A 144,179-nucleotide genomic window follows, 5' to 3' on the forward strand; every position below is an offset into this window, starting at 1 on the left:
CAAGATCTATGCTCCTTTTGAATGCCCCTAATTGAAGAGGTAGATTGTTGTACTTCCGGTTTTTCAAAGCTTCATGAGTTTTTACAAAAGGTCGTCCCGACACTAGAGGAGCGTCATCGAGGATGACAAAGTCGGTTGGGATTAACATTTGATTTGTTTGAACCAAGAAATCCTCCACTACACCGATTGATTTTTTTACTTTCCGATCGGATAGAAAAATGGGTATTTGAAATGGAGAAAAATCACTAATACTTAATTTTTCAAAAATGTAGTTAGGCATTATGTTAACACAAAGATCTTTATCAATGGTGATATTACTAATAAATAAATTTTTGAAAGAAACATGGAACCTGTGTAATGTTAATTTCAAAAGGATCTTCTTTTATTAGCGAGGTTTGATCATTAGTTAACTTAACACTTACTATTTCTTTGATTTTAATGTTAGTGTTTAACTCTTTTAAAAACTTAGCATGAGTGGGTACTAAACAACGATTTTCGAATGAAGGTGACAAGAGATTAATTTCTTCAAAATTAGACTCTTCTTGTATTTTAACATTATCGGACTCACCTTTTTCATTGTTTAACTCATGTGTTGGTTTTTCACTTTCTTGTTCTTCCATTTTTACATTTTCGACTATCTCTACATCATTATTACAAATTAATTCTTCTCTTGCGCGGGACTCCTCTTCCCTTGCGCGAGATTCTTTTATGCAACGTTCGATAGTTTTAATGTGTTCTAATATCCTATTGGTCACTTCGGTGAGAGAAAAAGAATTGGGATCCTCAAAGCTTGAATCCGGTTGTTCGGTCCTTGGCTCCTCATAGTACTCATATGAAGTAGATGGTTCACACCATTGTTCTTCATTGTAAGCATATGATGGATAAGGGTTGAAACTTTGTTCTTCATAGTACTCATATGAGGTGGGTTGTTCACGCCATTGTTCCTCATAATAAGAGTATGAAGGTGGTGGCTCATATCTTGAATCTTCAAAGTATGAGTATGAAGGTTCATACCTTGGTTCATCAAAATACGAGTATGAGGGAGGAGGTTCATACCTTTGATCTTCATAGGATGTATATGAAGTTGATGGCTCGATCCTGGGCTCCTCATAATGATTGTATGAATTGGATGGTTGATATGAGTTATTATATTGAACCGAGCGTGTGTTACGACAATTAGTGCAATAATTACCCCTATAATCATCCTCATCATAGTTGTAGTTGTAACCTCCTGAGTATTGATCCATAAGAATCACTCAGCAGACCACAACTGAGTCTCGGGACCAGAAAACAAAAATAAAGACGGAAACAGAAGCTGGACACGGCCCCGTGTTCAGTGAACACGGCCCCGTGGTCAGGGTCTGTATCTGGGCGTTTTAATTAAAGTTGCGGGTCACGTTGGACATGGGGGCGTGTTCAGTGAGCACGACCCCGTGTTCAGACTCTGTATCTGGGTATCTAACTAAAAATATGCAGCACGGGGGCGTGTTCAGCGAGCACGGCCCCGTGTTCAGGCTACTGTAAATGCAAACTAAACTAAAATGCAGAAAAATTTGCGCGCGTTTTAAAATTTTTTGAAAAACTGATTAGGCCGTCGATTTTAAGCTTTCTTAAAATCCTTGTGTCCCCGGCAACGGCGTCAAAAACTTGATGCGTGTGAAGTGTAGTATATTTTTAGATATATTTTAAACCCTTTTTACACCTTTAGCCAAGTTTTAAATTTATAAAACACGATATTCACTAACACTAAACACACATATGGGCAAGTGCACCCATCGTGGACGTAGTATAGTGTTGGTAAGATACCGAGGTCATCCAAGGACACAAGAGCTTTTAGTACCGGTTTATCCTCAACGTCTAATCAAATCAAAAAGTTAGAAAAGGTTTTTAAACTAAGAAAAATAAAAACTAACTAGATGCTGAAAAATAAATAAAAAAAACAGATAGACAAGATGAATCACTTGGATCCGACTCGTGTATTAGTATAACCTTTGATTATTTTCACACTTTTGCACTTGTTTAAGAGATTATCTTAGTTATTGTAGTAGGCCCCACTTTTGAAGGCGACGTTACCCTCAACCTAGTAGTTTGAGTCAGCAAGGATACAATCCTAAAAGGTTGGATTATTGGAAGTTAATGAATTAAGTTATTAATGCAAATTATGGTAGGCCCCGCTTTTGGCGGTAACGTTACCCTCAACTAAGTAGTCTGAGTCAGCAGGGATACAGTCCTAAATAACCGGGTTATAGTATTAATAGTAGTTAACTTATGAGGGGGTCAAAGAGTTTGGATCCCCGCCATCCAATACCTATGGGCATTGAAGGAGATCCCACTAAATTTGACCCAGGTCCCTTGCAGGACCTCTAAACGCTGAACAAGGGCAAGACCTTTACCAAACCATTCCCTTAACCCCCGACCAGGTAGCCAACATACCTCCATATAGACCGTGGAGAAATGAATGGTGAAAATCTTTTATTTTATATAGACAGTAAAATAATGCCAAGACACCACGGACAAACGATAAGGAAAGATCACCTTCAACATAAGTAACTAGTTATTAAAGTCATTAATACAAAACCAAAAAAAAGTGAAAAGATTAAAAATAAAAAGTATTATACTAAACACTTGTCTTCACCAAGTGATGTAAGAGACTTAGGCAAACATGGCCTTGATTGTCAAGAACTCTTACGGTCGATCTTGGATCCTGAGACGACTCACACACTCTACGATGGACAATGGATGATGGTGGTGGATGATGGTGTTATGGTGGTGGTGGGTGGTGGATGAAGTGTGAGAGAGGTGGTGTGCCAAGGGATGAGTTGAAATGAAGCCAAGCACTCCTATTTATAGGCTGAACAGAAGCCTGGGCACGGCCCCGTGTCCGCTGGACACAACCCCGTGCCCGTCTGACACTCTCTCTCTTCATTAATTGTAATTCGCAATTACAATAAATGCACCTGCAGCACTCTGACCACGCCCCCGTGTCCGCTGGGCACGGCCCCGTTGTGGGCAAGAGAAGCTTCTACCACTTTGTCTTTTGTGCCAGGGCTGACCATCCTGGACACTGCCCCGTGCTTGCTGAGCACGGCCCCGTGTTGAGGTGGACACGCCTCGTGTCCGCTGGACACAGCCCCGTGTTCAGCTGGGCACAGCCCCATGCTCAGCTTTCTTCTTGTTTTTGCTTTTGCTTTGGGAGATGCTCTCGAGGAGTCGGGCATGCCACGTTTCTTCCTTTTCTTTGTATTTATGTTGGATTTGGCTGCATTTTTGCTTCTTTTGTTCATTTAAGCTCTTTTAACCCTGAAAATACAAAAGGAAGACAAAAGCACACTTTTTCCAACATTAGTACTTAAAAAGGGTTAGTTTTATGCCTCATTTGATGTAATTTATATGTTGCATTTTACTCACATCACCGTGCCAAAGAAGCAGCAGAAAAGACAAACCTTTAGAAGCTTCTATTGCCTACCACGGGGCCATGCCCAACGGACACGGGGGCGTGGTCAGACTCCTGCAAGCGCATTTATTGTAATTGCGAATTACAATTAATGAGGAGTGAGACAAGGATGGACACGGCCCCGTGCCCAGCGGGCACGGCCCCGTGCCCGAGCTTCTGTTCACCCTATAAATAGGAGTGCTTGGAGACATTTCAACTCATCCCTTGGCACACCACCTCTCTCACACTTCACCGACCACCACCAGAACACCATCATCCACCACCATCATCCATTGTGCATCATAGAGTGTGTGAGTCGTCTCGGGATCCAAGATTGATCGTAAGAGTTCTTGACAATCAAAGGGCATGTTTGCCTAAGTCTCTTACATCACTTGGTGAAGACAAGTGTTTAGTGTAATACTTTTTATTTTTAATCTTTTGCACTTTTTAATTGGTTTTGTATTAATGACTTTAATTACTAGTTTCTTATGTTGAAGGTGAATCTTTCTTATCGTTTGTCCGTGGTGTCTTGGCATTGTTTTACTGTCTATATAAAATAAAAGATTTTCACCATTCATATCTCCACGGTCTATATGGAGGTATGTTGGCTACCTGGTCGGGGGTTAAGGGAACGGTTTGGTAAGAGTCTTGCCATTGTTCAGCGTTTAGAGATCCTGCAAGGGACCTGGGTCAAATTTAGTAGGACCTCCTTCAATACCCAATGGTATTGGATGGCGGGGGTCCAAACTCTTTGATCCCCTCATAAGTTAAACTACTATTAAAACTTTAATCCAGCTACTTAGGATTGTATCCCTGCTGACTCAGACTACTTAGCTGAGGGTAACGTCACCTTCAAAAGAGGGGCCTACCACATTATGCATTAATAACTTAATTAATTATCTTTCAATAATCCGACCCTTTAGGATTGTATCCTTGCTGACTCAAACTACTGGGTTGAGAGTAACGTCACCTTCAAAAGAGGGGCCTACTACAATAACTAAGATAATCTCTTAAACAAGTGAAAAAGTAAGAAAATAATCAAAGGTTACACTAACACACGAGTCGGATCCAAGTGATTCATCTTGTCTATCTGTTTTTATTTTTATTTTCAGCATTTTAGTTAGTTTTATTTTCTTAGTTTAAAATCTTTTTCTAACATTTTGATTTGATTAGACGTTGAGGATAAACCAGTACTAAAAGTTCTTGTGTCCTTGGACAACCTCGGTATCTTACCAACACTATACTACGTGCACGATGGGTGCACTTGCCCATATGTGTGTTTAGTGTTAGTAAATATCGTGTTTTATAAATTTAAAACTTGGCTAAAAAATGTAAAAGAGCTTAAAATATATACCTAAAACATATACACACTTCACGCACATCAAGTCTTTTTTATGTAATTTGTGTCATTTGTGGTTGTTGTTGAGCAGCCTTTGCTATTTCATGATTCTCTCGTATTCTTGTTGTTTTACGGCTTTCTTAACTCTTTGCTAAGTTCGGTTTGTGTTTTTGTATTGGAATTCCTCGCTTTGCCGTTTAAAAAAAAAGAACATGATTCAGTTAAACTAAAGCACCTTTAACAATATGATTCAATGCAATCTAGCTACAAACACACTGAAACTTGGTCCTATAATTAATATAACCTTGCTTACATGCTAGGACTAAAATTATGTTGAAGTTGCTGAGAACTATAACAGTTGATGCATATTCATCCTCATTTGCAGAATTTGCAAATTTACAATGCAAAAGCAGTTGGTTTTTATGGCTACATTTTTCTGAGTGTCTTTCTCACCTTCCAACAGTTCTTAAAAAGAAACAAATAAATTAATTACTTGATTGAATCATAAGCAAAAGAAATAAAGAATTATAAAGAAAAAATAATATACAATATTGACGTTGATTTTTTTATGTATTCACTTAATTATTTATGGTCTATGGATATCTTTCCAAATAGAGGTCAAAATTATATAATCATGAAACTAATAAACTAATGTAAATTGTAGATATGTGTACAATAAAATCTATTATCTATTATATATAATAAATGAAAGTTATTTGGGCCACATGTCACTTAATTAGGGCATCCTCAGTTCTCTTTTCCCGCCCAACAGTACCACTGCCCTTTTCCTTATATAATCTCTCTTCTCACTTCTCCTCTTTCTTTACAAATGCTTAGGGTTCCTCCTCTCTCTCTCTATTCCGGCGATCCAAATTCAAATTTCACAAACCCTGCAAACCTTAATCTTCTTACAGACGCCACCATAAAATCTTCTTTTGTTCATCGATTACTTCATCAAAAGGTTTGTTCTTCTTTTTTTTAGTTGAAATAGTTTCATGATTTCCTCTTATTTATACTAATCCTTTGTGTTTTGTGTCTTTTCATGTAACCATTGCTAGGGTTATGATATAGAGTACAACATCTGTTGATTATTGATCTGTGAATATGTTCACCGCTTATTCTTTTTGAAATTAGGGTTTCGTTTGCTTGATATTTGAATCTTCCAAATTTTTGGTTAATTTTTGTTGATATGTGGTTTTCCATAATCATGGTATGTGTTTTTGTTTTTGATTTTTACTAAAGTTTTGTTATCTGAGTTGTGACTAAATGATGATTGTCAATGATCTGTTGCAGATGATAATGATGATGATTGTTCTACTGTTGTTTCCAGTATCATTGTTCCAACATCGTTTAAAGTAAGTGTTTTTTGCTACTCCGATTTTCAAATTTTGAGTTTTTAATTATGAAGTGATATACTCTAATTCTCGCTTTATATTTCAGTCTAATGACAGTTGTTTGAAGTTCATACAATATGTTGCGGGTTATTATAGGTTTGTATTCAAAGAAGTATAAAGTTTAATTAAACACAAAGAAAGAATATTAAATTTACAGTTAAAATAGTTTTTTTCTTATGAGTAAATGATGATTATAATTGACTTGTGCAGAAGATGATTATGACTTGTCCAAGAAAGGATCTGCTACTGTTGTAAGATAAGATTTTATCTTACTAGAGTAATGGTCTTTCCTGCCTTTTTTGTATTAAAAGAAGCATAAAGTTTGGTTTAAAGCAGCTCTTTATAAACAAAGTTAAGGATTAAGTATATGAGGACAGGGCTACTCTTCAGCAGCTGAAGAAATGTTTTCATGTACTACATCTTCGTCTGTTCACTAGAGATCAACTTTCTATAAATCCTGATGTTTATGCATTGAGTCCTTCCATGGAGTTCATGGCGATTGTTGGAGATATAAATTGATTGACTTTATGTAACTAGAGTTTGATTAACCAAAGGAAAACGACTGTTTAGTATCAGCAGTGGTTCGGCATCTACAACGGATTCAAATTTAGTATTTAATTATCAGTGGTTCTTATGTAACTTTAGTATTTAATATAGTACAACAGTTGTTTGATCTGTATTATAAATACAACAGTTGTTTGATCTTTATACTACTAAATAAAAATGTAGTACACTTGGATGTTAAATAAGTTCCTCATTATGATTATTTGGATATAATGTTTCTGAAATTCGTTTTTTTTTTTTTTGCATATAGATGTTTATGGACAAACTTCTCTTTAAGGTCAAACATTTGTTTAACCTCAAATATGTTTTTATGTTAAAACATCTGTTTAAGATGAAATATCTGTTTAACTCCAAACAACTGATATTGAAGGTCAAATATCTGTTTAAGGTCAAAGATATTTTTCAGTAATCCTTAAAAGTCTGTTGGAACCACTGTTTTGGTTCAAACATCTGATTGTTAAATGTTATCTACTGCTGAGAGACAACCTCTTCTTCATTCTTTATGTTGACCACTGACTGTCCAAACATCAGTGTTTCAATCACTATTAGCTAGCTACTGATATTTAAAAATTAAAGTTAACATAAAAAATCCAAATAACTGTTGATGAGATTATGTTCCATATAAAATTAGTAATTAATGGTAATTTTTTTGAGCTTTGGACATCTTAAATATGGAAAATGGGAATTTCAAATTGACAGATATTTTTTCTTAATTAAAGTTCAAATAAAAATTAGAAATGTCATGATGACAATGGCTTTCAAATCAAATCAGTAATTATTGACAATATCGTTAACTTTTCAAATTCAAAATATGCAAAATGGTAATTTAAATCACTGTTGGTTATCCACTGATAGGTAAAAAATTGTCACTGGTCACATTTTTATTCTTCATATCCACTGATATTGACCATCATTGCTTTTACTAAAAAATATCCACTGCTCACATTTTTATAATTGATGCGGTTAATTAGTTATAGAATGAAATTATCAAATGAAAACTAAAATTGCAATAAAATTACCGTTTAACCTAATCGTTACATTCCAATGAGATAAGAGTTCCTCCAATATTGTTTTGGTGATATAAATTAAAGTTAACATAAAATATCAAAATAACTGTTTTTTTTTTTTTTTTTTTTTTTTTTTTTTTTTGCAAATAGATGTTTATGGGTAAACTTCTCTTTAAGGTCAAACATTTGTTTAACCTCAAATATGTTTTTATGTTCAAACATCTGTTTAAGGTCAAATATCTGTTTAATTCCAAACAACTGATATTGAAGGTCAAATATCTGTTTAAGGTAGAAGATATTTAAAATAGTAAAAAATGATAGTTTTCATTAATCCTTAAAAGTCTGTTGGAACCACTGTTTTGGTTCAAACATCTGATTGTCAAATGTTATCCACTGCTGAGAGACAACCTCTTCTTCATTCTTTATGTTGACCACTGACTGTCCAAACATCAGTGTTTCAATCACTGTTAGCTATCTACTGATATTTAAAAATTAAAGTTAACATAAAAAATCCAAATAACTGTTGATGAAATTACGTTCCATATAAAATTAAAAGTTAATGGTAATTTTTTGAGCTTTGGACATCTTAAATATGGAAAATTGGAATTTCAAATTGACATATATTTTTTTTTAATTAAAGTTAAAATAAAAATAAGAAATGTCATGATGACACTGGCTTTCAAATCAAATCAGTAATTATTGACAATATCGTTAACTTTTCAAATTCAAAATATGTAAAATGGTTATTTAAATCACTGTTGGCAATACACTAATAGTTAAAAAATTGTCACTGCTCACATTTTTATTGTTGATATCCACTGATATTGACCATCATTGGTTTTCCTAAAAAAACATCCACTGCTTACATTTTTATAATTGATGCGGTTAATTAATTAAAGAATGAAATTATCTAATGAAGAATTACAATGAAATTACCGTTTAACCTAATCGTTACACTCCAATGAGATAACAGTTCCTCCAGCATTGTTTTCTTGATAAAAGTTAAAGTTAACATAAAAAATAAAAAACTGTCAATTACATTTTGTTGCATATCAAATCAGTAATTAATGTTAATTTCTTGAGCTTTGGACATTGAAAATATACAAACTGGGAATTTGAAATTGACGGTGTTTTTCTTATAATAAAAGTTAAATAAAAATTAGAAATGTCATGATGACAATTGCTTTCAAATCAAATCAGTAATTACTGACAATATCCGTAACTTTTAAAATTCAAAATATTCAAAATGGTAATTTAAAATTCAGGGGTATTCTCAAATAATACTTTCTAGCATATTTTAGATGCAAAATATGCAAAATGGTAATTTAAAATCGACATTCTCTCTCTTTTTTTTTCCTACAGGCGCTGCTTTAAATTATCTGATTTTACAGTAGTGAATGACGCCATATCAACAATAAACTATATTTATCCACTTTTTTGAAAGTATGAATCTTGTTAGGAAATTGTGATGAAAAACAGGTGAAGTGGTCATGAGTTTATATACTTAATCAATCTAAACGTGTAGATTTAATATAAACCGATTAATGTATATTTCAAAACAACAGTCTTTTGATGCAAAATCCTTTCCAAACCCCAATTTTTATGGGAAAAATTTAAAATTAAATATCAAGAAACCCAAGGGACAAATTTTCGAAGTTAAAAGAACAAAAGCATATTATCATAATTACCATTAACCTGTTCATTTACCATGTACACGCGTTTTTAAACTCTATAAAAGATCGATAATTACTTTTCATTCAAAATATCAACAAACTGTGTTACTAATCATTGTCTGTGAAAGATTTTCCACATCAGAAAATTCAACAAAAATCTACATGGCAAACTTCAGCTTCTACCACTAGTCAGACACCAGCAATGTTAAAACCCAATTCTCGATGTGGTCACTTAAAGAAAAAAGAACAGACGAAGAACTAAACATGAAAGTCGACATAATCAATGATGCTAATTACAAGAAAACCTGGAACAGCATAGCATTGCTTGATGAACTCCTCCACTCTCCTCCATCAGATTTCCAGAAAAATGCAGAAGAGTTTGTTACCCAACATCTAAAACAGGATCAGATAATCTGCAACATGCTAACTGATCTGAAAAACAAAAGAGAGCATGAAATGACATGGAGAAAGGCCAGAGTTTACGAAATCCTAACAAGTGTTAACTCTAGCGTGTAATAGTTTATAAATATTTCATTAAATTTTATTTGTATGTAATACTTTATTTTAATAATCTCAGTGTGAATAAAAATTCTCAACATGATTCAAACGTCTCCTCTCAACTGTTGTATCATGTTGAGAGTTTCACAATTTTCATTCAAAGTTTTATGATACTTCAGTGTTTATTCGTTCATAGTGTTTAATCTATCATGGGTTTCCAAACATCTGTTGACCAAACTTCAAACATCTGTTCATCAAAAGTTAAATTGAGGTTCACCAATAGTCAAATACATCTTGACCTTAAACAGATGTTTGGTTTAAGACCATTTGTTTAAGGTTAAACATCTATTTATGGCCAAATATCTATTTATTGCAAATATCTGTTTAAGGTTAAACATTTATTTAACTCCAAATATCAGTGTTTCAATTACTATTGGCTATCCACTGTTCGATAAAAAACAACTACTGCTCACATTTTGTTAGTTGACATCCACTGAATAAAAATGAACTACACTTGGATTATTATTAAGCTCCTCATTTTGATTTTTTTTGGGTGTAGTATTCTTGAAATCGGTCGTTTCTTGCAAACAGTTGTTTATGGGCCAACTTCTTTGTAATGTCAAACATTTGTTTAAGCGCAAACATGTGATTGTTAAATGTTATCCACTGCTGAAGGCCAGCCTTTGTTTCTTCGTTCTTCATGTTGAGCACTGACTGACCAAACATATGTGTTACATTTTGTTGGGTATCCACTGATAGTTAAAAAATAGTCACTGCTCCCCTTTTTATTGTTGACATGCACTGAAATTTACAATCATTGGTTTTTTCATCAGCGGTTGACACGTGGTCAGTTTTTCGCCTTCAGATCTTTGTAATCGCTGCCACATCAGCACTTACTTTTTCCCTAAATAAAAGTCTGATTAAAACCCTTAAACAGTCTTTTACACTGTCGAATTGAATTCTAAAAATTCTTTTCTCAAAGCAGTTTCCAGCCTTCCATTTCGAACCATTCTTCGTCTTCTTCATCAAAATGACGAAATCTAAATCAAAGTCAAAATCATCATCATCTTCCAAAGAGGTCGCTCATACAAATCCCGTCACAATTACTTGGGTCTACTCACAAAACCCACCATCAACCACACCTTTGTTTCCTTCATCGACACCATATCTGCATCAAAGTACAAAACTTTGCTTACAGCAGATTCTCCCATTTTCCAACAAACTCAAAGAGAGTTCTGGAAAAATGCTACCCTTGAAAAACAAGGAGACATCGTCATAGCCATCAATTCTTCTATACAGGGAAAAGCAATTCAGATTACTCCACAATCAATCTCAGAAGTCTTTAAACTCGATGATTAGAAAGGTAAAACTTCTTTTTCTAAAACCGAGTCAAAAACTGATTTCTTGAAAAGGGGGTATGCAGAACAACCAAAAAGGGATACCTTAGAAAAGGGTTTTTTCCCTTCTGCAGATAGGTTTTTATTCCACACACTTTTGATGTGTGTTTCAAACAAAACAACTGCTTTTAACGAAATACCATTGAAGATCCAATGTCTGGGTTATGCTATTTTAAATAATGAAAATTATAACTATTCCCAGGAGATCTTTAATGACTTAGTAAAGAATGTTGATACCAAATCATTTTTACTCTTTCCAAGGTTTCTAAGCTACTATTTCAAAGAAAAATTTGGAAAAGAAAATGAAAATGTACTCAAATAAGGTGCATCTTTTAAAATAAGTGGTTTGACAACTGAAACATTTTCTAGAATGATGGCACCTATAAAAACAAAAGCAGAGGTGCCTGAGGAAAATTTAGCAGCTACCACTGCTCCTCAGGCATCTACTGTTGAGCCCACTGCTCCAGGTGATCATAGCAGCACAACCACTGCTTTGAAACCCACACCTGCCATTAACAAAAGGACCAAAAAGAAAATATCCAGAAACCCCTCCAAACCCAAAACAAAGGCAACTCTGGAAGTTGAGATCCCAGAGCAACTGCCAGTGACAACACAAATGTCACCAAAAACCACTCATGCTACTTCCTCACATTAGATGGTAGAAAGATCTCCACCTTTACCTCAAACTCCTCCTGCATCCTTACAAAAGGATCAGATTGTAAACACAGGGACTCCACATTATGAAGCTCTGGATCCACTCTGATCCATCTTCCACAGTCCTGATGTCAAGGACATGTCTCTTTCAACAACCTTATCCTCACCCCTGACATTACCCCAATGCATGATACCTCTGTTGCATGCTGTTGATATAGCTCAGACACAAACCAGTTCCTCTCAATCACCTATCACTGAGAGCATACTCCTACAAGTGACTGGGTCTGATGATTATACCTCTGCTATCCCAGCAATAACTGAGGAGGTTACACCCCTTGAGTTACAAGTAAGTCAAGTAACTCTTGGTGGTAGTTCAAGTGGAGCAGCAACAACAAGTGATGGATCAACAGGTCTAGATTTGGACAGTTGTTTCATTAGTAAGACTCCCTTGAAGGCAATTTCTTCTATAGCACCTCTGGTAACCACCAGTGAGTTTGTTTTAACCACTGGTACCATCGAAAGGTTATCAAGTTCTGAAGAAAGAAGTCCCCAGTACCAAGAACAAGGGGCATCAATGGATGATTTCTGGGCTTCATGTCCTAAGTCACACATTGGTAAAACCGCTGTTGGTGGGGAAACAGATGATTCCATTAAATTGGATGATGATTCAAAATATCAGGAATTAACGGGCAGAGTTGAAAAACTTGAAACATCAGTTGCTGAAATAAAGGATATGGTGCAACAGCTATTAAAAGCTCAAAAAGCATAATCCACTGTTGTTCCAGCTCAAGCACCTGCACAACCTGCACTTGCTGCAAATGAGCTATGCAGTGTATTACAACCCCTGCTCCAAAAACAAAAACAAGAGGCTGATCACCAGCATGCAATACATGTACAAATGCTGACAAACATGGTGGAGTCTAGGTTCAAAGATACTCAAGCAGACATCAAGGCTATAAAGGCCAGTATCTAAAACACCACTAGCAAAGCTCCTTCCACTCTACTGTTCTTTGATAACCCAGTGCAGATAATCCCAAAAAGAGGGAGATACTGAAGCAGTTGAAGAAGATGGGAATAGAACATGGCCTGTGTGTTGAACCTGAGCAAGAAAAACATACATCTAAACCACCTCCCAAAGGCTCCAAACCTCAAACCACAAAAACTCAAACTTCCATTCAAACTGTTGATATGTCAGTAGTTTCAAAAACTGCTAACCAAACAGCTGCCATCTCTTCATCACACACCACTACAACACACACTACAACCACTGCCCTACCAGAACCTAAAACTACAACACCATCCACCAAATTACCACCTGCTCAAAAGCAGAAGACATCTACTGACACATCAGTAGTTGTAATGACAACAGAGGTTGAAACACCAGTTGTTTCAACATCTGTTTGCCAGTCATCCACCACTGCTCTCATCAATGTCACATCACCACCATCACCTCCTGCGAAAAAGCAGACGGCATCAGATGTTACAACATCTGTTGTAATGGCAATAGTAGTTGAAACACCAGTTGTTTCAACAACTATTAGTCAGACACCATTCACCACTACCCTCACTGTCACGACCCTCGGCCCCGGGTTGACCCGGTCCAGAGCCGTGAGGCAGGAAATCCCGTGGTATTTAATTTAGGTGATAGCGGAAGTCTTTAATACAGGATCTTTTAATACTAAAATGCCCGTTTACTTTATTACATAATTTAGGGAAAAACCCTGTAATTTACAATAACATGATTTCACTGGGAAATCTTTATTTCACAAAACATGTTTCTTTTTATTGAGCCACTTCTCTAAGCTTGTAGTGCTTTACGGCACTTTTTTTGGATCACAACAGATCACCTAAAACATGTTTGAAAAAATTTTGTCAGCGGGGAAATACTGAGTGAATCATTTAGTTTACTGAAAACGACACATTTGTTATAATTTATAGTATTAAGAGAGATTACAATGTTTCTATGTTAACCAACTACCCAAAGTATTTGTCACTTGACCGGATTTGTGACTGTGGTCATATCACTGTTGGGTCCTGTCACCCAATAGTGACGAATATCACAAATTTTAGGCTCGCCCACCTAAAGTGATAAAACAGCAGTAATGTGCACAATACCCCACATACCGGCTGTAATTTGGTGATTACATAAACTTAATCACTGTAATTATAACTTTGAAAATATACATGATTTTGTAAACAAATTTGATAAAAAGAGAATGACTCACATTGCAGATTTAACGAGCAGTGTATAAACCTACTGATTAGCCTTGTTTAACCTAATTTTAAATAACAATGCACACCAACTGGGTAAGTAACTAATACAGCATTTACGACAATTCACGAGATTAAACCCTCACAACGATTGACAATGTGCGATACTTAAACATCCAGCGGATTCACAACGAATGACAGAGTATAGCCCGATTTCGGGCAGCACTCAAACATCCTGTCGAAATCACGATGAATGACAAAGTATAAACCCAATTTGAGCAGCACTCAAACAATCGTTGGATAGTTTCAATCGATCGGATGTTGTATCGTAACAACGATCGAGTTATTACCATGTTTGTTGCGGCAGCGTTCCGTGCAGTGTGTGTTTCGTAGTAAACAGCTAATATCTCGTAGTGTATATTGAATTTTAACCTCGAACAAGTGTCAGAATTCAAGTCCCAAGGCCCCCTATTTATACCCGAAGTTTGCACCTCCCGCTAGTCGCGGAAGAATCCACGACACCTGTCGCGTGTCGCGGGGCATGTCCCCCTAGCCTAGGGTAGCCTGGTCACTTGCGTAGCCCTGATGAGTTGACAGTTTAAGAATTCTCAATTTAGACAACATATTCGGAGGATAATTATCAATTAGGGTTTAACCCCCTTGAGTTTTAGGGGCCCTGATCCTGATTCCGATTGTTCTGAAAATTTTAGGGTTTATGCAGAATTACTTAGGTTTCTCAATTAGGGTTTCCTTATTAGACAATTAACATAATAAGTATTAATTTTAGTGAGAGTTGTTACACTCACTTCACTTCAAACCATCTTCACTCCACTCAACAAATCACCCAAAAGCACTCCTTCAGTGAATAAAATTTACTCTAGAAAAAGAAAAATAACTCAGGCAGATGAAGACAAACATGATCCTAATGCTGTAAAATATCCACTGGAACTGGAAGCTGTAAAAATGAGATGAGACAATTCTACACCAAGGATGATCCTTCAACAAGAAGATTCCCTTCACTCATCGGCTTCATAGTCCCAGAAGATATGGATGAATATCTCAAGCTCAAAGCAAGACAGGCTAAAATAAGAGCAAAAGTTGAATGTGAAGGTCAAAGTGACGAAGCCATCTCTGAAAAATTGGAATTCTTGCTCACTAAGGTCAAGCAGATGGAAGACTATGCACAAGATCTAAACAAAGAAAAGACAGATCAACGAAATAAAATGAGAAAAGAATATCTTGCATATATCATGAAAGAAAAATTCTATCCTGCTGAAGAAAAACAATTTGAAGAATGGCCAATAGTTGCTTTAAAGCATGAGGCAAACAGGATTGAAAGAATTAAAAACAATCCAAAAAAGAAGAAGACAGCTCCAAATTGGAACAAATTCAAAAAGCTCATTGCTGAGCTTACATCTGAGTATAAAAGAAAGAAGCAAGAGCTGGTGGATGCTAAGGTGGATACTGCTGAAGCCATAGCAAAATGGACAAAGCAGTATACCGAAGAGGCTTAAGAAAAGAAAGATAACAGTCTCAGACACTTCTAAGAAGCCTGATTACAAAAAGCTAGAACAGCATATTGATGCTCTTAAAACACGGATCACATCAGCAGATAACCCTATCATTGTTGAAAAGAAAGAAAAAGGAAAACTGCTGACCAGTGAAGAAGAAAAAGAAAAGGAAGCTGAGTATTTCACAGAAGCCATCAAGAAAATGGATCTAAAAGAAGACAAATTAGCAAAGCTTCAAGACCTTGCCAAAAAGGTATTAACCAAACCTGCATAACCAAACACTTCAGACATGACAGACATTGAACTAGATCAAAAGAAGAGGCAAGAGCAGATTGAAAGAGAGACTGCAGAAGATATAGTTGCATCAAATAATGTCATCGAAATGGCCTTCAAACAAATGTCTGAAAGTTTACAACTTTTCACAAGACCAATTTCTTCAAACTCATCAGAAAATAAATCTCTCCCAAGAAAGCCATTGGGTTCAAAAGTACTAAAGTGGATGTCTGATCAAAAGACCCACGTATTGACCTTGGTCAGATCCAATGGGAAAGTGAAGTACACATCAAGGAAAGAAGCACTATGTCTTGGTGTTGAAGATTTGCAGGATCTCCTTGAACTTTCACTGTGCAGGGATGAGGGTGACTCAAGTTCCAAAGACTTTGAAGAAGAATTTAAAAGACAAGCTAGGGAACTTCTGATGAGAAATAAAAATCCAGAATAATGAAGGGTTTTGGCATTATCTGTTCCAGGGGGAGATTTTTGGGATTGAACCCTAACAGAGGAACAGATAATGAAACCCAAAACTGGTGGCTCTCTATCCACTGTTCGTATACAACTGTTGCTACCCTTTAAACTGCTGACAAAGCCCTGAAGAAGTAAACACTGCTGGTTCTATCTACTGATGACAAAGCACTGCCCACTCAAGGACTGATCAACTTTGAGGAAAGCACTGATGGAAGAGGATAGCAGTACTTTAGTATATTACTTGTTTTATGTAGAATCAGTGGTTAATAATAGCAGTATTTACATAGGAACAGTTGTTACAGGTTGTTAGGCTGTTAGACGTCGCTTTCATGGTGACGTCAGCTGAGATGCCTCAGTTGTTTGGATTGTCTATAAATGCAGCAGTACTCTCAGTTGCACAACCAACCATGGAGTAACAGGCTGAGGGGGAGTTTAGTTTGTAAGCATTCTTGTAATGTTTTGCTTTGATTTGTAATCTTTCAACTTAATGAAAAACAAATGTTTATCAAAACTATCTTCCTCTTTGATTGTGTTTAAAAGTTTGTTGTTTATTTCCGCCGCACTTAAACTCTGTTCATTTCTATTTGATTTGTTCAAATTATACAAACAAACGCAATCACAAAACCCTCCGATCCAAACAAGGTTAGCTAACGGACTAACTACCGGTGTTTGTGTTTGTGTTAGTGTGTTGCGTGTTCCGCAGCAACGCGCGGGTTCCTTACTATAATAATATGGTAACTATCCATTAATAAGGATCACATGTGGAGTTACATTTTGTGAATTTATTGTTTGTTGAACGTTTTTTTCCTGTAAGGTACTGATCGTTCATTTGTTTAAAAGTATATTAATAACTTTCGGCATCCTGTGAAGTAATCCCGGTGATGTGAAAACATTGATGTTGAATCCAATGAGATGCTTGATGTAATGAGGTCGTATTAATCAGAAATAATAATTGATATAACTAAGTTTCCCGAGCCCGGGAAGCAATCCCGGGTAAAAACCTAGTAGATAGATATAACTACCCTTAACTTATCTTTAAATTATGATTCAACTAATTTGTTCTAGTTGCTGTTTTTTCCAAATCCCAACAGGTGATGAGACAAATCGAACTACTACTGAAAAGCATATCAATAGAGACAATTCTGAATAACGTATTGAAAAGCTAAAATAAGACTTATTTAAATATTAACAATGATCAAACCATGTATATATATCATTTCAGTTTTTACATATTTAAAAAGTGCGCAGGCATACACAGAAAGAAATTCAAACCTAAACAATTCAAGAATTAAGTGAATGAATACAATGGGATAACAATAGTTAATCACCAAAAAGAAGAGATTAACCAAGCCACCTAAATCTATGGAGATAACTTACTTTAACTTCTAAACAATTGAGAACTAAAACACCTCTTTAAGATGAGGAAAAAAAAAAAACAATTTATAAGCACAAATTAAAAAGAATTAACTAAATCAGTAACAAAAACATCACTTCAAGATGGGAATTGCAACATGTCATAATAGGATGTTAAGTTGTAAGCGGTCATATTAACATACAATGTGTTGTAATGCTAATATGAGGTTAGCACACTTGATAGAGGTACATCTCTTTTAAAGGGATGGTCACAGTTCAACCCTGAGCAAGGTGAGTTATTTAATTAATTTGTGTAATGTAAGGTAGGAGCAAGCTTTGTCGTTTAAAAAAAAGTTATCCATATGAGGCACCATGGATATTAAGAGTCATGTTAACTTTTAACATGTTAGATTGGATTGTAGCGAGTCATATTACGTTGTAATAAGTTATCATGGTAGCCTTAATGAGGCAAGATGGAGAATAACTAGGGTCATATTAGGTCTTGATGCGTAGATTGGCTTGCGACAAGTCGTGTTAAGTCATCCTGAGTTATAACATACCATACGCGTCTTGGTGGATATAGACATATTGGGACAAACACGGTCTAATATAAAAGTCCTTTGATAAAATAGTTAGTTGTGATTTAGTTCTTTAATCCTTTATATCAGACTACCAAATTCGCTAAAGCGGACATATTAGAATAAAGAGTTTTATTTTGATACTACTACATCAACTAAGAATAAAATATATAAATTGTTATAGATACATATATATATATATATATATATATATATATATATATATATATATATATATATATATATATATATATATATATATATATACGTGTGTGTGTGTTACATAATATTATAAATCATATATATTTAATTATATTTTTGAAATTTATTTTTTGTTTATAACTTTAAGAAATCATATGTAAGATTATAACTAGTTATGTTAGGTATTAATGAGTTGTAATGTACAAGAAATGTCTCCTTAGACATGGTTATACTTAGGGGTGCAAACGAAGTCAAGCCAAGCGAGCTCGAGCTCGTTTAACTTATGAAAACTCGAGTTTGAGCTCGGCTCGATTCGGAGCTTCGTTTCTAAAGCTTAATTTTGGCTCTTAGGGAGTTTTCAAGCTCGAGCTCAGCTTGGGCTCGTCTCGTTTATTATTTATTAATTATAATTATTATTTTATATATAATTTAGTTATGTTTTTATATTTTTCTAAATAGTAATTATTATTGCTTAAATGTATATTTAATATAATAATTAAAAGTTATATAAACAGTGGGCTCATTTGGGCTCGCCAACCGGCTCGGGGTCAATCTCATTTAAGCTCAACTCGTTTCGAGTTTTTTTTCAAACCAAGATCGAGTAACTCGTCTCATTTGCACCCCTGGTTTTAGTTTTACTGCATATTTTACAAATACTATAGTTTGTAGTAGGAGAATATAGAAAGGTTTACACCAAAAGAGGTGCTAAGATCCCTCAAAGCCACTTGTACCAAATTACAACAGTGTAGTTTTACACAGAAAGATGTGCTAAGAGCCCTTGAAATAAGATTCACACAGAAAGAGGTGGTAAGAGCCCTTGAAACCACTTGTACCAAAATGCAATTATTTATTAGGTTCATGCCAACCTAAGATGTATAGTTGATCTAAATGAACCACTTAATAATATACTTAATTTACCTCTTATGTGATAAAACTAAGAAGGTATGTCGGTTTAGTATAAATCTATTAGGATATTTATATGTGAAGGTGAGGCCTTAAGATATGAAAGAAGACAAAATTTTATAAAAAATGCCATGTTAGAAAATATCCATTTTACTCCCTGATGTTTTGATTGTGTCTTCAGTTTGCTCCAAGGCTCTAACTCAGTTAAAATATTCAGTTGAAAGTAAAGGTATTTGAGTAACTTTTTATATGAGTATTTAATTACCTATACTAATTACTAATTCTTAAAACAATTAACTAATAAAAATAAAAAGATAAAATCTTTCCTCTTTATTCGTATATGTACACAGTACATATCAAACATCACAAATTTATCATCAACTCTCACCTTCAAATATCATCCACAACCACCATTAGCACCACCATTACCGCCACCATAATCCACCATCACCACCGCCACCACAACTCTCTCTCTCTCTCTCTCACACACACACTGTTGGAAATCCAGATCAAGTTTGTCTTGATCATATGAACTTGCAAGTGCAGCGGATACATGGTATTGATTTGCAGACATGGTTAATGTAGAAAATACGGTGTGGATCGAAAGAAAGGATAAAAGGGTGGACAATTCGATTAACAGAAATTGTCTTGGTGCCAACAACATTTGCCGGCAGATTACATAAATACCACAGGATATGGCGGTTGTGTTTTGGCGGGTAACTGCTGTAGCAGTTATTTGAAATCCGGTTCCCGCTAAACACCCGCTTATTACATACAATTTACTTATCATATCTAACATGTTCATTTATCGATAATTTACATAACTAAAATAAGCATAATTAAGTTTATATTTCTAACATAACCCCTCTAAACTTGGTTATGCTTATGAGCTTGTTTGATCACGCTTCGGTTTGCTTCCTCAACGGCCCATCTTGCTTGATTGAAATTGAATCTCTTTCATTTCTTCATTTGATTCCAGTTGTCGTCCCTCACACCTGCATAAAACGCTACTTGTTTTGGTTCCATTTCTTTGTGCAATTCTTCTGCAGCATCATGTCGGCCGCTTCCCAGGCTATTTGTCTTCTTGAGATCCCCTCTTGAGACTTCATCCTCTTCACTCACCATCCTTTTATCATGCACTCTCTGTTGAACCTTCTTGAATTTGTAGTAGTATTCTAAGGTGTCTAAGTACATAGCATAAACTATACGAATGAAATCACCATTTTTGTATTCAAACCCCATATCTTTAGCAATGATTGGCCATAAGTTTTCTGTTGTCACTTCACGATATCCTCCATCCTTATCGACTAATGTATACAGATCCAGTAGATCTATCTTATGATTGTCTTTGGTGCAAGGAGGGAATGGTCTATGAGTGATTCCCAAGTATTCAGTTAAAAACCATTTAACCATTTCTTTGAACTTCTTACTCAGTTCATATTTGTACTTGAATACGTATTCGCGATCGTCTAACATACTTATCACAGCCTTACAATCATTAAATTCATGAAACTCCAATGATTTTAAGATCATTAGATTCCAATCAATCTCGGTTTCATCCGAGACATTGAGGGTTTCGAAATATGAATTCAAATAGTCGTTTTTAAATTCATCATCTATCCCACACATGTTTTGCAACCTTTCTTTCTCCTTTATCCCTAACTCTTCCTCTTTTGTTAACCCTGTCACTTCATTTTTAGAGTTCATCACCGGAGATGAGAACATAGGGAATATCTTGCATGTATCACCGGTTCTCCGGACTGTAAAACCTTGTAACGTTAATTGTTCTAAACTTAGAACATTTCGGTTGATGTCCGGTGAATAGAAAACACTAGGAACGCTTAGTGTTTCATTCCCCATTTTTACTTCGGCTATCCCCACTCCTCGGATGAATAAGAAGTTATTCATTCCGGATCGTGTTTCTACCCCCATGATGTGTTTCACTCTCTTAAAGACATCTATGTTGTTCACAAAATGATGACAAAACGTTGGATTAACATACCAGATATCGTTCCATTGTCCGCCGTCGGTACCCGTGACTATCATTTCTTCTCGGCAATGAACTTCTTCTCTTTGGGTTCTTATTCCGTTGTTGATTGCTTGCCGTATGAGTTGTGATTCCTCGTCATTTTCTTTGGATTTACAAGTGTAAATCTGATGACCGGGCAAGTGACAATAATAACACAGCCGTTCTCGTCGTGATCGTCGTTTTCTTTCATTCTTTTCATCTATGCAGTGTTGGCAGGGCATTACGGTGTTGGTCGGTTTCATTTCTGCATCATGTCTTTCCGTGGCTCTGATACCACTATGTTGGAAATCCAGATCAAGTTTGTCTTGATCATATGAACTTGCAAGTGCAGCGGATACATGGTATTGATTTGCAGACATGGTTAATGCAGAAAATACGGTGTGGATCGAAAGAAAGGATAAAAGGGTGGACAATTCGATTAACAGAAATTGTCTTGGTGCCAACAACATTTGCCGGCAGATTACATAAATACCACAGGATATGGCGGTTGTGTTTTGGCGGGTAACTACTGTAGCAGTTATTTGAAATCCGGTTCCCGCTAAACACCCGCTTATTACATACAATTTACTTATCATATCTAACATGTTCACTTATCGATAATTTACATAACTAAAATAAGCATAATTAAGTTTATATTTCTAACACACACACACTCTCTCTCTCTCTCTCTTACCACCACCATAATCCGCCGCCACCATTACCGCCACCATCAACGTCTCTGTCTCTCTACATCTAACACCACCACCACTCTCTTTCTCAACGTCTCTACGGTCGTTAGAGGTTTCTATTCTTGCCGCCGCTGGAAGTTTATACACTAATGGTTTATTCAGATCTGGCCACCACTGCAAATCAGGTGTTTGACGGTGGCCGTCGCTGCAAATCGGGCCAATACCTCCACCTAGCGATCAGCTTCATCCATAACCAGATATGAAACCCTTCTCAGATTCGTGATTTTCCAAACCCCTAGCAGCAAGCTCAGGCGTCGTCGCTAATAGTTCCCACCGTCGCTACCACCGGGCGGAATTCCCCATCCTCTTCATCGATTTCTGTTCTTCAAATTTTCTGCAATCATCCACATATAAATCAAATCCAAGACTTAAATAATCCAAAATCTGCATCAAATACCTAAAATTTACTCTCTAGATCTGCGATAAATAACATTTTTGAAGATGAAAGTGTAATCGCAATCTATACAATCAATTTGCAGGCGAACAGAGTTGACTGAGTTGGAGATTTAGCGGCGAATTTTCTTGTCGTTAAGGTGATTTAGATCTGTTATATTAATTAAATTTATCATTCGCAAAATATTCGATGCTAATTATAATTTGATTATTATTTTTCATGTTAATTGGTTTTGTACTTCTGAATGTTAAGGTGATAGTTTAGATCTGTGATTTTTTTGGCTTCAAAAATTGTTATGTTGTTTTGATGGTTTTGTTATTTTTTATTATTAAATATAATATAATCTTTTATTTGTAGTTTTACTAAAATACCCTTAGTTTTATATTTGAATTTACCAAAATACCCATTCAATTAATAAATAATTTGGATGGAGTTAGAGGCGGGGAGTGAAATCATGAAAGGTTTCATAGTAAACTGGCTATTTTTAAAGGTTTTGGGCAAAACCATTAAAGTGACCAAACCACAGGAAGCAAAACGGAAGTTTACTCTTTACTAAATATTAAAATGTGCAACCTTAAAAGTTAAGAATGTATCATACATGATGGTCATGTTGTTTGATTTGTGAGTAGCGAGTACTCGACTTAGGTGGAGAGTATTTCGAGAGTACTTAGACATGATAGATTTTAAAGAAATTAATTTTCGGGACATAGAAATTATATTTTTTATTTTTATTAAGTTAAACCCGTCCTAAGTTCATCGAATAAATCTGATTCTCTGAAAACTACTTTTACAACATTGCATGCAAGGAACAAACATCTTTGTTAATTGTTTCCTCTTAGAATTACATTGTATTTTGAAAAATTGTTTCCTCTTAGAATTACATTGTATTTTACACTTCAAAAATATTTGTGAATGCGGCATTTTTTTAATTTTTTTTTTTTGCTGAAACAAGTGATTTTTTTAAGACTTTTGAGATTTTTTTTGGAAAAACCTTTTGGGAGGCCTAGTTCTCATACTTCTCATTTTATCTTAACCCTAGTTGTGAATGTGTATATATATAGTTATTGGATTGAATAAAAAAAAACCAATGTAGCCGGTTTTTGAGCCGTTGCCCAACGGCCTTATTGGTCAAACCTTCAACAATCTGGCGTTTTCCTAGACATGGCCAAGCAAAAAGTTTAGAAAAAAAAAACGCCCGGGGGCGGTAGGGGCGGCTTTGCGGGGCGTTATGGAAGAAAAACACACCCAGACCACTACGGGTGGTCTAATTATTGAATTGTACCATGAAATATCTTATCATTAATGTTATGAATATGAAGCATAACTAGTTTGGACCCTTAGTTAAAGACCTGAAAATCTTTGGACGTCTAATATGGGCCAGTATAACTTTTTTCCATCGTATTTAGTCTTGTATGTGGACCTGAAAGTTGTAAGAAAATTAATTTCTTGAAAAATCATCGGACAAGAAAACCCATCTTATAAATGCATATTGACGAAGATGTGATTAGGTTGACTCTAGATGTAGATATCCAAATTGAGACTTTTCAAAAAAAAAAAAGGATATCCAAATTGAGGTCTATTATGTTGTGTGTAAAATCAGTAACACATTATAAGGCATTACAAGAAAATTTAATGTATCTTTAGCTCATGTAAACAGCATGTATTTGTTAAGCAGGCAAAATGCACGAGCATGTGGTGACCAAAGGCCATTGGGTCCGGCAGTAGCTCCATGCTTTCCTTATGGGTGGTTATAGGTTGAAGTCTCACCTAGTGCAATTTGCTCCTTGTAGAGCTAGGAAGTTTTTCCAGATGTGGGTTTCCTCTTGGGCTGATCACCACGTTCTGTTCTTCGGGCAAAATGGTGATTCATTTGTTAGGGATCTCGGTGTCTTAGGTCTTTGCTGTAATGCCAAACAATGTTTATGTGAAATAAGCTACACATTAGTGCAACTATTTACACGTTTGAAAAAAGTTATATTATTGCAACTTATGCCATGTAGACTACAATTACAAGAAGATGCCATGTGAGTATTCTGAAACATACGAAAACATTTTGTAACCTGGTTGCTAAAATTGGTACTAAAATCTAAGAATTGGTTTGTATAAACGCATTATTTAAAGTTGTTTGTTAAAATCTGGAAAAAATGTAAAGTTTTGTAATTCATCAGGTGGCTTAATATTGGATGTGTTGCCATTTTTACTGATATTAATTACACAGTAGAGTAGTGTTGGTATCGTGTTTCCTATAAACAGCCATATTTTGCATTTATTCTGGTAAAACCACACTTTTTAGTTTTGATATATTGTGAAGGGATCAGTGAAAAAGATTGAATATTTAAGTAACTAAATGTGGTTATAATGCTTTAACTTTACTATTAACAGAAGCACTAGAAGTTGTGTGTATATTCCTATTCATATGTACTCCAAACTACATATTACTAGCTAATTGGACCAATGGCCCAGGAAGTTAATGTCACACCTCTTCTCACGGACCTCACCTATATTGACCAAGACATTTCACACATCCAATTGAGGTTGCGTGCTTAATGTTTCAAACTCGAGTTTATATAAAGCTTGCTATGGGAACTGATATATCAAATAAAAATATCAATACACTTTGAAACAACATTATGAGAAATAATATTTTCCATAAGCTTACGCGTCTTGTTTTGTTTGTTTTGCCACTTTTGTTGCTATGGTTAAAGGCGACAACCATTATTCTGGTGGCAGCAACAAAAGGACCAGCTCCTCAGTGCATCGACAGGGAGAGGAATGCTCTTCTTGATTTCAAATCATACATTGATCAAGATCCGTACGACTTTCTGTCTACATGGGCAGTTGATGAAGAAACAACCAAGGATTGCTGTAAATGGGGTGGAGTCACTTGCAACAGCCGAACAGGGCACGTCACAAGCCTTGACTTGAGCTATGGAGATCTTGAAGGTAAGATTAGCCCTTCATTGTTTAACTTAAGCTACTTGAGTCATTTAGACCTTCAGGGGAATTCATTTAGTGGAACCATTTCTATGTTGAATGGCTCTATGACTAAATTAAGGTATCTTGACCTCTCCAAAAATTCTTTTAGTGGAGTCATTCCCATGTTCATTGGTTCCATGACTTGGTTAAAATATCTTGACCTGTCCACAAATTTCTTTAATGGATCCATTCCCGTGTTCATTGGTTCCATGACTCGGTTAAGGTATCTAGACCTTTCATACAATTCTTTTTCTGGATCCATTCCTCCAGAACTTGGCCTCAAGAACTTGCACTTTTTATCACTTAATTCCCTTAGCAATTGTACAGTTGAAAACATAGACTGGTTGTTTCATCATTCTCATTTGCAGCACCTTGAATTGGATGGTATTTCTCTAGCCAAAGCAAACCATTGGGTAAATGTGATTCTAAGTCTACAAAGGCTATCATATTTAAGTTTAGGGGGATGTGACCTATGGCAGGTCATGCATCCATATTCTCCATCTGCCAACTCCAATTCTTTATCTGTTGTTAGTCTACATCTTGGAAACAACAATCTCAACTCATCCATGTATCACTGGTTGTTCCCATTAACTAGCAATAAACTTGTAGAACTTGATCTTTCTAGCAACAAGTTGGATGGGATTCCCAAATATCTTGGAAATCTTTGTAGTTTGACGTCTTTATTATTTGATAACAACTCAATCTCCGTCAAATTTCCTGATTTTCTAAACAACTTGTCTGGATGCACATCGGTTGCGTTGCAAGTTCTGGATGCTTCAAATAGCCAATTCACAGGGTCACTATCAGATGATATTGAAAACTTTCCATCCCTACAAGATTTAAACCTTTTTCATAATCAGTTAAATGGCACTATCAGTGAAAAAGTGTGGCGACTACCCAACCTTTCAACCCTTGACGTTTCTTCCAATTCTCTTAGTGGTCCCATCTCTCAAAACATCGGAAAGTCAAAGATTTTGCAATTATATCTTTCAAACAATTCACTTGAAGGAGTTCCCTTTGAAGCTCAGTTGTCAAACCTTTCTTATATAGAACATCTTGACTTGAGCTCTTGCAAGTTAGGGCCTCATTTCCCCAAATGGATTCAATCACTGAAAAATCTTACCTATCTTGATATTTCCAATGCCAACCTTTCTGACACAATTCCTTTGGAGTTTTGGAACATGTGGCCTTCTCGATTGACACACTTGAATCTTTCCTCCAACAACATTACCGGGAAAGTAACAAATTTGTTATCAAACTTCAACCTTGATTATAATGCCGCAAGGATAGATTTGAGTTCCAACAACTTTTATGGCCCTATACCACATGTTTCACCCTCTTTGGAATGGTTAGACCTTTCCAAAAACAAATTCTATGGATCAATTTCCTTTTTGTGTCAACTTGTTGATGGATCTTTATCCTTTCTTGATCTCTCAAGCAATTTGTTGACTGGACAAATTCCAGACTGCTTGTGGAACTTAAAAAAACTAAAAGTTCTAAATTTAGGACAAAACAATCTGTCTGGGAGTCTTCCTGCTTCTATTGGGTCCATGACCAATCTCGAGGTTTTGTATTTATACAACAACAATTTCTCAGGAGAATTACCCTTATCCTTAGAGAATTGTACCAAGTTAGTCGTTTTGGAGTTGGAGGACAACAAGTTTTCTGGTCACATACCTATCTGGATTGGGGAAAAGTTATCAGGGTTATATACTCTTAGCCTTGCTTCAAATAACTTCTGTGGAACCATCCCTGCACAATTATGTCGAATGGTACATCTTCGAATTTTGGACTTGTCAACGAACAACCTTTATGGAACCATCCCGTTATGTCTTAATAATGTCACTGCAATGGTTCATGATGTATTTATACCTTTTGCAAATATGCATCGTTTTATCCACGAGCATATGTATCTTGACCATGCATTGATCAAGTGGCAAGGACGTGCACAAGAATTCAACACAATTATGGGGCTGTTAACGTACATTGATTTGTCAAATAACGATCTAACAGGGAATATCCCATATGAACTAACTGATCTCCATGAATTGATTGCACTAAACTTGTCAATGAATGCTTTACATGGAAAGATCCCATCAAAAATTGGTCAAATGGAAAAGCTTGAAATTTTGGATTTATCAAGAAACAAGTTTTCTGGAGGGATACCATTAAGCATGTCTCACATGGCTGCATTAAATTATCTGGATGTGTCATGTAATAACTTGTCAGGAAGAATTCCATCCGGCACTCAACTCCAGTCATTTGAGCCTTCAAGGTATAGTGGAAATGCAGGACTTTGTGGAAATCCCCTAACCAAATCTTGTCCTCATGATAAAGAAGTAGAGGTATTACCACTCGTTGATCAGAGTAAGGGTGGAGATGAACGAACAGATGATCTTTGTAGATGGTTCTATATTGGCGGGGCTACTGGCTTTGCAATTGGATTTTGGATAGCATGTGGAGCTTTACTTGTGAGTCATTGGGGGAGGAAAGCTTTTTTTCACTTTATGGATAGCTTGGAAGATTGGGTTTATGTAAAGGTGAGAGTGTTCATTGCAAAATGGCAATGCATTGCACATGCATAATATACTAGTCTACATTTCATGTTTTGTGTTTTGGGTTTTATAACTTTTATGATGTTTGGTATGAATTCGTGTTCTAAGAGTGATGTGGGAGAGGTGATACTATAAGGTCCTACCTGTGTTGTATTTTGTAGGGGTTGTTAAGTCCTCATTACCAATAAATTGTAGGAAGTTGTGTCTTTTATTATTTATAATCAGAGGCGTCTATGAGAATTTATGTATCCTGTTCGAACTCGAAAAAAATGCGCCCATCCGTAATGTTTTAGTATTATTTAAAAATAAAATAAAATTAGTATTGGTCTCAATAAACCTCATGTCAAGTGGACTACATTCTAAACCATAAAAAATGATTTGTAGATGGACCTATATCGGAATTGGTATGTGTTTACTATTTAAAAAGATTAACATATATATATCGGATTCGTGTGCCCTTCGAAATTGCGCGCCTTGTGCGGAGGTCCTACCCGCACACCATCATAGCCGCCAGTGTTTATAGTACAATTTTGATGTTCTCTTTATTTGTGGGAAACAAAATAGTACAATATCGTTTGAAAAAGACATTGCAGTAACTATTACGTATATCAGAGTTTATTTGTGTCAAATACTTGTCTTGCCAAATAGGCATTTGATGCCTGTTAACTCATTGCCATTGTACCACATGGTAAAACAAGTCAGCTCAAAGCTTAAAGACGGTGAATACGTACTAATTATTTTCGAACATGAATATAAACAATTTTCGCAAACATGTGAGAACATGCAAATATGAGTCCAAAATCCAAATATATTATAATTCAGATTGTTTCACCTTCAATCCTTCCTTAACATTCTGCCCAAAGGCCATTTAAATCCATTTCAAATCCACAGGAGACATGTATTTTCAATCAAATTGTTTAAATATATTAATTCACTTAAAAGTAAATTCCAGATCCTTAAGTTCAACCTAAAGAATACTCACAAAGCATATGAGGATCATAAATCATATATATATTTGGAAAATTTTATCTTGTGTGTTAGGCGAATTGGTGTGGATGCCCGATCAAGGAGATGTGGGATATTTCTAAAGATCTTTAATTTCAGGGATAAATGTGTTTTTAGTTAAATTATAGAGAGAAACTATAGTGAATGTTATTCTCTATCTCCATAAATTTAACTAAAATCTACCATTAGACTATGGGGTATGGGGCGGGGGTTGGGGCGTGGGTTGGGTACAAATGCCCAAATTATCACCCAGGGTGGGCTTGGGTTTCGGCGTGGCTCCTTGGGCGGGGGTTGCAGCCCGGGCGTTGGGCGGGCCTAGCGGTCTTCCATGGCTGGCTTTCATTGGCTGAGTTGGCTAGGCTATAGGTGGCCAGGATCTTTTTTTTTAATTTTTTTGTGTATTTTTATAATAATTGAAAAAAAAAATTATAACACGTGGCCAACCCACGCGGGCTAGCCACACCCCACCATATCGACCCAACATGCAACTGACCAACGGTACCCCTCAAAATCCACGTATTAACCAATACCCCAAACCTCCGCCCCACCATACCCCAAGCTCTTATCTCTAAGACTGAGGGGAGTGGGGCGACTCCCACCCCCAGATCGCCTGGTATCGCCTGAAACACCGCCCCCGGGGGCGACTTGGGTGGCGACCCCCTCTTGCCCGACTCAACCACGTCGCCCAACTCTCACACTTTCCCACAATGTATCCGTTGCCAACGGATAGTTTGGCCAAGCTTTTTTATTTTTTTTTTAAATCCAACCTTTATAAATAATACCCCATATCAAACACATTTTTACCACAATCTTCTCTCAAATATAACCTTTGTTGAAGTAATTTTTTTATTTTGGTTGAAGTCATTTTTTTATTTTGGTTGAAGTAATTTTTTTTAGTTGATGTATTTTTTTATTTTGGTTGAAGTAATTTTTTTTAGTTGATGTATTTTTTTATTTTGGTTGAAGTAAAAAAAGACTTTTATAAAAAATAGGACTTTTTTTTATATCTTTTACATAAAAAAAGACAAAATAAATCAATCCACGTGTCGCAAGACGCTCCACCCAGCAAGGTTGCCCCACTCCCCCTTTTTTGGTCAAAATCCTCTTATGTGACGTGGCGCCACGTGTCGCAAGATGCCCACTCAAAAGGTTGTCCCACTACACTCAGTCTAAATTTTGTATAGTTTTTGAAGGCACCGCATCCGATGTTGGATATGTGTGCCAGGATAACGACTTTTGACAACACTGCTTATAACAAGGTAATTCAAAAGGATTACACCAAACAGAGGGCAAAGGTAAAATGGGCAGTCGACGGGGATGAAAACACGGCCTTTTTTCATGGGGTAATCAATGGTCATCGGAAAAATAATAGAATAAACGGGCTGAATTTTGAGGAAGTTTGGATATCACAACCGGAGGAACTTAAGGAGAAAATTCACAGACATTACGAATCGATTTTCTTGGAACAAGAGCAAGATAGACCGAGGTTCGTCAATAATGGGTTCAAAGTACTCACTTTGTCTCAATCCGCCATGTTGGTGAAGAGATTCTCAAAGGAGGAAATAAAAGATGCGGTTTGGAGTTGTGGTGGCGATAAGACACCGGGTCCGGATGGTTTTACGTTCATGTTTATAAAAGATTTTTGGGATATATTTGAAAATGATTTTGGGTCGGCACTTGAATACTTCTATGTACATGGGAAGCTTAATAGGGGCTGCAACTCGAGTTTCATCTCTCTTATTCCCAAAATAAACAACCCGCAAACAATCAATGATTTTCGCCCGATCAACCTGATTGGGTGCATCTCAAAAGTTGTCACCAAAATTCTAGCAAGTAGGCTCAAGAAAGTGATTGGCTCATTAGTAAGCGAGGTACAAACGGCTTACATCGAAGGAAGGAGCATTCTTGAAGGACCTTTAATTATTAATGAGCTCATCTCATGGACTAAAGGCAGTAAGAGGAAAATGATGTTATTTAAGGTGGATTTTGAGAAAGCATTTGATTCGTTAAGCTGGGAGTTCTTGGAATCGGTCTTATCTCAAATGGGCTTTCCGGCCCTGTGGAGGAAATGGGTGACGGGGATACTAAAGACGGCTAGAACATCGATCTTGGTTAATGGGTCGCCAACCTTTGAATTTGATATTCAAAGGGGGGTTCGACAAGGCGACCAACTATCTCCACTTCTATTCATCCTGGCTATGGAGGCTCTACATATTGCCACGGAGTGTGCGGTGAACGAGGGTATCCTAAAAGGAATTATAACACCGGGAGGAGGTCCAATCATTTCACACCTACTTTATGCGGATGATGTACTGTTTGTAGGAGAATGGTCGGAATCTAATTTTCAAAACCTTGCGAGGCTCCTTAGATGCTTTCATTTATCCTCCGGACTAAAGGTAAACTTTGTAAAAAGTAAAGTTTTTGGGGTGGGGGTGGGAAATGAGAGTATCTTGAATATGGCTTCAATACTCGGATGTGAAATAGGTTCGATACCATTTACATATCTAGGCTTACCGGTGGGTTCCAACATGGGTTTGGTAAAAAATTGGAAGCCCGTCATTGATAGATTCGAAAGTAAACTCTCGGTTTGGAAGGCGCGTACACTGTCATTTGGCGGAAGAGCGACACTGGTAAAGGCAGTTTTAGGTAATCTCCCAACTTACTATTTCTCTTTGTTTAACGCACCATTACATGTTATCAAATACTTAGAGAAAGTAAGGCGGAAGTTTCTTTGGGGAGGTTGCTTAGATAGGAATAAGATGAGCTGGGTACCGTGGTTTAAGGTTGTGGCACCTAAAGAACATGGGGGCTTGGGTATTGGCAGCCTAGCATCAATGAATAAAGCTATGATGGTGAAATGGATTATGAAATTCAGAAACGAAACATCACACCTCTGGACGAAAGTGATTAACGCAATACACGGTAAGAGAGGAAGTTACCCTTCAATTCCATTGAAAAGTTCGATAACAGGTGTGTGGAAAAACATTGTGCACTTGGGTAAGGGGTCGAATCTCAATAAGTCAGATGTTCAGAACAGGATGGAGGTGCAACTAGGCAGGGGAAATAAGACTTTTTTCTGGCTGGATAAGTGGGTAGGCAACTTCTCACTACGTGAACGATTTCCCGGCCTTTTCGCTTTGGAAACTGAAAAATATTGCACGGTTGAACAACGCTATTGTTTCTTGGGAGGACAAATATCATGGTCATGGGGCGGTGGGTCTTCGGTCACTCAATCAGAGACGATAGAAGCCTGGAACGAATGTGTTAACCTACTGAAAGATGTCAAGCTAAACACAAAATCAGATACATGGTTACGGAGAAATGAGGAAGCCCGAGAAGTCTTCAAAGCAAACAATTTACGGATACAGCTGGATAGCATTCAGATCATCCCTGAAACACAGGTTCTAAAATGGATAAGCTGGATACCGAAAAAAGTAAATTGTTTTTTGTGGAGGGCGGTATTGGATCGTATACCTACCAGGGATGCTTTGGCGATAAGAAATATAAACATTCCTTCAGTTTTATGCGCCTTATGTGGTTTGACAACTGAATCGGTTGATCATCTATTAATATCCTGTCAATACGCTCAATTAGTATGGACGGCAATTTCTTTATGGGTCAAAATACCCGTTCCGAGATACTTGCTCAGCTTGGTGGGATTAATGGAATACATTGAGTCTTACTGTTTGTCAAAAGAGAAAAAGAAGGCAGTATATCTTGTCATTGCGACAACATGTTGGACTCTTTGGAAGATTCGAAACAATCTAATCTTTAATCAGAAGTTAACACATGTAACAAGGGCGGTCGGAGACGTGAAGGCACTCTCGTTTCTATGGATGAAAGCAAGGGCTGGAAAAGTAAATCTGGATTGGAAAGATTGGTGCAGTTTCAGTGGTTTTATGTAGCTTGCCTTTTTTCGTTCAACTTTTCTGTATTACTTTTCCTTTATGTATCTGTATTATGGCCTTAGCATCTTGCTAAGGTTATTCTGCTTTGAATAAATTTGCCCTTTTTCAAAAAAAAAAAAAAAAAGGATTACACCAATATCGATGATTGTAAAATGAATGTTTAATTGTCAAACATACCGCCCATGGGTTTATAGCCTAGTGGCATCTTGATGGTAGGATAAGGCTTTGGGACCAATAGGTCCTGGGTTCGATTCCCACAAGGGGGGTTTTCCCATGTTTATTGGGTTTCCTCCTGAATTGGTGTGGCATTATGCCTAGTGGAGATGGATATGATCGGGTGGTTCCTCTGGTGACACGATGATACTCCAGTGGTCCGTCAGTGATCCAAATTTGCCGTTCAAAAAAAAAAAAAATTGTCAAACATACCTAACACAAAAATGACAAGACAATGATTACCGGTAAATAATCAGGTATATCAAATTAGCTATGTGAAATAACTACTATTAATAAATAAACATTTGGAGTTAAATGGTTTTTTCTTTAATAGTGTTTATTAAAAATGAATTTTTGATTATTTAATTAGCTAGTTGGTCACTGTGGTTGCACGCCACCCTGCCGGAAGCTAGCTACCGCCCCATCTTCCTGAGTGTGTTCAGAGCTAGTTTTTCCAACCAGTATCGTTTAATCTTAACCGGTTTTTGGGCTATTTGCTTGGTGGAGTTGACTTGTTCTAAATTAGCGAGTCATCGTCTCATGGTGTTTCGCAAATTTGACGTTTGCTACAACCTTTTAAGGCAAGCGTTTTTTAAACACCCTATGATTATTTTGTTACTATTTTGGTCTGCATTGGACTCCTGGCCGGCGATCGAGAAAGTTTGGTTTGGAGTGGTTCATACGCACGTTTCAACTGCATTAATTTTTTGTTAAAATACCTGTACGAAACCCAATACCTAATTCTTTATATTCATCTTTATTCATTTAAATAATATTTTATTATTCTTTTATCTTTGTTTCCTATACTAACCACTCAAATACATTTACTTTACATTTACAAATTTACAAATACTTATGTATGGAGTGAATAGTATTTTTTTTTTATTTAGAAATTCATTGTAGCTCCTCTATATATTTTTTTCTATTTTATAGAATCGGATGGAGCAAGGATTTAGATAGTTTTTTTTTTTTTTTTTTTATATTTCTTTAAATATTAATGACATGTTATGTTTTAGAGACCCCAACGCCATTGTAGGTTTATGTCTATAGAGTTGTATGTTCCAAAGATAGCAGATGAGGACCAACCCATGTCTTAAGAGGAATTGGCCCATGTACATGCCGTACATTTTTCCTTCTAATTATTGAGTTATACCATGTAAAATCTTATCATTAATGTTATGAATATGAAGCATGGTAGAGGATCCTGTACATTAATCCAGAAGTGTGAGAAGTGTATTATAACACTATATAACACCATATAAACACCATATATAACAATATGTAACACCATATAACACATAACACTATATAACAAATATAACACTATAGTTTGTCTAATAGCATGTCTATGATAGATGTATAGTGTTATGTATTGTGGGTTGAGATCCTGTACAAACAGCACATACTGTGAGAACCATAAGAACAGATCTGAACCATCTATATTCTAGATCAACGGTTTGTGTTGATTACAATTAAAATCTTTGAGTTAATAGAGATTAATATGCAACCAGGGGTAATAAAGTAAATGTGCTATTTGTGGACCCCACCAAATCTTCGAAGTAAACGATTGTTCCCCCTTTTTACGTGACCGTATCCAACTAGAAGTACAACTCCATCTTCTTAATTCTTCCATCGATATCTGTGCTAATAAATATAAAAAGAAAACAGGCTTTATCAAACACACTTTCTTCAATCAACAAACTCTCAACATTGTGCTCTGATCGATCGAGAATGAGGTGCGAGTCGAAGTGTGTGCTGATCTACTAGAAGAGGTGCGATTTGTGAAGACAATAAGATCGAGAAAAGCTTGAATCTGGTAAGCATTTATCTCCTACTGTTCGTCTTCTATTTTCTACTAATTTTTAGGGTTTTTTTTGGGGGGGGCGATGTTGAAGGGTGCTGGCTGTTGTTGAGGGAGATGTTCACGGCCGGCGGGTGTTGAAAGGGTGCTGAATATGGTCTTGGCGGAGATATTTTTGGTGGGTTTGACGGGTGCTGCCGGAGATGTGATCGGCGGGGTTGCTGACTGTTGAAGGGTGTTGATTGTTGAAAGGTTGCTGACTGTTGAAGGGTGGTGACTGTTGAAGAGTGCTGACTGTTGAAGGGTGTTGATTGTTGAAAGGTGCTGATTGTTGATTGTTAGGTTATGGTAGTGGTTTGATTAGGGAATATACTTCTTGTAGTTTGATTAGGGATTGTTGTGCTATGCATAGGTTTATTGAAGTCAGAATATTGTGGGTTAAGCTCAGTTGAATTGGGGTTATCTTGAAAAAAAAAGTATATGAATCATGATTGATAGACCTGTTTGTTTGATTTACATGTGCCATATCTAGCACTTCGCTCTACATATAAAATGTAAAAATTAAATTGGATTAAACATCATAGCACATTTCAAATTGCGGTTCCTATCAGCACATTGCGATTCGTTGCAGCACATTAACATAGCACATCATGAAACAAAATTTGAAACAAGCGTTTGGCGATTCATATCAGCAAATTAACGTAGCAAAAGAAAACAAAATTTGAAACGTGCGTTTGGTGATTGGTATCAGCACATTAACATAGCACATGCAAACAAAATATGAAACCAGCGAATTGATTATTCGTAACCCCAGAACTTTGTATAGCTGTAAAAAAACATATAGCACAAAAAACAATGTCGTACAAATTGAGATTCGTATTAGCACATTAATATAGCACAAATGGTTTTGAATAAAAATTAATGAAACCAACAAACAAAATAGAAACGGATCTACGAAATTGAACCGACATGAATAAACGTAATTTTTATAACATGCAGATTAAATAACAACCTGGGGTAACTTCCATGGCTGATGATCCTTCCAGTGAACTTCCTATGTTTGAATCCATCAAATTTACCTATCAAAACAAGGAGATGAACACCACGCAGATAATGGGAAAGTGAGATGGGAAGTTACGTATTATTCTTTATGTTCGTTGCCTGGGTAGATGAAGATTTCTGGAAATTTTCAAATATGATTTGAAATAGTGCAAGAATGTAGGGATAATTAAAATTTAGAATTAATTAAATACAAAAAATAGAATGATAAAGTCTAAAATACCCTTATCTAATTTTTTAAATGAAGGACACATGTCTATTTGTGGTTGGTTCTTATAGTTCTTACCAATGTTAAGGTTTGTATTTGATCCCATCTCTATATATTGTTATATAGTGTCATATAGTGTTACATAGTGTTATATGGTGTTACATAGTGTTATACGGTGTTATATATAGTGTTATAATACACTTCTCACACTTCTGAATTAATGTACACTATCCCTACCCTATATATGAAGCATTACTAGTTTGGCCCCTTAGTTAAAATATGATGGTAAAAACATCTAATATATACAAATAATTAAGACCTGAAAGTCTTTGGACGTCTAATATGGACAGGGGTGGATGTACTATATATTAAGGGGTGGCGTCCGCTACGGCTTGGCGTTCCGGCGGTAGTGTAAAATTAGTGTAAATTTTGGAAAAATTTGACGTTTTTTCGATTTCTTTACCGCTTATTTATAAAACGTTACCGCTTGACGCGAATCCTAGATCCGCCACTGAATATGGACCAGTATAACTTTTTCCCATGGTATTTAGTCTTGTATGTGGACCTAAAAGTTGTAAGAAAATTAATTTCTTGAAAAATCATCAGACAAGAAAACCCATCTTATAAACGCATATTGACGATGTGATTACGTTGACTCTAGATGTAGATATCCAAATTGAGACTTTTCAAATATTAAAAAAAAAGATATCCAAATTGAGGTCTATTATGTTGTGTGTAAAACCAGTAGCACATTATAAGGCATTACAAGAAAATTTAATGTATCTTTAGCTCATGTTAGTAGCATGTATTTATTATATATCTTTAGCTTATGTAAACAGCATGTATTTGTTAAGCAGGCAAAATGCACGAACATGTGGTGACCAAAGGCCATTTGGTCCGGCAGTAGCCCCATGCATTCCTTAAGGGTGGTTATAGGTTGGAGTCTCACCTAGTAAGTACAAATTGCTCCTTGTTGAGCCAGGAAGTTTTTCCAGATGTGGGTTTGCTCTTGGGCTGATCACCACATTCTGTTCTTCGGGCAAAAGGGTGATTCATTTGTCAGGTGATCCAAGGGATCTCGGTGTCTCAGGTCCTTGTTGTTAAAAGAAACAAAGTTGGGCATACACTTGCTAATCCAAACAATGTTTATGTGAAATAAGCTACACATTAGTGCAACTATTTACATGTTTGAAAAAAGTTGTATTATTGCAACTTATATTTAAAATTAGTTACAAAACACGTTATATGCCATGTAGACTACAATTACAAATAAGATGCCATGTGAGTGTTTTTGAAACGTACGTAAACATTTTGTAACCTGGTTGCTAAAATTGGTACTAAAATCTAAGAATTGGTTTTGTATAAACGCATTATGTAAAGTTGTTTGCTTTACATTTTGCCGTTCAAAAAAAAAAAAAAAAATATATTAAAGTTGTTTGTTAAAATCTGGAAAAAAAATATAAAGTTTTGTAATTCATCACGTGGCTTAATATTGGATGTTTTGCCATTTTTAGTGATATTGATTCCAATTGGTAACGAGATATTAATTACACAATGGAGTAGTGTGGGTATTGTGTTTCCTATTGTTAAAGGTCTTATTAGGATCGGTTGTTGGTGCTTATGGAGAATGAGGAATGAAGTTAGGTTCAATAACAAAGCTGTTAATTTAGAGTATATCATTAGGGAGGTAAAAAATTTAGGCTTTTTGTGGTATAACTCGAGATCCAAAAGAGAGGCTATTGTTTGGTCTGATTGGTGTAGATTTGTAAATATGTAATGTTTGTTGTTTGGGGCTGCCTCGGTTTGGAGGTAGCGGTTTGTTTCTAATGAAGTTTACCTTTCAAAAAAAAAAAATAAATAAATAAACAGCCATATTTTGCATTTATTCTGGTAAAACCACACTTTTTAGTTTTGATATAATGTGAAGGGATCAGTGAAAAAGATTGAATATTTAAGTAACTAAATGTGGTTATAATGCTTTAACTTTACTATTTTTTTTAACGGAAAATTTGGTTCACTGACGGATCACTGAAGTATCATAGTGCCACCAGCGTAAATTTACCACCCGATCATATCCATCTCCACTAATCATAATGGTTATACACCAATTCAGGAAGAAACCTAATAAATATGGAAAAACCCTCTTGTGAAAATCGAACCCAGGACTTACTGGTCCCAAAGTCTTATCCCACCCCTAAAATGCCATTAGGCTATAAAGCCATGGACTTCAACTTTACCATTAACATAAGCACTAGGAGTTGTGTGTATTTTCCTGTTCATATGTACTCCAACTACACTACTAGCTAAAACAATGGCCCAGGAAGTTAATGTCACACCTCTTCCCATGTTCATTGATTCCATGTCTAGGTTAAGATATCTTGATCTTTCCACAAATTTCTTTAATGGATCCATTCCCGTGTTCATTGGTTCCATGACTCGGTCAAGGTATCTTGACCTTTCATACAATTCTTTTTCTGGATCCATTCCTCCAGAACTTGGAAGCCTCAAGAACTTGCACTTTTTATCACTTAATACCATTAGCAATTGTACAATTGAAAACATAGACTGGTTGTTTCATCATTCTCATTTGCACCACCTTGAATTGGATGGTATTTCTCTAGCCAAAGCAAACCATTGGGTAAATGTGATTCTAAGTCTTCAAAGACCATCATATTTAAGTTTAGGGGATGTGACCTATGGCAGGTCATGCATTCGTATTCTCCATCTGTCAGCTATACTTCTTCATCTATCATTAGCCTATATCTTGGAAACAACGGTCTCAATTCATCCACATATCATTGGTTGTTCCCACTGACTAGCAATAGGCTTGTAGATCTTGATCTATCTGGCAACAAGTTGGGTGTGATTCCCAAATATTTTGGAAATTTGTGTAGTTTGACATTTTTTGTCACACCCCCAAAATAACACATGCGGAAACCCTCGCGAGGCGTGTGACATACCAGGATCCAAGCCACCAATCACATTGAACTCATAAATGTATTTAAATAAAACTTTCATTCATTAACATAAAGTGTTACAGGCGTTACATGTCATTCATTGTATACAGCGGAAGCATAATTCATTTGTTAAGTGTTTCGTAAAACATGTGTATATAAACCATTAAGCTTGTATTGCGATTCCTTGTATCTCGACCCATGACCACTCCATCCTCCCAGTGTCACACCCCAATTTCCACGTGTCTCACCGGTGGGCCCGGTGGGGGATTACCGTGACGATGTTGGCAACAATATAGTCAAACCACACAATCATATAATGCACAGCGGAAGCTTAAGATAAATATATAAACTTCAACCTCTGGTCGTAATATCAAATGTATTACAGAAGTTGAATATATCCACAACGGATCAAAAAGTAATAAATATTGTTCATTCAGATGCAGCATCGAGTTTGCGAGACTATGTACGATGCTTAGGACGCCTATACCAGCCCATTACGTATAGTACCTGCATTTAATCTTTTTGGGGAAAATACGTCAGTTTACACTGGTAAATACATTCAACTGGCACATTTGAAAATGTTTGTTAAAATTGATTTGAATGCACAAGGCACAAACTCTTTTATAACTTGGGAAAATTATTAAAATCTTGTGAACGTTTTACATGTTCTTTTATGCGTTCAGTAGCCCGGGTCGTGCCGGGTTAAAGATTTATAGACACACCACATTGCGTAAAACCGTAGTATAAAAACCAACGGCTACGTCTTTTAATTTAATGTCGACAATATATACCGGGTGTACGCCTACACCGGGATGTCGATGGTCGTGGCCATTTCGTAAAATGATGCCAAGGATATCCGGGACAACGGTCATTAAACCCCCCAAAGGCTTTTAAGAAACAAAACTGTTTAAATGAGCCGATCATATTATTTAATTAACCACCTAAGCGATGGAAGAATATAATGCTCAATCAAGCGGTATTAATATACCGTAACCCAAGCCCATATAGGGGAAATAAGTTAAAGTATTTACCTTTGCAAGTATATTTCCTGATTAAATCACCGATAGCTTTTACTGGGGCTCCTAATCTGGAACGAAGGTTTTAATTAACCTCTTAGAATCCTAACGAGTCGTTATAATGGCCGTAGCCTAGACCGGTTGGTTCCGATATGTGAATATGGTTTAATCGCGTGAAAAGGCGAAAACCGAGAATGGAGTGCGATTCTGACCCAACAAGTTCAGAGACTTGTTTTATATGGGTTTATGGTTCACACTCTGGATTTTGGGGTTCAAATAATATAATTTGACCCGTATCGGCTAGTTTATGAAAACTAGTTTCATAAGCCGAACTGTGCGCGCAATAGGCGAAACGGTTAACCATGAGAGTCGTACGCTTATTTCCTAAGTCAATATGCCTTAAAGAGGTTGTGGTATCAGTAGGATACCTTCCGTGATGCCCGTAACGAGTTTAAGCTAACATTATGCCCCGTAGGGGCTTTTCGGTCATTTTAAAGACTTTTAAAGAGCTTTTCGAGTTCTACAGGAAATCTGAGTTTCCCGAACAGTTTATAAAGTCTAAGATACTTTATTTATTATTTAAAATCAGTAGCAACTGGAATCGGGTCAAAAGACCTTGTAGAACTCATGTTTTGGCCGAAAAGGGCATATTCGGTATTTACCGAACCGTAGCCATAACCGCAGGTTATGAGCGAGGTAAGAATTATTAAAAATCTTTAAAATTCCCAAAATATTATTTTAATACAGTGGGTAAAAGTTTTGGTGTCGAAATCTTGGTTTAGATGGGCGTTATGCTAATTGCGCCGTTTATTACAAAAGTTTACTTTAAATGCGCCATTTAGCATAACTCTCATTCTAGACCTCGGATTGACGTGAAACTTTAAGGACATGCTTATAATTTAGTAAGCAAGGTTCTGGTCCGTTCACGTGTCCGAAATACTCGTTTTATTTTCAAAACGGCGTTACGGTCAACTTTTAGGCGATTAACGGAAATGCGTAAAAGACTCGGGTAACTCATGAACCGATCACAGAGGTTTATACCATCATGTAACCTAGTCCTAAGAGAGTCCTAAGGTATATCTATACCTCACTAAAACGGGTCAGAACTGAAGTCAAAGCAAAAGTCAAACTTTTGCGACATTCGGCTCCGAACCGGTTCAATATAGCAAATGATCGATTCAAACGAGCGCAAACAAGTTTATATACTTAATATCATGTTTTATAAGTGTCAAAACAGGTTTCATAACATATACATTACAGATTATGCATAAATCGCTAAAATAGCTTTCTGTTGACTTTTTAACCGCACGTTTGACTCGATATTTGACATAGTTAGAGTGGTGATCAGGGGGAACCCTTTTAGAGGTTTATTACCCACATAATTACCTACTCAAAACCACTTTTGATCCGTCATAAGACTGAACCATTTGCAAGTTATTGTAATGACAACCGTTAGTTACGACGGTTGTGTTTATAGGCTAAAACTATGGAAATGTAAGACCAAAATGGGTATGAACGACTTACAGCAGTTGTATCTTGCTTAGAGAGCAAAAGAGAATGCTAGAGAGCTTCTTAGAATGATCAGATAGAAGGGTTTGATTTGTGTGAATGTTATGACTATAACATGGCTATTTATAGTGAGAAATGAGCTCAAGATCAACACACAACAGCCTACAACTGATCATGGATGATGGGCATGTGTCCCCTGGAGCTATGGGTCAAGTGTAGGGTGCCCATGCCTCATTTATTGGAGATTTGGTCGTTCATAATGCTCAAAAGGCAAGAAGTTACAACTTTCTGCATCTGGGCACTTTACGCGACCCGCATGGGAGTTCCATGCTTGTTTAACGCGGGTCGCCTGATATTCAAATATCAGGCGCGTATTTTAGGAGGCTCGCGACCCGCCTACACTTAGGCGATTACTTAACGCGGGTCGCGAGAGGCCAGATTTCCAGAAATTTTAAATCTTTTGTAATGATTGTCAGAATCCGGTAATTAATAACGAAATCTTTCGTAATGATTTACCTGACCTTTCGGGTTTGAAGGGGTAACTTTGCGGTTTGGCCCTTGGTTATTTACCGATAGGGGTCTCGTGTTATTTACCCACATTATTAAGTCCCCTGGTTAGTTTATTAGTTATTTGGAAAGCCTTAACTTTCACTGTTGACGCTTTTAACCCTTCTCATACGAATTTGAATATAACTCTCTCGCTTTAAGACGGAACTTCGCGGAATTTATACAGTATATTCTAGTGAGCGTATAATACTGTTACGAGGCCCTGGGAACGTTAAAGGGTCACTCAGAGGTATAATTAAACATGTTGACACAGTTAACCCCTGTAGTTCGTAATCTCTCACTTTCTTCCGCGTTTCGCCTCCGTACGATCTATGATTTATTCGTTTGAAGGTACAAGCATTATTTAGGGTTACTATACAGTATATTTACCCCTGTTGACATTTATAACCCTCGAATTTATATACTTTCAAGGTTTGTCAAAATTAGTCCTTTATTTAATATCAATGCCACGTGTAATTAAATAACACGTGTTAACACATCATTGGACACAAAAATTCGAGGTGTTACATCCTCACCCCCTTAAAATAAATCTCGACCCGAGATTTACTCAAATAAATAGGGGTACTTTTCTTTCATTGTTTCTTCGACTTCTCACGTATATTCGGGACCTCTACGAGCATCCCATTTTACCTTTACAATCGGCACGTGTTTTCTTCGAAGCTTCTTCACCTGTCGATCTTCAATCGACAAAGGTTTTTCTATAAACTTTAAGCTCTCATCTATATGCACATCTGTGTGTGGAATCACCAACGATTCATCGGCGAAGCACTTTTTGAGATTGCAGATGTGGAACACATTGTGAATTCCATTGAGCTCTTCAGGCAAGTTCAACTTATAGGCGACTGACCCGACCCGTTCAATGACCTCAAAAGGTCCTATGTATCTCGGACTCAGTTTGCCTTTCTTGCCGAAACGCATCACCCCCTTCCAGGGTGATACCTTAAGCAACACTTTTTCACCTACTTCGAAGTGAAGATCCTTACGTTTTGGATCAGCGTAGCTCTTCTGCCTATCACGGGCAGCCTTGAGACGTTCCCGGATCTGGACAATCTTGTCCGTTGTCTGGAAAACAATCTCTGGTCCTGATAATTGGACCTCTCCTACTTCCGCCCAACAAACAGGCGATCTACATTTCCTACCGTATAATGCCTCGAAAGGCGCAGCCTTTATGCTGGTGTGGTAGCTATTATTGTAGGAGAATTCTATCAGGGGTAGATTCTTATCCCAGTTACCACCTAAATCGATCGCACATGCACGAAGCATGTCTTCAAGCGTTTGGATAGTACGCTCACTTTGACCGTCCGTCTGTGGATGGTAAGCCGTACTAAAGTTCAAACGCGTGCCCAAAGATTGCTGGAAACTCTTCCAGAAGTGAGACGTGTACCTGGTATCCCTGTCGGAGATGATAGTCACAGGTATGCCGTGTAAAGCTACAATCTTATCAACATACAGTTGGGCTAGCATATCGGAGCTATATGTCTCCTTGATGGGTAAGAAGTGAGCTGATTTAGTCAGCCTATCGACTATGACCCATATTGTATCGTTTCCTTTCCTGGTTTTGGGTAACTTGGTTATGAAATCCATAGTTACGCATTCCCATTTCCACTCGGGAAGTTCAGGCTGTTGTAGCAAGCCAGACGGCTTTTGGTGCTCGGCTTTGACTTGAGCACACGTCAAGCACTTTGCTACGTGGGCGGCCACAGACTTTTTCAAGCCTATCCACCAATAGTTTGCCTTTAAATCTTGATACATTTTGTCAGCACCAGGATGGACTGAATATCTGGAACTATGGGCTTCCTGGAGGATAACATCTTGTAGTCCTCCATAAATCGGAACCCATATACGTCCGTTCAGTCTAAGGATTCCATCCTTGCTAGGAGTCAACTGCTCCTCAGTTACTCCTAACTTTTCATCAGGATAATTAGCTTCCAACACAGCCTCTCGCTGTGCAGCTAATATCCTTTCAATCAAATTGTTCTTGACCTCAATGCTCTTGGCATTGATTCGAATGGGTTTTACCCTTTCCTTTCTGCTCAAGGCATCAGCGACTACATTCGCTTTGCCTGGATGGTACCTAATCTCACAATCATAGTCATTTAAGGTTTCCATCCAACGGCGCTGCCTCATGTTCAACTCCTTCTGGTTGAACAGGTGATGGAGGCTTTTGTGATCAGAATAAATCACGAACTTAATACCATAAAGGTAATGCCTCCATAATTTCAGTGCAAATACAACGGCACCCAACTCCAAATCATGGGTGGTGTAATTCTTTTCATGCACCTTTAATTGCCTTGAAGCATAGGCAATCACCTTGTCCTTCTGCATAAGCACACACCCCATGCCTGTGTGTGATGCATCGCAGTAAACTACGAATTCATCTGTACCTTCTGGTAATGTCAGCACAGGTGCGTTGCTTAGCTTTTGCTTCAGTATTTCGAAGGACTCTTGCTGCTTTGGGCCCCAAATGAACTTTTCCTTCTTCTTGGTTAAGGAAGTCAAGGGCGCAGCAATCCTCGAAAAATTTTCGATAAACCTCCGGTAGTATCCTGCTAACCCCAGGAAGCTACGGATTTCGGTAGGCGTCTTTGGCTCTTGCCAGTTCATGACTGCCTCTACCTTAGCGGGATCCACTTGGATACCACGCTCACTCACAACGTGCCCTAAAAACTGAACCTCTCGTAGCCAGAATTCACACTTCGAGAATTTGGCGTAGAGTTTCTCACGCTGTAGTAATTCGAGAATGCAACGGAGGTGCTTCTCGTGGTCTGCTTGGTTCTTGGAATATATAAGGATATCGTCGATGAAGACTATGACAAATTTGTCCAAATACGGCTTGCAGACGCGATTCATGAGATCCATGAACGCAGCCGGTGCATTTGTGAGCCCAAAAGGCATCACTAGGAACTCGTAATGACCATAGCGAGTCCTAAATGCTGTCTTATGTACATCCTCATCTCTGACCCTTAGCTGATGATAACCCGACCTTAAGTCGATTTTTGAGAAGTAGCTCGCTCCTTGCAGCTGATCGAACAGATCATCGATCCTCGGCAAAGGATATCTGTTCTTTATGGTAACTTTATTTAGCTCTCGGTAGTCGATGCACAACCGCATCGATCCGTCCTTCTTCTTTACAAATAGGACTGGTGCTCCCCAGGGAGATGAACTAGGTCTGATAAAACCTTTCGCCAGCAGTTCATCCAACTGGGTCCTCAGTTCTTTCATTTCCGTTGGAGCTAGCCTGTAAGGTGCTCTTGCTATCGGAGCCGCTCCAGGAATGATGTCTATTCTGAACTCTACTTGTCTATCTGGTGGCAAACCAGGTAGTTCTTCAGGAAAAACCTCAGGATATTCAGAAATGACAGGAAGATCTTCTATCTTTGGCTTCGGTTCTTCAATTATCACCTGAGCCATGTAAATTACACAGCCCCTGTTCAAACACCTAGAAGCTTTCAGCATAGATACGTCTTCGGGCAATCCGTACTGCGTATCTCCTCGAATGGTAAGAGATTCACCACTCGGAGTCTTTAATACTATATGCCTTTTGCCGCAAATGATCTGGGCCTGGTTATGGGATAACCAGTCCATGCCTAGCACAATGTCAAAACCCGCTAATTTGAAGGGAAGTAGAGATAAAGGAAAAGAATGGTTCCTAATGGACATTTCACATCCTTCTAGAACAGTTGAGACGGTTTCTATCGTGCCGTCTGCTAACTCTACTTCGTATTTCATATCAAGGGTTTTGATAGGCATATTTAGTAGTTGGCAAAATTTCTGGTCTACAAAGGATTTATCAGCGCCAGAATCGAATAGTACTCTTGCAAATATATTATTTACGAGAAAAGTACCTGTAAGTACGTTGTCGTTCTGGACCGCTTCCTTTGCATCCATGCGAAAAACTCTCGCATTTGACTTCTTTGTTTCTTCCGCCTTCTTGGCATACTTAGGGCAGTTACTCTTGATGTGCCCTTTTTCATTACAACCATAGCAGGTTGCATCCTTGATTTTCTTGCACTCCACAGTCGTATGATCCTTGGGCTTGCATAGTCCACAGGAAGGAGTCTTTGATTGCGACTGTGAGTTTGATGCAAATCTGCATTTCCCAGAGTGGGGTTTCTTGCAGATCTTGCAGTTGGGCCTTTCACCAGCTTGCCCATCCTTCTTTGCCTCCGACCCTCTTTTGCCTTCACCGTTTCCACGGTGCTTCTTCCCTGATCTTCGTGAGGTATCATCCTCACGTTTTCTCTTCTCAGCCTCCTTGTTCCTTAGTGTCCTCAGGCGGACAGCGTCTAAGGTGAGAGACAAGGAGAGGTCAGTAACTGACCTGAAGGTCGTCGGCCGAGAGGCTTTTACACTCGCCTTTATTGCGGGCTCCAAGCCCCCAATAAAACGGGCGATTCTTCGGGGTTCTGGTGTCACAAGGTATGGGACCAGACGAGACATGGTATTGAAACTCGTCAAATATGCCTGGCAGTCCAGGTTCGTCATCACCAGTGACACAAAGTCAGCCTCGATCTTCTCAACCTCATGCTGAGGGCAGTAGTTTTCCTTAATGAGAGCAATAAATTCCTCCCATGTCATCTTGTACAAAGCAGACTTACCTGACGCCTGCACCAACGCTCTCCACCACGCCAGGGCCTCGCCCTTAAAAGACTGGGACACATACTTCACCACATCCCTCGCTGCACACCCGCTGATGTCCACTATAGTGTCCATCTCATCTAGCCAGGTGATACAATCAACAGCACCTTTCTCCCCTGTAAATTCCCGGGGCTTACAAGATACAAAATACTTGTAAGTGCAACCCTTAGCATTCGATGCATCAGTATATTCTCTATCGCGATGAACGCTGTTCTCAGTGGACGAGTGTTTGTCGTCATCTTTCTTGGGTTCAGAGGGTGGTTTGGAGTGTGTCTTTGGTTTAGAGGGTGGTTTTGACACGGTTCTGCCTTGGGACTCAGTATATTGACGATCAAGAGCTGCCTGAACAACATTGTCAATCAGAGCCTTCAGTTGTGCGCCTGTCAATTGCACTGGTGTGTTGTCGTAGTCATCATCATTAGTATGGCTATTTTCTCCGTTGGGATCCGCCATTGTAACTTGAATCTGTTACAGAAGATAACAAAATTTTATTCAGGAGATTATTATATAATTGTCTTTTATGACAATTTTGTCAACCATGGTACAGAGACCATATTTGGTTAACTTATTACTTCATTACATATTAGGATTTGAATATATCCTATTTCAGCTATCTAAATAGTATTGGCGGCATAAAGCCTAATCATGATGATGTTTTATAATATTTAGCCGAGATTTCAGAGAATCATAGGCATAGAGATTTGAACCGTAGTTTCTTTTATCTCTTTCTGACAGGGAGTCATAGACCACCACTGCCTTTTGTCTTTATAAGACAATTATTACGGCCCATAGGCACTACACCTCTAATGGATGTTTTAATATGGTTGGCCCGTAGGCACTACATCTCTAATGGATGTTTTAATATGGTTGGCCCGTAGGCACTACATCTCTAATGGATGTTTTAACAATACTGGCCCGTAGGCACTACATCACTAATGGATGTTTTTAATATGGTTGGCCCGTAGGCACTACATCGCTAATGGATGTTTTTAATAATACTGATCACCTTCATTGGTGATTTAACCCACGATTTATAAATCATTTAGTGGGGTTTTTGAAATCCTTAAAGGATTATTGTATAAGAATGGCGTGCGTGATTTTAACGAATCACATCTACCATGATGGTTAACATGCGTACAGAGGTTAACAGGGAATCAGAATCTTTTTAATTAGGTCGTACCATCTTGACTGGATCTTTAAAAGACACCAAGCTAGGTTTCACCTTTTAAGATTCTTTATTTAGGCAGATCAATTAAAAGGATTGGTTTTGATTTATTTCATACATATTAAAACAAAACTCATAACATACATTCCAAAATTTCAAATACAATTACATATTGCCCTAAACGGGTCCTTCAAATAGTACACACCTCCATAGAGGTTTAAAATAAGTGACAAGTCCACGCAGGGACTAATACAAGATAGGTGTCCATGTAAGGACTAAAAGATAAGTCCACGTAGGGACTGAAATACAATAAGTGTCCACGCAGGCACTTATTTCAAAGTAGAAATTACATTAGTACAACTATTAAGGGCTAGTGGTCACGTTTCTTCTTTTTGCCCTTTAGTAGGTTCGCCAAGCCTTTGAGAAATCCTCGGTGGCTTTTCTTCTCTTCCTCGAACTCTCTCTCCACACGATCTAGGCGATGGAGTATTTCTTCCTGTTCAGGAGGAGAGAAACGTGGTTGTGGTGCTTGATGCGGAACTGGAGGTCTGGGAGGTATTGGATACCCATGAGCTGAGTAGTCCGGCGGTCCCATGTTTCCATGTGCTCCGTCAGGGTAGCGCGCATTATATCTTGCCGACACCACATATGGGTCGCGCTCATAGCCGTAGTTGTATTGTGCTTGTGACGGTTCGAATGGGTTGTAAGCCGTCGGACCCGTGTAAGCAGGTATGGGTTGGTCATACCCAAATGGTGGCGAATTTTGTGCAGCTGGTGCGGAGTTCGCCTCCTGTATAGGACTTGAAGGTCCTTCTTCTTGTAGTGGCGGATAGTGGCTACTACTAGAATGTCGAGGAGTGCTGAAGTGGATACCTCCTCCTCCTCGTATGGACATACGAGCATTTGTCCTCCTACGCCTCGGCGGATCAGGCATTACTGGTTGCGCCAGTGGCGGAGGTGGTGGCGTAACTGCCTCAAAGCGTGAATCCTCAGAGGGATCCTGTGGATGTCGCGGTTGTTGTGATGTCTGTTGAGGTGGTGTGTAGTACCACTCATATCGGTCAAACATCGCTTGGAAACGGTCAGGTCCCTGATAGGGCGTGCCATGGAAGGATGACCCATCAGAGACTTCTATCGGATGCGTGGGCGTACCACGCGCAGGTTCAGTTGGATCAGTATCTTCATCCATATGGTCCTCGGAGAAATGATCTTGTGGCCCTAGTGGAACAAAACCTGAAGGTTCCTGTATGTAGTCAGCCAGATTAAACTGGCCTATGTAGTATGGAGTAGGGTCGTCATAATTCCGGGTCGATACCGAACGTTGTAGAGGTATGAAGGAAGGTTGTGGGTTGTTGGGATCATTTTCTGAGTTTGGCCCAAAGGAGTGCCGGTAGGATGGCGTCGAGCTGTGCGAGGTGGAATGCCTCGCGGGTTCGTAAAGATCTCTTCGTCGTTGTGGCTCTTCGCTCCGTGTCATCGAAGGATGTCTTGTACCAGATGGTCCAGCTTCGTTATCGTGATGTGTCACGACATCTCCTCTGCCTCTTCTTCCCCTTCCTCTTCCTCGGAATATTACGGGCGGCATTTTTCCTGCTTTATAGAACTTTAAATACCAATAATAAAAGAAAAAGACAAAATTGGAATAACAATTCGAATTTGTCCTAAGTTCTTGTCTAGACTCAAGTATGTGCAATTGTGTCATTGAGATTAAACACATTAGGATAGTGTTTAATTCACTCAATGTTGGCTCTGATACCAACCTGTCACACCCCAATTTCCACGTGTCTCACCGGTGGGCCCGGTGGGGGATTACCGTGACGATGTTGGCAACAATATAGTCAAACCACACAATCATATAATGCACAGCGGAAGCTTAAGATAAATATATAAACTTCAACCTCTGGTTGTAATATCAAATGTATTACAGAAGTTGAATATATCCACAGCGGATCAAAAAGTAATAAATATTGTTCATTCAGATGCAGCATCGAGTTTGCGAGACTATGTACGATGCTTAGGACGCCTATACCAGCCCATTATGTATAGTACCTGCATTTAATCTTTTTGGGGAAAATACGTCAGTTTACACTGGTAAATACATTCAACTGACACATTTGAAAATGTTTGTTAAAATTGATTTGAATGCACAAGGCACAAACTCTTTTATAACTTGGGAAAATTATTAAAATCTTGTGAACGTTTTACATGTTCTTTTATGCGTTCAGTAGCCCGGGTCGTGCCGGGTTAAAGATTTATAGACACACCACATTGCGTAAAACCGTAGTATAAAAACCAACGGCTACGTCTTTTAATTTAATGTCGACAATATATACTGGGTGTACACCTACACCGGGATGTCGATGGTCGTGGCCATTTCGTAAAATGATGCCAAGGATATCTGGGACAACGGTCATTAAACCCCCCAAAGGCTTTTAAGAAACAAAACTGTTTAAATGAGCCGATCATATTATTTAATTAACCACCTAAGCGATGGAAGAATATAATGCTCAATCAAGCGGTATTAATATACCGTAACCCAAGCCCATATAGGGGAAATAAGTTAAAGTATTTACCTTTGCAAGTATATTTCCTGATTAAATCACCGATAGCTTTTACTGGGGCTCCTAATCTGGAACGAAGGTTTTAATTAACCTCTTAGAATCCTAACGAGTCGTTATAATGGCCGTAGCCTAGACCGGTTGGTTCCGATATGTGAATATGGTTTAATCGCGTGAAAAGGCGAAAACCGAGAATGGAGTGCGATTCTGACCCAACAAGTTCAGAGACTTGTTTTATATGGGTTTATGGTTCACACTCTGGATTTTGGGGTTCAAATAATATAATTTGACCCGTATCGGCTAGTTTATGAAAACTAGTTTCATAAGCCGAACCGTGCGCGCAATAGGCGAAACAGTTAACCATGAGAGTCGTACGCTTATTTCCTAAGTCAATATGCCTTAAAGAGGTTGTGGTATCAGTAGGATACCTTCCGTGATGCCCGTAACGAGTTTAAGCTAACATTATGCCCCGTAGGGGCTTTTCGGTCATTTTAAAGACTTTTAAAGAGCTTTTCGAGTTCTACAGGAAATCTGAGTTTCCCGAACAGTTTATAAAGTCTAAGATACTTTATTTATTATTTAAAATCAGTAGCAACTGGAATCGGGTCAAAAGACCTTGTAGAACTCATGTTTTGGCCGAAAAGGGCATATTCGGTATTTACCGAACCGTAGCCATAACCGCAGGTTATGAGCGAGGTAAGAATTATTAAAAATCTTTAAAATTCCCAAAATATTATTTTAATACAGTGGGTAAAAGTTTTGGTGTCGAAATCTTGGTTTAGATGGGCGTTATGCTAATTGCGCCGTTTATTACAAAAGTTTACTTTAAATGCGCCATTTAGCATAACTCTCATTCTAGACCTCGGATTGACGTGAAACTTTAAGGACATGCTTATAATTTAGTAAGCAAGGTTCTGGTCCGTTCACGTGTCCGAAATACTCGTTTTATTTTCAAAACGGCGTTACGGTCAACTTTTAGGCGATTAACGGAAATGCGTAAAAGACTCGGGTAACTCATGAACCGATCACAGAGGTTTATACCATCATGTAACCTGGTCCTAAGAGAGTCCTAAGGTATATCTATACCTCACTAAAACAGGTCAGAACTGAAGTAAAAGCAAAAGTCAAACTTTTGCGACATTCGGCTCCGAACCGGTTCAATATAGCAAATGATCGATTCAAACGAGCGCAAACAAGTTTATATACTTAATATCATGTTTTATAAGTGTCAAAACAGGTTTCATAACATATACATTACAGATTATGCATAAATCGCTAAAATAGCTTTCTGTTGACTTTTTAACCGCACGTTTGACTCGATATTTGACATAGTTAGAGTGGTGATCAGGGGGAACCCTTTTAGAGGTTTATTACCCACATAATTACCTACTCAAAACCACTTTTGATCCGTCATAAGACTGAACCATTTGCAAGTTATTGTAATGACAACCGTTAGTTACGACGGTTGTGTTTATAGGCTAAAACTATGGAAATGTAAGACCAAAATGGGTATGAACGACTTACAGCAGTTGTATCTTGCTTAGAGAGCAAAAGAGAATGCTAGAGAGCTTCTTAGAATGATCAGATAGAAGGGTTTGAGTTGTGTGAATGTTATGACTATAACATGGCTATTTATAGTGAGAAATGAGCTCAAGATCAACACACAACAGCCTACAACTGATCATGGATGATGGGCATGTGTCCCCTGGAGCTATGGGTCAAGTGTAGGGTGCCCATGCCTCATTTATTGGAGATTTGGTCGTTCATAATGCTCAAAAGGCAAGAAGTTACAAGTTTCTGCATCTGGGCACTTTACGCGACCCGCATGGGAGTTCCATGCTTGTTTAACGCGGGTCGCCTGATATTCAAATATCAGGCGCGTATTTTAGGAGGCTCGCGACCCGCCTACACTTAGGCGATTACTTAACGCGGGTCGCGAGAGGCCAGATTTCCAGAAATTTTAAATCTTTTGTAATGATTGTCAGAATCCGGTAATTAATAACGAAATCTTTCGTAATGATTTACCTGACCTTTCGGGTTTGAAGGGGTAACTTTGCGGTTTGGCCCTCGGTTATTTACCGATAGGGGTCTCGTGTTATTTACCCGCATTATTAAGTCCCCTGGTTAGTTTATTAGTTATTTGGAAAGCCTTAACTTTCACTGTTGACGCTTTTAACCCTTCTCATACGAATTTGAATATAACTCTCTCGCTTTAAGACGGAACTTCGCGGAATTTATACAGTATATTCTAGTGAGCGTATAATACTGTTACGAGGCCCTGGGAACGTTAAAGGGTCACTCAGAGGTATAATTAAACATGTTGACACAGTTAACCCCTGTAGTTCGTAATCTCTCACTTTCTTCCGCGTTTCGCCTCCGTACGATCTATGATTTATTCGTTTGAAGGTACAAGCATTATTTAGGGTTACTATACAGTATATTTACCCTTGTTGACATTTATAACCCTCGAATTTATATACTTTCAAGGTTTGTCAAAATTAGTCCTTTATTTAATATCAATGCCACGTGTAATTAAATGACACGTGTTAACACATCATTGGACACAAAAATTCGAGGTGTTACACCCAGACAGCAAGTTCCAAATGATATAAGCCTACAGACCTGCAAGCATGCAGACAAGTGTGTCAGACGACGTTGGTGAGTTCAAAGTTTTGTTAACGTGTTTTGTTACCAGATATGTGTATAAAACAGTTCAACGATTTGTTTTGATGTTGTTATTACTCGATTACCGTATGTGGCGACTAGATGTGAATGCCCAACCCCAATGCCTCCATTTAGGCATTGGTCATGAGGTCAAGGTATCAAACAACCTTGAATAGATGTAAGGGGTCTTATATGTACACGATGAGAATGCCCAACCCCAATGCCTCTAACTAGGCATTGGTCATGAAGTCCAGGTAATTAGTTCACGCCCGTCCTTTCGGCCCGGTGTGAGGGTGCCAAACCTAATAGCGCTATCAACTAAATACCTCTTTGCTTCTTCACCAACACGGTAAATGTACGGGGTCTTACATGATTTATACTGTGTTCAATAACCAACATCCCGATTAAACAGTTTACCCAGTATTCCCTTCAGAAACGTTTACCAGATGTCCCAAAGCACCGGGACGCATGCTTAGAAAAGTGCAGTGAACTCACCTTAGGTTTGCTCGGTAAGACTAGTTACCCGTTCCCGTCAGTCAACCAAACCCTACCGTGGTTACCAAAAGCAATCAGTTTATATGCACTTAAATCATACATTCCACATTCACATGCTATACAAATAGTGCACCGGCATTAAACAAGTTATATCGGTCATTCAATGTTGTACATGTCTCACAAAATATTTGACAGCTCATATCGTTTGACTTATTGCATGTAATAGACAATAAACATCACGCAACACTTTGTAAACATTCACGTCCTATAAAGATTCTTATCGCAAGTTCATGGTTCGAGCAACAGTTTTACAGCCCAACGGCCTAACACTATTTAGTCCGTTTAGAAAGTAGCCCAACAAACGGAGCCGTGTGCGTGCGACCCATCAGAACCCAGCCCAATATTATACAACTTAGGGGTGTGAAAATCAGAATTAATGTGTACGATCAGCTTTGTGTGTGCTTCATTTTATCATACAACATACAATCTGATTTGTGCACACACTCGTATGCGATCACATACAATGTACGATCAGTCACATCTAGTCTAGAAGCAGGGACTCAGTTACAAAGATTAAGCCAATTAGTTACACAATTTTGGAACTAATCCCTTATTTCATGCAAACAGAATCATAGGCGGTTTAGTTTCCGATTTGCATCAACCAGCGAAATTTTCATCATGTTCATGTTAGATCAAATATCTTAATTCACTTTCAAAAGTTTTGTAGTTTCATTATTCCCAATTCGTATACTCTTATCCTACCTCGGTCGTTATCGCACAACCACGTGTGCAACCCAATTAACAGTTAATATCGAATGATATGAGAACATAAGCCAATCGCCCCTAATCAGATTATATTACTACAATTCATCAGTCACTTCATCATTACAATAATTTCATCAACTATCATGCATAAACTTAAATCTTCACATAAGCAACTCAGGTTTAGATCATTGCAAGTCATGGAAGTTTTGGTGTGCTCGACACCCTACATCACTGAATATGATTCATAACAATCATTCAATCGCATAGTCGGGCAGATTAAACAGATATTTAACACATAAAATCATACTACCCCTTTCCGCGTGCGCACATAATATACCACATCATGGATCATTAGTTCACGTAAAATCCTAACTTGTGTACCAATCCGTGCTAGAATCATAGTGATGATGTTATTCATATAACATATATTTAGCACATAATATCAAACAATCAAACACACAAGAACTAGATGAGAACTAACCGGATTGAACTTTACCCCGAAGATTATGCATAATACAAGGCTTCGAGGAAGGAGAAGACGATCACCAACGAGGACTGCCACAGATTTACGTGTGAGAGGGGAGAGATTTAGGGTTTGTTATGATATTACATATTTGATAATTATGAGTGTTACACACATAATACTTGTGTGTTATGCGTATGGGGTTCGGGCTCGGCACTGGGCTCTGTTTGGGTTCGGGATATGTGTGCGGTCGCGAAGGGTGTGCAGCCCGTATCAATGTGCAGCCTTTTAAGATAATAAAAAGATGCCTATTAATTAATTAACCTTTTATCTACTTCGATCCTTCATTTAAATACTCGGTCCAATCAACATCATCTACTTTGAATTGTCATCAATTATATCTCAGCACATTCATTACTAAAGTCAGACAATAACATGATATTGATTGAGCGCAATGATATAATTAGCATTTAATGAGTCAAACGTGAGGTGTGCTTTGGTTTCGGTGAACAGAAGGATTGTGATTGGCCCATAAACATTCATCATGAGACAAAATCTGATCATATAAAACTCTTTCGTATATAATGAGATAGTGGAATAAGAAGGTCCAATCTACATTCAATAGCAATTAATGAAAAGAAAAGCCCAATTGATAAGTGAAAAAGTTATCTGATCGGTTCTTGAAAATTTGTGTTGTCACATTATCCCCAACTTGAAAGAAATTTCGTCCCGAAATTTGACAAGTAATCCCAAAATGGAAAGACGCTAACTTAGGATGACTGTGGATTTTCCGCAGGTACTACATCATCCCCAACTTGAAAGAAATTTCGTCCCGAAATTCGTCAATGACATCCAAGGTTGAAACAACTGTTTGAACAATTGAAGATACTAGAGCTTCGTCTGATCCTCGCGTTCCCACGTGAACTCCGGTCCACGTCTTGAGTTCCAACGAACTCTCACAATCGTGATACGATTATGTTAACGAACCTTGACTTCCTGGTCCATGTGTTCGATAAATTCCTCCAGTAAAGGTATCGCACGTTTTTCATCAAACAACCACTGCCTTAGATCCGAAACGTAAATGACATCGCGTACGTTACCCGAGTCGTCGGGTAACTCGAGTTTGTAGTTTACTCTACCGATTCTTCCCAGACTGTTGAATGGTCCATCGTGACGTCAGTTAAGCTTGCCATGCTTCCCAAGCATTCCATACCCTACCAGGGTGAGACTTTCAACACGATACGATCGCCTACAGCGATCTTCCAGCGTTTCCCAAGTTTATCAGCTTTCCTGACAGTCACGCGTTGCCGCCAATCGACTCCCGATCCAAACAACCTTCCCAAGAGTTTCGAGTACCAGTCCTGGACCAGTAATTAAGTTGTCAACCATCTCAGTCTAACAAGAAGGTTGGCATTATTGTCTATGTAATGCCTCAACAGAGCTGTCTGGTTACCAAGATGATAATTGCCGCAGTAGTACTCAACCATAGGTAAGAGTCCTTCCAATTTGCACCAAAGCCAGTCACATGCTCGCAGCATGTCTTCGAGTGCCAAGAGAGTTCGTTTTCCCTGATCTTTTGCCCAACGGCGATAAGCAATGCTCTGGTCCTGACGTGAGGCAAGGGTGTTGTGTATTGCCTAACATAAATCATACGTAGATCAAATTCAGAGGTAACAAGAGTTGGCAACTCGTGCGTAAAACCGCCTCTCTCAGAGGAACGTTCACAGCTCGTGAAGACTCGTTAGTTTCCTCGATTGCAAGAAAGTGTGCTGGTTACGCAAGACAATCAATGATCACCCAGGTGATATTGTTTCTGTTTCGGGTTGTAAGTAGACTAGCAACAAAATCCATGGCAATCTGATCTCATTTTCCAGATGGGTGTTGCCGGTTGCTGATACTCCACCTTGACTTTCCCACAAGTCAAACATCATTCACATACATTGCTAGATGGGTCTTCATGCTCGATCACTAGTACAAGATTTATAGATCCTAATATCTCTCATCAAAATCCAGACGACTAGAATATCGAAGCCGGTGTGCTTTGCTCAACACAAGTTCCCTAAAGTTGTCGTATAATGAGATCCACACTCGTTCCTTGAGGTAGCGAATATCATTCGACCTGCCAAAGGTTGTTTCTCCATGCCCCGCCTGGGTTCAACTTGAAAATCCTCTTTCTTTAGTTCTCCAGTTTGAACAAAGCGAGTCTGATCAGGTAAGTTAGAGTCGATAGTGAGCTGCAAAGCCCGTGCACATTCAAGTTTCACAATCGTAATCATCCAAAAGTTCCATCCAGTGATACCATTAACTGATTTAGCTCTTTCGTAACCAGGGTACACGGGAGGTCCTTGTGATCGGTCTAAGTAGTGCATTCGGTACCGTCCAAGTAATGCCTCCCACTTAAATCCAAAGACCACGGTTTCCACCGCAGATTGTTTGTCGTGCAGTTCCTCTTCGTAACTCCATTCCGTAAGTCATCACTCTCTCATGTTGCATCGACGTGTAACTGGGACTCTGATTCGGACCACTAAATCACCCGCACCCTCGGGTAAAGACGATGCTTAGTGCATTGCAGAGTTGGAATTCGAAAGCTGAAATGACGTCTTCGTGTTTCGTCTTTCACGAAAACAGCACCCTGCTGTGCTAAAGAGATTTAAGTTGTGCGACCTTCGAAAATCCTGTGAATAAGCTGCGATAGTATCTAGCGAAACCGAGGAATTGCTGCATCCCCGAAGGAATCTTTGGTGTCGATCAGTTTCTAACAAAATGGTTCTTGAGCAAGATCCTATGAAACTCCTGCCCCACAGTTCCTGTAGTTGATTTGACAGTTCTTGCGACCCTCCTAGCGCAAGACTGTAAGAGGTACGAAGAATCATGGGTGCCTCTGGCGCGGGATCAAACTGAGAGTCCATCTAACAGTTGTGGAAGTAAACCTGAAAGTTCCTCGAGTAGCTCACCGAAAGAAATCATGAACAGTTGTTGGATCCTCGATCCTCGATCCTCTTTTCCTTAGCTTTAACATCGGTACGAGTGCCAACATAGCAGGGTAATCCTTCCGTAGACACTTCTGTGCTTTCATAGCTGAAATGATGCTAACCTTTGCGCCACTCTGACGCTTTAGAACAGATAACGATCCTCTACGAAGGAGAGGATACCCAAAATTTTCGCCTCACGGCGTATATCTACGCGATATCTGGATAACCAATCCACACTACTTACCGCATCGAGACTATCAAGAATAGCAGAAGGAAGGTCGATGTCGAACACTTGTCCCACAAGGTCAAGTTTGCATCCCAGCGAACATATGAGGTTTCATTTGACTTGCCATCTGCCGATTCCACAGCAAGTTCGGTTTCAAGAAGCATCAGGGTTGAGCAAAACAGTGACGAAGTGATTAGTTACTAAGAACGTGTAGGCCACAATGTTGTTATAATCCTGGCGTCGCCCACGCCAATCCTAAATGCCCTTCACGAGTACCACATCCAGTGTTGTTGCTACTGCTACTAGAACTCCCAAAACTGTCACTATTCCCTGGGTTGTTGACGTCTTGACTTAACAGCAGTCATTCCTTGCCAATGTCACCTTCGTTTCCATGCTACGATTGCGAGTACCTTGATGTCGCCGTGACTGTTGCCTCTAATGTCGTTGCTTGAAATGGAGCCTTACGATCTTTCACAAACAGGGTCCTTCTTGTCACATTTCCGTGCCACGTCCTAAGGCGCTACTCATAGTGCTGGCAGTTGCACATTCCACACCATGGTCAATGGTCGTTGTTTATGTCACGATTAATCCGTATGAGCTAACTCCCTTAAATCGCTGACTAGGGTTAAGGATTCAGTTGAAGTCAATCTGCTGGAGTTCGTTGCCGGTAATCAAGGTCGTTCTAACACTAAGGTTGCTACGCTCATCCTCTTGTCCATCGTTCTTGCAAGTTGACTGAGTAATACACGGTAAGTTTCCAGAGCGTTCCAGAAGTGATCGCACTTCAGGGTCTAAGACGTCAGTACATTGAGTTCCCGCAAACAAAGAGGAATGAGAGAGGTACAGACCAATCGTTGACGCTGCAACATCCAACCCATGGACGTTCGTACAAGCACCTAACATTCTACACAGTTCGCTAGGCGTTCAGGTGGGTGTTCAAGTAATATTTGATAGCACCGAGATTCGAAAGGATTCTGAGAGAAGTGAAAAGGTCATGTTCAAGTAAGGAACAATCACTGCTATGAATCCTATAGGCTTTGTTACGTTTCACATTGATTAAAGAACAGGGCAGAACCCTTTTTCACTTGTTAGGCCTCACTGGGACTCACATGCCCCCTACATTATTATTATGTGTGCACCCACAATAATATTGTGTTTTGCATGCTCATCTCAGCTCCTCCTAACTCATGTCAAATGGTTCCTGAAACTTAAGTAGCAAACAAAGAGCATCACGAAATGTAAGTCATGAATGTTTAGGGAGATATCACCCTATCAGTCACATAACACATGCAAGTAATACATGAATTCATACTGTTGTGCTAAACGTGCAATCACATGCAATATCATATATAAGTGTTCACTGGTTATGCAGTACAATGAGTATACGAGAGACGAACCTTGCAGTCTGGAGCTGAGTGTCATGGTCGTATTCACGTTTTCAGAGTTGTTCGGTTATAGTCCGGTTTTATAAAAACGTTTTAAAACCAACTTCACTATAACCAGTGGCTCTGATACCAAACTGTCACACCCCCAAAATACCACATGCGGAAACCCTCGCGAGGCGTGTGACATACCAGGATCCAAGCCACCAATCACATTGAACTCATAAATGTATTTAAATAAAACTTTCATTCATTAACATAAAGTGTTATAGGCGTTACATGTCATTCATTGTATACAGCGGAAGCATAATTCATTTGTTAAGTGTTTCGTAAAACATGTGTATATAAACCATTAAGCTTGTATTGCGATTCCTTGTATCTCGACCCATGACCACTCCAGCCTCCCAGACAGCAAGTTCCAAATGATATAAGCCTACAGACCTGCAAGCATGCAGACAAGTGTGTCAGACGACGTTGGTGAGTTCAAAGTTTTGTTAACGTGTTTTGTTACCAGATATGTGTATAAAACAGTTCAACGATTTGTTTTGATGTTGTTATTACTCGATTACCGTATGTGGCGACTAGATGTGAATGCCCAACCCCAATGCCTCCATTTAGGCATTGGTCAGGAGGTCAAGGTATCAAACAACCTTGAATAGATGTAAGGGGTCTTATATGTACACGATGAGAATGCCCAACCCCAATGCCTCTAACTAGGCATTGGTCATGAAGTCCAGGTAATTAGTTCACGCCCGTCCTTTCGGCCCGGTGTGAGGGTGCCAAACCTAATAGCGCTATCAACTAAATACCTCTTTGCTTCTTCACCAACACGGTAAATGTACGGGGTCTTACATGATTTATACTGTGTTCAATAACCAACATCCCGATTAAACAGTTTACCCAGTATTCCCTTCAGAAACGTTTACCAGATGTCCCAAACCACCGGGACGCATGCTTAGAAAAGTGCAGTGAACTCACCTTAGGTTTGCTCGGTAAGACTAGTTACCCGTTCCCGTCAGTCAACCAAACCCTACCGTGGTTACCAAAAGCAATCAGTTTATATGCACTTAAATCATACATTCCACATTCACATGCTATACAAATAGTGCACCGGCATTAAACAAGTTGTATCGGTCATGCAATGTTGTACATGTCTCACAAAATATTTGACAGCTCATATCGTTTGACTTATTGCATGTAATAGACAATAAACATCACGCAACACTTTGTAAACATTCACGTCCTATAAAGATTCTTATCGCAAGTTCATGGTTCGAGCAACAGTTTTACAGCCCAACGGCCTAACACTATTTAGTCCGTTTAGAAAGTAGCCCAACAAACGGAGCCGTGTGCGTGCGGCCCATCAGAACCCAGCCCAATATTATACAACTTAGGGGTGTGAAAATCAGAATTAATGTGTACGATCAGCTTTGTGTGTGCTTCATTTTATCATACAACATACAATCTGATTTGTGCACACACTCGTATGCGATCACATACAATGTACGATCAGTCACATCTAGTCTAGAAGCAGGGACTCAGTTACAAAGATTAAGCCAATTAGTTACACAATTTTGGAACTAATCCCTTATTTCATGCAAACAGAATCATAGGCGGTTTAGTTTCCGATTTGCATCAACCAGCGAAATTTTCATCATGTTCATGTTAGATCAAATATCTTAATTCACTTTCAAAAGTTTCGTAGTTTCATTATTCCCAATTCGTATACTCATATCCTACCTCGGTCGTTATCGCACAACCACGTGTGCAACCCAATTAACAGTTAATATCGAATGATATGAGAACATAAGCCAATCGCCCCTAATCAGATTATATTACTACAATTCATCAGTCACTTCATCATTAAAATAATTTCATCAACTATCATGCATAAACTTAAATCTTCACATAAGCAACTCAGGTTTAGATCATTGCAAGTCATGGAAGTTTTGGTGTGCTCGACACCCTACATCACTGAATATGATTCATAACAATCATTCAATCGCATAGTCGGGCAGATTAAACAGATATTTAACACATAAAATCATACTACCCCTTTCCGCGTGCGCACATAATATACCACATCATGGATCATTAGTTCACGTAAAATCCTAACTTGTGTACCAATCCGTGCTAGAATCATAGTGATGATGTTATTCATATAGCATATATTTAGCACATAATATCAAACAATCAAACACACAAGAACTAGATGAGAACTAACCGGATTGAACTTTACCGCGAAGATTATGCATAATACAAGGCTTCGAGGAAGGAGAAGACGATCACCAACGAGGACTGCCACAGATTTACGTGTGAGAGGGGAGAGATTTAGGGTTTGTTATGATATTACGTATTCGATAATTATGAGTGTTACACACATAATACTTGTGTGTTATGCGTATGGGGTTCGGGCTCGGCACGGGGCTCTGTTTGGGTTCGGGATATGTGTGCGGTCGCGAAGGGTGTGCAGCCCGTATCAATGTGCAGCCTTTTAAGATAATAAAAAGATGCCTATTAATTAATTAACCTTTTATCTACTTCGATCCTTCATTTAAATACTCGGTCCAATCAACATCATCTACTTTGAATTGTCATCAATTATATCTCAGCACATTCATTACTAAAGTCAGACAATAACATGATATTGATTGAGCGCAATGATATAATTAGCATTTAATGAGTCAAACGTGAGGTGTGCTTTGGTTTCGGTTAACAGAAGGATTGTGATTGGCCCATAAACATTCATCATGAGACAAAATCTGATCATATAAAACTCTTTCGTATATAATGAGATAGTGGAATAAGAAGGTCCAATCTACATTCAATAGCAATTAATGAAAAGAAAAGCCCAATTGATAAGTGAAAAAGTTATCTGATCGGTTCTTGAAAATTTGTGTTGTCACATTTTTATTATTTGATAACAACTCAATATTGTAGGTAAATCTCCCTGATTTCCTTAATAACTTGTCTGGATGCACATCGGTTACATTACAAGAGTTGGATGCTTCAAGTAGCAAATTCACAGGGTCGTTGTCAGATAATATCAAAAAGTTTTCGTCCCTTGAATATTTGTCCATTTCTCATAACCAGTTAAATGGCAGTATACGTGAAAAGGTGAGGCAACTACCAAAGCTTGAAACTCTTGATGTTTCTTCCAATTCTCTTAGCGGTGCCATCTCTAAAAGCATTGGAACATCAAATATTGTAAAAGTAAACCTTTCAAACAACTCACTCAAAGGAGTTCCTTCTGAAGCTTACATGTCAAACCTTTCTAGTGTAGAACAAATTGACTTGAGCTCTTGCATGTTAGGGCCTAGTTTCCCTAAATGGATTCAAAAACTGAAAAGTCTTAATTATCTTGATATTGCCAATACCAACATTTCTGACACAATTCCTGTGGAGTTTTGGACCTTGTGGCCTTCTCAATTGACACATTTGAATCTCTCTTCCAACAACATTACTGGGGAAGTAACATATCTATCATCAAATTTCAACCCTAATGTTATATCAAGAATAGATTTAAGTTCCAACAACTTTTATGGTTCTATACCATATGTCCCATCCACTTTAGAATGGTTAGACCTTTCCAGAAACAAATTGAGTGGAGGAATTTTCTTTTTGTGTGAAGTTGTTGATGGACAACTATCCTTTCTTGATCTCTCGGACAATTCACTGACCGGACAAATTCCAGATTGTTTGTGGAATTTCTGTTGGAATTTGGTGAATGGATATTAAATATATTTATAATTTAATAAAATTATAAATATTAATTAGAATATTCATGTGGTAAATAAAAGAGTAACTCTTGAGTATTTAATTAGTTTTATTAGAGTTTTAATTCTCTAATTAAGTGACTAATTAAGTGAATCATTTCACTAGTCTTGTTCAAATAGTAGGCTATGTGCCTTTCTTTTTGTTACAACAAGAAGAATAGGGTATTGCTTGATACATGAAGAATACTAGAAGTAGTATGAACACTTGAACACCAACTAGAGAGATGAGTACTCTCTACTTGTTTCCACCACATGAGTTCAAACACTACAATTACCGGATGTAACCTTGGGCCGGTGAGCCATCTCCGGCAGTACAGACTGCTTCGGCTGTTGTACCCTGGGAGACAGACGCGTCATCTTTAGTAGAGGCGCGGAATCTGTTTTAAGGGAAACGTGTTGAACACGTGCCTCAACCAAAATCGTCAACGTTTTAGTGTGCTCTTTGTTGCAGTCAAGGAGTATTTTTCAAGACTCAAGATGATGAATACTCGAGTCTAAAATGCTATCAAGCGCGCGTGAAGGACTCATCAGAGATGCGGCTTGAATCAAGATTGGTATATATAATTACATTTATATTCTTTTATTTAGTTATTGCAACCGGTATTGTACAATGATATTTCCTACGAATAACGAGAGTCTCGTTATGATATATTTTGTAATTATATTTTACAAAAGGAGAACCTATTTCCTACAAACTTAAAACAGATTTCATGAGATTGTTGCTACAATCTTAAAACCTTATTTATAAGGATTTTGGGTTCACAAAAGGATTTATAAAAAAATATATATATATATTTTAAAGATTATGATCTTGTAAATATTTTCTTTTTGGGAAATATGTATGTAGTACAACTTGTTGTGTTTGGATTTTTTGAGATTGAGATAAAATCTTAAATCCTATACCGTGGTACAAAACGAATAATTTTAGTTCCAACGTTTGGTTTGAAACGATTTTGGGAATCGTTAATTTTTCTAACTTTTGTGTTAGATCGGGATTATTAGTGTAAACCATACGTTTTTTGTAAACGTTAAATTCTCTAACATGTGTGTTAGACCGGAATCATTGGTGTCAACCATACGTTTTTGTAAACGTTAAATTCTCTAACATGTGTGTTAGACCGGAATTATTGGTGTGAACCATATGTTTTTTGTAAACGTTAAACTCTCCTAAATAGAGTTTTTTTATTACTTTAAATAAGAGTTTTATGTTACTTGATTAGAGTTTTATGTCTCTAATTACGTCTCTATTTAAAGTAGATTATTCATCCACCCATGGATTGATATGAACAAATAAGTCTTATAATGATTTTTGTAATCATTTGTCTTCTAACATGTGTGTTAGAAACGTTCATGAAACGCGTTAGTTTGAAGCAATTTTTTAATTGTTTAGTTTCTAACGGTGTATTAGAAATGACTTATTTATTTGAACCATATATGTGTTTTTAGCAAGTCGAATTAACATTTTGTGGAAATGTTAATATTTCTAACGTGTGCGTTAGAATTTCTTTCATTTTAACATGATTGTTAAAAATGGTTAAAATACAAATGCTTTGAAATGTTTTTGTTGACATTTTATATAAGCAATTTGTTATAGCATTATTTTAATGCTTTGTATGATTTAGAAATAAAATGTCATACATTGAGGTTAATGGTTGATTGGCTTCAAGGAATTAAATCACCATAAAGTGATGGTGTGGTAGTTATATGAATTTAATGAAATTAAAATCATTTACTAGACTCTTCATATGAAAGATAAACTCTTAAGGAGAGTTTCAAGTCAATTTATTAGTTTTTATTAGAGTTTATTTCTCTAATAAAATCTCTAATAAAGTGAGACTTTTACTAGAGTTTTAATGATGATGTTTGATGAGTTTTGTTAGAGTTTAAATTTATAATTATTGAGACTCTTAACTCTTTATATGGTGAAACTCTTGAGTAGAGTTTTAATGATGATATTTGATGAGTTTTATTAGAGTTTAAGTCTATAATTATTGAAATTCTTAACTATTCATATGGTGAAACTCTTTACTAGAGTTTTAATGATGACATTTGATGAGTTTTATTAGAGTTTAAGTATATAATTATTGAGACTCTTAACTCCTCATTTGGTGAAACTCTTGAGTAGAGTTTTAATGATGACATTTAATGCTCTAATTTGGTCATGTTTGGTATATATAAATTGACTTAAATTTTCTAACACGTGTGTTAGAAAATGTGTATCACGAATACGAGGTTACAGATTGTTCATAATGAACAGAAATGTTTTATGTAAACATTTAATTGCCTATGTGAGCATTAAAGATGATGAGAAATGGTTTATTTTATAAGCTATATCTTTGGAAAACGTTTTATGTAAACGTTCGATTCTATAGTGTGCTTGTTATAACGTTTTTTTTTAACATGCGTGTTAGAAAATGTTATTTGGTGAAAAACAACTTGATGTTGTTGTGAACAAAAAATAATTGTTCAAGTTTACTACTTAAATGTAGTATTTGTAACAACTTGGTGTTGTTTTGAGCACAATTGTCCAAGTTTAAAGTTTAAACACGAAATGAGGAACTTGTACTTACAAGTGCATGGAGTCTTATTGAGGGAGTACCTCAAGACATGCCATGGGACGATATTGTTGAGAAGATTTCGGTCAGATTATAAAGTGTTGAAGATAAAAGCACTTTGCTATTTGATGTCTGCATATTGTCTATGCTTCCGTTTAAATTTCAAAAGTGATTGCCACTTATGATTTAGTTTCCAATGTATTTTATTGTTTCGTGTTCAATATCTTCGGATAACACATGCAATTTTTTACAAAGAAATAAATCACTAATGGTTGTGACATATAAATTATTTTGTGGAAAATAATTATAACGTCGGTTATACATTGTTTAAAAGAATATGATTTTAAACGGATAGCACATGAAAATACTTGGACATAAACAACTTGAGAGTTGTTACATTGACTAAAAGTCAAAGACGAAACAATAAATGTATAACCACATCATGAATGAGTAATGAAATAACGTAGTGAGTGTATTGAGATGAAATACACTAACGACATTCATATCGCATACTTCATTAGAAGTCATTGAAAAATTCACAAAGGTGAATTCTAACATCTGAAAGTAGAAGTACTATATGTTATTGTATATCTTTAATAAATCTTGCGAGATTTATAAGTAGATGCGTCTACCACTTGATTATTGTTAGATCTATATGGAGATTTTACCTTCATTTGGGAGAGCATCCTAAATATACATATCTCCTAATGAATAACAATAGATGTGTGCAAATCACTTTTGGAAAAATTATGAATGCCATGTTGTTGAGTGTCGATCTAGTTGATTCTATCTCACACATAATAGTGAGTGTAGACAAGGAACATTCATCTTGTTGGTGATGAATGTGTTCACCAAGTGACTTGGATTAAGACTTATGTTTAAGTACTTATGAGTCAATGGTAGATTGTTGGAGATCAAAGGTAATCAAGTTATGTTCCTTAAATGAATGATGAAATTTAGCTATGTGCTATATATAATAATTTGTGAGACCTTCCTAAATATTGATGTTTAGGATTATGAATAAGTCTCATTATTTTGTCTTAACAAGGGATGAATGTTGCAAAGTGATATTATGATATCCTTAGGGCTGTGAAGAATCAGAATGATGCATCTTCTGTTCACATGCTAAAGTATTGTAGTCTAAAGCATGCTAGACTAGTACTTGGTTAATTATGGGTCTTGATGGAGACTAATTAACTCTAAACATTCAAATGTGTATGAACATAAAAAGAATTTGTGTATGGACAAAGTTGAGAGAGAATTTCCATTCATTATAAGGAAATGACATGTAACTTTTAAGAGTTTATTCGAAAAACTAATGAGGAGAACTCATTGTCTAAGCTTATTCTAGATACTAAATTAGAATTATTCTAAGTTGGTGACAAACTTATGACAATGGCATGTGTTGCTTTGGTCAGCTCGGAAGCTTGTGTAAGCTAATGCAATATGAGTTGAATTCACTGATACAATAAGGTTGGTCTTGTTCAATCATATGTGTATAAATGTCGCCATAAGTTGTGTTACAGAAATGTTGATCAAATGGCAAGAAATGTGGGGGAGGAACCATTTAAGAAACAACCCTATAAGGGTATGTAGAAATGGTTCTCATTAACACATCTAAATGTTATCCAATAAATGTGGGGGGTGTCTTGCATTTGTTTTTAGCAATAAGGATTTTGTTATCCAATCTAACATTGCAAATAGACGACTAAGTGGAGGATACAAAGGTCGTAGTGTATAATGGAGATGTGTTTGCCTTAAATGATATACGTATCTTACGAAGACATATGTTATAACCAGATTCAGATGGCCACTGAGGTTATAGTCTTAGAAGTTGACAATAGGCAAAATTAACTTACGAGTTAAGAATACATCATGACAACTGATCTCAAATACCCAAAGTTATTTGCTAATGTTATGGATCCAACAACCTGAGGGTTTCTTAGAGATCAAGTTGTGGAATGGGACTGAAGCCCTTGAAAAATGAAGTTCATATGATGGAAACCTAACTCAGTAGACTGGAGATCCCAAGAATTGAGTTCAATAGGAAAACCTAATTGTATGAATAAGCGAGGTCACTGTGGGAGAATAACCCTACGCATTTAATAAGGTAGTTTATTATAAAGATTAATAAACTTCCTAGTCCATTCCTAAAAGTGACAAGTGTGAGGCTAAGCATAATATGTGGTAAATGATTTGGATAGATCATGATAACCACAATGTTTTTAATGATCTAAGGAGAATCACCTATGTTAGAGAGAAGTGGGGTCGCTTCGAATGGAATTGAGGGCACAATTCCTAGAGCTCTCACAGAACCAGAAAAGTGTTCCACGACCATTATTGGACACGACTATGAGGAGATGACCCGGCTAGGGAGAGTCTTGTGTGAAGTGTATTGTCGTCTACACAAACGGCAGATGAGTTCAAAGACATCGAGATCTACTCAGAGCTAGTGGGCTAAGTGCATTTCATGAGCGAAGGTTCAAAGGGTAACACCTACCTATCGTATGCAAAACTCAACTGTCGAGGTTACATTGGAAATTTTAAGTGTTTTGAATGATCTCCATTCATGTGGGGGATTGTTGGAATTTGGTGAATGGATATTAAATATATTTATAATTTAATAAAATTATAAATATTAATTAGAATATTCATGTGGTAAATAAAACAGTAACTCTTGAGTATTTAATTAGTTTTATTAGAGTTTTAAGTCTCTAATTAAGTGACTAATTAAGTGAATAATTAAGTGAATAATTAAGTGAATCATTTCACTAGTCTTGTTCAAATAGTAGGCTATGTGCCTTTCTTTTTGTTACAACAAGAAGAATAGGGTATTGCTTGATACATGAAGAATACTAGAAGTAGTATGAACACTTGAACACTGATGTGTGTAAAATGCAACATATAAATCACATCAATTAAGGCATAAAACTAACCCTTTTTAAGTACTAATGTTGGAAAAAGAGTGTTTTTGTCTTCCTTTTGTATTTTCAGGATGAAATGAGCTCAAAATCACAAAAGAAGCAAAAAGACAACTAATTCTAGCATAAATACAAGAAAAGGAATAAAAGTAGACTGCCCGGATCCTCAACGGCACCTCCCAAGGCAAAGAAGAGAAAACAGAAGACTGAACACGCCCCGTGTCCAGCGAACACGGGGCCGTGCCCAAGAAGCAGCAGAAAAGACAAACCAGTAGAAGCTTCCATTGCCCACCACGGGGCCGTGTCCAGCGGGCACGGGGGCGTGGTGAAAGTACAGCAGGCGCATTAATTGTAATTGCGAATTACAATTAATGAAGAGAGAGAATGTCAGACGGGCACGGGGGTGTGTCCAGCGGACACGGGGCCGTGCCCAGCCTTCTGTTCAGCCTATAAATAGGGGTGCTTGGTTTCATTCCATCTCATCCCTTGGCACACCACCTCTCTCACACTCCATCCACCACCCACCACCACCATAACACCATCATCCACCACCATCATCCATTGTCCATCGTAGAGTGTGTGAGTCGTCTCGGGATCCAAGATTGATCGTAAGAGTTCTTGACAATCAAGGCCATGTTTGCCTAAGTCTCTTACATCACTTGGTGAAGACAAGTGTTTAGTATAATACTTTTTATTTTTAATCTTTTGCACTTTTTATTTGGTTTTGTATTAATGACTTTAATAACTAGTTACTTATGTTGAAGGTGATCTTTCCTTATCGTTTGTCCGTGGTGTCTTGGCATTATTTTACTGTCTATATAAAATAAAAGATTTTCACCATTCATATCTCCACGGTCTATATGGAGGTATGTTGGCTACCTGGTCGAGGGTTAAGGGAACGGTTTGGTAAGGGTCTTGCCCTTGTTCAGCGTTTAGAGGTCCTGCTTGGGACCTGGGTCAAATTTAGTAGGATCTCCTTCAATGCCCATAGGTATTGGATGGCGGGGATCCAAACTCTTTGACCCCCTCATAAGTTAACTACTATTAATACTATAACCCGGCTATTTAGGACTGTATCCCTGCTGACTCAGACTACTTAGCCGAGGGTAACGTCACCGCCGAAAGCGGGGCCTACCACAATTTGCATTAATAACTTAATTCATTATCTTTCAATAATCCGACCCTTTAGGATTGTATCCTTGCTGACTCAAACTACTGGGTTGAGGGTAACGTCGCCTTCAAAAGAGGGGCCTACTACAATAACTAAGATAATCTCTTAAACAAGTGCAAAAGTGCGAAAATAATCAAAGGTTATACTAACACACGTGTCGGATCCAAGTGATTCATCTTGTCTATCTGTTTTTATTTTATTTTTCAGCATTTAGTTAGTTTTTGTTTTTCTTAGTTTAAAACATTTTTCTCACTTTTTGATTTGATTAGACGTTGAGGATAAACCGGTATTAAAAGCTCTTGTGTCCTTGGACGACCTCGGTATCTTACCAACACTATACTACGTCCACGATGGGTGCACTTGCCCATATGTGTGTTTAGTGTTAGTAAATATCGTGTTTTATAAATTTAAAACTTGGCTAAAAGTGTAAAAAGGGGCTTAAATATACATCTAAAATATATTACACTACACACGCATCAACACCAACTAGAGAGATGAGTACTCTCTACTTGTTTCCACCACATGAGTTCAAACACTACAATTACCGGATGTAACCTTGGGCCGGTGAGCCATCTCCGGCAGTACAGACTGCTTCGGCTGTTGTACCCTGGGAGACAGACGCGTCATCTTTAGTAGAGGCGCGGAATCTGTTTTAAGGGAAACGTGTTGAACACGTGCCTCAACCAAAATCGTCAACGTTTTAGTGTGCTCTTTGTTGCAGTTAAGGAGTATTTTTCAAGACTCAAGACGATGAATACTCGAGTCTAAAATGCTATCAAGCGCGCGTGAAGGACTCACCAGAGATGCGGCTTGAATCAAGATTGGTATATATAATTACATATATATTCTTTTATTTAGTTATTGCAACCGGTATTGTACAATGATATTTCCTACGAATAACGAGAGTCCCGTTATGATATATTTTGTAATTATATTTTACAAAAGGTGAACCTATTTCCTACAATTTCAAAGCACTAAAAGTTCTTAATCTGGGACAAAATAAGTTGTCTGCAAGGCTTCCTGCTTCTATTGGGTATTTGACCAATCTTGAGGTTTTGTATTTATACAACAACAACTTCTCCGGAGAACTGCCCCCGTCTTTAAAGAATTGCACTAAGTTGTTCTTTTTGCAATTACAAGGCAACAAGTTTTCAGGTCACATGCCTGTTTGGATTGGGGAAAACTTATCAGAGTTGTATGCTCTTAACCTAGCATCAAATAACTTCTTTGGAACCATCCCTCAACAATTATGTCAATTAGCACATTTTCGAATTTTGGCCACTTGTCAAAAAACAATCTTTATGGAACCATCCCCTCATGTCTTAATAATCTCACTGCAGTGGTTCAAGAAGGATTGCCACCTCATGAAAATGTGCAGCGTTTTATCCATGAGCATATGTATGTTGACCATGCGTTGATCAAGTGGAAAGGATATCTACGTGAATTCAACAACAACCTGAGATTGCTAAAGTACATTGATTTGTCAAGCAACAATCTAACAGGAAAAATCCCATATGGGCTAACCGATCTCCATGAACTGATTGCACTAAACCATTCAATAAACACTTTACTTGGAGATATTCAACCAAAAATTGGCGAAATGGGAAACCTTCAAATTTTGGATTTATCTAGAGATAAGTTTTCAGGAGGAATTCCACCAAGCATGTCTCATATGACTTCATTAGATTACATGGATGTGTCATATAACAATTTGTCGGGTAGAATTCCATCTGGAACTCAACTCCAGACCTTTGAACCTACAAGGTACACCGGAAATACAGGACTTTGTGGACCTCCCCTAACTAAATATTGCCCCGGAGATAAAGAGTTTGAGGTGGAGGTGGCACCCTTTGTTTATGGAACTGGATTTTGGATTGCATGTGGTGCTCTACTTGCCAATCGACGTGGGAGGGAAGCTTTTTTTCGCTTTCTTGATATCACAAAGGACTGGGTATGTGTAAAGCTGGTGATGTTAATTGCAAAATGATAACGCGCTATGCATAGATCATAGTATTTTAGTCTACATTTCATGTTTCTTCATAATATTTTGAGTTTCCTACTTTTTACGTTGTCATCTAATTGTTCTTGTTCTTATATATTTGTGTTAAGAGAGAGAAAATATTATAATGTCATGAATCACTTGTACACTTGTACTAATAAAGTGTAAGTCTCAATATCAGTAAATTGCCACCAGCACCATGGGTGGCCATTTCTCTTCTTGTGTGAAACAATGAATCTTAAACAGTTGATGCCACTTGTATTATAAGCATGCGTTCATATCTTTTAGTGAACTATTTTTCCATTACAATTCTCAATGTCTACTTAAATTTAGCTTTATTGTTAAAAAAAACTTTATTTGATGACATCAATTATAGTTATTTTGATTAGCAAACATTACACATATGTCGGTTGAAGGGGGAGCATTAAGACTACACGGTATGGGGTCGTCCCCTACCGTTAGGGCTGTAAATGAGCCGAGTCGAGTCGAGCCGAGCTAGACCCAACTCGAGCTCGGCTCGAACTCGATTCGAGCTGGCTCGGCTCGAGCTCGAATTTCAAATCGAGCTGAGATTTGAGGCTCGAGCTCGACTCGATTAGAATTCGAGCTAGCTCGGCTCGGCTTGATCTAGCTCGAACTAACAAAAAATCGCAAAATTTACTACTTAAAAAGCTCTTAAAAATGAATTTCTTCATAGACTAAGGGCCATAATTGCCATTTAATTTAACCGTATGGCTAAATATGCAAGTATATAAATAGTTAATTCACTTTGTACATTGTCTTTACCTTCTTTTATATGGGAAATACTACCTTAGTTTTGATTCGTGGGACAAAAAAATGAAGAATGTAAACCTTATCGAGCCAGCTCACGAGCCGAGCCAGACCAAGCTCGAGCTCGGCTCGTTTACAAACCGAGCCGAGCTGGCTCGTTAACAACCGAGCCAATTTCGAGCCGAGCTTTCTTCAAGCTTTTTTCGAGCGAGTTTCGAGCGAGCTGCGAGCCACGAGTTTTTTGAACACCCCTACCTACCGTCTTGGTCCGGCGCCGGTCCAAACACTGCCACGTCCCCTACCGTCTTTGTCCTCTCCGTTACTTTTGAGACGATGGAGCCGCTCCACAAGAAGACAAAAACCAGCCCTCCCCCTTTCTCACACACCTATATATACAATCTATACTATATATAAAAGCATATCCGAATGACGACTTAAGGTAATTTGCCACTTTACTTAAAACACCTTTAAAGCATGATGTACAAGTAGTGTTTAAAGCACATGAAAATCAAAATTCAATTCACTTTTCAATTATACCCTTTTGGAATGGAATCCTGCTCATCCTAAGACTATGGGGTATGGGGCGTGGGTTGGAGAGAAACGCCCAAGTCACTACCCCGGGTGGGCTTGGGTTTGGGCGTGGCCCCTTGGGCGGGAGTTTAGACTATGGGGTATGGGGCTTGGGTTGGGGGAAAACGCCCAAGCCACCACCCTGGGTGGGCTGAGGTTGGGGCGTGGCCCTTGGGGCTTGGGTTTCAAGCCGGGCGTGGGGTGGTATTGACAAGCTGACATGACGGGCTCTCAATGGCCAAACCCAACTAGCCGTTGGCCAACGGCTATGTTCAAAAAAAAATTATTTTTTCACTATAAAACTCACATTTTTCTTCCATTTTTTACCACATTCAACCACACCTTCTATAATCATCTTCCTCCTTCTACAAAACGAAAAAATGCATCCCCATAACCGTGTTTATGACCCGAATAACCCGTATGCATTCCAAGAAAATAATCCTAGCCCACCACCTAATCGTCCAATGCCTCGTCCATTTTTCATACACTCTTCTATGCCCCAAGAAGCGAGTTATGCATCGTATCTTGGGAATCGTTTGTTTACTAACTTCCCACACACCGATGATTCGATACCTACCCCGTTTACACAAATGCCCATCAACCTTTCACCAACCTCCATCGACCTTTCACAAAACGAAACCGTCCCCGAAACTCAACCACTCAACGATGGTCCTTCCGCCTCAATAGCTCCCAAAAAGAGAAGTCATAAGAAAAAAACCGAGGCGGACAAAGCATTTGAAACCGTCAAACGAAAAGAACAAAAATGAGTCGTTAATGAAGAACGTGCATTGGCGAGGGTTTGGTGTCAACAAACTCAACATACAACTTTAGGTATTCTTAAATATTTTGTATATAACTTTGTAATATATTAATGGTTATTTTTTATATAACTTTGTAATATATTGAATTTTGTTTTTATTAAAATAGGAAATTCTCAACATCGTAGCCATTTGTGGGAAGCGGTTAGTAGAGCATTCCATGAAAAAATGGGAAGGGAGACTTATCGTGCAAACGATAGCTTATCCTCGAAGTGGAGCGAGATAAGCACCCAACTTACAAAATATAGTGGTTATTTAAATAAAGCAAAGCAAAACCCAAAAAGTGGTGAAACCGAAGCTGACATTCTGACAAATGCATTGGTTCAATTCAAATCAAACGTGGGGAGCGACTTCCGTTTCATGCATTGTTGGGAGATTTGTAAGTTCCATCCAAAGTGGGCGAATATCCCCATTGGTAGCGAATCGAACACGTCTTCCAAAAGGTCAAGGGCCTCGTCCCAAGCACAATCTGATGCACGAGATCAAGAGTTTGAGGACCTTTTGGATGATTCGCCAAACCGGCCTGAATATGGAAGAGATGCCTCAAAAAGGCGCGCTCAAAAAACAAGATCGGATACGACATCGCCTTCAGCTGGGAGTTCAGGCTCGCGTAGGGGAATATACGGCGATCAGTTGGAAGACATTTCATGCAATTTAGATACATTCAATGTATTCCAACAACAAAGGGCCAAAATGCGAAAGAGCAAAGAAGCTAGAGATGCCACTAGAGATGCCCAGAAACAAAAACGGGATGATTTGAAATTTCTATCCCAGCCCATTGATCACCTAGAGGGTGACGAGTTGCAACTAGTCTTGGGGATGAAAGAAGAGATAAAAAAGAAATATAAACGTTAGGAATTTTTTTATGTAATTTTCTTTATTTAAAAATATTAAAAAAATTAAATTTGTTGTTTAAAAAAATATTGAAATAGCCCAGCGGGTCAGCCCAGCGAAGCCCGCCAAACCCACGCCCCACCATACCGAGTTGAATGTGGGTGAGCCCATGTCTGCCCCCAAGCCATGTGTCAACTCATGCCCCAACCCAAGCCCAACTCAAGCCCCACCATACCCCACGGTCTTAAGGCCGGGCGTGGGGCATTCTAGCAATCTTATGTGGCCGGCTCTTATTGGCTTGTTGGCTAGGGCATATTTTTTAATTTTAGATTTTTTATTTATTTTAATACACATGGCCAAGCCACACCAGGCTAGCCATGCCCCGCCATACCCCACGGACACGTCACTCACCTGTAGATTTTTTAATTTTAGATTTTTTATTTATTTTCGGTTCCCAAAAATCCCAATTCAAAATTCAAATGATGCTCTTTCTTCTATCTCACTTCTTCTCTTGTTTCGATCTCTCTCTCTCTCAAAGATTCTTGATCAGCTCATTTTGCTTCTACTCCACCGAAAGAGATCAAATGATCTATACGTCTGCTTGTAATGGCATCTCAAGGTCTCGATTTCATTTCCCCCGTTTTGCCCTACCTCTGTTGCTTAATTAGTGTTTCTATAGTTTATTTTTTTATTTTATTACGATTACGAGTGGATATAGTTTCAATTCTAAGTTCATCGAGTCAATTTGTTGTTTGAAATTAGGGATTTCAAACTTACATTCTGTTGATGGTTGATTGATCTTCGTTTTTGATGTGGAATTGTTACAATCAGAAGCATCAAGCCCAAAGTACTCAGCGAAAATTACATCAGATTTGCTAAATCAACATACTTGGTGTCGTCGCTGACCCTAATTTTGAAACGGTTTCACGGGTTTTTGTTTGTAAAGGTATAGATATTTATCACTTTCATTATTTTGATACACTAATTTTCTATGTGTTTTGATACCACCGTAAATAGCTGCAGATATTTTCAGATCTGAAGTATGATAGGCCAAACGAATTGACGGGTCGGCAAATTTCTAATGAGATGGAAGCGATTGCAGCTGCTTATCATATTTTTAGAAATGTTGCTCAGCCTGGTGAAGGGGTATGGTCCCAGATCTCGCGTCAGCATCGACCGCGAGTGACCATTACCCTTATCAAAACCCCCACTAGCTAACAACCTACTTATGCCCATGCGAGAACGCGTCGGCACAAGGGTTGAATCCAATCTATCTAGTAACGAAGGAGGACTTACATGGAACATGAGAACGGTAGAGTGATGCGACATAGCATCACATCTGGTGTATGAAAACGGAAGTACTCACAGTGATGCGGCCTCCCACCGCATCCAGTGAACACTTCTATCAATACAAGAAAGCCTTACCTTAGGCATAGAAGAAGATGAACGTAACGGTGCGGCTGACACCGCACCATATGGGCGTTTTCGTCACGACAAGGGATGCAGGCAAATAGTCTCCGCGGACGACGATGCGGCTAGCACCGCATCTCGCGTATTCCTTGATCACAAGTAGGAGACGCGGTAACTTCAGATGTTACCGCATGTAGCGATGCGGCTTGCACCGCATCCTATGCACTCAACAAGTGGGACTGACACCACAGTGCAAGTGGCACCAATGGCAGTTACCTGTCAGAGCTACGTAAGCAATGGACTGACGTGGCGTAATCTCCACAACCGACAAGCCTGACACACCTGCAAAGGTGCAGCACGTCGTCAGTCCATCCATCATCATCCTCCTTCACTCCTCGGCTATAAATACCAACCCCAAACCAGGTTTGAGGTATCTCTTCACAACTCTCTCACTACTACTACTATCTTACTTTGCTTCCCAAGCAAACTACTAATTCTCACGCCGGAGAGTGGTAACAAGGAGCACCCCCCACCCCATCATCCTTGTTACGAGTCACGGCTTGTTTCCTTGTGCAGGAGATCAACCACCGGTGATCCAGCCAGCGATCCTCGAGAGGAAGGGATTAACCCTTCTTGACGAGACCAGTGTGTTAACCCTGCCCGGTTAACCATTGTTTCATCATTGGCGCCCATCGCTACTCTTAGCATTTTCTAAACCATCCTTTTCCCTCTCTCACGATCATGACTGTTCACCAAAACAACACTGCGGATAACCAAAATCCTCCATTCCCACCTCCGGTAGGGGTCAATGCCTCGACCTCCCAACCCGGACACATCGGCACGTCCACACAAAGGAGCCCCTCCTTTATGTTTGGACATGACTTATCACAGTTCGCATCTGTGATCCCACCAGGCATGACCGTTCATACCTGGTACGAGCAGCAGGCAGCCCTGCTGACAGCAGCATACAATCGCGCTTGTACGTAAGCGAATATACAAGCTGGGCCTACCCCAGCACCGCACACCCCTGCTGAGCGTATTTTACAATACGACGGCAGGATACATTCACGCCTGGCTTCAAGAAGCCGACGTGATGACCGCGGATCGTCTTACTGTTCGGTCCACACCCTCAACGAGGACGATTCCTCATACGGGTCCCATACCAGAGGACCAGTGCATACCCGCCTTGGCCCCCATGGCGAGGACAGGAGGCGATCAACCTCCCGACGCGGCCCAGGCATTCAGAGCCGATTGGGCCCACAACCATACACCGAAGGGTACGGTCATACCGACCCTGACGACTGTACCTACCGCGGGGATTCACATGACACCAGCAGCAGACCGGGAGGACGCAACTACGTTCCTCCCAGTCACCCCCGCAACACATACCTCAGGGCGGCTAAGCGCCCTGCGAATGAACCATACAGACCAAAGGCAGCGGCCGAAAATTCCAAATTCGGCACGCGGATCGCCAACGCCCACGTCACCACGACAAAGTTCCCATTCAACGTTGGGAAATACAGTGGTTCGACCGACCCGGACGACCACATGAACATCTTCATGGGCGCGGGCATCAACGGCCAGTGGGATGAACCCACTTGGTGTAATTTTTTCCCCCAGACCCTTACGGGCCTGGCCAGGGCATGGTTCGATTCTTTGCCAGTGGGATCACTGGATTCATTCGAGGACTTGCGTACCAAGTTCCTCGCCCATTTTAGCCAGCAGCGACGCCACGAACGTGATTCGTTGGACGTCATGAACATCTGGCGAAGGGACGACGAATCCCTCGAGGCATTCGTCGTCCGTTACAATAAAGAGTGCCTGGAGATAGGTGACGTGGCAGACCAGATGGCACGAAACCACTTCATCCGGGCCGTCAAAGACAGAGAGATGATCATGACCATCTCCGGCAAGGAGGGCTTGCCCAAAAAATGGGAGGATATCATGACCGCGGTCAAGACATACGCCCAGACAAAGCGGTCACTCGAACCGCATGTGGCAAAGGCAAAGCTCCAAGCTGAAACGTCCCACCAAGGGTCCAAGCGTAACAATAAACGCAACCGGGACGCTGGAAATCGTGATATTTCCAAACCGTACTTCCCGCGAACCAACACGTTCGACCCAAGGAACTACAACCCCGCCCGAGACAGTCGGGCATCAAAGAAAGATTCTCGGGACCGCAACTGAACCGAGATCACCATGTCGCCAAGTGAGGTCCTCCTTGCGGACCCACAGTTCTTGCGACCGGCCCAACCAATGAAGTCCAAGAAAAATCAGGACCTCACACTCTACTGTGAGTACCACAAGGACTCGGGCCACACCACCAACAACTGCATCAGTCTCCGGCTGGAGATTGAGCGAGCCTTAAAGGAGGGGAAACTGCAACACCTTTTGCCAGGTGGGCAAAAACCCACCAAGCGCATCACCCCTCATGGCGAAGGTACCTCCTCCGGGAAGAGGACCATGTACGTGGCTTCCACCCACATGATCCACGGAAGCAAAGGCAGGCCGCGAAAAGCGGCGAGAAGGCCGGAATGTGACTGGAAAGACGAGCAAGTCGTCTTTCCAAAAGTCCGAGGCGTACCTCGCGATAGGCGCGCCGTCGTTATTTCAGGCCAACTGGCACACTACTGCACCGAGCGTCTATTCATCGACCCGGGCAGTACATCTGATATAATCTACGAACAATGCTTCAACCAGTTCGACCAGGAGGACAAAGATCGGTTGCAAGCAGTAGATTACCCGTTAACCGGGTTCGCAGGGGAAACTGTCTTTCCCCTGGGCCAGATTACTTTCCCTGTGCGTCTTTCCAGCGGAAATCACACAAGGACAGAAGAGGTAAACTTCATGGTTTTACCTCACACCTCCAGATATGACGTACTCCTCGGGAGAGAATCCCAAGGAGATTTCAATATGATCACGTCCGTCCCCCACTCTGCGGTTGGTTTCCCAACCGAATCGGGGGTCGCGATAATCTATGCCCGCAAGGACGTCATGATGTCGGACGAAGTACGTCCGACCAAGGTCGCAAGGCCCACTCCCAACGACCAACCAGAAAAATGGGTTCTCAACGCGAGATACCCAGAACAAAAGGTCACATTGGGTCACGCCTTATCCCCGGCCACCAAAGCGCACCTGAAGCAACTTCTCTTCAGGAACCAAGACATCTTCGCGTGGACACCCGCGGACATGACCAGGGTCCCACGTGATATTGCGCAACATCACTTGAATACCTTGCCAGGTATTAAGCCAGTGATCCAAGGCCGACGCCACCTTGGGTCAGCTAAAAATCAGGCGATGCAGGAGCAGATCGAAGAACTGCTCTCCGCAGGCATCCTACGGGAAGTTAAATACCAGACTTGGTTATCCAACCCAGTCATGGTAGAAAAACCATCCGGGGGCTGGCGCATGTGCGTCGATTACAAAGAACTTAACAAAGCCTGCCCCAAGGATTGTTACGCGCTTCCAGAAATCGACGAAAAAGTCGACAATCTCACACCATTCAGGTGGAAGTGTTTCCTCGATTGCTACAAAGGGTACCATCAAGTACAAATGGCAATCGAGGATGAAGACAAAACGGCATTCCGGACTCCCACCGGAAATTACTGTTATACAAAGATGCCGTTCGGGTTGCGCAACGCGGGCTCAACCTATCAAAAGTTGATGAACGACACTTTCCGCGGGCAAATAAGCAAAAGTGTCGAAATCTACATGGACGACCTGGTCGTCATGAGCATGGAAGAGGATACCATGCTCACGGATATTGAAAGAACATTCCAAACTCTGCGAAGCGTTAACATAAAGCTCAATCCAGGGAAATGCTCGTTTGGAATGGAAGAAGGCAAATTCCTTGGGTTCATCGTGACTAAAGATGGATTCAAGGTAAACCCGGAGAAAGTCCAGGCGATCGAGCGCATGCCATTGCCTTCATCGATGAAGGATATGCAACGGCTAGCCGGCAGGCTAGCGGCACTCAACAGATTCTTAGCCAACCATGCAGCTAAGTCTTATCCGTTCATCAAGACCCTGCGGAGCTATTCAAAGAAAGAACAATTCCAGTGGACCGCAGAGGCTGAACAGGCCTTCCGGGAAATGAAGGAGTGTTTGATACAACTCCCAACTCTAACCGCACCACGCAAGGATGAGCCACTCATATTATACCTATCCGCCGCGGATAACGAGGTGGGTGCGGTATTAAGAGTGGAGCGAAAGGGGGTTCAAACACCCATCTATTACATCAGCAAGATGCTCAACGACCCAGAGACGAGATACTCCATAATGGAAAAAATGGTGCTAGCATTAGTGCACGCTTCAAGACGATTACGACGCTACTTCGTAAACCACGTCATCACAGTGCTAACCAATTACAGAATCGGGCCGATCCTATCCAAACCCGACATCTCTGGGAGATTAGCAAAATGGGCAATCGAGCTGGGCGCGCACACGATACACTATAAACCGCGCCCCGCGATTAAAGGCCAGATCTTAGCTGATTTCGCCGCCGAAGTACCGGTAAATCGCATCCAAGAATGCGAAGAAGCACAAACTCCTGCACCAACGCCATCCTCCTCAGAGACATGGGCACTATTCACAGATGGTGCCTCCAACGAGGAAGGTGCGGGTGCAGGTCTGCGACTCGTCAGCCCTGACGGCCAAGAGCTTACATATGCAATCCGCCTCGATTTCAAAAGCACAAACAACGAGGCAGAATATGAGGCCCTGTTAGCGGGACTACGTTTAGCAGTCAAAATCGGCGTGCAACATCTGGAAGCACACGTCGATTCCTTGTTAGTTGCAGGCCAAATACGCGGCGACTATGCCGCAAAAGGGGATATCATGATCCTCTACCTCGAGCAAGCCCTGCAACTAATATCCAAATTCGCTTCGTTCAATATTCGCCATATTAATCGAAGCGAAAACAAGTCCGCAGATGCACTATCAAAACTTGCATCTACCAGCTTCCAACACTTGGCAAAGGAGATACGCATCGAAATTCTGCAAAATCCTTCGGTACCCCTGCGCCAAGTCAACGTCATTCAATACGGTTCAACATCATGGATGACACCTATTATCGCATATCTACAATCAGGTGTGACTCCCGAAAGCAAATCAGAGGCACGCAAGCTACAATACAAAGCGTGCCATTATCAAATGGGAGACGGTATCTTATACCGAAAGTCATACCTCGGGCCACTCCTGCGGTGTGTCAACCCACAGGATGCCACATACCTCATCCGAGAGATACACGAGGGCATATGTGGCATACATGCTGGACCACGCATGGTAGTGGCCAAAATCGTGAATGCCGGGTATTACTGGCCCAGCATGCACCTGGACGCCGTCAAAGAGTTGCGCAAATGCATTGACTGCCAACGTCATGCTCCAAAAACCTTGCGGCCAAAGAAAAACTTAGTCCCCGTCACAACCGCATGGCTCTTTCAGAAATGGGCAATTGACGTTGTGGGACCTTTCCCTGACGCTCCAGGTGCGATTAAATTTATCATAGTAGCGGTCGATTACTTCACAAAGTGGGTAGAAGCAAAACCGCTCGCCTCAACCACTGCTATGATAACGAGAAAGTTCATTTGGGAACACATCATCTGCCGTTTCGGTTTACCAATGTGCATTGTCACCGATAACGGCACCAACTTCGCTGCCGACGAATTCCAAAAATGGCTAAAAGAACTACATATTGAGCACATATTCTCATCAGTCGCACACCCGCAAGGGAACGGCCAAGTTGAGAGTATCAATAAAAGCCTAGTCGAAGGGATCAAGGCACGGTTGGGAACGGCCAGGCGTGGCTGGGTCGATGAACTCCCAAGTATCTTATGGGCTCACCGAACAAGCCCAAAAACAAGCAACGGGGAAACACCCTTCAGCCTAGTCTACGGTTCAGAAGCGGTGATCCCCGCGGAAGTAGGTCTCCCATCTCCTAGAATGTTGGCTATTGAAAAACTAGACAACAACACGGAACGCAGGATCGATTTGGACCTCTTGCAAGAAAGGCGCGAAAACGCTGCCATCAACGAGGCCAAATATAAATCCAAACTTGAAAAGTACTACAACACGCGCGTCCGCGTTTGTACTTTCAACCCAGGAGATTACGTCCTACGTGACAATGAGGCATCTAATGCCGAGCGCCAAGGCAAACTTGCCCCCAAGTGGGAAGGGCCCTACCTCATCAAAGAGGTCTTAGGGAAAGGCGCGTACAAATTGCAAACGCTAGCAGGCGAACCTATCGCACGCACATGGAATGCACAACAGCTTCGACGCTGTTATATGTAAGCCATGTTCTTACATTTCTCTATGTAACCTATCGGGCCGCAGGCCATTTGCAAATCAATAAATAAGCAATTTTATACATTATTGTTTGTTACTACTATTACAAATGCGTGTTCCACTTTGCGGTATCCCAAAAACAGATTGGCAAAATCTTCATTCGCGATACCCATACAAAGTGGTACCCACACACAAATATTGTAATAGGCCAGCAGAAGGCAAAAAGACTTGCATTTTTATCCGGACGGATAAACAAGTTTTTTGATAACACTGAACACAATTCCTGAGCCCAAAAAGGCAAACAATGGAATTGACGCGTACTCATGCAACAAAGGTATGGAGTACACTTGACCCCATTCACAAATGGGTAGAGTTCCGGATATATAAGCTTTTACAAAGCTTACACAATTCTAAAACCCTAACGCGGTAAATAACAGAATTGACGCGTACTCATACAACAAAGGTATGGAGTATACTTGACCCCGTTCATAAATGGGTAAAGTTACGCATACACACGCTCAGACATGCAAGAATTAAAAACACTTGTACAAACTGAACAAAAAAAACTTTATATTCAAAAAATTCAAGCACCCATGGGATGCTTAATTGATTTACATAAAGTTCCTATTCTATACAAAAGGAAAACAAAAAGGAGGCACACTAGCCAACCTAAACCCTATTTTGTGCCGCTGGTTCCCGCATCTCCTCCGGCACCACCAGCGGGATCTTCCTCTTCCGCATCCGGATACAGCATCCGCAGTCGATCAACATAGGCCGCAGCCTCCAAACAGTTATCCAGTTCCTCTACACAGGCAAGGGACGTATCATAAAAGGAGACTTCGGCCGCGTTAAGAAGCGACTCGGTATCCACGTCCCGGAAGCCGGACCGCTCTTCGATCTCACCGCCTATAGACATGACGTTCATATGGGAAATACAACGGTTATAACCAGCTTTAAAACCAGCGTCACGAGCACGCTGCTTGACCAAGTCCAAGCCAGCTGCGGTCTCAGGGGCATCCATGATAACCTCAACAATCTGCAATAAAAAGATCATAAGTCTCGAATAATAATCCAAGCAAATACAAAGGCAACGGATACTTACACGCACGATACCGTGAGTCCGCAATCACTCACGGTCAGCCTTCAACTGGTCAAAAGAGGACACCAAGGCATCCTTGGCCTCAACAGCGGCATCAGCCCGCTCCTCCGCAACCGACATGCGGGCAGTAAGGTCTGTAACCGCGGCCTCCCGGGCCTGAACCTCAGCCTGTTACAAACACAGCAAACAGTTCACTCGATAAACATTTTCAAAACAATGAAGGAAATATACAACAGAGGTCACGAAACATACCTGAAGGCTGGCAACAACTTTATCCAAACGAATGCGCTCCGCATTCGCCTCTTCAAGAGCCTTAGACGAACGGCTCTCCTTCTCTTCGGCCTCTTCAAGGGCCTTCGCAGCACGCGCCCCGGCTTCCTTGGCCTCTTCAAGCGCCTTTAGGGCCTCGGCCCTCGCCTGCTGCGCTTTCACAGCAATGGCCTCTGCTGCAGCTTTTTCTTTACCCAAGGCAACGTTCGCTGCCTTGGAGTTCGTCAACTCCTGCCGAGCACGAAACAGAGTGTCATTCTGCTTAGCCCAAGATTCGTTCCACTTCTTACGCTCATTGGACAACTTTTCATTCCAAGTCTTGCGTTCATCAGAAAGGAGTTTGGCAAGAGTACGAACCTGTTTAAGCTGAGCAGCGGCAGCCCACTCCGCGGTCTGTTTCTGCTTCTCAAAAGCAGCTTTATCTTTCTCAAGCTGCTCTGCACCCGCACGAGCAGCCTCGACCAACTTCTCCGCTTCAGCCCGCATGCGAGCAGCTTCTTACTCGCGGCGGCCCAACACCTTGTAATCTTCCAAAATGGCATTCGCCACAATGGAAGATCCTATTAACATTGTTGAGAGCTGGTTTATACGCAGCTCACGAGGTGCAGCACGGGCACGTTCAACTTCGAACGGGGTGCCCAGACCACCCAGAATCTCCTTACATGCCGAAGGGTCGTTTGAAATATCATCCCCCTGCATAACAGTCCAGGGGGGTCGGTGATACACAGTGCTTCGACCCTGGGTATAAGTGCGGTAGTAATACTCCAATTCAGACTCCCCAGGCTGAATTGGAGGCCCATCATAACCCACACCACCGGCAGCAGAACCGGTACCCTTCTCACCAACAGGAGACTTCTGCGGCTCAGCATCATGCTGCCGCGCTTCAGCACCAGTTTTTTGCGGTTCCACATCAGACTGTTGCTTCCCAGTATCAGCAAACCGCACACTCAAATTATCTCCCTCATTAGGAGAGATCAGATTGTTGGACGAGTCAACGGTATCAAATATCTGGGTCGCAACATTCTCTGCGGTACCCTCCTTCCGCACGGTTGACTCAGGCACCACCTTGACAGGAGGTGTCGACGACACCTCCGTTGCACCCGCACCCGTGGCACGCGGGGGTGACTCCGGAGCATCAAAGATAGAAAAATCTTCATCATGAGGCTCTGCAAAAACAAAGTCAAATAGCTGTCAAAACAAGTTATACATAACATTTCAGATATGCTATGCAACACTTACCAACAGTAACCGCAGGTTTCTTCGATGTCGGAACAGTCCTCTTAGACTGCAGCCTCCGACGTTTCGGTCCACCGGCACCAGCAGCCGTCTCTTCTACTTGCCTTTTCCCCGCACCAGACTGCGGGCCCGCAGCTGTACCCAAACCCTCAAGGGTATCAGATACTATCACATAATCCAAGTATCTACGAAAAGAAGAGCGAGAGATACCTGCCGCCTGCGGTACCAAATGAGGCACAACAGGGACCTCCGATATTTTCTTTTGGCGAAAGCGCACGCCTTTCGCCGTCTGCCTCTTAGGCACACCCTTCGCATCAGGGTCCCCTAAGGCCCCAAGATCACCTGCATGAAAACCATGCAAGACGTGAGTCAGTGCAACCCTTATTGTTATCACAAAAATAAAGGATTCCTAAACATACCTTTGCCCCGCGGCAACTCAACTACCAATGCGGCCTCAGTAGGCACCCGGAAGTTATCTCGAATGATAACATTAAACTCCTCCTCGCCATCCGCACAAACAACTTTTTCCACCTGACCCTGGAAATCCGGGGCAAACATCCTCCATACGGGAGCGTCCTCTGATAACAAACGCACAAGTCAGTAACGCATACAAGGATAAGAAAGTTAAACAAATGAAAAGTACATACCACCACTTTTCTCCCGCACCACGGGCTTCGATTTCTTGTTCCTCCGCATCAACATCATGCGCAACACCCACAACTGTGTGTTGGTCAACTTCACAGACTCAATGGTCTGCAACTGCGGAAACCACTCCACAGTCTTCACACTTGGGACCGCAATGGTCTCTGCTATGATCGTCTCGGTCACATTCCGAAACGTCATCTTTGCAACAATGGCAGCAGCCTTGATGTAGAAGAACTTCTTCTTCCACATCGTTATCCCCTTGGGAGGAGTCATCAACTTGGGACTACCATCTCGCTGACGGAAAGAAAAGAACCCCAAGGACACCGTCATTTGATAAAACTGTCGGAAATCTCCAACGGTGGGCTCTATGCCAAGAGCACGAAAGGTGAACTCGAAATTTCGAATCCGAATCATACCAAACGGACTCATTTGAGAAATGTGGACCTTGTACCACTCCAAAACTTCGACAACAAAAACGGTCAAAGGTAACCGGCGATTGCAGTCACCAAAAAAGTCTGGCCACATGGTCACGTAACCGGCCGGAGCATCGGCACCGGTGTCACCTTCCGATGGGTAGACTGCCCCATATTCAGAGGGCATTTGAACGTCAAGCATTAGACGATCAAAGCTTTTCCTGGTCCACTTTAACGCCGGTAAACCACCACCGGCGGCTCCCCCTTCCTCCTCCTCCACCGCCACCGGCGAAGATGGCTCTGGGTTTTCACCCTCCACATTGTGTGGATTTGACGGTTCAGCCATCAGAAAATATCGAGGAAATGAAAGAACGTGAGTAGAAAAACTAAAAACCTCACCGGAACTTCAAGAAATATCGTCAGAGAAGACAAAGAACAAGTTTTCTCTCACCGGCAAATTTTTGAAATTTCGAACAAGTGAGGGGAAACCACGAACGGTTTCCCCTTATATACCCATCGCAATTAATGCGGAGGGAGAAAACGAATCATCACGTTCAAAAAGAGCGAATTGCGTGACACCACGTGTCAAGCGCAGTTTTCGCTGACGGTTATCACGCGCGCGTGGCCGCCCACGCGCCTGACATAAGAGACGTTTACACTCTTTGCTACAGTGCATTTAATGCCAGGAAGATCTCACCAACTTCCACCAACTCACACGTGAGATCAGCCACGTATGAACCAAAAAGCGACTACATTATCCATTTATAAGCGGCATGCGGTTTCTCTGGTATACCGCACCATAACCCATACCGCATGTCGTTTTTTAACATACCCCTAAAAATAGGTAAAAATATATATCTCTACACTATAAGGGGGTATAATACCTATCCGCACTACCCACGAGCACACGTGGAGTATGCGGGCATGACACACACGAGCCCGTTCAGGTGTGTCAGATGCTCAGAACCAGCATTGTTCCTTGGAATGAACCGCATCTCAGACACAGGTAAACCGCATCGCCTTCATTCTCTTCAAGCTTCAAATCCCTCCTGTCCGGTTCACAACCGCAGAGGGTACACGAACACCTTCTTTAACAAAAGGAAGGAAGGGAATGTACGCGAACGCACATCAGCAACCCTGTCTCCTGAACCTTCAAGAGCTACATCCAAGCAACACATCCGCTTCGAGCGAATATGGGAATGCAACACCGCAGACACTCATGAGTAGCTGCGGACATAACCATAGCTTCCGCAGACTGGTTGCTACGGAAGAGCCAAGCTAACTCCACATCACCGAGCGAAGCTACTTCAAGGCAAACTCGGTATTGGAGCAGGAAGGTAAGTGGCTCCAAAACGAACGCAGATAAGCGATCTAAACGAGCCCTTGTCGAACAGCAAGCGTCCGAACAGCGGTAACAAGTCTGCTTATGACTTTGTTTGCCCGCCTATGGGCCGCATAGAATAAACAATGGTGGGCATAACCTTGCCTATGACCATGTTTATTTACCCATAGTACAAATCTACATTGTTCGACCAAACATGGCCAACAATGACGCAACGAGGTAACCGCAAAGGACGTGCGGTTACTAGAGAGCTATGACGACAAACACGAAAACCCAACAAAAAAGGGATCGTCATCTCACGACTAGATGCTGAACATAGAGCTCGAGCAAAGCACTTACAAGCATCAACTACTTTTGATCCAGATCTCAGAGATTGATCAAAAAGTTTCTTTTCTTCTTCATGCACCAATTCAACAATTGGTTTGAAGAAAAGACCACCTCTCAGAGGTTGAAAACCTCTGCATACCTTCAAACCACCATCTCAGAGGTTGGTTCGAAGTTTGTGCAGCATTACTAACAAAGTCTCCAAGAGACCTTCGGCACAACAACAGGTGGCAAGCCACCTGGTGACATAAATCGGCTGAGAATTTCGCATCAGACGAAATTCCTTCACCGATACGGAAGAGGCGTCAGATGGCCCTTCCAGACCTCCAGCTTGATTTACATACAGAAAAGACCACACATGGTCTAGGATCTTCTCCAGACTCCAAACTACCTTCCAAACACCATAGTCCAGTACTCCTCCCACATACAACTTGTATGTGGCAGCAACACTAGACTGGGGGGACTTGAAGGGGTATGGTCCCAGATCTCGCGTCAGCATCGACCGCGAGTGACCATTACCCTTATCAAAACCCCCACTAGCTAACAACCTACTTATGCCCATGCGAGAAGGCGTCGGCACAAGGGTTGAATCCAATCTATCTAGTAACGAAGGAGGACTTACATGGAACATGAGAACGGTAGAGTGATGCGACATAGCATCACATCTGGTGTATGAAAACGGAAGTATTCACAGCGATGCGGCCTCGCACCGCATCCAGTGAACACTTCTATCAATACAAGAAAGCCTTACCTTAGGCATAGAAGAATATGAACGTAACGGTGCGGCTGACACCGCACCATATGGGCGTTTTCGTCACGACAAGGGATGCAGGCAAATAGTCTCCGCGGACGACGATGCGGCTAGCACCGCATCTCGCGTATTCCTTGATCACAAGTAGGAGACGCGGTAACTTCAGATGTTACCGCATGTAGCGATGCGGCTTGCACCGCATCCTATGCACTCAACAAGTGGGACTGACACCACAGTGCAAGTGGCACCAATGGCAGTTACCTGTCAGAGCTACGTAAGCAATGGACTGACGTGGCGTAATCTCCACAACCGACAAGCCTGACACACCTGCAAAGGTGCAGCACGTCGTCAGTCCATCCATCATCATCCTCCTTCACTCCTCGGCTATAAATACCAACCCCAAACCAGGTTTGAGGTATCTCTTCACAACTCTCTCACTACTACTACTATCTTACTTTGCTTCCCAAGCAAACTACTGATTCTCACGCCGGAGAGTGGTAACAAGGAGCACCCCCCACCCCATCCTCCTTGTTACGAGTCACGGCTTGTTTCCTTGTGCAGGAGATCAACCACCGGTGATCCAGCCAGCGATCCTCGAGAGGAAGGGATTAACCCTTCTTGACGAGACCAGTGTGTTAACCCTGCCCGGTTAACCATTGTTTCATCACCTGGTTTCACGTAAGAACGTTTATATCGACAAGTTCTTTAAGTATGCTTCATTTGTTGGTGATTAACTCATTTTTAATTAATGTTATATGTTTACAATGTAGGTACATTGAAGATATGGATTTAAGGAGATTTATGAAAATTAGGCAGGCTGGCACGATTGGGTGACAGGCATAAACAAGTTTAAGTAGAAAAATTTGGAAGAAGCGCATGGGACTCAGAACACTTCTGGACCTTTTTTTTCAATAAGTACGAATAAACTATTTCTGTTAATATGCTTAAAAAACTATCTCATGTTTCAGGAACGAAGAAGCGCATGGGACTCAGGGTTGCACCTCATGGCAGTCAAAGTAACAAGTCAAACGAGAAGGAAGCGAGTTATAAGCGTAGTATGTTGATGCATTTAAACTTTTTTATATCTTTTTTTAAGTATAATATAAATCATTTAATAACATTTAGTTGCAGTATATGGGGAAATGAAAGACGTGTTTCTTCTTTTAAAGATTCTAAAGATTGTAATTTGTGTTTGTTTAGCTTCTGGGCCGAGTCTTCCATATTTTTAATTAAAACAATCTTGCTGGATATAGGAGAGCAGTCATTGAGAATAGCAAATGGCATGATAAAAAATGGTTGATGCGTGCGCCTTGAGGTTGACATAAATCTCTTTAGTAATTTGACATAACCTACCCTTCTAATTTTTTTTTTTATTAAAGTTAGCAGATAAACACGTATATGTGTCCCTCTTTTTATCTAAGACCGACCCATTTAGCTAAATATATAACATACCCAAACTTATTTAAACTAAATCCAAATTCAATTGAATTTAAATAAATAAAAAAAGTAATTGTAATAACATATGGTTTTATTTCATATTAAACTACAAATGTATGTCAAAATATGAACATCAACTATATCAATCAATCCTAATATATGACAAAAAAAAAAAAAAACCACCCTGACTAATGGTTTGGTTAAGTCAGACCAAATTTATCGAAATTATGATTTGTTTTAGTTTTGGTGTGTGGCATGCTTGAATTGAGTTTTGTAAGGCTATATAATAGATAACCCACGCCGATACTAGACATGCTATACGATGTATCACAAAAGGATTAATAAACTAACACAAAACGACTATGGCATTGTAAATTATTGTCGCCGCTGCATCGCGCGGGTTACCTACTAGAAAAAGAGTCCCAACATATCACGAATAAGAAAACTAACTTAAGTACTATACAATATATCATGAGACGACCGATAAACTAACGGTAAACGAGTTTTCTATTGTAAATCGCCACATCAGCTGCATAGCGCGGGTAAATGGCTAGTATATACATATACATTTTAGGTCCATCTCCCTATCATACCTCCATCCTCTTTGCCTCATCGTCACACCCATCCTATGTGGATCCTACGTGGCGGATCATCCTCCAAGGGAGGACCATCACCATACCGCATAGCCTAATATGAACCTGATCTCAAATTTAAAACATGTCATTGACAAATTTAATTCCAAGTTGTCCGTATGGAAAGCCAAATCGTTGTAGGGAGGGCCACTTTGGTCAAATCAATTCTATGGAATCTCCCTCGTATTATTTATTTTTATATAAATCCCTTGTTGGTGTCATCCAGCCCTAGGCAAAAAACAAGGAGGGTTGCATGGGAGTATAAGTTGAAGCGGTGGTGGCGCCTTAGTCAAGGCTATTCACGATGCAGGCAAGGGGTTAAACTTAATTCTGGTTGGTAATAGTATCTGAATAATGACGGTTGGTATGGTGGTTATGTTTTTGGCAATTAACATTGTTTGGCAGTTGAAAACGGCGGGAACGTAATAACCAACAACTGTCATTCCATCCTTTGTATAAATCGAAGTGTCCTGCAATCTTTGTTTTGTTGGCACCAAGATTGAATTCAATTAATCAATTCATTACGTTCTCACTTTGCAAATTTCTTTGATTAAGTTTGATACAAATCAAACTTAGTAATATTTGTTCTCAAATCTTTTATTCGAGTTCAATCAGACATCCGCTGCTAATTTCTCTTCTAACAAATCTTGCAAAAAAAGGTTGCTATAAAGGATTGTTATCGAAAAGTAAATGGAATGATCATTTGGGATTGGGTGTGGAAAAGGCTCCCACATTCATCAGGCGAACAGGAGGAATTCCAAGAGCTTATGGGCCAGTTACAAGTCAACGAGGATGATGAAAGGTAGGTGTGGAAGACTCGTTGTGTTGAAGACTTTTCACTCAAACAAGTTAAGGAGGGCATGCTTCACTCCTTAACTTGCAAATTACAATGCAGCGTCACTTGGTTTATATAATTACGCTTTTCTGAGTGTCCTCGCCTTTCTAACAGTTTAAAGAGTTTTTCAATTTGTCTTATCACCGGTTTGGAATCCGGAAAGAACGGAGACACTGTTAGAGACGGTAACAGTGAACCGGGAGTTTTTCAATGTCTCATCACCAGTTCAACCAAACTCTAGTTCCGAAACTTAATTTTTGCACCCCTACGCGCGTAGGTAGGACTTGTGGTAAAATTAACATGTCATAAAACTACAATGGTTTGGTAAAGATTTCACATTATAACCAACCATTCACTTTGTTCCCACACCAATGTGGGACAAAGTGTTTTACCACTTTGAGACTTTCATTCACACACATTCAAAACTTCCAACAGACACTTCTGAAGAACGTAACCAAACCTAAAATAAGGCTAGTTTTAATAAAGATGATCACTCCGTACAAATTATTTCAGTTTTTACTAATTAACCCTTATGTCTTTGGGTTTCCACATCAAGATTTAACTCAATAAATATACAGAATCCTTCAATATCAAAAAGTTAATCATCATAAAGTGAGATTAGCTAAGCAACCTAAATCTATGGAGGAAACTTACTTTAACTTCTAAACAACCGAGAACCAAAAAAGACCACTTCAAGGTGAGAAAAAAGAATTTGTAATGATGAAAAGAGAATTTATATTTCTTTATATTTTATTCATCAATTCAATATGTTTCAATATCTAGTTGTTTGGTTTCTGTAGTCGTTGGTTATGATCTTATTTGATGTTTCGACAACAATTTGTAATGATGAAAAGTTTGAGTTAAGGTGAGCGTTGATAAAAATGAAGCAAAAGCAAATTACGTTCGATCATATTTGATGTTCCGACTGCATTTTCATCAATTCCGCATATATTAATTAAAAAGAAGTTGATTAATCGTATACGCGTCGTATAACGTTATACGGCATGTATACAAGACATAAAACAGTGCTCGTATATTGAGTGTACGAGCGAATAAAAAATTAATAAACGTTGTACAGGACTAGTATAACTTTATATGGGCTGTATACAATCAAAAAAATGATCTTATAATATGTTATATGCTTTCTAAAAACGCAAACGCTATTTAAAGAATTACGAAAACACAGTCAGTATGTATTTAGAGCGAATATGTCCATACACGCATTTAATTACCTAACATCATTACAAATTGTCAAAACATGAAATAAGATCAAGCTTAACGTAATGAAATAATGGATATGGTAACAACTACCAAGGCGGCATGATATGGTAATAACTACCAAGGGAATAATGGATATGGTAACAACTACCAAGGGAATAATGGATATGGTAACAACTACCAAGGCGGGAGAAGACAGGGTAACTACCACCCACAACGATTCTCCAATTCCAGATCAATGTTGTTTATCACCCTGTGTGAGCATTGGAAGCCCGACAAACAGTCTTGCAATTAGTCAACAGTCATTACTTCTTAATGAATTCGAATTCAGGAAATGATGAGGAATGTATGGAGAAGCGTTGGGATTCAAGGGTTTAGATGCTATGCCGCGTGGGGATGGGTACATAAACCACCAAGGGGATAATGGATATTATATAAATACCAAAAGCTTAAGCCATGACAGCCTATTTTCCTACATAAGATTGTTGATTTTCCAGTGGAAGAAGGGGAAGAGTGTGGGTGAAATAGTGTGTGTGGATGGGTGGGTATATATGTCTAACAAAAGGGGATGAGTTGTTTCATGGTTCATGGACATTATTTAATGTTGAAATCTTTTCCATCCAAGATTGGACTTCAAAACAAGGACTTTTCATAACAAGAAACCTTAAACACAACGTTTCAAAATAAAACCTACCAAACCATAACAAAGTCCTAATCACCAATTACATTTACTCAAATTTCAACCAAAAACTTGTTAAGACCATGACTATCCGCCACATAGGCGCCACATAAGCATTGGTGGAGGAGCACCCTCTTGGAGACTACCCAAGGGTGTGGTGGATGCTCGTCCTCCATTTTTTTATTATTATTTATTTGATTTAATTAATTAATGAAAACAAAGTAAATAAAAATAAAAAAATTACATTTAAATAAAACCTAAAAACACAACAACCTAAAGTTACAATTAAATTAAAAAGAAACACACACACTTAAGAAAAACCTAAACTTACATTTAAAAAAAACTACACTCCCCCACTCCATTTTTCCTAATTTTTTCCTTCATCATTTGTAAAATGGGACGGTCTTCCGGTGGATATTCGCTAAGGTCGGTGGTCATTATTTTCCATTCATCCAACTCCTGCGCTTCTTGTTGCTTCTTTTGCTTCTCCTCGGCTAGTTTTTTTTTTCATCTTTACCTTCTCGGTTTGCGTCTCGTTAAAGGTTTGGTTGAAGCTTTCAACTCGGCCATTATACCTTCCAACTTCGAACCACCACCACTCCTGATGCGGCTTGTTTCTTTTTTTTCAGCCGCTATTTTTTTACTTTTGTCCCTTCCTGTGGACGTTCTCCATCTTCAATCGGCTCCTCCTCATAGTCGGGCTCGTCGTTGATATTTATTTGGCAACGACCGGTTGAGCCTCCAACGCTATAACTTCCTGACTCGGAAGTTTTAGACCGTTTCGTTGCTCGTTTCGTGCTTGCAACCTCATTTCGAGTTCCCTTCCATTTTGGTTGATCCTTTACAATTTGCCAAAGCATGGACATGTGGGAAAGAAGTTTTGTTCTCAATTTCGTATAAATGCAACGCTTCATTGAAAACATTTTCATGGTTCCACCCACTCGGTTTGTTGGCGAGCGTTGTGTTATAAAACCCACAAAAGCGTTGGATCAACGTATCCATCTTGCGCCACTTGGAGCTGATAGAATCAATGGTTCTGTACTTGCCTTGTTCCATAAGCCCGTGGAATATATCAAGGGCTTCTTGCCAAAACCCATCGCTTTGTTGATTGTTACCTACAAATTAGTAACAATAATAATAATAATATTTTGTTAGAAAAATATAGTGTACAAATAAAAATGGATTAACAATAATGATATAATGTACAAAAAATAATTTTATAACAATAATAATATTTTACCGATTATAGGAGACGTTGAAGAGTTAATATATGTCTTCACCAACGCCTCTTCCTCAATTTTTGTCCAATTTTGTTGTTGTTTGGCGACTGCATCTTCTTTTTTTTTTCCTTTCCCTTTCCCTTTGTATTTTTCTTTTTTGAAGGTTCAGTTTGCGTTTCTGGCACAACCTCTACGTCATCATCTTGTTCCTCGATTTGTGTTGGATGTGCTTGTGGCGGTGGTTGATATGGCATATTTAGCAGGTTTTGCATTAGTTATTGCATTTGATATCGGTTGAACAGCATGTTGGGTTGTTGCATTTGGATTGGGTTGAACGGGTATTGGTTTCGTTGGTTGAAAGCGTTGGGCATTTGTTGGTAACCCGCAAAAGAGTTGTCCATTACGGGTGTGTAGCCGGGTGACGAAAACAGGTGTGAACTTGAGTTCAGATTATTTGGGTTGTAGGGATCCATAATTTTTAAGGTTTGGGAGAGGAATTTTTATAAAATTGGGAGAAAAGTGGAAGTATTTGGTAAAAAAGTGGGGTGAATAGTGGTTTAATTTATAGTGGTGGGGTGAATTTTTTTTTTTTTTTTTTTTTATAAATGATGCAAGTTACCGTTAGGGGGGCCCACCCCATTCAAAATATAGCCCCGTCTCCAACGTCTCTTTTCCGCCGGAAGGGACGAGACGTCCCCTTGGGGGGCGGTGTGCGACGACCCAAAAAGGGGGGGACGGCCCGGTGCCGAGTCCCATACCCATTGGTCTAATTAACATGGTTTCTAATGTTTCTTTCCTTTCTTACGCCCTTTCTTCTTCATCTTCTTGCTACCCGATTTCATACCTAGTTTTCAAAGAATCTCGTTCCGTATTTTCTCCTTTTCTAGTTCTCGAAAAATCTCGTTCCGTATTCTCTCATTTTCTAGTTCTTGAAGAATCTCGTTCCGTATATAAATGTCAATGATAGATGTTAATCAAAGTTACACAAGGCAATTAAACCTTACAAACACTATCTAAAAACTTATATAATATGCTTCATATATTAAACATAAAAGGGTTATTGGATTTTATCACCCCCAACTATTGGTTATTGGCCGTTGCCACTCTCAACTATCACTTTGTCGCCCGTCACCCCCAACTTAACATTTACTGTGTTCTGTCACCACGTCGTTAACTGATCACTAACTTTTGATCTTGTTATTATACTTTAGGGTGTCCTAAGATCACTAAAACCTTCATACGATCCTTATAACACCCCTCAAAGTATAGTACCAAGATCAAAAGTTAGTGATCAGTTAACAACGTGGTGACAAAACATACTAAGGGGCTGTTTGGCAACATCTGAACCAATAAGTGCTGAATAAATAAGAGGTCTGAATGGGTAAGAGGGTTTGAATGGGTAAGTGCTGAACCAGTTAAGTGCTGTTTGGTTCCATATCTGAATGACAGTGTAAAATGACATTTTTACCCCTCCCCACAAAATAAACCCATTATAGAAATTTTTTCTATAAAACCCTATCATCATCATCATTCATCAGCATTCATCATCCCCCCCCCCCCACCCCCTTCCCCTTTCTCTCCCTACCTGCAACACCGCCACCGCCACCGCCATCGTCATCATCATCTCCGATCTGAGTTCTCCGCCACCGCCATCATCATCAGCATCAACATCATCTCCGCCACCGCCATCATCGTCAATCGCCAGATCTGAGTTCTCTGCCACCGCCATCATCGTCAATCGCCTCAATCGTCGCCATCATCATCATCATCATCTCCGCCACCGCCATCATCATCATCAACACCCACCACCGATCTGAGTTCAACATCAACACCCACCACCGATCTGAGTTCATCATCAACTGATAGGTAATTAAATGATTTGAGTTGAAATGTAATAGTGTATAACCTGAATTGAAGAACGAGTCTGACGATGAAAATTTGAGTTTCGATTGTGGAGGTGGGCGGCGGAGGTGTTGACGGAGATGATGGGGCGAATTGGAGGGGAGGCAAGGTGGAGGAGGGGCAACGGGTGGGTGGAGAAGGAGCTGCTGTGGAGAAACAGCCCCTTAGCTGCTGTGGAGAAACAGCCCCTTCGAAAATCCGCGTCTTCGCAAACGACAGGGGTATATGTGTCTTGTTTTTCATTCAGATCCATTCAGCGTTGTTTTAAATCTGACCCATTCAGAGCCATATTCAGCCATTCAGATGTTTTGTTTTGTTGAACCAAACAAGTTTAACCTCTGACCGATTCAGAGGTTGATTCCATTCATATGCATTCAGAAGCAAACAAACAACCCCTAAGTGTTAAGTTGGGGGTGATGGGCGTCAAAGTGATAGTTGAGGGTGGCCGCGGCCAACAGCCAATAATTAGGGGTGATAAAATCCAATAACCCAACATAAAATAAGTAAAACATATTCCTCCATTCATTGCTTCACTTTACCCAAAAGAAGATAACTTTCACCAAGGTGTTTATAATAAAACTTCAAGCATTCTGAACCCTAGCTACAAACAACCCAACAAACCCTAGCTAGAAACGGTTCCCATAAACCAACTTATACGCGATGAATCCTCTGTTAATCAACTTATTCCCACCGATTCCGACGCTTTTAGCATGTCTAATTCCTACGTAAAGTTCACCTTTATCTACTCGTATAAACACGATGGAATCACCAGCAACAAGCTTTTTTCGGTTCACGAAAGTACTCCATCTGGTAGTTAACAGACGAACATCGGCAGGGTTCTAGCAACAACCCACACGACATACATCGGTAGCGAGCTGGGAAAACTTTTATGATATCAGAACATCGTTGGTAAATACAAGACACGGGAATTCATGGATTTAGGTTGGCTATGATCTCTATTCAGTCATCTTTCCAAATTGCAACACACAGATATGTGACCAACAAACTCTGAATACTGAAAACTTTCAGCAATCATACTCTCAGTACTCTCACAACTCATCATCGGTTTTACACACAAAAAAAAAACTTATATACAGGCCGTATAACATTATATGGCTCGTATACAGATCTTAAAAACCCAAAACCTCACAAAAATAAACACATTTGGTTCTATAAAATTACATTGCTCGTATACAATTGTATACGGCTCGTATGATGTTATACGGCTCATATACATGTAAAACAAAAGAAAAACATTCCACTGCATTTATTTATGTACAATAGCATTCTATACAGGCCGTATAAGGCTATATGGTCCATATGCACTACAAATACGAAAATAAGATTAGAGGAGTGTGTGTATAGTGGGTGCCATTATCAATTATGTGCATATTGGGCTCATGTGTCCCCACATACTACATTAACTATGTGCGTATTGAGCTCACGTGTCCCCACATCCTTCAATAATTGACACATGGGGCTGGAATATACTTGGCGATTTCTGTCCTGGTGTCATTGTCATAATTGTAAGGTGATGTTTCTGTGTAAGTGAGATTATAAAACTTTATAGTCATCCTAAATGTTATATAAAGGAAAAAAGAAAAGCAAAAAAGAGATGTATATAACAAGATTATTTGTTTTATGTAATGGAGTAAATTGCCATTTTAGTCCCTGAGTTTTATTCAAATTTGCCATTTTAGTCCAAATAGTTTTTTTTTTTTTGCCTCTGGGTCCCTGACTTTTCCCTTTTGTTGCCATTTTGATCACATACACTAACTCCATCCAAAAACTCCATCTTTAACCAGGGGTATTTTGGGAATTTTCATTTTAAATGTTTTCAATTACCATTTTGATCCAATTCTAAAAAATAAAAAAAATCCGTTTCGGCGCGAACCGTTTCGAACCCGAACCGTTTCGAGCTGACCCGTTTCAACGACCGTTTCGACCCGTACCGTTTCGACCCGAACCGTTTCGAGCTGAGCCGTTTCGACGCGAACCGTTTCGAGCTGCCGAACCGTTTCGAGCTGAACTGTTTCGACCCGTACCGTTTCGAGCTGAACCGTTTCGACCCGTGCCGTTTCGTGGCACGGTTCGCGTCGAAACGATTCAGCTCGAAACGGTTCGGGTTGAAACGGTACAGGTCGAAACGGTTCGCGTCGAAACGGTTCAGCTCGATTCGGTTCAGCTCGAAACGGTTCGGCTCGAAACGATTCGCGTCGAAACGGTTCGCGTCGAAAAGGTTCAGCTCGAAACGGTACGGGTCGAAACGGTTCGCGTCGAAACGGTTCGGGTCGAAACGGTACAGGTCGAAACGGTTCAGCTCGAAACGGTTCGGGTCGGGTCGAGAAGGTACGGGTCGAAACGGTTCGCGTCGAAACGGTTCAGCTCGAATCGGTTCAGCTCGAAACGGTTCGCGTCGAAACGTATTTTTTGGATTTTTTAGAATTTTTTAAAATTTTTATGATTTTTTAGAATTTTTTGGAATTTTTTTGATTTTTTGGAATTGGATCAAAATGGCAACTGAAAATATTTAAAATGAAAATCCCCAAAGTACCCCTGGTTAAAGATGGAGGTTTTGGATGGAGTTAGTGCATGTGATCAAAATTGCAACAAAAGGGAAAAGTCAGGGACTCAGAGGCAAAAAAAAAAACTATTTGGACTAAAATGACAAATTTGGGCAAAACTTAGGGACTAAAATGGCAATTTACTCTATGTAATGAGAAGAATTTTAGTTATTATTTGTTTTATATAACACTTTAGTTATTATTTCTTAGTGAAAAATAAGAGAGTAAACAAGAGATCAATGAGTGGGAGTGATAGATAGAGTAGTTAGAGTAGTTTGGGTTTGGACCAACTTAGTATAAACTTAGGGAAAAGTTGAAAAAATAGCTTGAGTATGAGAAAATTGGAAAATTGAAAAAATGGCTTGAGTATGCGAAAATTGGAAAACACTGACAACCTTCTTAAAAACTGTCTTCCCCGAGCGTCGCCAGGGAGAGACCTGGCCCCTCCGCGTGGCGAGGGGGAGCCCGTCAATGGATCTGGTTAAGTAAGTAGCCTTCGCGCTATGCGAGAGAACGGGCTTACCCAGTGGCAGAACTAGCCCATTAAATCAGGGGTATCATAAATTTTTTTACCGTGCAATCATACAATATTAAAAAAAAGGACAATAAATTAATAAAGTAAAAAAATAACTAATAGATTTGGCATCTTCTTTTTTCATAGATTGAAATCGTTCCATCACATCGTTGTATTTTACTTTATGAAAAAATCCTTTTCGACTGAACAAACATGGCATTGTTTAAAGATTACGGGCCCATTCGATTGCGTTAATCCATCTTGTTAATCTTCAATTTTCAAAAAAAACATCTTTCAACGGTTGCGGTTGTAACCGGTAAAACCAAAGCTAGTTTCACTACCCAATAAACCAAAATGACAAGAACTATGTGTTCTCATTTCAACCATAAGATGCACAAGATCACTTATTCTATTATACGAGCTTTATTAGTTATTACAATTTGGGCTTGATTATCATAAAACTAATTATTTAGATTTTGTTACTGAACATGTTTTGGGCTTAATGAATAATATCAAGTTTCTTAATTTTCTATTAGGGGTATCCTCGTATATGTTTTTGGGTAGGTTATGTATAAAATAAAAAAAATACACTGCGAATATGAATATGGGGTTGAACCGTAGCCCGTGCTACGGTTCATTCTTAATTAGTTTCGCCCCTGGGCTTACACTTCCGTGTTGCAGGGGCCCACCCTGAATCAGAAAAAATGTTTTTGTTTTCTTGTCAAATAACTTGAATACTAATTGTTTGAATGAAATCTAATTGTAGGTAACAACTAAGTTTGAGCATCGGATGAAAATCAAGCCACATCAAGAACCGAACAATTACCAAAAGTTTGATAACTTCCACTTTTTGTTTAAGTTTACATGAAATATTTCAGATCTTCCTCCTCAAGCTCTCACCATGCGGCCTCTCTCATCCTCCTATCCAGATTCTTTCTCTTGGAGAACCGTTTCTAAATGACCCTGGGTCTCCCGGAGCTCACCCTACAATAAGCATAAACAGAAGCCATGGAAGGACTAACCATAGAAAAATCATATGAAGCAAGAGGGAAAAGAGAGTGAGTGACGCAGGATATATCTCAACACTCCTCCCAAAGTTCTCACATAAAGACAATATTGATCATCCCCATGATCCTCTGATCCAGAGAGGAATCAACATACCTTTGAGTAACTGGCAAGACATTGAACACGACCTCCAGGCCAACTTGGGAGTGTTAATGAAAGTCGACGGAGTAAGAGTCCGTTTAGGGGCAAAGGAATTGGAGATAGCATCGAGAAACCCACGGGTTGTAATGTTTTTATGACGCATGTTGCGTGGCAGGTTTCACGTAATTTATTTTTAATACTAATTTATCAAGACAACTAATTTACAAAGAGCAATCAAGTATAACCAAAGATATTAACATAAAAACAACAAAATAAACCATATAAAAGTAGATGTAATATCACACAACATAGTTTAGTTAGATGTTCAACTATTGAAAAACAATCAAAAACACCATCAAAATTGATGCTTAACAGCAAAATCAATGTTGTGGAATATTTTCTAGGATTCCTAAGTGGATAATAAAACTGCCTAGATAAGTGGATAATAAAAAGTATTGGCTTTCTATGGCTAAAAAGTAGATCGAAGCATTGTAATTTGGTTTGGGGTGATTGGTGTAGTTCCCGTTGTATATGTTGTAATCTTGGGTAGGTTCTGGTTGGTTTTTTGCCGGACCGTTTGTTTATATAATTACCTTTCAAAAAAGAAAAAAAAAAGCAAATCGTATTCACCCTCACCTAACACCATAAATGTTATGAATAAATGCTTCCTTTTATGTTTGAAAAAGAAAAACTAAAATGAAAGGTATCCATCACGACCTAAGATGATATTTCCACCTAGACAATAATGCATTGAAATTTTGATCAAACCCCTCTTATCTCATAAAAATTGCTACTTTTTTCTTTAAGCCTGAAAACATTTCTTTTTTCGACGTTTACTAGTTAAAATTACATATTTTTCCACCATCACTGTTACAAAATATAAATACTATTAATATTAACTGTTGAGGGACAAAAGTTGCAAACGCCAAGAAAGACCTGTTGCAAAATATAAATACTATTAATATTAGTGTTTACGAGTAAGATAGTGATAAATATATAAAGTTGAATGTGAAAGGTTTTTGAAAAATAAACAAATAAATAAAAATGTTGTTTAGTTAAATTATATAGATGGAGATGGAGATTCTAACATTAACAAATTTGTTAGTTTAGGGTGCTACTATATTAAAACTACATAGCTCCTAAACTAAAAGGAAAATTAGTGACTAGGAATACAAGAAGTAGATACTTGATTGGATTTCCAACGCAGAAAATTAAAAAAGATGGACGAAAACCGAACTATGGCTCAAATCTCGGGGACCAACCATGAAACTGTACTATTATAAAACCCCACTTATCAATCATCTTGTTTATGTTTACACTTACCAGTACATAATTCTCAACCACAGATTTTGAAGAAAGAAGATCACAAGCAAAAGAGAGGTATTTTCTTGATCAATGAGCTTTAATTATGTATGAATGTAGATTCTGTTCTTCTGCTTGCAACTTGATTCAAGTCCATGCTACATGTCATATTATGTGTTTCTTTTTCTGTTTTTTTTTTTTAATTTTTTATTATGGTTCTTCGATGTTTAGTGTGAATGTAGTTTATTGCTGTTCTAATTGATTTTAGTTGCTTGTTCTTTGTATTTTTGTTAATTGTTTCGATTTTGTGTTTCCCAACAGTTGTTTCCATAGTGTGTCTAAATTTGTAATTTTTAAGTTTTGAGAAAAAAAGGGGAAATTATCTATAGGATAAAAACGACTGCTACGTTAAATAATTTCATTGTTCTCTTAAAATCATTCGACTTTGTTTAAACTAAAAAAATGCATTCAACTTCAAGTGCTTGGATCATGTACAAGGCGGACGAAACATACGCGAGAAGGAGGAAATGACAAGGAAGGTGTAAAAAATACATGGATCTAATGAAGAAACGGTTTATTATTCTTAACACAATTGAATCCAGACAACATAGAAACAACTGAAGATGAAATAGACACAATAATCTCTCACAACCTTATCTGCACTCTTTAAAACGGATCTAGGCTATGAACACTCGATCTCAACACAAGATCTACGAGAACTGACCAAACCCTAAGAGAGAGAAGAAAAAGGAACAGAGAAATATTTTGTACACATGTGTGATTAATACATCTCATATGAAGACAAGACTTTCTAACAACTTCTCCGCGTATCCAGCCATCCAGCCCATTAGCAGCAGTTGTCAAGTCCAAACCCAACTCCAAAGTTGTTGTCATGTTCAAGCCAAGCCCAACTCCAAAGTTGCATGTAACAAAACAAATAAGAACATAATTTTTTTTTTTTTTTTTTTTTTTTGAACGGTACATAAAATAGTTAGACAGTAATAAAAGGTAATAAAGTAATAAAAATGTAATTATTTTTAACAGAAGGGTAATTTTGTTTGAACAATCCACTTTGATAATTGACCATATGATTATATTACAATGATTAGTGTATGGGTTATTTAACCTTAAACGACATGACTATATGCCAATTCCAAAGCATCGTGACTTTCCTAAACGTGGTAGCCCTTCATATAGAAGTTATTAAGTTTGATTTCTAACACACTAGAACCCTTGACTTCTAAAGGCTACATAATAAACACTAAAACTACTTTAACCTATTTACATAAACCACCTATTAACTTTGACCCATCCAATACCCCCCCCCCCATAATATATTAATCCAATCCTTCAATAGCTTCATGCTTTAACATCTTTGTTCTTCAAGAGAATGATGTCTTCAACTTCCACTTGATCTTCTTCACTTGCACTTTGTTCTTTGTATGTGTTCTTTGAGGAACTCTCCACCCTTCTTTGTTGTCTAAAGTTATCATGTGAAGGATATTCTTCTCCTTCTTCTTGCCTGAACTTTCTATCACAATACTTGCCTTTTGATGAATTGAACATTCCTTGTCCATGGTTTCCAAAACGCCTTACACAACCATAATTCTTGTCATGTCGTGTGTACAACCGTTTGTCTTGGTTGTTCATTGGATCTTCATCCATTAGATTGGTTCTTTTTTCAAAGGATTTCAATCTTCCAATTGTCTCATCTAGAGTTGTTGTGTCTAGATGAGCGAATTGTTCAATGGTTTCAACAATTTGAACGAACCTTATAGGTGCACAACTTAGAAGTTTTTGTACTAAAGTTGGTTGATCCAAGACGTCTTGCCCTTGTGACAATGCTATTTAGCTTTGTGGTGAATTAATCAATAGTGTCTCCCGCGGTCCCGCCTTCATTTCAGTATCTCGAACTCAGTTCTAGGTGTTTGAAGACGTGCCTTCTCTACTTGATCTACACTGATATGCCTTGTCTTTAATGCATTCCAAATCTCCTTTGCACTTTTACAACATTCACCTCAAAATCAGCTACAACAACCAGCCTATGCTTCTTCATCTTTCACAACAAATATCATGAACCACCTAATAATCGTAACCAAATCCGCCTTAAAAACCTCCGTCGTCCACCGCCACATCCCGACACTTTGTACGTCTCGGTCCAGTTTTTCCAGAAAGCCTCCTTATTTTGCCCTTGATAAAAACCTTTAACCATGTAAATGAAAATATGAATTTTTGAAATCCAATTGTTGATAGTTGATCGGATCGTATTGGGATGTGAGGCCTAGTTTTTATATGTGAATTTGATGGCTGTGTTTGCTGAAAAAGATGTGAACGATCAAAAAGCTTTGATCTTGATTAATCCTCTGTTTGGTAGCCTCTGAATGGTCATTAAGAGGCTACCTCTTAATGGAACCATTAAGAATTTACTAATGAGAAGGTAGAAGAATGTGACATATGATGATTTAACAATTGAGAGGTTACCTCTTAACCATTCAGACTTGAGGTTACCTCTTATTCATTCAGAGGTTTTAAACCATTAAGAGGTAGCATCTGAATGTTTTAAACCATTAAGAGGTAGCATCTGAATGGTCATTAAGAGACTACCCCCTAAATCAAGATTGAAAAAACAGGGTGTGTTTGTAGAGAGAGAAAGTTAACTGGGTTAAGACTATTATGCCCTCACATGAGCAAAAAAAAGTCAATTGGGTTAAGCTATAAGGACACCATTTGTTATCATGTGCAAACGTAAAAGAGAGCCGGTGTAATTTTAGAAGTTCAAGGACAATGTCTGATAAAACATTGAAACATGAAGGACGAAAAATGCCATTTGCTTTTTAAAATAACACATTGAAATTAGAAAAAGGAACCAACTTTTTTTATGTATAATCTTTCTATTGCTTCCTCCTCCTGAATCTGACATTGTTTCTTATCCAATAAGCTTCACGTATGTATCTTTGGTTTTCTTCTAAAACCCAAAACTCTAACCTACTAAAATGAAAAGTCTAACGGCAAAAGTGAAATTTTTTATCTAAATTAAAGTTATATAATGGTTTAGAGTTTAGATTAGATTTTAAAGTGTTTCATAATTATAGAGTTTAAGGGAGTTGGAATTTGAATTCTATCTTTTAAGATGTTTGGTTCACAGAATTTGATGTAATTGGAATCTCAATTCCAATCTTCATGTGTTTGGTTGACAATGGAATTGGAATTGGAATTAGGCATGAATTCCTTCAAATTCCTTTAACTAAAGGAATTTAAAATCCTTCCTACATGTGAAGTAATTAAAGTAAATTTATTGGAATCTTCGACCGTTTCGACCCGCACCGTTTCTATACGAACCGTTTCGACACGAACAGTTTCGACTCGTGCCGTTTCGACCCTTACCGTTTAGACACGTACCGTTTCGACTTGTACCTTTTCAACACGTACCGTTTCGATGCAAACCGTTTCGACCCGTACCATTTTGAAACCGTTTCGACCCGTACCGTTTCGACGTGAACCGTTTCGACCCATACCATTTTGAAACCGTTTCGACCCGTACCGTTTCGAATCAAACCGTTTCGACGGGAACCATTCCACCCGAACCGTTTAGACACTTTCAACGCAAACCACTTCGACCTGGACCATTTCGACGCGAACCGTTTTGACCGATACCGTTTGACCCGAACGGGTGGTTGTGGGTTCCGGGGTGATGGATTCCAATCCATTTGACAACCAGACACAATAAAAATGGAATTGAGATTACAATGTTGGTTCAGGCCCCAAACTCTCCACTCACAAGACACAATTATATGAATGTAAAGTTGCAGAGGTAAACAAAAATGGCTACTGTATTTGATGAAAAGGTTACAAATATAATAATTGTTGCTACTCCTATATATACTACAAAACTAGTAGAAAAAACACATGCAAAAATATAACTCCACGTTCATTTCCATCAACGTCCACATGCATCAAATTCGGTCAACATCGTTCCCCTTGATCTCGGTCAAATCTGACCATTTCTTTATTCTTTCAACTTGTACAGAAAGCCACAAAGTAATCCAAATAATGACCCTTTTACCCTTGATTTATTTGCTCTTTTTATTCGTAACCTCGGTGACCCGAATTGAACCCGCGACATGCGATTCGTGCGACCCGTATGAACGAACCGATTAACCCATCATACAATTCCAACAATTTCCAATTCCAATCTTCCAAATCAATCTGCAAACCAAACGCCCCCTTAGAGTTAAAGTCTTAGTATGATTGGTTTTTTTTTTCTTAAATCAGTGCTTAAAACTAGTATTGTATTAAATTCACATTAAGATGATGTGGTTTTGGTATTTTCTTCCAACCCATAGTTCAGTGCTTAAAACTAGTATTGTATTGAATTCACATTAAGATCATGTACATAACTGTATGATTGCGTTCTTATTTATTTTATTTAGTATGACAATATTCTAATTAAATAAACTTTGTAAGTAAGATTTCATTTTCCATTATTGGAGGCCCTAAATCACTTGATAATTGACTTTCTTATTTGTGTGTTCTTGCAATATTTAACTTTTGAAGTTGAAACTAGACTAACTTGTTTTTGTTGATATGTTTGCATGATTTGTTGGTCTCGATCAGGAAAATGGAGCAGATTTTATATGACCAAGTCGTTGCTCCTGTTGTGAAATTTATGGCAAGTCATATCACGAAACACCTAGGATATGTGTTTTGCTCTACAAAACATGTTACGGGCATGAAAGATAAATTGAAAGATTTGGTGGATACAAGCACTGAAGTTATAGAGCACAAGAACAGAAACGAAACAAATGATAAAGAGATACCTGCTCGTGTAGAGGCTTGGTTGGGAGACGTTGAGAAGGTCAAGGATCAAGTCCAAAGCATCCCAAATGATGACATTGGATGTTTGCACATGAAAAATAGGTATCGAGTGGGAAGAAACGCTTCTAAGGCTACTATGAGGATCCAAGAACTTATTTCAAAATATTCTGAGTTTACTTGGACCGATGCCCCATTGCCTACTGGAAGAGCCACATCCTCCACCACTTCTACACCGTTATCATCGTCACCGGGTGGAGATGACTTCAAGTCCAGAGACGTGCCGTTCAACGATGCATTGAGGCTCCTTCAACAAGACGACAACAAGAGTCAAGTGATAGCCTTGTGTGGAATGGGTGGTGTAGGAAAAACCACCATGATGGAACAACTTAAAAAAGTTGCAGAAGACAAGAAGATGTTTGATTTCTTTGTGAAAGTTACTATTGGGAGAAATCCTAACATGTTTTCTATTCAGAATGATATAGCCATATGCATAGGAGGCGAAAGTTTACGTGAAGCAACTGTAACAGCAAGGGCAGATACTCTCCAAAGAAAATTTAAAAGAAAGTTAGAAGAGGATAAAAAAAAGATTCTAGTTATATTAGATGATGTGTGGGAGAAGGTTGAAATCAAGGATTTTGGACTAACAAGTCCTTTGCCAAAAGGCGTCAAGTTGTTGTTGACATCACGAGATTCAAAAGTTTGCACACTAATTGCGGATACTTCCCTACTTCAAGTAGTCAGAGTCAATGTGTTGTCAGACGCGGAAGCACAAAATTTCCTTTCTAAATATACTGGAGTTTCTATAGAACATGATCAAGATCAGTTTCAAATAGGATGTGATATTGTCAAAAAATGTGGTAATTTGCCTCTTGCCATCAAGCTCATTGGCACAACCCTCAAATCTCAAGAAACTTATGTGTGGAGGGACACACTTAACCGTCTGAAGAATCATGATCTTGATGATAATGTGCAAGAAATTATCAGAATAAGCTATGAGTATGTAAAAAAAGACGAGGATAAAGAGATTTTTCTGCATTGTGGCTTGTTTCCCGAGGACACCGATATTCAAATTGAGGATCTGGTTAGACACGCATGGGGCCTAAAGTTGTTTAAAAATTTTTCCACTCTGAGAGAGGCTCGAGACAGGACAAATACATGTGTGCGCAATCTCGTAAATGCAAATTTGTTGATGGACAGTGAAGAGCTTGGATGTGTTAAAATGCACGATCTTGTGCTTGCTTTTGTGTTAGAAAGAGTTTCCAAAGGTGATTTTGCCTGGATTGTAAACCATGGCGATGTTTCCTCGTGGGATAGAGACGAAATGAATGAGTCTTGCAAAAGGATGTCATTAACATGCATGGGTATGTCGGAGTTTCCGCTAGACTTCAAGTACCCAGACCTCTCTTTTATACAACTTATGGACGGGGATCAGTCGCTCAAGTTTCCGGAAGATTTGTATGCAAGTATGGAAAATCTCAAAGTCATTGCATTTTATAAAATGCAATATCCACCGCTTCCGACATCTCTTCAATTTTCGACCAACCTTAAATCACTTTGTCTTCATAATTGCGAATTGATGTCTGATTGGTCTTTCATTGGAGATCTTGTGAATTTGGAGGTGCTCAGTCTTGCTTATTGTGACATCAACAAGTTATCATCTAAGATAGGGAATCTAGGAAAGCTGAAGTTACTAGATCTGACAGGATGTGCCTACCTTCATATTGATGATGGCGTCTTTATAAATTTAGTCAAACTTGAAGAGCTTTATATGAGAGGTCTTTATAGGGGTGGAATCGACTTCACGGATGCTAATTTGGAAGAGTTAAAGAAGCTTTCATGCCAACTTTGTGCATTAGAGGTCCAATTCTCTCTTATGAACGACCTAAAAGATCTATCCTTTGAGAAACTTGATAAGTTCAAGATCTCTATAGGTGGTAGAAACTTTGAATTTGAAAGAGATATTTCATTCAAAACTACATTACAACTAAACCTTTTGGCCGACCACAGAAGCGGCCTTGTGGACTACAAAATTCATGAGTTGGTCAAGAAATCAGAGAGTCTATTTTTAAGTATGTACCATATGAGTCATCTTGAAGATTTTGTTCCAGTCAATCCTTATGATCAAAGCTTTTTTTTGTATCTAAGAGACTTTCATGTTGATGGTTGTGGTAATTTGAAATACCTCTTCCCAACACATGTGACACGTGGTTTGAGGAAACTTGAGCGCCTCACAATTAGGTCATGCTCTGTTTTGGAAGCAGTGGTGCATGATTACAATGGCGAGATAAATGGTAAAGGCGAGATGATCATTTTTGAGGAGCTAAAGTATTTATACTTAGATGGCTTACCAAAGCTTGTACGTTTGTTCCCGGTTGACAGTGTGGTTGAGCTACCGCAACTGGTTGAACTGGAAGTTGATGACCTTCCCAGCATCACTAGCGTTTATCCTGACAATAAAAATACTTCTGCATGGCAACAAGCACTCTTTAATAGTCAGGTAGCTGATTACACATAATTGATTTGTATATGTCAATTGGTTTAGTTATTTCTTTTGCCAATATAATAATTAATGTAATGTATATTGTTTGGGCGGAGCTATTTTTGCAGGTTAGAACTTCCGAGATGAAAAAGGTAGTTATTAAAAGTATGGATAACCTGGAGCGGATATGGCCGAGTAGTAGTGAGGAGGAATTTGATAATATTCCCATGTTAAGAGACGTTAGAGTGGAGGAATGTTATAAGCTTGAGAATCTATTTCCAACCAATCCAATGCGATTATTGAAACATCTAGAACAAATAACAATTTCAGAGTGTAATTCCCTTCGAGAGATATTCAACATAGACTTGGAATGTTTTGGTGAAATTGAACAAGTTATCAACATCAGCTTGCGTTACATTTCTGTGCGTGGTTTTCTTCGAGAGTGTCACGTGTGGAGTATAAATGGTGGTGAAAGAAACTCAAGTTTTCATGACTTTGATACATATTCGACATATGAACAAACTTCGCACCAACCGAGTCCAAATTCGATTCGGTTAAGAAGAGAAAGAGGTACGTACGGCATTAAAACATTTCACGTCTTAGGTTGTTTAAAATTAGATAAGTATTTTTATCCCCAAACTCATGTTTCTAATACTATTTTTAATTTTGAGAAAATAAAATCCAACGATTTTCTAATAGGTTTTAAAACTTTTCCGTAACAATTACTTAAATCCTATATACACTTTTGAATTACAAATATATGTGATATATATAGAGTTTGAGGTTCATTGGGGAACACTAAAAAATTGGGCAACCATGGAATACTCTTAAAAATTTAACTTAACATGTTAAAAATCATTTTTTTCTAATTTTTTTCGATACTTTTTCTTATAAATATTTGTAGAAGCATTCTTAATAAAAAAATCAAAAACTAAAATAAAAAAAAAAACAGTTAAAAAAGGGTAAAAAACATTTTTATCAAATTTTTTTTATTTTCAATAGTTTCTACTTATTTTTATAAGGAAAAATGTTGAATTTTTTTTAAAAAATGATTTTTAACATGTTAAATTAATTTTATATGATACATATATTTTAACTGTTTTTTAAACATTTTTTTATTAAAAATGTTTCTACATTTATTTATAAGAAAAACTACCGAAAAAAATTAGAAATAAATAATTTTTAACATGTTAAGTATAATTTTTTAGAGTGTTCTCTGTTCCCCACTTTTTAATGTTTTAGGGTTCAATTGAAAACTCATTTTATTGTGAAAAATCGAAAACTAACTAAAAAAAGCCTAAAAACGTACCAAATTTTTTTTTACATTTTTTTATAAAAATTCGCTACTTTTTATATATAATTTTTTTCTTCAAAAAAAAAAAATTGTAGTGCACATGTGCAATACACATATAATGCACATGTGTAGTACAAGTAATTTTATATATAAAAAGTAGCGAAAATTTGGTAAAAAAAATTGTTATGTTTTTTAGTTAGTTTTTAAGTTTTCACAATAACTAGTGGTTTTTAATTGAACCTTCCTATATATATATATATATAGGAAGGTTAACGTACATTACGGCTTAACGTACATCACGTACGTACGACATGTAATTACGCACGTTCATTTTAAAATCACGCACGTTATAACTCAAAAATCCGACATCACGCATATTGAAAACATTAATCACGCATGTTATAGAACAAATCACGCGCGTCGTCGTACCTGAAGTACGATAAGCCGTAATGTACGATACACTTTATATATGTGTGTGTGTGTGAACGATCACATCAGAACTAATTTTTGCCTAAGAATGACTTTTAGGACTCTAAACCCGACTCAAACGAACTCTGATTCAACTCATTTCAGAGGCGTAGCGGCGTTGAAACTGACTTGTTGAATCTTACGATCTTAAATTTTATAGTTTAGCTTTAATGAGTTCCAACACTATTGTAATAAGTTATCAAAACTCGTTTGAGCCAGTTTCGGAGTGTATGAAAATCGTTCTTTGCGTTCTTAAGCAAAAAAAATAGTTCTTAGTGTATGTTAACATGTCAGTTCGTTTGTTTTTTTAAATAAAAGGGTGGCGGAGCAGCTTGTTGCCCGTCTACATTCTGTTTTGATGTAACTTAACAAAATCCATCTAATTCAACTGAAAATCAAAGTGATTTTGATGCATGCTTGATAAATTAGAGTTTACAACATCATCTCATCATAAGGTACGTCAAAAATCTAGTATATGTTGAAGTAGTGATTTCTTGATGCACCTTATGATGTGTAGTTGAAGTAGGGATTGTTGAACTTGTGAAAATTTGTAGTGCCCATATGATTTGATTCCCCTTGATGAATAATGGTAGAAAAATGTTATGATTAAGTATTAGGGTAATATACTATGTATATGTAAGTGGGTTTTTTAGATATGTTAAACACATGAATTGTGGTAGTAAATTTGATGTATTTGATGTTAATATAGTGAGCTCTAGATGTTAATCGATTATACTAGTCATATTGACTTTATAAGGTGGGAAAACATGGGTAATTGTTGAAGTGAAAACTTAATAAACTTGGTGTAAAAATCCATGCCTATAATGTGTTTAATATAATGCCTAGGTGAATGTGAGTTGTTGAAAGGTGTGAAAGAATCATAACATGAACCTTGTAATTGAATACTTACAAGTTTATGAATCATAAATTGTACTATGGGTTCTAAATGATAAATCGGATTGAACTCTATAGGCAATTTGGGTGAAGCATCGAGTGGTCAAGCCGGGGCAGACACGCGCATGAAAGGAAAGCTTTAAGATACATGGCTTTACGCTTCGTTGTGTTTTTGTTAAATTGTGTGTTATTTGTGTATAACTAAATAATGGTAATTACTCATAAAGTTTGGTTTGTTTAAGGTGATGGATTTCACATGAAACAACCAAACGGGTCAAAATAAGGAATGTTGATGAGTTTGGCTTGTTTAAAGTAAGGGATTTCACATGAAACAACCAAATGGGTCAAATAACGAATTAATAATAAGCTTGGTTTGTTCCAAGTGATGGATTTCACACCAACAAACAAATGGGTCAAAACGAAGTTGTAACGCATACCGAAATGGGTGCGAGAGTAAGGACTTCGGCATAAACCCGATTGAAGGGTTAAATTTACGAAGGCATGCATAAATCGGGTAACGGGAACGTGAACAATAAATCAATGGACCCGGATAATGGGTCATAATCGGAAGAATGTGAATTCCTGAAAATAATTCGGACTAATTAAGTTCGACCATTAAAAGGTTGAACGGGTCGAATAAGCATAAACGCAAACCGGGTAACAGATGCGTGAAAAGCAAATTTAATAACCCGGGTAATCGGGTAAAGTCGTAAAAATGATGTTTTTGCGAAAAAGATGTAAATTTCATAGTCTTGATTGGTTAAACATGCAAATGGGTCAAATAAATAAACATATAAATTTAGAACTGATAGCGTAAAACATAAAGTTATAAACCCGAGTTATGGGTTTATAAGATAAGAATGTTGGCAAATGTTATTGGGTCAAGTAGAAACAATTTTCGTGCGAAAAGGATAAGTAATCGGAAAGTTACGGACATGTTTGTAAAAAAAGGGACAAGAATGGAAATGTTGCAGCTGGGCTGCGCCGTAGGCTACGGCTCTGGGGATGGCTGGAAATAACAGAAAAGGGGTACCGTAAGTTACGGCATACATGTCGTAGCTTGCGTCGGGTCTTCTCACCATCTTTTTGTTTGTTTGTTTTGGTAAACTTGGGTTATCGAACTACGTTTAAGCATCATATAACTGACGTGTGAGATGATATTTGATATATAGGTGATAGTTATGATGTTACGGATGAAGATCAAGAATAACGAAGAATCGAACACAACCGAAGATCAAGCTTCCGCTTTTTGTTTAGTTATTTTATGAACCGAACAACGTTAACGTGTTGAAGTGTTTTAAATACTTATGAAGTTTTTTATCAAACCTGAAATTTTGTATGGATGTTTATTTGCATTACTTATATATAAATGCAACACTTTTATATAAATTTTTAGTTATGTAAGTCCGGGTCTTACAAGTTGGTAATCAGAGCTCAAGGTTAAAGATTAAATGTGTTCGGTTATATGCTTGATCAAGACATCCGGTAAGAATTAACTATGAAATGAGTTTCAATTGAAAATACTAGAAAAGAAAATGATTTAAAGTGTATGTGAAGGGTATTTTAATACACTCGAACCCGGGAAGTACAGTAAGAATAAATGGTTAAGGCAAGTTATATACTTGACCAAGCTGAAAGAGAAGGATACTGATTTGGTCAAAAATTACCGAAACAATTAAGTGATCAAATTTAGTCTGTGAGGTAGTGTGTTATTGATGTTTGCAAAAATGTGTCAACTTGATTGAAAATAATAGCAGTTTCAGGATACAGTTCGAGGATATCAAACTCTAATAGTTAATAGATAACATACAAGAAAAGTAAATGTGGACACGAGATGTACGAGGAAAGCCCTTGATCAATTTAGATCGCCAGCACAAAACCTGGGGAGCTGACAATCGTCAGCTGACTTGTTCTTCTTATTGCTTGAATAACTAGGATACAATGTCAGGATAATGCTCGGATCAGGTCTAAGTGTACAACGATTGTGAATTATGAGTGTTTGAGTGTGATTACAGTTAGAATGAGAGAGTGTACAAGTATGAGAGCTCGAGAGTGTGTGTTCCTATGATCTGGCACCCCGTATATATAGTTACATGAATAAACAATCTATCCTATTATTCCGGGATACTCTGAATATTCTTTAACGACCGTTGCAGACCACTTCTTTCAGCTTCAACATCTTTCTTCCAACTAATTTGAGCGAGTCTTCAGGGGACTTAGTCTTTGTGAACGTTAACCACCTGCAGCCACAACCTACAAGCAAATCGTTAGGGATAATCAAGATACTCTCGCAAGATGTTACCAATATCCTGGTTCGGTATCCTGATCACAAATAGCTAACATAAAATCAAGATATATTGTCAAGATATGGGTTCAAATTCCACCGATAACAATTGTCCCCAAAAATTTCGTTGGATATACCCAATCTAAAAGTTATATTTTTAGTTTTTCAAGGCCTTTAATGGATTGAAGATATGATGTGACATGGAATAACTCTCCATGAAATTTTCACTCATTGCATGCATATATCTTCTCCTAATTTCCTTTCTTTTTAATTGCCATTGCGGAGATTAAAAAGGTAATCTTCTCTCCCTATCTCTAACCCTTTTCATCTCCGTCTTCTTCGTCCTTAGTCACTTATGGCCAAAAGAACTCGCTCCGCCTCTGGTGATTCAGCTCCGACATTCACACCCCAAGATTTGCTCCAAAATCCGGAGCGAGAGATCTGCTCCTTCGACAATATAGCAGCTCTCCATTCTTCAGGTGCCTTCCTAGACGGTGCAATCTTCCGGCCATTTGATCGGGATCTCCAATCATATGTGTCATTCAGTGAGTGACTTTGTTTCTTAGCTTTCCCTTTCACCTTGGGTTTGAGATTTCCCTTTTTCCGATTTTATCATGGAGTTTTTCCGGACCACCAATCTGAGCTTCAGCCAAACCATGCCCATGGTTTGGAGTATTTTAATCGTGCTTGACCGTATTAAGAAGAATCGCCTCCCTGGTCTTAGCATCAACGATCTTCCCATAGTTTACCATTTAAGATCCCACGGGTCCAGACGATTCTTGCTTTACTCTACCTCTGACAACCCTCTTATCTTTCGGGCCGCCAGGAACTAGGAAGAGTGGAAAACCAAGTTTTATTTGTAAAAAGGAACTCCATCCCTGATGGTGACAGTTTTCCGGTGAAATGGTTAACTAAGGGTATGATTTAGGGTTTTAGGAATATCCCCAAAATTATCCTGCTTCAATATCCTGAACTGATATCTTCATTTTCTTTTGTGCAGCGGATTTCAGGAAGCTAGCTCCTCCGACTCCCGAATTAGTGGCAAGGATTGAAGCCATTTATAAACTGCCTGTGTGACAACCCGAACTCTCAAGGATTGTGCCTTTCCGTTTTGTTATCCTGGTTTCTTCTTTATTCCTTTTTGTCACGTTAGTCGTTAAACTATTGTGCTAGAAACTTGTTAAAACTTCAAACGTGAACAAGGAGGACTAGTTACGGGTCTGGGCCTCATGTATTTAGGCCGCACACACGGGGTGTATCTGGGCCGTGACATGTGATGGACTAGCTACCCACCTTCTCTTGTTTCTAAACCCGTTGGCCCACATAGGTGATACTAGACCAATCATGCAAGTCCAAAGCCCAAAACTTTGTTGGCTTGAAGCCCACTTCGGCCTAATGTGATTAACCGACCCCGAAGACTATTAATGTTAATATTATGTTACGTAACAAGAACTATGATTAAACCAAAACTACAACAACAAACCCTACCCCTTGGAAGTGCGACAACAGGAGAAACCCATTCCCCCTCCCCTCTTTGAATCATCTTCCTATTCTGGTTAGTGAATTCATACCAGTTTAGATCTCAACTGCTTGATCTTGTTGTGTACAAATATGTTTTATACGGTTGGATATGTATGTGTGATCGATGTGGGTGAATAGTATGTACGTTTATAATTTATTTATTAAACCTCAGTGATCCTGATTTTGTTGATATGATAGATTATGTTTAGGATAGGGGCCGCATATATATGAACTCTGATGAACATTCCGTAGATCGTTAATTAACTTGCCATAATAGCTAGTGATGTTGTGAATTGAGTTAGTCGATGAATAAATTATGGATGGGTATGGTCTCTTGCATGAATTATATGTATTAAGGTTATGTGATTAGTTGTGGGCCCTGTTGATGATATATAAATATGTATGTGTGAGTTACAGACTAATGGAGTTCTAGTCTTGTGCATGAACTTTAGGGTTTCAGTTAGTGGGTGTGATGGTAATCCGATGATGATAAGGGTGGGATGTAACAACGGGTTAGGTAATATAAATGATAAAGCTGAATAATGGATCATATGTAACATACTTCATCGTAAGTTGTTAATGAATTAAAAGTATGAAAAACCCATATTATGTGTAATGTGTATTAGGCAGCGAACTAAGGTTTTGAGAAATATTAGAAACATATTTCGGTTGGGCTTTTGTAACCGATTGGGCTGCACAAACAAAGCAGAAATACCTGATTGGCATGTTGGGTCACGATGTTTAACAACATATCTAGTTGGGCCGCATGGTTTAGAGGTAGTCACTTAATAGATTGGGTTGGGTTGTGTGAGCTTGGATCACTCATGTGTATTGGGCTGCATAGTGAACACTTAGGCATATATGGCATTGGGTCATGTACTGAACATGAGCCGAGAAATAACAATTTATTTCGCAAACTGATTTGAATTATAAGCTAGATTCTTGGGTCGAGCACTCTCGGGTGGGCCGCTAACTGGTTTAAATTGCACACGGTGTGAATAACGAGATGAAATACTAACTATTATGAGATTTCATGATGATAACTGACGGACATGTTGCATGATAAACTGTTATGATTCATAGAACATGTGTGATTCTTGTATGTCACTACATATACATGATGAAAGCTATGAATACGTGAATTACTGTTATGACACGTGAAACGATGGGTGTAAATGCGTGTACGATTCGTGTTTATTGCATGTGTAGAATATGTGGTTAATTACCTGTAAAACTGATTCTTATTGGTAACCATATTAGGACTTGGTTGACCAACTGTAAGCGTAAACGAATATCTAGTCTTACCGAGCAAACCACAGGTGAGTTCATCTCTCTTGAGCATGCGTCCCGGTGGTTGGGACAGTCAGTGGGTATCCTGGGAAGGGATAAGTCTTTTGGGTAAAAACGGGAATGTTGGATAATATACTCTTCCTATCACCTTTAAAGTCCCTCCGTGTTGTTTGGTTACCGGGAAGGTAACATGGTATTAGTTAGTAGCGCTACTTAGGTTTGGCAACCTCACCCCGTTCCTGGGAGGACGGGTGTTGAACTAATGACCTAGTCATGACCAATGCTTTGATAGGAGCATTGGAGAAAGGGCAAAATAATCAGAAGCCGTCTTGTATTGGGGTATTATCAACATTGTTTTCAACATTACTTTCGGAATTAAATTCAATGGATTAACTAAACACTTGGTAACCAACGTTTTCGTAAGACTATGAACTCACCATCGTTGTCTGATACACTTGTTGCATGCTCGCAGGTTGTTAGGTTATACGGATTTGGAACTTGCTGTCTGAAGTAGCTGGAGTGGTCATGGGTCGTGCTGATTGGATACGAACGATGGGTTTATTGATTTCACACATTTAAACTGAAACAGTTAATTATGTTTTCTTTTATTTGCTTCCACTGAACATGTTGGTTTTCTTTTAAACTTATTGACAGTACTTTTCAGAATAATTGATGATTTTATTCAACATTATGATTGGTTCAATATGATTAGTGGCTCGTTATTGATTTGTCACACGCCTGACAGGGACACTCCCTAGGTGGTATTTTGGGGGTGTGACAGTTTGGTATCAGAGCCACTGGTTATAGTGAACTTGGTTTTAAAACGTTTTTATAAAACCAGACTATAACCGAACAATACCGAAATCGACCATGACACTCAGCTCCAGACTGCAAGGTTCGTCTCTCGTTTATTATTGCATAGCATATCTAGTGTTTGCTTATGAATGACATTACCCGTGAATGCACACCTGACACTGTAGTATGAGCCCTTTGTTATCAATCCCGTTATGTGAACTGTTAGTGTGACACTACCCTTCGACTATTGTCATTCTTGATCATGTGAAACCTTTCGCTTGCTATTTGAATGTGGGGAACCTTTTAGCGCAAGTTAAGAGGCACTGAGATAAGCATGCAAATCGCCTTATTATTATGGGTGCACACATAATAATAATGCGAGGTGCATGCAAATCCCAGTGAGGCTTAATGAGCGTGAGAAGGGTTCTGCCCTATTGTGTGTAAACTTGGTAGTTTGTAGATTTCAATGTGATACTCGACTTTTACCTCATTTCGACCCTTAAGATTGTTCTCTTCTCTTATATAGAACCATGAGTGGACGTGGAGGAGGCCGAGGTGGTGGACGTGGTCACATTGCTATGACCCAGGCCGAATTAACCAACTTGATCAACACTCGTGTAGCTGAAGCCCTAGCGGCTTACCAGGCTGGTACGATATGTGCCAATTATTTTCTATCCTTGTGTCGTATACTCGAAACTTACCTGTGCGTCGTACGTTCTTACGTTTTAGGTCAACCTGCGAATCAACACAATCCGCCTGCCTGCACATTTAAGACTTTCATGGATTGTAAGCCACAGACCTTCAGTGGGACTGAAGGGGCTGTGGGACTCTTGCGTTGGTTCGAGAAGGCTGAATCAGTATTTGCTATGTGCAACTGCCCCGTGGGGGACCGTGTGAAGTATGCTACAGGCACTTTGGAGGATGGTGCCTTAACTTGGTGGAATGCCCAAGTACAAATGTTGGGTATTGAGATGGCGAATGCCACTACCTGGGATGATTTCAAGGAGTTGATGCGAGAGGAGTATTGTCCTCGTGATGAAATTCAGAAACTGGAGAACGAGTTCTACAATCTGAAAATGGAGGGATCTGAGATTGAAGCATACACTAGGAGGTCTAATGATTTAGCAACTTTGTGCCCTAACATGTCTCGACCCCCACCTCGGCGAATTGAGTTGTATCTCAAGGGCTTAGCACCAGCTGTTAAGGGGTACGTTACTGCTGCAAACCTAGACAATCTGCCCCGTATCGTCCGTTTGGCACATAAGATTACTGACCAAGAGGTCGAACGTGGCAACTTGCCGCCACGTGTTTCTGCTACTACCTCGACTGCTACAGCTACCACACCTGCTAGTGATCACAAGCGAAAATGGAACGATACTGACAAAGCAACCAGTGCCAGCCAATCTCAGAAAAGGGCAGACAACAGCATCCACCGTAGTTTCAGCCAGTCGTCTTCTGTGAACCAGAATCAGAGCAACAATTCAAATCAGGGTTCTTACGCGGGAAAGTTACCAAAGTGTGATAAGTGTATGTTTCACCATCGCGGGCCGTGCACCCGGGTATGTCATAGGTGCAACAAGCTGGGTCATATGGCTAAAGATTGCAGGGTCTGGCTTCCAAAGCAGCCGCAGCAGCAGCCACAGCAACAGGAGAGGCAACAGTCTCAACAGAACCAGGGAAATCAAAAGGGGTGCTTTCAGTGTGGTGATGAGGGTCATTTTAAGAGGGATTGCCCTCAGCTCAACCAGAATACTGGCAACAACAACAATACTGGGAGCGGCAACAATGGGAACAATGGTGGGAACGGAGCACGTGGAAGAGTATTTACTATTGGCGCTGGGGGAGACTCGCAATGATGGCAATGTTGAGACCGGTACGTCTTCTTGAATGATCTTTTCTGCTTCTGTTTTATTTGACTCTTGTTTCGATTGGGGTTATGTGCCTTAGGGTTCAGTTATCAGTTAGGACTGACTCCCACCTTTCTTGTAAATAAGCATGTAGTAGAATTAACTGATAGTAAATCGATAGAAGCTTCTCATGTTCTTCTTGATTGTAAACTTGATCTCGTGGGTCAAGTGTTCGACATTGACCTACTTCCCAATACTCTTGTAAGTTTTGACATGGTCGTTGACATGGACTTGGTTATCTATGTATCAAGCAGAAAATTCTCTGCAAAAAGAAAATCGTGCGTTCCCTCTCCCAGTGGGGAATCCTTATCAGTTTGAGATCATCGTAGTGGTGCCATTGTTGGCATCGTCTCAATCGTGAAAGCCCAGAAGTGTCTACGGAAGGGCTACTCTGCTATACTAGCTCTTGTCACCGATTCGCCACTTTAAGAAAGGAAGATCGAGTATCTTCCAGTTATTCGTGAATTTCCTGACGTGTCTTCTGAAGAGTTACCTGGTTTACTTCCACATCGTTAGGTGGAATTTCAGAATAGACCTTATGCTAATCCTGATTTCCTTCTGGGATACAGCAATCCCTTGGGTTCGCTGGATACTATCACAGATTCATCATGGGATCTTCAAAGATTGCCTAACTACAACCTCCTTAGCACAGCTGGGAGCTGTGGATTCTTGGGAAACAAAGTCGCGGAACGTCTTTTCAGCTTTTGAAACCCAACCCTGCAACGAACTGAGCATTACTCCTACCTGAGGGTACTGATGGTCTGGAGGTATACCATGATGGTTCGAATCGGAGTCCCGGTTACGCACCGATACAACATGAGAAGGCGACGCTTACGTGGTGGACTTACAGGAAGAACTGCACAAGCCACAATCTACGGTGGAAGCCATGGTCTTTGGAATTAAATTGGAGGCATTACTTGGACGGTACCGAGTGCACCACTTAGACCGATCACAAGGGCCTCCTGTGTACCCTTGTTTCAAGAAAGCTAAACATGTGGTGGCATCGCTGGATGGGACCTTTGAATGAATACAACTGTGAAACCTGGATGTCCACGAGCTTTGCAGCTTGTTATCCACACTAACATACCTGATCAGACTCGTCTTGTTCAAACTGAAGAACTGAAGGAAGGGAGTTCACAAGATCAACCCATGCGGGGCATGGGGAAGCAACCTTTGGCATACCGGACGATATTTTCTGCCATGAATTTTATCACTGATATACTTACAACTCGGAAACGGAAACATTATCCCCTGGATGATCATTGATGGACTCAAGTTACCATCACACTTTCATGCAATCAAGAAAACTGACGAGTCTTCACAGCCATGAATACTCCTTGGAGAGTGGCAGCTTTTAGGTACGAGGTGCCAACTCCTATTACCTCTTAATTTGATCAATGCATGAAATATGTCAGGCAATACACAACACCCTTGGCTCACCCTGGGAGGGTGTGGAATGCTTGGAAAGCATGGCGAGCTTAACTGACGTCACGATGGACCATTCAACAGTCTGGAAGAATCGTTAGCGCAACCCACAAACTCGAGTTACCTGACGAATTAGATAAAGAAGCGTCTGTTCGACGCAACACTTGTGATACCCTTGTTGAGAAACCCATTGTTATCACAGTCGAATTTCAATCGTGAGAGTTCGTTGGAACTCAAGTCGTGGACCAGAATTCACGCGGGAGTGTGAGGATCAGATGAAGCTCAAGTATTCTCAACTTTTTCCTGTCGATTAATCTAAATCTGAGGCAACCGGTGAATTTCGGGACGAAATTCCTTTCAAGTTGGGGATGATGTGGCACCTGGGGGAAAATCCGCAGCAATCTTGATTTCTCACTTCAATCCTTTGTGCTTACTTGTCAAATTTCGGGACGAAATTTCTTTCAAGTTGGGGATGATGTGACAACTCGAACTCTCAAGGATTGTGCCTTTCCGTTTTGTTATCCTGGTTTCTTCTTTATTCCTTTTTGTCACGTTAGTCGTTAAACTATTGTGCTAGAAACTTGTTAAAACTTCAAACGTGAACAAGGAGGACTAGTTACGGGTCTGGGCCTCATGTATTTAGGCCGCACACACGGGGTGTATCTGGGCCGTGACATGTGATGGACTAGCTACCCACCTTCTCTTGTTTCTAAACCCGTTGGCCCACATAGGTGATACTAGACCAATCATGCAAGTCCAAAGCCCAAAACTTTGTTGGCTTGAAGCCCACTTCGGCCTAATGTGATTAACCGACCCCAAAGACTATTAATGTTAATATTATGTTACGTAACAAGAACTATGATTAAACCAAAACTACAACAACAAACCCTACCCCTTGGAAGTGCGACAACAGGAGAAACCCATTCCCCCTCCCCTCTTTGAATCATCTTCCTATTCTGGTTACTGAATTCATACCAGTTTAGATCTCAACTGCTTGATCTTGTTGTGTACAAATATGTTTTATACGGTTGGATATGTATGTGTGATCGATGTGGGTGAATAGTATGTACGTTTATAATTTATTTATTAAACCTCAGTGATCCTGATTTTGTTGATATGATAGATTATGTTTAGGATAGGGGCCGCATATATATGAACTCTGATGAACATTCCGTAGATCGTTAATTAACTTGCCATAATAGCTAGTGATGTTGTGAATTGAGTTAGTCGATGAATAAATTATGGATGGGTATGGTCTCTTGCATGAATTATATGTATTAAGGTTATGTGACTAGTTGTGGGCCCTGTTGATGATATATAAATATGTATGTGTGAGTTACAGACTAATGGAGTTCTAGTCTTGTGCATGAACTTTAGGGTTTCAGTTAGTGGGTGTGATGGTAATCCGATGATGATAAGGGTGGGATGTAACAACGGGTTAGGTAATATAAATGATAAAGCTGAATAATGGATCATATGTAACATACTTCATCGTAAGTTGTTAATGAATTAAAAGTATGAAAAACCCATATTATGTGTAATGTGTATTAGGCAGCGAACTAAGGTTTTGAGAAATATTAGAAACATATTTCGGTTGGGCTTTTGTAACCGATTGGGCTGCACAAACAAAGCAGAAATACCTGATTGGCATGTTGGGTCACGATGTTTAACAACATATCTAGTTGGGCCGCATGGTTTAGAGGTAGTCACTTAATAGATTGGGTTGGGTTGTGTGAGCTTGGATCACTCATGTGTATTGGGCTGCATAGTGAACACTTAGGCATATATGGCATTGGGTCATGTACTGAACATGAGCCGAGAAATAACAATTTATTTCGCAAACTGATTTGAATTATAAGCTAGATTCTTGGGTCGAGCACTCTCGGGTGGGCCGCTAACTGGTTTAAATTGCACACGGTGTGAATAACGAGATGAAATACTAACTATTATGAGATTTCATGATGATAACTGACGGACATGTTGCATGATAAACTGTTATGATTCATAGAACATGTGTGATTCTTGTATGTCACTACATATACATGATGAAAGCTATGAATACGTGAATTACTGTTATGACACGTGAAACGATGGGTGTAAATGCGTGTACGATTCGTGTTTATTGCATGTGTAGAATATGTGGTTAATTACCTGTAAAACTGATTCTTATTGGTAACCATATTAGGACTTGGTTGACCAACTGTAAGCGTAAACGAATATCTAGTCTTACCGAGCAAACCACAGGTGAGTTCATCTCTCTTGAGCATGCGTCCCGGTGGTTGGGACAGTCAGTGGGTATCCTGGGAAGGGATAAGTCTTTTGGGTAAAAACGGGAATGTTGGATAATATACTCTTCCTATCACCTTTAAAGTCCCTCCGTATTGTTTGGTTACCGGGAAGGTAACATGGTATTAGTTAGTAGCGCTACTTAGGTTTGGCAACCTCACCCTGTTCCTGGGAGGACGGGTGTTGAACTAATGACCTAGTCATGCCCAATGCTTTGACAGGAGCATTGGAGAAAGGGCAAAATAATCAGAAGCCGTCTTGTATTGGGGTATTATCAACATTGTTTTCAACATTACTTTCGGAATTAAATTCAATGGATTAACTAAACACTTGGTAACCAACGTTTTTGTAAAACTATGAACTCACCAGCGTTGTCTGATACACTTGTTGCATGCTCGCAGGTTGTTAGGTTATACGGATTTGGAACTTGCTGTCTGAAGTAGCTGGAGTGGTCATGGGCCGTGCTGATTGGATACGAACGATGGGTTTATTGATTTCACACATTTAAACTGAAACAGTTAATTATGTTTTCTTTTATTTGCTTCCGCTGAACATGTTGGTTTTCTTTTAAACTTATTGACAGTACTTTTCAGAATAATTGATGATTTTATTCAACATTATGATTGGTTCAATATGATTAGTGGCTCGTTATTGATTTGTCACACGCCTGACAGGGACACTCCCTAGGTGGTATTTTGGGGGTGTGACAGCCTGAGATCGAAAGAAGCTTTTTCCCAAACCAAGAAAGTTCAAGCAAACATTCCAGCTCCAATATGTCTAGTAAGGGTTTCTGATCTCAACATTCCTGTATAAGTTTTGTTAGTCAAGATATTTTATGATTATGTTTGAAATTACTCCATTTTTTGTGTAGCCTCTGCCAAAGATCCCATCGTCTTTGATCTCAAAGAACTATACAACTACTCGGGGCCTGTCCAAGTGAAGAAGGAGACACCGGCCACTACCAGCTCCAAGCCGTCTGTTCCTCCTCCCAGACCTACACAGACTAGGGCCCGTGATTCCGGGTCCAAAAAGAGAAAGGGCTCTGATACTGCTGCTGCTCCTGAAGGGTTCTCCTACGATAACCTCAGCTTTGTTGACTCCTTTGAGCCTATGACTTCCTTCCTCAACAAGGTAAATATCCTGACCCTGTTTCCTCTATACATATACTGAGTCTGTATCCTGGATAGTCTGTATTAATGATAAATGTGTTTTGCTTCGTAAGGTCTGCAACATCTGTTGGCCCTGTACACCAAGGCTTGCGAGGCAGTGAAAACCCTGGAGGCTAAACTGAAAAAAGTCGAGGTCACTATAGCTGACCAGGGGAAGATTGCCGAGGCCAAGACTCAGCATTATGAGGACAAGCTGAAAAAGGTCACCCTGGACGCCGAAGTCGAACTAGCTGCTGCCCAGGTCGAACATGAGAAGGCGATGTCCTCCTTCAGGGACGGTCTTAAAAACTCGGCTGTTGTCTCCTTCTTCAGGCCAGGATAAAAATGGCATATGAGGCTAAAGATGCAGGCTTCAAATGCCCGACCTGGTCGGTTGATTCTTGGGTGGCTAAGTTGAGTGACCTGGGAGGGAGCCATGTGCCATATCCTGCCAAATATGGGACCGGTGAGCCTTTGAAGGAGGCAAAGGCAGCGGTTGAAGCTGGTGACAAGACGAAGGCTGGGGCGGATGCTGGTGAAGGTGGAGTTAAGGATGCTGGTGATGGTGCTCCCCCATGATGGCAGTGATGTGGCGATGATGGATAATGATGCCTAGGCCGGAGCCCACTTTTTAATTTGAATGGTTTGTAATCATTAAACAATTTACATTTCCTGCACTTAGAACAATTTTATTTTCCTGCACTTAGAACAGTATAACAGTTGAAGGTGGAGGGATCCTGCTATGTTCAGGATGAAGCCTTCAACTGTTTATGTTAATATGCTTTCGAACAATTTACATTCTTGGTGGATGGGTCTCGGTTTGAGATGAAGCCAAGAATGTAATATTTTGAATCATTAATATTAAACTAACCTTTCGACCTTATCTCTGTGTTACATGTTGTTTTGAAAAATTTAGTCTCAGTATCCTGATCAGGATATTAGTATAATCTTGATTGTTTTATCATTATAGTTCCAAAACTTTCTTTTTTGAAATTTAGTAAAATATAAATTTTCTTAAAAAATATCCCGTTTATTCATTCAGATAAGGCCTTTGAACTTAGGAGAAATAGGAATCCATACCATAAACACTTAGGTAGCACTTCATAATTAACCTTAGGACCATTTGCTATGTCCCCAACATAGATGTCCCTTATTCGTACAAGGCATTTCATCAGCATATATCCTACTTAAGTAATCCTTTGCTTAGTGATTAAACTTTGCAATCTTCCATTAACAAAGAAATGTGTATAAACACAATCGCAGTTTAACGTAACTTTGGGACAACATATACTTGTAAACATCTAATATTCATATCCTTTGCTAGTTCTATCCTGCTATTAGAGCGTCATACTCAGCCTCATTATTCGTAGTAGTAAATTCACATCTAATAGCCTGGGGTAATATGTCCCCCTGTGGCGGTTTTAGTAGAATTCCTAATCCTACACCTCTTACGTTGGATGCACCATCAGTATGTAGTATCCAAAATTCTGAGCTTTCATCTAGTTGTTGCACTTCTAAATCAACTTCTTCTTGTATATCACTACTAAAATCAGCCACAAAGTCTGCTAAGGCCTAAGACTTTATAGCATTCCTAGGTTCGTATACTAAATCATAAGCACTTAATTTCACAGACCACTTGGCCATCCTACCAGACATTTCAGGTTTTCTAAGCATATTTTTAATAGGATAATTAGATTTTATATGAATCCTATGTGTTTCAAAGTCATGCCTAAGCTTAGTTGATGCCATAACTAAAGCTAATATTAGTTTTTCTAAATGAGAATATCTAGTCTCGGCATCTAATAAACTTTTACTAACATAATAGACATGATACTGCTGACCTTCATGGTCTTTTACCAAGACTTCACTTACTGCATTTCCTGATACTGCATGATATAGGGATAGGGATTCACCATCTTCTAGCTTCATAAGTAGAGGTGCACTTGAGAGATATTGCTTTAATGCTTGGAGAGCAGCTTCATGTCTTTCTCACCATTCGAATTTTTTGTTCTTTTTTAGGATATCATCAAATTCCTTACACTTTTCCGAGGATCTTGATATGAATCTGTTTAATACTACTACACTTCCAGTTAATCTTTGAACATCCTTCATATTGGATGGGGATTTGTATAACAACTCTCCTAAAAACCTTTAAAGTATCCCTATACGTCTTAAAATACACCCCGTATACGAAAAATAGGCCCAAAATACCTTAATTTTTACAAAAATTAAATAAAAACAAAATTTCCTACTCCCTCGCAGGGCGCGACACAGACATAGAAGTCTGTCGCGGGCCGCGACAGCTGGCCACCCGCCCGCACCCCCTGCCGCCACGTGTCGATATGCGTGTCAAGGCTACCCCTTGAGTCAGCCAAGCTAGGGCCTACCCTAGACTTGATCGCGGCCGCGAAGGCCTTGCCTTCAGTTCTCGCGGGGCGCGAGAAAGTGTCGACCAGACACTATAAATAGGGGATTACGGCTTCAGTTGCAAATCATTCATCACACAACTTTCTTTCTCAATTCTGAATAGCATTTATAATTTCCGGGCATAATACCCACTAAATTAGCGAATCTCTGCCTCGTTGTAAGTATTATAACCCCGGTTTCATATTAGTTACTCTGCCCGATTGATCTAGAGCTTCGTAACGCATCTCGAGCCTCTGCCTGACTCAGTCGTTGGAGTTCTGTCTCGGGAGAGGGATATAGCTAATGTAAATTGGGTTATTATACTAACGCATGTACATTGTTTAATTTAATAGATTATAACCAGGAAATCACAAGGAAATACCTAAATTAGCAATGTCCTCTGTTTGTAAACCCTTTTTGTGAGTTTATCCTCTTTTTGTAAACTTTTTTTGTGAGTATTCCTCTTTTTGTAAACTGTTTTTACAAAACATCAATTGTTTTAAATTATATAACAGTGATTGAGTATTTGTAATTCTACAATTATCGTCAGTATGTTGGGTTTTGTATACTAAATTTTGTTACTACACTGTGAGTAGTAGCATGACCACAAGTCAGGATTGACAGTGCCGTGGGTGGTAATTAAAGTAGACGTAAACAAATGTAATTGCTGGATTGCCCTCAATAATGTTGTAAAATGATAAAAATTTGTTTTGATTAAACTAGGATACTCGCCAGTATTTCTTGCTGATAAAATGTTTTCAAACGCGTTTCAGGTAACAAAATTGTGATTTGCCAAAAATAAAATCACTTTTAAAGCACCATAGCATTCACATTCATGCCATCAAATTATGTGTGTATGGTTTTTATAATATAAAGAGTATAAAAAGTGGTTGTGAGTAGAGGAGAGAGAAAACGTTATTGTTCATCTATATTTGGGGGATATTGTTAACCCCCTATAATTTTTTAATATATTTAGAAAGTGGTTGTGAGTAAGAAGATAGAAAAGGTAATAATAAAGATATAAAAAATATTATTTAATTCAAAAGGAGAGAGAAAATGTAGTGATGTTTTGTTTATTTGGGGTGAAAATATGATGTAATGGATGTAAATGCTCTAACACTACGGGGTATGGGGCGTGGGTTGGAGAGAAACGCCCCAGTCACCGCCCCGTGTGGGCGTGGCCCCTTGGGCGGGAATTTAAGGCCGGGCGTGGGGCATGCTAGCAATCCTATGTGGCCGGCTCTTATTGGCTTGTGGGCAAGGGCATATTTTTTAATTTTAGATTTTTTTTATTTTAATACGCATGCCAAGCCACGCCGGGCTAGTCACGCCCCGCCATACCACACGGACACGTCACTCACCACCGTGGGGCGGGGGGACTCGAACTTCACGTGTCAACTCATGCCCAAACCCCTGCCCCACCATACCCCATGGTCTACATCTATAAACGACCGTTGAATACGCATGGAAATTCCCAAAAGTTACTTTTGTTTCAAAAAAACAGCTTGTTTACCAATCACACTTCAATAGCTTTTAAACTTTGCTTGTTTAAAATATATAAATGTTTATTCACTTGTGGAAGATGTTACGGTGGTAACGGGATATAAAACAGCGTAACAAATGGTCGTGGTGTGATGACACTATATTGGATTTAAATAATCTTAATTTTCACCAATTATCTAATAATATTTTCAATTTTTGATTTGTATCACATCACTTTCAACTTTCAATTTATTGGCTGATAGCACTTTCAAACTAACTCAACACTAACCCAGTTTGTTGACATAAGCCGCCACGTCACCAAACATGTGCCTCGTCAGCTGTCATATCATAAAAAAATCCACGTCAGCTGCCATGTCAACACAAAAGTGCCACATCAACAAAAAACTAACCAGGATAGGGTTCAGTTATTTTGGGTGTCCTATCAGCCAATAAGTTAAAAGTTGGTAGTAGTGTGGTACAAATCGAAAGTACGAGTGCTATTAGCTAATTTCTGAAACTTGGAGTTATTTAAATCCAATGTCTCTTTTTAAAAATATTTAATAATACATAGCACAATCATTTAGGTGTTGTTTGTTTTTCAGAGGTAAAACGTCTGCAGTCAGCGAACCACATCTGCAGACATTTGTAGCAGAAGAGCAAGCCCAAACCTCTGCAGTCTGCAAGAAGAAGACCAGGGGAGAAGTATAGAAGGGGCCGGGGGTGGGGGCGCCCGACCCCCCGAACTTTTCGCTAAGTAGTGTTATTTATGTAGTTTTCATATATAAATTTTTGGATATATACGTTTTCGACCCCCCCCCCCCGGTCATTCAGGTTAAGCTTCGCCGCTGAAGAAGACTGTTTTTTTTTTACTTCTGCAAACTGCTATCAACATGAACAACAATTGTAATCAAACATCATAAATAACCTAAACACAATCTATCACAAGCCCTAATATCTCATAAACTTTGGTAATTTCAGTAATAATTCACCTAATCATAAATAACCTAAACACCATCTAGAAACGATCTAACACGGTTACTTTACCGATCAATGAAATCAAATGCTCCAGATTCGTCTTATTTCAATCATCATATAGAAGTTTTAGGGGTAGAGAACAACATTATCTAATCTCAAATCAATCTCATTATTCACAATCGCAGACATGTGAATCCATATTTACAACAAAAATCAGAATTGAAGAATGAACATACCTGCGACTTGGAGGAAGTAGGGGCCGAAGATTACAGCCGCGGCTGACGATAAGCAGCAGCGATCGATGATGAACAAGGGTCGACGATGAACAGGGGTCAATGATGGAAGCAGGGGTCGACGGCGATGGCAGCAGGGGTTGACGACGATGGTAGCTGGTGGCAGAGGAGGTGGAGGTGACAGAGATGTGGTGATAGCGGAGGAGGTGGAGGTGGTGGCAGAGGAGGTGGAGGTGGTGGCAGAGGAGGTGGAGGTGTTAGCTGGGAGAAGGATGCTAAGGTTTTGAGATTGTGTTTTGAAATAGCAGAGCCTTGAAGATGTGAGTCCAGATCTGCGCGAGGAAGAGGTCGAGAAGACCTTTTTTTAATGAAATCACTTCCAAAAAACAAACACACTACAAACTCAAACGTCTACGCGTGATCTGCGTGAGACAGACATAAGAAATCATGAAGTGCTTTTCATAAAATAAAAAAATAAATAAAAATAAAAAAACAAACACCCCCTTAGAGTCACCTCAATTAACCATCACATTTCACCTCTTCCTAACACATGTAGATATAAGTGTGAAAGGTGTAACCCCCTTTAACGTATTACACAATGCATAGTCTAGTGTTCATGTGCCTAATTTATCATTCAACGTGTAAAATGCTTTATAAAAATATCAATAAACGAATAAATTAAAATCACTGCCTTTTTTATTTTTTACGAGTTGATTACATCGTTTCTAGATAATAAAAAAAAGGAGTCAAAAAAGACATGATGTAGCATCTATTGAATGTGGCCTTCTCAAATAGATCATAGAGTGTTGTTGATAATTGATCTAATAGCCCACGTCATATGCATATAACAACAATAATCATATCTAGTAAAAATATAAAATCCAATCAATATCATAAATATTATTAGTAGGGTCTGAGAGGGATGAGAGGTAATTAAATCATACTATCTTCGGACATAACCTTAGTGAGATGCAAGTCTGGTAAATCTTTTTTAACCTGCACATCTCAAGTCAATTTGGGTCTACCTTTACATCTTCTCATCTCGACAATGAGGATTTCCAATGATCTAACCAGTGTCTTTGTATGTTTTCTATTCACATGTCAAAACCATCTCAATGTTCCCTTTCTTATTTTAGTTGTGTATAGCTATCCTAATTTTCCCTGAAATCCTCATTTTGTATCCGGTCCAACTTTATATATCCACATATCCACTCTGAACATCCTCATCTCATCTCTACTACCTCCGTCCCCATTCACATCATATGCATACGTTCACCTTAATAAGACTCGCTACAATTACCTAATGCATTTTAGCACAACTAAATGTTTACTAAACAAATAGGATTTAGACACAATATGCTCGTTGTAAAAGAAAAAAATGGCTTTATAAAGGTTATTAAACTTTAAAGAAAGTATAATCAAAGTCAAATATTATTAAAAAAAATATAGATATGAATATGAAAATTGTAAGAGCCTTTTTTTATTACATTTTCGATTAATTTAAAAACATTATGAGAACCAAACTAATACTTAATATCAAATTTAATAATATCATTTTTTCTGTAAGCAACTTCTACTCCAAAAATTTCACACTTAGGCCATCCGTAGTCATAAAGCCCCTTGTGGGGCGTTATGTGACACGTGTCCTGCCACGTCACAGGAGGGCTTTATGGGGCGTTATATAACTAGAGCCCGTAGTCATAAAGCCCCTACCCATCATTACCTATTTAATAAATTTCAATTTTATTAATTAATTATAAAAACATTTCTGTATTGTGATTGGTCAGAAGTTCAAAAACAAACAACATCACGCCGCTAAATTTCTCGCGCCTCACCCCCATTTTTCAAATATAGCGCCTCAAGTTATGGTGTTCCGGCGTTTTGAGGGCGCCATAATAGGGGAAAGCGCCCCACTACGGAAGCTCTTATATTTTAAGTGCATCAATGTGAAACCAGATGAAATATTATGAATTTTTTTTTTTGAGAGGCGTGTGCTTGTCGATGTTGACTAACCACTTATGTGGAGTAATATTGTTTTATAATTTTTTTTTTGTGAATTTTATATGGTAAAATTCTGCCAAATATATACTACTATTAAAAAGTACAAGGGGCAATATTTAAAAAATGTAAAAGTTGGAGGGCCAGAGTGACAGAATCTTTGTCATACGAATAAGATGATAAAAACATTATCGTGGATGAGACTCCATGTTCTGTTTATCTGCTATGTCAGTTTATATTTTTATGTTTATTTCATAGGATTCCAATTCATGCACAATTTTGACTTTTTCTTTGACCAAAAAATCATTGAGTCAAACCATATGTGAAACTTTCATTTTGAAGGGCTTTTTCGGTAATTCACATGCCAAAGCAACAACCATTCCCGCCAACCGTATCATACAAGCACTACTAGAAATTTGGCATTTTCTAACAAGCATTTCCGTCACAAATGCGTAGCAAACTGAGATTTGCTACACATTTGCAACAAAACCTTGATGTTGGAAAAAGCCTCGTCGGAAACTAATTACTACGCATTTACTACGCAAATTTTAACATAATTCCTACGAAAATATTGTGTCACAAATTTTGCTACGCATTTCCCACGCATTTCATAGTTGTTATGTTTTAATGCTTGCAACACATTTGCAACAAAACAGATCTTTGATTGTAACACATTTGTAACGAAACATTTAAAATAAAAATAAAAAAGCTAAAAGCATTCAGCTCTTATTTTACTAAAAAAATGCAAAATGAAATCACTAGAAAATTATAAAACCTGTTTTAAAACCACAATAAAGCTAACCAACTTGTAATATCCATAACGCAATATCTAGTATGTCTAAACCACAAAACAAACTCTTAGCATGCATATGTGTTTAAAACGATATCAACTTAGCATATGTGTTTAAAACGATACCAACTTATAACTAATTACTAGAACGCCAATTCTTCATGAAGTCTTGTAGCTCTCTTTTCACCGCTTCATTAATGTGTTGTTGAAGATCTTCTCTCGCTTTTCTCTCAATTTCAAGACGAGCCATAAGATCTTCTCTCGCCTTGGTCTCATTTTCAAGACGAGCTTGAATGTCTTCCAATTCTGTTCGCATAGCTTGAGCCTAAATATGTTAGGGCAAAGAGATTAGAAACTTAAACAAATAATATGGAGAAATCGGCCTAGGCGGCCGATTAATCGTACCGGAGTAACCTTTGTCATTCAAGGAAAAAAGGAGAATGTAAGCTTAAACTTTGTAATGGTTAACAGTTTGATGCATGGAGGTGCACGCTGAGTTTGTAACTAGCACTGAAACTCTAAAAGAGAACTGTTCATGTTCACAAGTAGAATGACTATTGATCCTGTATTGTCTAATAGTAACAAAAAATAGACAGATAGTGTAATGAGTATTGATTGTGTATTGTCAAGTAGTAAAAAAAAAGCAACAGGTAATGTTATAACTAGACTAGAATGGTCATGTGTTAAACAGAAAAATAATGAGACAGGTAATGAGCATTGATCAAATAGTTAAAAAATGGGACATGTAATGTTACAACTAGATTGAGTATTGATCGTATATTGTTGAATAGTAAAAAAAAATGCATATGTAATGTTACAACTAGAATGAGGATTGATCATGTATTGTCAGATAGTAAAAGAATGCGACAGGTAATGTTACAACTAGAACGATTGTATCGTCAAATAGTTAAAAAATGGGACAGGCTAGGTAATGTTACAGCTAGAATTAGTATTGATCATGCATTGTCAAATAGTGTAAAGAATGCGACAGGTAATGTTACAACTAGAACGATTGTATCGTCAAATAGTTAAAAAATGGGACAGGCTAGGTAATGTTACAGCTAGAATTGAGTATTGATCTTGTATCGTCGAATAGTAAAAAATGCGACAGGTAATGTTACAACTAGAATGAGTATTGATCGTGTATTGTCGAATAGTAAAAAAAATAACAATTTCGTGTTAGCTTAACTGTATTTAACATAGAGGCAGCAAAATGGGTGGGTAATGGGTTGGTTGCCTGGTCAAGATCCGTTTGGGTCAGGATTGGCCAATTTAAAACAAAGACGTCACGTTATCGATTGCAGCATCATCACACACAGACGTCACGTTAACGATTAAAACAAAGAAGGAAATGTATATTACCTCTTCTTGGGACCGTTGGTAATCAATAGATGATGATGCACACCCGCTAGAAGAGGATGACGTCCCGGTCACCATGTAATGCAAATCCGAAGATCCTACCCCATATACCCGAATCCTACGACCTCTTGCCTGCACACGAGCCCACACCCCGGGGTCATCAGGAACCTCAGTGAAGTCAGACCCATGAAGATCATGCATCGCCTCCAAGTAGCCACCCTAAAATATATTAAAATAATGCAATTATGAGTTGTTATAAATTAGCATGGAAGATCTGATTAAAGCTGAAGTAGGCAGCGGTCGATTTTCCTAACTAACAATTTTACTTGTTATACATTCCATATATCCAATAAGATTACAACCCTGGTATCAAAAACAAACTCCTGCCATATATGTTTTAAGTTTATAAGATAACTTACATATGCTTCTCTGGATTCGTCTGTACAAAACTCCAAATTCTTCATGTCGTATATGCTAATATCCCCATTCCTTAACATTTCTTTGCACTTTTTGGTGAGGTGGGTTTGTAGAAAGATTTCTTTCCAACTAGGTTCCCGATCATATGTCCTTTTCTACACAAAACATAGAGAATAACTAATGTTATAAGTGTTGAAGTACAAATAATTAGTGAAGCTGATATATATATTAGCATACCCAATTGTCATGATGCTCATCAAAGCCCATTGATCCACCTGTGTGTCGAGATGATGCGCGACTGCAATTGATATCGCCGCTTTTCCGGTTTGATGACCCGGTCTTCGACTTATCAAGCCATTCTTTTGTGTTCCAAGACTGTAAAGAGTAAACCCATTTTGTATCAGATTCAATTTTGTCAAAAAAACCCATTTGAACCTACATATCAGTACATTATTTGAATTCTATAAAGATTTTTTACTTCAGCTGCACACAAAAACCCATTACCCCTTATAAACGACACTACCAGCTATCACTAAGAGTATTATTCGTTTTCTATTCTTCTTAACAACACGCGACAGATTATAAACTGTTCAAAATGATCAAATGTCAATCTGAATATCACCGAAACAGTCCGAAATATACAAAATTCAACCTGAGACAAACCAAATCAGTCCAAGATTAATCGAAAAGTTCAGAAATTTGACCGAAAATCATACGTTTTCACTGCAATATTCAAACAACAAAAACTGCTCTTATTCAAAGATTCAGATCTGACGAAGTAATACACTTCAGATCTGTTATGCGCAAATAAAGAACACAATTTCTTTCTCCTAAATGAACTCAACGCAAATGCAAGAATAGAATTTCTTTTCAGATCTGAAAGAACTCAACAACACAATTCTACTTCGCTTTGTTCAGATTTTTATGGATTTTTGATGTAAAAATCTTTGTAAATTTCAATAGTTTCAGATCTGGAATTTGTCTTTCCCTTAACACCATTACGTCCTTCCTAAAGTTAATTTTATCTTTCCGAAAACAATGTTTGGGGGGGAGATGTTGTCTATGACAGTCAAACCAACATGCTTTCCCACCAAACGACATATGGAAAGCTCCCGATTTATTCGAGCAATATGGGCAAGCTAACTTACCATGTGTGCTCCAGCCTGACAATATTGCATAGGCAGGGAAGTCACTAATTGTCCACAGCAGTACCGCCCTCATTTGGAAATTTTCCTTTCGATGGGCATCATAAGTTTCAATGCCATCTGTGAACAACAGTTTCAACTCGTCTATTAAAGGCTGTAGAAAAACATCTAGATTGTGTAAGGGATTTTTCGGACCGGGAATGAGCACCGGAAGTTGTATGTATCTCTCTTTCAAGGCCAACCAAGGAGGTAGGTTGTAAACCGTAATAAACACCGGCCAACAAGAATAATCTTTCCCAATTGTATTATATGGACTAAACCCATCAGTACACAACCCAAGACGAATATTACGTTTCTCTTGTGCAAAATTAGGGAATACCGAGTCAAAATGGTTCCACGCCTTACCTTCACTAGGATGACTCATCTTTTCAGGTTCTCTGTGATGATCTGCGTGCCATGTCAAATGTTGGGCCGTTTTCTTTGAATAGAATAGTCTTTGAAGTCTTGGTCCAACTGGCATGTAAGTCATCACCAACTTAGGCACCTTGTTTCCTTTTTCCTTGTATCTATTTTCATTACATACTATACAACGGTCCAAGTCCGAATTGTCTCCGTTAAATAGCATGCAATGGTTTTCGCATACATGAATCCTTTGTGACGGCAACTCTAGTGGCTTCAACATCTTCTTGGTCTCGTAAAAGTTTCTAGGTAGCTTTTCACCATTGGGTAGAATATCTTTAACAATGATAAGTAGTTTATCAAATGTTGAGTCAGAGACATTACAGTCTGATTTCCAATTCAATAACCTAGTAACAGTAGAGAGTGTGCTAGCTTTTTCAGAACCAGGCCACAAAGGCTCATTGGCTTTACTTAACATGGTATAATATGTCGTGGCTGTTTGATTTGGATCTTGGTGCATGCTTTCCATAACCATTTCATTGTATTCGGCATATTCACCAAGATCTTCATCATTGTCTTGACCCATATGTTGAGACGGTATGTGGTTTGAACATCGACCCACGTCTTGTGTACGAAATGACTCGCCATGTGCATACCATACTTTATAATCATCCATGAACCCTTTGTCATATAAGTGGCCCTCAACCTCATCTCTGCTCTTGAAACGGAGATTTTGGCATTTGCCACATGGGCATCTAATTTTAAAAACCTCAACCCCTTCTACAAGTTCTCTTTGGATGTTAGGTGCGTTGGTGAATGCAAAATCCAAGAAATCATTGACATATAGTTGAAATGTTGGGTTAAAAAGACCATTACTAATGGTTCTCTTCGTGTACATCCAGTCTCTATCGGGAATCATTTTTGTCGATCTATTTTCAATTATACTTGCGTTAGAAACAGGTAAAATGAACCGAGCGGAATGCAAATATAGAAGGGTGGATAAAGATGTGGTATGACTTAGAATTGGAGGCCCATTCTTGTCAAGATTCAAGAATGAGATATACGAGTGATATAGAACACATCAGATCAACTCTCGTTCGCTAATTCCATCATAAACTAACCTAATTGTACCAGTACTCAACAGATTCAAGAATGAGAGATACGAGTGATATAGAACATCCATGATCAAATTCAGAAGAAGATTGATTGACTAAATGCATAGTTAGGGCTAAAAGTCTTCAAATGACTTAATGCATAATTAGGGCTAACAGTCTTCAGAGATACGAGTGATATAGAACAACCATATCAATATTAACAATCAAAATCTAAACTATTCATGATCAAATACAAAATAGCAAACAAACGGATATTGAAGCTCTAAACAACACAATTGAAGCTTATTCAATACAACTTCTTCTAAAAGTCTTCAATTATGTAAAAACTATGAATAGGAATGTGTAGCAAAAAAACGAATATCCTATGAATATCAACAACCAAAACATAAATACAGAATAGCAAACGAACGGATATTATATTAATATCAACAAAAACTATAGATGATTAAATACATAATAACAAACGAACAGATATCAACAAAAACTATGACATGTATTAGGAAAATATGAGCACTAATCAACATAAACTAAAATATCTTACATCATGTCCTTATAATAACCAAATTTCATTACAGCATTTTCAGATGCATTATTATACAAATAAAAAAAAAACAAAACAAGTTAAGATGCATATATACAGTACCTGAATACGTAGATAGAGACGTAGATAGAGACGACGTATATCAAAATCTTCAAGCCCTAAGCAGATCGGAGCATAACCCTAACAATTCACACAACACAAACTTCACATCATAAATATAATAATAACATACTCAATTCGAACAACAAAAAGTAGGCAAACAGAAGAAACGAACCTGAAGAAATCATGCAACTGAGCAAACGCAAAGAGCAATCATCTCAACACATTCAAATTTTCAGTAATTGTTGATACAATCGATTGAAAATCAAAATCAAATTCGTTTCAGTGCCTATATGAATGAAAATTTTGATAAGTCGGTGGTTTAATTAGGTCAGAATGTTCAAATCTATATAAGATCAAATGTTCAAATCTATATAAGATCAAAATCAAATTCGTTTCAGTACCTTATCAGATTCATCGGTGTTCAATCGAAACACATTCAATCGAACAGATTCACTAGCTCCAATCAAACAGATTCAATCGATTTCTGGCTCCAATCAAACCGATTCAATCGATTTCTAGCTCCAATCAAACAGATTCCAACGATTTCTAGCTCCAATCAAACAGATTCAATCGCCAGACTCTGAAACAACTTTGTTTTAGGGCACCGATGATGGTTCTAGATCTGGAATCCGCGAGAAGATGAGAGAGCCGTTGTACGAGAGCTTCGGTTGGTGATGACGGTTGCTGTTGATGAGAGCAGCAAGGAGAGAGATAAGAGCTGATTGTTAGGGTTTAAAGGGCATATGAGAGCTGATTCTTTTACGCTGAATTTTTAGGTTTGATTTTATATATTAAATCAAAAATATGGGCATATGAGAGATAAGAATGTAACCTTAATTTGCCATCCGCTGAATTTAAGCTAAAATACAAACACATGTAAATACGTCATGTGATTACTGCATTTTATAATGAAATTCAGAATGAAAATAAATCTTATATGCAAAAGTAACCTTTGATATTATATGCAAGTTCTATTATTTGATTTAACTTACATGTTACCGTCATAAAGTATGATATTGATTTTTCGAATTAAATAAATCTTAAACTAACATAATTTAGAAAACACCTAACATAATTTAGAATGAAAATAAAATAAGTTAATTGGTTTTTGTAGCAAATGCGTCATAAAGTAGTAATTTGTGTCTAATAATGGTAAATTAGCTAATTAGTCAATAATTTTTAAAAGAAATTCAAACGTATTTATAACGAAATTGTTACAAAATTAGATTTTTTTTGTTTTTGTCACTATCGTGTAGCAAATTTGTTAAAAAATACGGGTTTTTTTTTGTCGTCATAAATGCGTCACAATTTTGTCAAAATTTGTGACGCATTTTTTTCCGTAGCAAATTTCCGTAGTAAAATGCCAACTTTTCTAGTAGTGAAGTTACAGAACATTTTTTTTTAATAATTAAAGTTAATACTATATGGTTTACTTAAAACCGAGTTGTGAGTAGTAATAAGGTTTACTTAAAACCGAGTTGTGAGTAGTAATGTATAAATGATTGATGCACAAACATGCATGTTATCAAAGTTGCCTTTTAGCGTGTGTGTGTTTGTATATTGTGTAAAGTGATGTTTACCTTTTTCGTTATTTTAGTAGTATAATATAACATTTTATAAAATTCTGATTATAAAATTAAAAAATTAAAAAACACCAAACTTGAGGTGTAAAAAACTACACCCCACGGAGGGGCGTTCGCCGTGATTTTTTACGGCCGTGTTTATAATGCACACATCTACTTGTAAAAAAAAATCGCGGCGAACGCCCCTCCGTGGGGTGTAGTTCTCGCGGTTCTTACAACTCGGGGTGGTTTTCATTCTAGTGATCCCCTATATATATATATATATATATATATATATATATATATATATATATATATATATATATATATATATATATATATATATGTGTGTGTGTGGGGGGGGGGGGGGCTCGCTCATTGCAGTGTAAGGTTGTAAGAATATTTTAGACAACAGTGTAAAATCGTAAAAGTAATTTAGACATTAATATGGTTAGACATAGATAAAAAGTATATTAATGTGTGACGCATTGGTCTAAACTCGTAAAAGCAATTCAAATAAAATGAGACGTTAAGTTATTAAGTAGAAAAAATTGGCAGTTCAAAGCTGTCAATTACCACAAGTTAAAAATGAATGCATAAGTTACCTAGTTTGAGAGTGAATTGAAAGAACTATAAGTATAGGGGATAAAAAGTAAAAGTATAGGAATTATAATTGTAATATATGAAAATTGAAAGAAGATAAATGTATAGGAGCTAAGTGTATATTTTTATTAAAGTCGAGGACTTAAAAGACAAAGGTCCTCCACCGACCTTTGTCTTTAAGATTATATAAATAAATTAGCATGATCTGGTTTTCAATTAATATATTCAATGTTTAAATAATTGAAATGATTGGTTAGCCGAAAGTGTTATTATAGAGATTTTTTTGAAAGGCAAGGAACGACGTGCCAACTATTGTGACATCGGACCCTGTGGCCAAGATCGACTACTCGACCGTCGCCAGCCCCTTGGCTCTCATAGATCTGTGGAAACCCGACCTCTACCCGCCCGAAAACACGACAGTGGAATAATCGGTAAAACTTCGCCTCCTATCCAAGACGAACCGACGCCACCCGTATTCGCCATTCAGCTGGATGCAACAAAAAATAATGAAAAGAAGTGAGAGTCGAACCTAGGTCACAAAGAACACCAAATTTTTCCCCAAGCACTCCACCAGTACCTCATTGCCAATTCTATTATAGAGATCAAAGTCAAAATTCTATGGATATAAGTAGGTCTCGTTTTGAAGTTTGAACTTATCATCTATTTATATTAATATAATATAGAATATAATAAAGAAGAAAAGAGAAAGGGTTGGTGGAAACCACCGACCTTTCTTTTTCATATTATATAAATATAATGTGGGATAAAGCCCCTAGGGACTTTATCATCCCACATAAGCGTCTTGTAGATGACACGTAAACAAGGGCAGGGCCGGCTCAAAATTTTCTAAATTTTTTTAGGCCCGAAGCGGATAGTAAAATTGGGGCCCTTTTTGTAAACGAAAAAATTGCTATGGATCCTATTATTCATATATCATCTTTGTATACACATAATTATAGATCATAAACTTCAATGTTAACAATCTCAAAGCCAAAATTACCAACATATAATATATTTTGTTAGAATTTGAGGCCCTAGGAAAATGGAGGCCTAAAGCTCTTGCTTTATTTTACTCCACCTTGAGCCGGCCCTGAACAAGGGGTCTTATCGTCAACTACCATGGAGTGGGATAAAAGGTCATAGAGCTCCTCTCCTCATTAATCAATTATTTTTTAATTTAGATTTATTTTAAATTAATAAACTTTAAAAACACAAGTTAAAAACAATACTTGAATAGTTACTTAATTAAAATAAACAACTTAATTAAAAACGGTCTCGCTGAATTCTTAAAGCCGGATAAAAGACAAAACTTGTAACACCCCAAAAATTTAGTAAACTTTTTTTATATGTATATAAATATGTAAGAACTTACATGATGGTTAAATTTTTATAAGTAAAACTTAAAAGATGAGGGACCAAAATGAGAAAGTTGGAAAGTTGTAATAGTAAAGTAGTGACTCGTTATAAACGGGTCAAAATGATGAAGTTGCGTTAATGATGGTGTGTTATGCATTGACCCGCTATGGATGAGTCAAATAAGACTTGTATGATGAATTATGATGATGGTTAAGCCTTGGTTCGTTATGGACGGGTCGGATGGTTTCTATGCTTGGACGTTAAAGGAATGTTAACAATAAATCCGTGTAAACGGATTTGATGTAAGTATGGAATGAATGATTAAATAAAAATTATGTTATTAAATTTTGTCCTTGTTAACGGGTCAAATAAAGGTTGAAATGAAAGTTGTAGTTTATGTTAAGTAAAATATACTAATGAATGTTTTGGTGGTGTGTATGATAGGTAATTAAAATCTTGACAAAGGCGAGCTTGGAATGAATACGCATCTCAGCCCGTATGCGCTTTCGATTAAGTTTATCATTAATGGGTCAAAAACACTTTTTGGGTTGTGAATGTCTTTTTAATACTTATGGCTTTGTAAGTAACTAGGTTATGGTTGTACTTGTGATACGGTGGTTCAGTTAACGTTGTTAAACACTTGATGGTTGTGTTTGGTTCGACCAACCGTAAGGGTATTTTGGTAAATATGAAATTATGGTATGAAAGTTTTAAAAAGTTGGCGTTTTTATTTGTCGTCTTTGAACGTGAGGGTGGTGCCTAGCGCTATTGGCCAAAAATGGAGGTGTTTTGGGGCGCTATTGGTGAAGTTACCACAATAGACTCAAGTGAGGGGGGACGCGAGTGGGCAAGATGATAAGTAGGCGTCTAGCCAGCACCATATGTTGCAATATTAGAAGATGAATTCGGGCTGTAAATGTATTCTTCTTATGGTTAGATACTTAGATTTTTCTAGTGTTGTAAAAATCGCAACTAGTCGGCGATTAATCGCTGGTCGGCTCTAGTCAGACTGGTCAAGCCTAGTCGGACCTAGGGGTTATAATACTTACAATGAGGCAGAGCTTCGCTAATTAGGGGGTATTATGCCCGAATATTATATCTACACTACAGAAATTTAGAGAGATTTTCGAATTGTGAACGATCTGCGATTGAAACCGATTGATCCTATTTATAGGGTCTGATTAGGACTTCCTCGCGGCCCGCGAAGGATACATAAGGGGCCTTCGCGCCCCGCGACTTAGGGTGTGTAGGGCCTAGCTATGTCGAATCACAAGTGTAGGTTTGACGGATGGCATGACACGTTGCGGCTCCGGGGCTTGCCGCTTGTTCTCTCGCTTGCGGCCCGCGTAAGATGAAGACTGAGTCTTCGTGGCCCGCAAGTGACCATAAAAATTGATTTTTATTTAATTTTTATAAAAATAATGGTATTTAGGGCCATTTCTCGTATACAGGGTGTATTTTAAGGAGATATGGGTGTTCTAAATATTTTAGGAGGGTTGTTATATGATACGGTGGTTAAGAACGTTGTTAAACACTTGATGGTTGTGTTTGGTTCGACCAATCGTAAAGGTATTTTGGTAAATATGAAATTATGGTATGAAAGTTATAAAAAGTTGGCCTTTTTATTTGTCGTCTTTGACCGTGAGGGTGGTGCCTAACGCTATTGGGCAAAAATTGAGGTGTTTTGGGGCGCCATTGGTGAAGTTACCACAAGAGACTCAAGTGAGGGGGGACGCGCGTGGGCAAGGTGATAAGTAGGCGTCTAGCCAACACCATATGTTGCAATATTAGAAGATGAATTCGGACTGCAAATGTCTTCTTCTTATGGTTAGATACTTAGATATTTCCAGTGTTATAAAAATCACAACTAGTCGGCGATTAATCGCTAGTCGGACCTGGTCAGACCTGGTCAGGCCTAGTCAGACCTTGTCGGCCGGCCAAAAAATCGGCTATTCCGGCCATATTCCGGCAAAAAACCTATATATTCCGGCCAAAACTCGTAAATTTGCCGGTTTCCAACAAAACCATGTGAATTCCAACAATTAATCTTGTATACTTCAAAGCAAATTAGTTGACGAAGAGTTAAAACATATCTACTTAAAATATTTACCTACAAAAATGTGTAGATGTATACATAAAACTCAAAATTACATATAAAAAATCCAATCCAATTAATCTCGAGTACTCACTAGTTCTCACCTTACCGGCCGACTAACCATTTCTCCAACCTTCAATTTTTCTCCACCCTATTGAGGGAACCCACTAATTTAAACCAAAAATCCTTGAGTGCTGCTGATGGCCCAATCCCATGTACAATTCAAATTACAAATATACCCCCATCCCACCTTTAGTTTTTCTTGTCATACCCTTCACACATGCCCCTATAATGCAGAAATAACAGAAATTCAATCTTACACAAAATCTAGAAAGCGAGAGAAGAGAGAGAGAGAGAGAAAAAGAGTGTACACTCCCAAGAAAAATGTCTAGGAGCTTGAGGGGTGCGTAGGATAAGCAGAGTGACTGTGTATGTGGGGTCTGTAACTCTGTTTCTGTATTCTACTCAACTCTATTACACATGGTGCAGGTTAACACAAGTCTGAAAGTGTAACTGGGTAAAGGAAAAACCCTTTCTTTTTTAGCTTTTGGGTCTTCATCTTTTTCAACAATGGCAACTGCGCATGTTAGCAGAAGCATGTTCAAAATAGGGTTTATTCTACTCTTCTTTGTCTTGTTTCTGGATC

General features: G+C 38.8%; 6 protein-coding genes across 12 annotated transcripts in view; 5 read left to right on the forward strand and 1 right to left on the reverse strand.

Annotated features, from left to right (window-relative positions):
* The first annotated feature begins 25,241 nt into the window (after positions 1-25,241).
* On the forward strand, positions 25,242-28,172 carry LOC110926629 (receptor-like protein EIX1). Its single transcript, XM_022170350.2, has one exon. It carries the CDS (start codon positions 25,242-25,244, stop codon positions 28,170-28,172), a length of 2,931 nt encoding a protein of 976 aa, XP_022026042.1.
* A 10,475-nt stretch (positions 28,173-38,647) lies between these two features.
* On the forward strand, positions 38,648-63,451 carry LOC110907428 (receptor-like protein EIX2). Its single transcript, XM_035983003.1, has 2 exons — positions 38,648-38,974; positions 62,654-63,451. The coding sequence occupies exons 1-2, from the start codon at positions 38,648-38,650 to the stop codon at positions 63,449-63,451; spliced, it is 1,125 nt and encodes a 374-aa protein (XP_035838896.1).
* Positions 63,452-71,385: 7,934 nt separating this feature from the next.
* Positions 71,386-72,123, forward strand: LOC118486515 (receptor-like protein EIX2). The gene has a single exon (XM_035983008.1). The coding sequence runs from the start codon at positions 71,386-71,388 to the stop codon at positions 72,121-72,123; it is 738 nt and encodes a 245-aa protein (XP_035838901.1).
* A 30,189-nt stretch (positions 72,124-102,312) lies between these two features.
* On the forward strand, positions 102,313-113,695 carry LOC110927210 (probable disease resistance protein At4g27220). 2 transcript variants are annotated; one of them, XM_022170846.2, is made up of 4 exons: positions 102,313-102,427; positions 106,964-109,661; positions 109,772-110,213; positions 113,472-113,695. In XM_022170846.2, the coding sequence occupies exons 2-4, from the start codon at positions 106,968-106,970 to the stop codon at positions 113,507-113,509; spliced, it is 3,174 nt and encodes a 1,057-aa protein (XP_022026538.1). In that variant the 5' UTR covers positions 102,313-102,427; positions 106,964-106,967; the 3' UTR covers positions 113,510-113,695. The 2 variants fall into 2 exon arrangements, with proteins under 2 accessions (XP_022026538.1, XP_022026537.1); XM_022170845.2 differs by lacking the exon at positions 113,472-113,695 and adding an exon at positions 112,378-113,465.
* A 19,109-nt stretch (positions 113,696-132,804) lies between these two features.
* On the reverse strand, positions 132,805-138,698 carry LOC110927211. 5 transcript variants are annotated; one of them, XM_035985787.1, is made up of 8 exons: positions 138,319-138,698; positions 138,090-138,203; positions 137,918-137,995; positions 137,046-137,088; positions 134,853-134,941; positions 134,618-134,770; positions 134,202-134,417; positions 132,805-133,164 (listed from the first exon to the last, which is right to left on the reverse strand). In XM_035985787.1, the coding sequence occupies exons 5-8, from the start codon at positions 134,880-134,882 to the stop codon at positions 132,976-132,978; spliced, it is 588 nt and encodes a 195-aa protein (XP_035841680.1). In that variant the 5' UTR covers positions 134,883-134,941; positions 137,046-137,088; positions 137,918-137,995; positions 138,090-138,203; positions 138,319-138,698; the 3' UTR covers positions 132,805-132,975. The 5 variants fall into 5 exon arrangements, with proteins under 5 accessions (XP_035841680.1, XP_035841688.1, XP_022026540.1 ...); XM_035985795.1 differs by lacking the exon at positions 138,090-138,203; XM_022170848.2 differs by lacking the exon at positions 137,046-137,088 and having other exon boundaries at positions 134,853-134,990; positions 138,319-138,697.
* Positions 138,699-143,856: 5,158 nt separating this feature from the next.
* Positions 143,857-144,179, forward strand: part of LOC110927212 — a 7,076-nt gene continuing 6,753 nt past the window's right edge. For both annotated transcript variants that reach the window (XM_022170853.2, XM_022170852.2), the window contains exon 1: positions 143,857-144,179. This exon is cut by the window's right edge and continues 104 nt beyond it. In XM_022170853.2, the coding sequence (XP_022026545.1) occupies positions 144,104-144,179 (76 nt within the window). In that variant the 5' untranslated portion in view covers positions 143,857-144,103.

The sequence above is a fragment of the Helianthus annuus genome, chromosome 2 (genome assembly GCF_002127325.2).
Source record: "Helianthus annuus cultivar XRQ/B chromosome 2, HanXRQr2.0-SUNRISE, whole genome shotgun sequence".
NCBI lineage: Eukaryota > Viridiplantae > Streptophyta > Magnoliopsida > Asterales > Asteraceae > Helianthus > Helianthus annuus.

What these genes read in the sequence shown, in the direction of transcription:
- LOC110926629 (XM_022170350.2), top strand. Translation starts at nt 25,242, where the DNA reads ATGAGAAATAATATTTTCCATAAGCTTACGCGTCTTGTTTTGTTTGTT.
- LOC110927211 (XM_035985773.1), bottom strand. Translation starts at nt 135,793, where the DNA reads ATGCAATATTGTCAGGCTGGAGCACACATG. An exon ending in GTCAGGCTGGAGCACACATG is followed by an intron (nt 134,991 to 135,763) that starts GTAAGTTAGCTT and finishes TACTCTTTACAG; the next exon opens with TCTTGGAACACAAAAGAATG. An exon ending in ATGAGCATCATGACAATTGG is followed by an intron (nt 134,771 to 134,852) that starts GTATGCTAATAT and finishes TGTTTTGTGTAG; the next exon opens with AAAAGGACATATGATCGGGA.
- LOC110907428 (XM_035983003.1), top strand. Translation starts at nt 38,648, where the DNA reads ATGGCCCAGGAAGTTAATGTCACACCTCTTCCCATGTTCATTGATTCC. An exon ending in TAGCCAAAGCAAACCATTGG is followed by an intron (nt 38,975 to 62,653) that starts GTAAATGTGATT and finishes TCAATATTGTAG; the next exon opens with GTAAATCTCCCTGATTTCCT.
- LOC118486515 (XM_035983008.1), top strand. Translation starts at nt 71,386, where the DNA reads ATGTCAATTAGCACATTTTCGAATTTTGGCCACTTGTCAAAAAACAAT.
- LOC110927210 (XM_022170845.2), top strand. Translation starts at nt 106,968, where the DNA reads ATGGAGCAGATTTTATATGACCAAGTCGTTGCTCCTGTTGTGAAATTT. An exon ending in AAGCACTCTTTAATAGTCAG is followed by an intron (nt 109,662 to 109,771) that starts GTAGCTGATTAC and finishes CTATTTTTGCAG; the next exon opens with GTTAGAACTTCCGAGATGAA. An exon ending in TCGGTTAAGAAGAGAAAGAG is followed by an intron (nt 110,214 to 112,377) that starts GTACGTACGGCA and finishes TGAACTCTATAG; the next exon opens with GCAATTTGGGTGAAGCATCG.